The sequence below is a fragment of the Microtus oregoni genome, unplaced genomic scaffold (assembly GCF_018167655.1).
Source record: "Microtus oregoni isolate MIOR12 unplaced genomic scaffold, Mior012 000047F_ref0000412, whole genome shotgun sequence".
Classification (NCBI taxonomy): Eukaryota; Metazoa; Chordata; class Mammalia; order Rodentia; family Cricetidae; genus Microtus; species Microtus oregoni.
The window spans coordinates 4,913,263-5,017,745 of record NW_024543221.1 but is presented as its reverse complement, the minus strand read 5'-3'; the positions used below and the strand labels follow the sequence as shown (position 1 = coordinate 5,017,745).

Sequence of the window (104,483 nt, the reverse complement as noted above, 5' to 3'; positions counted from 1 at the left end):
TGAGCCGCTCACAGTACCCAACCCCTAGGAACAGAAATAGTGTGGCTGGCGGCTATCTGTGAGAAGATCTGAGTACCCCAGGCCCCACTAGGTGAGCTCGGCGAGATCTGCAGAGCTGTGTTGGTCCCATGGTCCTCTGAGGTAGAGGGAAGGATCACCCAGGTTTGGCTCTGTGCTGCTACAGCAGTGCTTCCTCCTCTTCCCTGAAAAATCTCCTCCTGTCATGATCCTGTCCTTCAGGCATCCCCCAGTGAACCACAGGAAGGATGCTCTTTGTCGAAAGTAGCCGTCCAGCCCCAAGACCCCGCTGGGGAAACGGGCTGCCTGACCTTCTGCGGGCGCAACTTCAGATTGAGGACATGCCCAACACCCAACCTGGGCACCCCACTCTCCAACTCCCACTCTGTCTTCATATCCTTCCCCATGAGCCCTATGGCACTGCCCCCCCACCCCAGCAGACGCTGAGATGGGGTCTTACCAGCTGGCCCAGTGGGAACTTTATTGATAATTCTCATTGTCTGTGCTTTCTGTGGCGATCCAGAACCTCTGCCCTGATCCAGCCAGAGTCCCAGGTAATGTAACACAAAAACCCAGCAGTTGAGGTGTGTGTACAGCTTCTAGGAGACCCATACCATAAACATCAGCAACAGCAGGGGCCTTCCTGGTCCCCACCCCTCCCCACTGGTAGTCCCTACATGGGGCTGCACCTGGGCTCTGGAACCCATCTGGAGTTCATGTCAGGCCTGACTGCTTCAGGATAGCAACAGAGATGTTTCCCCCACTCCTCAGAGGACACACGTCTTCCTGATACTGTAATTCTAGAAGGTTCCCACTTCATTTGGGAAGCCAGACTGTCTGTGGAGACAGGAGTGTGTCAGCGATGCCTCCTCCCGGCATAGGCTGGGAACGAGGGATCTCCAGCACACATCTGGCCTATTCTCTTGCTTGGAAGGACCTCAGGTGTCCTTGAGTAATGATGGTCCCTGGGGATCTTCTCAGGAGAGACTGTCCAAGGACAGACTATTCTAAGAAGAATTCCTGACCTCACAGTGGTATCAGCTGGAAAGGCCAGGGCCGCTCTCCTGTCCTTGGCCATTAGGGTAGCATCCATCACTGCTCTGCTGTCTGAGACTCCGACCTTCAGCCTCCCGCTAAGCAACATCTGGAGGCTAGAGAAGAGGAGACTCAGGAAGGAAAGGGATCCTGGCATCTTATTCCTTTGGAGCAGATGCCTCAAGCGGTTGCTGAATTCAGAGGCGTGTGTTTGCCTTGTGGCTATCAGAGGAGCTCACATGCGCCCATGAATAGCAAAGCTTCACCCATCCAGAGCCTCTTGCACTCCTCCAGGCAGTGGGTCTGAGCCTGGGCAGGGGAGGAGAGCATTACAGCCCAGGGGGTTGGCATCCATCCTACAAAGCTCCCGGTTTATCTATAGGGGAGGCCTTCCAAGATTCCCAGCCAATACATGAAAAGTGCCCTGAAGCCTTAAAACCATCACTACTGAACACTGTCTGGAACTGGGATAGTGTGTGAGGCCACAGGAAATATGACAGGAATTTTCTTTTCCTTCTCCATAAGTTGATGGATCAAAGATTGATCCTCCAGGGTCTCAGCATGTGTTATCTTTTTCTTTACTCATACATTAAGAACGTTCACTTTTCACCTGAGGGAATTGCTTCGAAGTCCCTCTTGGGCATTCAGAATGCCACATGATCCCCCTTGCCTACCAGGGCATCACTAAGTGAAATATTGGCACCTGGTCCTAAGCACTGACCACTGACCTGGTTAACTATGCCGAGACTGGCGGGTAAGGGGCAGGGAGCTAACACAGAGCCGATGCGTGGGAACGGGACTCACACGGGACAGAACTATCTCCCGAGAATGACGTGTGCATGCACGGAAACTTAAGTTTATTTCTAAAAGAAGGAGATGCAAATGTGAAAGGAGACTGCACCGTACCTATTGCTAGAATGCATGAGCCTATGCTTAAAAGACCCTCAAGGGAGCTGGCGAGATGGCTCAGCAGTTAGGAACACTGGCTGCTCTTCCAGAGGTTCAAATTCCCAGCGTCCACATGATGACTCAACCATCCGTAACTCCATTTCCAGGGGATCCAGTGCTTGTTCTGGCCTCGGCAGGCACCGGGCGTGCATTTTGTATACAGACATGCAGGCAAACACCATAGGAGTAAAAAAATAAAATTTTTAAGCTAATTTTAAAAAAGGAATCTATGTAGTAAAGGGGGTGAAAGACCTCTACAGAGAGAGCTTTACAACATTGAAGAAGGAACTAGAAGATGCTAGAAAAAAGAAAGGTGTCCAATGCTCATGAATACGTAGTTAATATTGTGGAAATGTCTATGTTAGTGAAAGTGGTCGATAGATTAAACTCAGTACCTATCCAAATTCCAACAATATGCTTCACAAATCATTAAAGAAAGATTACTTCAGAAAATGTATTTGGATCAAACAGTCCCAAATAGCCAAAGTAGTCCTAAGCAGAAAGAACAATGCTGGAAATACCACAGTACCTGGCCTCAAATTACATTAAAGAGCTATAGTGACAGAAACATCATGATACTGACACAAATATAGACACATGGACCAATGGAAAGCAGGAGAGGATCTGGATATAAACCTATACAATGACAGCCACCTAATCTCAAGGTGTCAAAAAAACGCGTTGATAGAAAGCATCAGCAAATGGTGACGAGAGAACCGGATGTTCGAGTGTAGAAGAAGACTAACACCACATCTCTCACCCTGTGCAAAAATCCAATCAAAGTGGACCAAAGACCTTCATTAAGACCTGAGTCTCTGAAACTGCTGGAGAAAAATATCAAGGAAACAACTCAGATTCGATATAGACCCCACAGACAGGGACTTTCTGGGAAGGATCTAAAGATGCCAGGAAATCTAAAGAATTCACAAACCAATTACAGGACATCAAAACCTTCTGTGCAGCAAAGAAAACCATCAACAGAGTGAGGGGGCAGCCCACAGAACTACACATCTGACAGGAGGGTGATCTATACTGAGCTCCAGAAATGACATGCCCCACACAACCCCCACCCCTGCAAAAAGTCATCCAGCTAATGGATGGGAAATGAGCAGCTCAAAAGAGGGAAAACAAATGACCCGAAGAATACACAGAAAAGAAATATTCTATAGTGATATTTTATTTATGTTTTAATAAATAAAGCTTGCCTGAAGATCAGAGGGTAAAACTAAGCCGGTAGAGGCCAGGCAGTGGTGTCACACACCTTTAATCCCAGTACTAGGGAATCACAGGCCTTTAATTCCAGCACTAAAGGGGAATATAAAATGGGAGGAGACAGAGACACAGGGCTTAGTCTGCAGTCACGAGTCAGACACAGAGAAAGCAAGATGAGAATGCCTTATTGGGAAAAGGTACCAAGCCACATGACTAAACATAGATAAGAATTATGGGTTAATTTAAGTTGTAAGAGCTAGTTAATAATAAGCCTGAGCTAATAAGCCAAACAGTTTATAATTAAAATAAGCCTCTGTGTGTCTCTTTGGGACTGAATGGTTGTGGGACTGGGCGGGACAGAAACTTCCATCTACAAAGTCCCAAATATGACAGCCAATGCCAGGGAGGATACGAGGAGGCATTGGGAATGTTACCGGGGTGCACCTATTATGGAAATTGGTAATGGGGTTTCTCAAGTTAAAACTAGAACTCCTGGGTGGGAAAAATGGCTCCCAGTGAAGACCCCACTTTCTACAGATTGCAATAATAAAGCTACTACCACCCTGGGGGATGCGCTTTCCAGTTTCTTTGCGTGGTGGGGAGGGTCTGTAGGCAGGACCATGCAGACAGACCGCCTTCCTGACTCTGACTGTTCAGCATCCAGTCCTGACCTATGGCCTGGCTTCTATCAGCCTTTCCTTTGAGGTAAAAAATGCAACCTACCTCCTCTTGGCCAACGGTCTGGCCCTTGGCAGGAGGTGTCCTACCCTGCCCATCAAGGTAGTGTCTAAGCCAGGGTTTCTATTGCTGTGAAGAGGCACTATGACCACAGCAACTTTTATGAAAGGAAACTTTCAACTGGGCTGGCTTCCAGCTTCAGAGGTTTATCCCATTGTTATCACGACGAGACATGAGGCATACAGGCAGTCAAGGTGTTGGTGACAGAGCTGTCTGGAGGCTTTGCTGGGGAAATATGTTCCTGAGGGCATTTGAGAGCTCAAGGCCTCACCCAGCTGCTTTCCACTCACAGTTGAGGATGTGAGATCCCAATGTCCTGCTCCTGCCACGAGCCCACCACTGCGGCCATGCTACCCTGCCGTGATGAATTCCTACCCCTCTGGGACCATAAGTTCAATAAAGTCTTCGGTAAGTGGCTTGGCCATGGTGTTTCATCAGAGCAACAGAAAAGCAGCTAGAACACTTGTCTTCCTGTGTCACGACCAACAACATGGCTTAGTAGACTGAGGCACCGGTTGCTTACTGTGATGGCCTCAACTTTTACCGTTTGCCTGCAAAGACGTTCATATTTATAGCTTAGGAAAAGCCCCTTTGTGTGTGCATGCCACGTTTCCTTTACCCACTCATCTGTTGTTGGTTTCTATGCTGGTTTCTATGCCTTGTAGATAATTCAGCAATCAACACAGGGTCTCTCTGTGATATTTTGACTTATATTCTTCCAAGCTTATAACTGATACTGTGGCTGGGTCATATGGTAGTTCTAACTTATGTTTCTTAAGGAACCTCCATACTGATTTCCACAGTGGCTGCATAAATTCACGTTCCTACCAACCGTGTATACAGATTCCTTGTTCCCCATGCCCTCACTTGGACTGGTTACTTTTAGATATTTCAATAGCAACCATTTTTACTGGATGGCAATGCATTCCTTAACGGCAAAGGACATTGGGCATTTTTCCTTGTTTTTTTTTTTTTTTTTGGTTTTTCGAGACAGGGTTTCTCTGTGGTTTTGGAGCCTGTCCTGGAACTAGCTCTTGTAGACCAGGCTGGTCTCGAACTCACAGAGATCCGCCTGCCTCTGCCTCCCGAGTGCTGGGATTAAAGGCGTGTGCCACCACCGCCCGGCTTGCGCCACCACCGCCCGGCTGGCATTTTTCCTTGTTTATTGGCCGTTTGTTCCTCCTTTGAGACATGTCCATTCAAAGTATTGGCCCATTTATAAACTGGATCTTTTGTTCTTCTGTTTTTCATTATTTGTGTGTTCTACATATTAATCTTCCGTTGCAAGAAGCACCAGCAAAAAGCTTCCTCCCATTCTGAGGTCGTCACTTAGCTCTGCAGCACAGAACTGCAATTTGACACCCTCCCGTGTCAGTTTCTGCTGTTGTTTCCCGAGCTATATATTCAGTTCCCTGACTTGTGTCTTCTTCATGAATCTGTAGGCACCATCGAGTATCACACCCTCAAGACCCAACCTACAGAAGGTCGATGCGGGCTGCTACACTGGGCTAATCTAGAATAGCATTTATTACCTGCTATAAAATAAGGAGTGGAGGCTGGTGTAGTCATACCTGCCTTGTCGTCGGAGATCAGGAGTCTCAAGGTCCCTTTCTTGAGCAAAGTACTAATAGCCTTATCTTAAACAGAGTGTAAGAGAACAATTCAAATAAGATCTGTTACTTTGTTCCCCGCTATAACTTCACTTGGGTTTACTGGAAGATATTATGTCCCAAGAAACTTCACCTGGTGGCAGCCGAAAAATGAGGAGAGTATTAGAATGCATGTGTTTATCCAATGAATACACACTCGTGAGAAAGCTGTTTGCAATTAGACCCAGGGAGAGACCAACAAGAATAACTAATAATCCAGGTGAATGGTAGCCGCAGCCTGTATTCTGTACGGCGTTGCCAGTATCACTGGACCTGAACCTCGGAACTGTTATGAAATGAAATCAGGACACAGCTCTGCCATACTGTGACAGTCGCAGTGACAGCTGAGCACCACTGAGTAACTAACAGGCACCTCGAGCATCCAGTTTTGATGCAGCAGACTAAGGCATGGCTTAGGAAGCAGGCGGGACGGAGTGGGACAGTGGGAGCTGTTATCACGCCACCTAGAGTGGCACGCGGTTTTCAATTATGAATTGTTTCTGAAGTTTCAATATAACGTTTTCAGGTTGCCGTTTCCCCACACATAACCCAAACTCCACCAAGAAAGAAGCCTGCACCCTAGGTCCCCGAGTCCCTTCCTTTAGATGGAGGGCCAGCAGTGATCTCTTGGTACCCAGCCTCCGGGTCATTGAAGTTCAGTTTGCTGTCTGAAGTCCAGAGTCATAACTGCCCTGGATACACACAGATCAGCTGAGTCATTGGGCGGTGCAAGTGTACAAAAGAGAGTGGGTAGACGCTCACACTTGATCTGACCTGCCTCTCCCCCAAGGGCTTGGGATGTGTGCAGAGCTCCGCAGGTCTGCAGCTTGACGAGGAATCAGGAGCCTGAGTCCTTGTGGACAGTCAGGGGCACACCGGGATAGCCCTGCCCAGAAGAGGAAATCAGGCACTGCTGTCCCCAGGAAAAGCAACAGTGGTGTTTTGGTCACTCCCTGCTGCAGTCAGGTAGGGGGATGATTGTCAAGTTCCTTGGACAAGTCGGTCATCTTTCCTGCTGCCCCTTCTTGCTGCTCTCCTGATAATGCCATGCAAAATTTGCTCATTTCTTCCAGGACCTGCTCAGCTGGGTCCAAAAAACAGCGACTGTCTGTGCCCCCTGTGGTGCAGGGTGCTAGGAACAGCGACAGGAGCCGGGACAGGCCTCGGGCTGGGGGAACTGCATGCACCTGCCCGCTCTGCCAGGGCACTTACTCCCTGTGTCCCCCACAGTCCCTACACCTACCCTACCTTCCATGACAAGAGGATCCAGAGGATACTGTGCACCTTCTCCGAGAGTAAGGTTTCTGTCAGGGAGGAGGTGGCTTTCGATTTAAAAAAGGAAACAAGAAAGAAACCTGTGCAACAATCTATTCTTTCTTCCCTTCCTTCCTTCCTTCCTTCCCTCCCTCCCTCCCTCCCTCCCTCCCTTCCTTCCCTTCCTTCCTCCCTTTCTTTCCTCCTTCCCTCCTTTCTTTTCTTCTTTTTTCTTTCTTTCTTTCTTCCTTTCTTTCCTTCAACATTCTTTTCTTAATCCACTAAAGTCGGACGGGCCTGTCTATGCCCACTCCGGTCTGTTTTAATTCAAGGAATGCTGGTCTTGCCACCTGACTGATAGTTATCAAAGACGTGTCTCCTGGGGACAAGCACTGAGTGTGAGGAAAGGAAATCCTGAGACAGACAGGCTGAGCATGGTCACTCCCAGGATCCCCCATGCTGCCCCTGGCGAGACCGGCAAAGCCTGCTTCTGGTACTGTAAGGCTCCCCAGAAACTTTGTCACAGACACTCTGATTCACACAGAACTGAGGAGGGAAATGTGTGGGAAAGTTCACGTCTGTGATCACAGGGCGTGGCTCCGAAAGCTGGCTGGAGTGAGGGCTAAATTTGCCTGTGGTTCTAGTTAATGGGAATTGTGTCGATCTTGAAAGCTGCAGCGGCATCTGAGGTGGAGTGGGGAGTCTGAGCCGAGAGGAGCTGGCCATGGAGGGGGCTGAATCTGTGTGGCAGCGGTGAGGTGCCTAGTGGTGGGTGGGTGGGAGGGAAGAAACAGGTGGACTCCAGGGCTGATGACGGGCTTGGGGAGGTTGGTAAGGTCACTGTCCAGACATAATCAGTTTCCACGTGTGAGTTCCCATACACGCCAGGAAGCAGGTGCCCAATACCTAGCCACAGTGCGGCAGAAACCCTAGTGCTGACCCTCTGCACACTCGTGTATTCAGGAAGGGCATCCACAGGCCTGATTATCAGCTTTAAGGGACTCTCTATAGCGGTACCCTGGAGCCTCTATCAAAACCCAGGAAGAGCCGGACACACAGACAGGGTGCTTTCCTGCCTACACTTCCACTGCCTGGAGTGGCCCTGCGCCCATCTGGTCCCCTCTATCTTCTGTCATCCACTGCTCCTACACGCATTGCATCTTATGAAACCTCTGCCACTGTCCCAAAGACACAGTTCATGTTCCAGCCACAGTCTGGGCTGAGCCTTCCTCCTGTTGGTCTGCAGAAACCAAGTTCTTTTTCTCTCTGAAGGGGAAAAAAAACAGGCATCAAGTGGGGATTAACACATAACCTGATTTTCTGAACTTTAATAGGCCATGAGTAGCCACAGAAATTCAAGAAGTGGTTGCATTGGGCCCAGAGGAGGGTGGAACTTGGAGGAACCAGCCACTGTATAGGTGGCTACAGATGGCATGAATCTACTCCAATTGGATTAGACATTTAAAGGGTATGTGCTGTTTCAATAAAGCTGTTGGAAATACACAGAGATGATATGGGGGCCAAAGACGGGCTTCCTAATGCTTTATCAACAACTGGACTCTATCTCCCAGAACCTTTGACCCGTTGCTCCCCTTCACACACCAGAAGGACAACCCTCTAGAGAGACTGAGCAAGGAGCCCAGTCAGCTCCACTCAGACCCAGGCCCTGCTGTCAGGTCCATACAGCGGGTAGTCCCTCATCTCCCAGGGATCTAGGTGGGCAGAAAGCCTTCCTAGTAGGAGCCAAAGGCTCCTCAGAGGTCCCAGGCCTCAGAATGTGCCCCAGGGACCTATCCAGGGCTGTGTCAAAGTCACTATGCTCATTTCCCCAGGATAGTTCATGGTTTTCATGACACAGTGGGAGTGAGGTGGATTTACCTATCTTCTCATTGGCTTCCAACTTTTCTATACACAATTTCAGGATTGTTGGCCTAAATTAAACCGAACATGTGGTCCATGCCTGCTGTTCTGGGTCCTAGGGAAACTGAGGCAGGAAGATGGCTGGAGCTCAAGGGTCGGTGACCTCCTGGGGTCATAGTCAGAGTTCCTCTCAGAACAATTACAAAAAGCAGAGTCTGAAGGCTACTGTTTATTTAAAACAACAGAGCCCAGCACTGGGAACACACGAATCATAAACCATGCTCACAGTCAAAGAGGCTGGAACAAAGGGATGTTTTAAAAAGGCGGAATACGGAATGTGGAAATGGAGAAACAGAAGAAGAGTTCTGGCCTAGTGTGGTTAAGAATGTGGATTGTAGCCATAGCCACAGCAATTAAAGCAAAGCAAACAAAAGAAACTAAAAGACGCATGGCAGAGGCTGGTTTTTACAAATGATTCTTGACTGTGGTGATGGGTCAGAGGCCTCGCTCTGAGATGGGGTGCATAGTCACTGTACTGATCCCTTGAAGAAGCACTTCTGTGTGAGGCTGGGTGGCCGTGTGTGAGCCTAGGGGGTGGCAGTCTTCAGTGACAGCTACCACCAAACGATCACACAGAAGAATCTCACGGGTTCATGTGAAAAAAACAAAACACAGCAGAAACAAGAAGCATGGCTTTCAGCAGGACCGTGGTGGCGCACGCCTTTAATCCCAGCACTCAGGAGGCAGAAGCAGGTGGATCTTTGTGAGTTCAAGACCAGCCTGATCTACAGAGTGAGTTCCAAGATAGCCAAAGCTACACAGAGAAATCCTGTCTCAGAAAGGAAGAAAAAAAAGAAAGAATTCCTTTTGCTCTGTCATTGTTGACATTTTTCTTACAGGAAAATGTGAAAGCCAGGAGTTCGTGGGGCAGGTGCCAGGGAGCAGCCCACTGGCAGCTGGAGTCTCTGGCCTACCAGGAAACAAGTCCTGGCCAAGTCTCCTCTTGTTGTACCCATAATCTTGAAAAGGAAATTTACCCAACCCAACGAGAAATCCAACCAGCACTCAGAAACTCCTTTTCAACTGTGCCCGGCTAATGCTCGGGGAATTCAGCCTGGAAACAAATTGGCCACCTTGTATGTAGAATGTTATGATGTGATTCTACCCAAGCTTCCATCTGCAGGCGGCCAGGAAGGTCTTACCCCACAAGAATTTTTGAGCAATGAAGCAAATGTTGCAGAGGCAGAAAATGAAAGCTTTTGGTTACCTCTATGCTGCAATGTGTTTTTGTTTTTTGTTTTTTGTTTTATTTTGTTTTGGTTTTTTTGGCAATTGTTAATCACAGGGCTGAAGAACTTGGTTACACTGCCTTTAACAAGACTTGGGCAGTTCTCAAGGTCATTCCTTCAAGGCAGTTTGTCAAATGTTTGCTCTCTTCTAATGAGAGGAGGGGCCTCTGATGAGCAAGTTTAAAAGCACAGCTTCAATACATCTAAGTTCCAACTTATCCCTCTCTGTACTGCTCTCTGTCTAGGAAGAACATGTCTGGACGGGCTTTACAGCTATGTTCTAGTAACCTTGAGGCAGGGGCCTTCAGCTAGCTATTTCTATGTAACTTCATGCTTCCTAAGCAGGCCTATTAGTGAATCTCTTTTTGTCATATTTAATTAATGCTACAGCTTGTTATTTCTCTTTTCCCATTCAGTCTCACAGAAGTCTTGTGGCTGGAACTTCTCCTGGGGATGCGTTGGGAAGATCCCTTTTGGTAGCTAGTCTCTGCAAAGCTAGACGTGAGGTTCTGGCTGGGTCGCTCCTCTTGCTGATGGATCCCATTCAATCTTACAGGAGTCATGTGGCTGGAACTCCTCCTGGCCTCAGTGCTGGGCCTTGTCATCTACCGGTTTGTCTCCCGGGACAAGGAGGAAACCTTACCACTTGAAGATGGCTGGTGGGGCCCAGGGTCGAAGTCCTCAACCAGAGAAGATGAGAGCATCCGACCTTTCAAGGTGGAAACATCAGATAAGGAGATCGAGGTGAGACACCCTTTCTCAGGCAGTAGCAAAAGCCGAGAGGTAGCCCTGTTGGGGCTCCACTCTGATGTGGATGAAGGCAGGGGTGGGAAAGAACTTGGGGACAGACCTTCAGTGACCCTTTATCTGTCCAGCCTTCTTCTCAAGCAAGATACAGACTACTCCCTAGAAAGATGTTAGGGTTAGATGTTTATCTTCTCCTGTAACTCCCCAGTTTTAACCTAAGGACCAGGATGGGTCGGGAAGACTGCCAGGGAGTCGTCTCATCCACAGGTCACAGGAGTTTTCTACATTCAGCTCCCCTTGCCCAACCCAAAGGATGGAGCCTGAGATAGCTTGAAGGGAAAAGTGAACAGATGCTTCAAATTATTTGTGGTAATCTCACCAACAGAGGGAGAAGATGCCCCCTGGAAATGCAACAGCTTGGAGATCACGGGGTTAGCCATAAGTGTACCCTTACTATGTGTTGGGTACTCCTGGGCCTGTCAGGATCTTAATCAAGCTGTCCAGTGGGGCTCGCTATCTCAGCTCACAGAGGATAAAAATGAAGTGGCCATGGGTCCCAGGAGACTGTATGAATGAACAAGAGGAATTGTCAGAAATCAGCTGCAGTTCCAAGGTCACTTCTGCACAACCCCAAAGTCAAAATAATCAAACCAGAAGGGGCAGAGAGCAAAGGAAAGAGCATCCTGGAAGGGCCTGGGGAGTCTAATGTGGTCTCGCCCATCCGTTTTTCCATCCTAAGTAGTTGAGCACCCATGAGGTGCAGGCGCTCTATGAAATGCATAGGAGAAGACAGACATGCCCCCTTCCCCCATACAGCTTCACGCACACACTCAGCCTCCGCGAATGAGTAAGGAATACATGGTGTTAAGATTTGGAGACACACAGATCAGTAAGAATCAGCATCATCAGACGCACTGACTAAAGATCACCAAAGTTCCAAGGAGAAAGGGACCAAGAACTAGGAGGCTGAGGGCAGAAGCTGGGCTTTGAAGTGTGCAAGCCTGTCTGGGAAAGGCCAGGGCCCTGGGGAAGTCTCTGGTAATGCCTGAGCTCTTCCATGACCTGAAATGAGCATGCCCAGATGGACTGCTAGATTGTTAGCCTGATTCACACCCAGAACTTGTCTCCTCAACAGTCCATTTTATCTCCCTGGGTTAGGGTGAGTTGTTCAACTGTTAGCAGGTGTTGGCACATCATGGCTCACAGGCCAGATGTAGCCTGTGACCTTTTCCTGCACTGGCCACTGTCAAGAATGACTTTTGTAATCTTGAAATCAGTGTGAACAAAAGGCAAAAAAAAACCCTAGAAATTGGAGGTATGCAATGATTGTATGACATTTGAGCTTCAGTCATGGATGTAACTTGATGGAGCACGGCCTCATTGACCATGCGGGGGTCATCTGTGGCCACGGCCTCACTGCTTATGTGCGGGTCATCTGAGCCATGGCCTCACTGCTGATGTGGGGGTCATCTGTGGCCATGGCCTCACTGTTTATGCACGGTTCATCTGTGGCAAAGGCGTCACTGCTCATGTGGAGGTCATCTGTGGCCATGGTCTTATTGCTCATGCAGGGGTTATCAGTGGCATCTCCTTTGCTGCAGGGAGAACCTGCATCTTGCAAAGCCTAGTAATTTTGTTCTGTGGCTCTTGACAAAGTGCCTGCTCTATAGAGGCTTGGTGAATTAAAAGCAAGTATTGGAGCTGGGCAGTGGTGGTGCACATGTTTAATCCCAGCACTTGGGAGACAGAGGAAGGCGGATCTCTGTGAGTTCAAGGCCAGCCTGGTCTAGAGTGTGTGTCCAATACAGTCAAGGCTAAAGAGAAACCCTGCCTCAAAAAAAAAAAAAAAAAACAAAGTGAGTATTGTTGACACACCTAAGGAATGAGAAGATGCCTGGAAGGGAGCTGGAAGGGAGAACGGATCATGTGTGGCCTGAGCAGTCTTCCAGTCTCTCCCTGCACCTCCCATCCCACCAATACATGAAAGGGAATTTGAAGTCCACAGGGAGAACCCATAAGCCTCTCAGGGATCCAGTGACACCCATGGGCCCTGTGTGGCCCCTCCACAGTGTCCATCTGTGGCTGCAGGGTTCACTCTGAGTTGTGGACACAGCTCTCTCCTGCCTCTGCCCACCCACCCTGACTTCTTCACTGCAGGACTTACACCACAGGATCGATAGTTTCCGGGCATCTCCACCTTTGGAGGGCAGTCGCTTCCACTATGGCTTCAACGCCAGCTACCTGAAGAAAGTGGTGTCCTACTGGAGGAATGAGTTTGACTGGAGGAAGCAGGTGGAGATCCTCAACCAGTACCCTCACTTCAAGACCAAGATTGAAGGTGAGTTTGCAGACGCCCAGCTGGGCCTAGGGGTGTGTGAGTCACAGGGGCAGCCTTCCTGTGTGAGATTAGTGACCCAGTTGAATTGTTATTTTCCTCAGTGCTCAACATAAAACTTGACAAAGATAAGTGAAGTATCACTGGTTTGTTTTCGTCGTGGTTTGAGGGTACAGTCCATCCTGGCAGGGAAGCCCCTGCAGCAAGGAAGTGATGTCATACTGGAAACAGAAAGGAATGGGAGCTCCTCATTTTCCTGTCTTCCATATTGTTTTTTGGCCATCCCATGATGCCCATATTCAGGGCGGGTCTTCTCACTTCTCAAGCCTCTGTGGAAACACCCTCACATGGATCTCCCATGTGATCCCCAAACCAACCAAGTTGGCAATAAAGATCACAGCTGTAATCCCAGACATGTGGGGTCAGGAGGTGGAGATCCTTGGGGGCTCCCAGCCCAAACAAAATAACATGTTTCAAGTTCAGTGGTAGACCCTGTCTTAAAGGAATAAAGCAAAGTATTACAGAAGGACTTCTGATGTCCTCCCTGACCTCAGCACACATGCGCACACACTCACACACTTGTATACACACACACACACACACACACACACACACACACAAGCTTAAGAAAAGAAGGGTTTGTTTCAGCTAACACTTCAAGGGTGCAGGCCATCATGATGATGTCATGGTGGGAGGAGCATGAAGAAGCCAGTCCCCTGCAGCTGCAGTCAGGAGCACAGAGCAATGAATTCTTGCGCTCAGCTGACTTTCTTCTTTACATTCAGTCCAGTAACCTAGTCCGGGGGCTGGTGCTGCCCAATTAGTGATGGGTCTTCCCACCTGAAGCTAATCTAAACAATCCCTCGCGGATTTGCCCAGAGACTTGTCTCCTAGACAATTCTCCATCCCACCAAGTCAAAAATTCACAGCAGCTCTCGCAAACCCTAAAGGCAATCAGATATGGAAACACTTAAGAAATACCAGAGCCACTGTGCAAACTTTTCAAGTTCACATCTCTTGGGGTAAAATACACAGAACCTGACATCAGGACAAGTGGCCCGTGGAGGAGGAGGAAGCAGGTCAGGCAATGCGCAGGATGGGACTAGGCAGTACTTCGCTTTCAGTGGTGGCAAGCTAGGAAATGCAACTTCCACTCACTGGCTACCTAGTAACCATGGTTACTAGAGTGTTGCAGCACAAAGCCTGCTCAGGGTACAAATGCTCAAAGAGAACAGTCCTGGCCTTCGATTCACGTTGGACAGTAGCGGGCTAAGACCATCCTGTGTGATCTGGTAGGACTGGCAGCCTGTGCTGGGCCTGGTGTTTGCAGGATGGGTCCTGCTGGGCCTGGTGTTTGCAGGATGCTCTGCAGGCCTGGGTTTGTGGTTCTCTGTACCATCTACAGCTATTTGGTGGCCTCAGTGCCCAGGAGCCTCCACTGCAGCAGGCCCCTCCGTCCCTCACCCCGACTGTGCTCTTCCCCAGGGCTGGACATCCACTTCATCCACGTGAAGCCTCCCCAGCTGCCCTCAGGCCTCACCCCAAAGCCCTTGCTGATGGTGCACGGCTGGCCTGGCTCCTTCTATGAGTTCTACAAGATCATCCCGCTGCTGACCGACCCCAAGGCCCACGGCCTGAGTGACGAGCACGTGTTTGAAGTCATCTGCCCCTCCATTCCTGGCTATGGCTTCTCAGAGGCATCTAGCAAGAAAGGTACAGGGTGCTGGAGGGTGGCACATGCCAGACTGTGCCTCATGTAGCCAAGATGCCACGGCGTTCTCCTTTTAAGATGAAGCAGGGAATCTAGAGAGTCTGACAGACATTTTAGGTTCTACATGGCCAGTTCTTTAGTGGCATGAGCCAAGGGGATAGATGTGGCTGCCTAGCACTGCTCAGGCGTGGACTCATGCATTTGCTGCTCAGGGGCAGCTCCATACCTGGGCCATGCCCTGCTCTAGGCCAACACGGCTAATAAAGTCCCTGTGCAGGGTATCCTGCAACCTACAGTGACTAGCCAAGCTCTGCACACACCTTCCTGCCTGGCAGAGTGGCAGCTACTGAATCACCGCCCTATCCTGAGGAAGGCAGCTCTCACCCTTTCCCTGTGTCCGGGGAAAGTGTCCTTGCATCTCTAAGATTCCTTCTAGCTTTCTGTGGGCCTCTGTTTCCTCAGCTTGGAGGGAGGCTGGTCTAGGGTACTTCGCAGGCACCCGAGTGTTCTGAAGGCGTCCTCATGACTCCCCTGTCTGTGCCCTTCACATTCAGGCTTTGATACTGTGGCCACCGCCAGGATCTTCTACAAGCTGATGTCACGGCTGGGCTTCCAGAAATTCTACATTCAAGGCGGGGACTGGGGGTCCCTCATCTGCACCAACATGGCCCAGATGGTTCCCAAGTGAGTCGATGTAGTCATTCAGGCATGGTACAGCCTCGCCAGGATCTGTGTGTACACCATCCACACAGGACACAGGGCTGTTCACCCTAGGCCCTCCTCAGAGGGAGACTGGGAGCTCCCTCTAAGCCAAGTCCTCCGTGGTACCGAAGAGGGATATCTAAGAATGGAATATACTGGTCCCACCCTCCTCCGGGGGTAACACGAGAGTAGTGGCCCTTCATAGGCACCCAGGCTAACCACAGTGTACTGAGTGGCATTCATACCTTTCCTGTTACACACGTGGTCCACGGGCTGCAAGCTGGACACACCTGGTTGACCTTCATGGTTGGCAGACTCTAAAGTTTCCCTGGTCAGAACTCTTTAGAAACTGTCCTTTCTTGCCCCTCACCTCCAAGTCCATGCATTTTCACTGGGACAGACGGATGAAGGAGGCTGACTTGTGCTCTCCAGTTCTGTGACATGTCCCTGTCCTCCATCTCCTTCCCAAAGCCTTCATAGCAGGCAAAATCACCTGTGCCCATTTCTCGGTCCACAGCCACGTGAAAGGCCTACACCTGAATATAGCTTTCATGACAAAAAATATCTACACCCTGACCCCACTCCTGGGCCAGAGCTTCGGGAGATTTCTTGGCTACACTGAGAGGGATATCGAGCTCCTATACCCCTTCAAGGAAAAGGTTTTCAACAGCATCGTGAGGGAGAGTGGCTACCTACACATCCAGGCCACCAAGCCAGACACCGTGGGTAAGTACACTCAGGAGAGGGAAACCGGTTCCTCCTAGGAGCAGTGCTCACGGAACGAAAGCAAGGACCTCAGAACAGAGACTGCATTCTCTATGGAGGCGGGTTCCCAAGGTCCCACATGCTTTCCAGATTCCCAGAATAATTCAAACACCTCCACTAATGTAATTCATCGTGTGCTCAAGGGGCTGAGATTGCTCACCCCCAGCCTGATTTTTAGTCCTCTACAAGGAGTAAAGAGAAAGGGCTAAGGGCAGAAGTCTAAGGGTTCAACAGCTATGGGTGCCACAGGGACTAGAAGTCTCAGTCAACTCTGAGAGGAGGGCTAGCAACCATTCCTGTCCCCTGGTTCTATTTACAGACAGCTTGTTTTAAAACCTACTTGCCAGGCAGTGGTGGTGCACTGCCCTTCGGAGGCAGGTGGATCTTTTTAAGTTCTAGGTCAGCCTGGTCTTCGGAATGAGTTCCGAGCCAGCCAAGGCTGTTACACGGAGAAACCCTGCCAGAAAAAAAACAAACAAAACAAAAAACTTGAAAATCTGGCAGTTTTACCAGTATCAATGAGCAGGTCCCAGTACATCTAACTCATTTTATTCACAGGAAACCAGTAAAGTGTTATCAGCAAAGGCAGGTAGGAGCACAAACCAGTTTTCTTTCTTTCCTTTTTGGTTTATCAAGACAAAGTTTCTCTGGGTAGCCCTGACTGTCCTGGAACTCTGTAGACGAGGTTCACCTCGAGGCTCACAGAGGCCTGCCCCTGCCTTCTGGGTGATTAAAGGCGTGTGCCAACACTGCCCAGCTTACAAACCAGTTTTTTAAGGACTGCAAAGCTCGTCTACAGAGTGGTAAATAAAGATCCCTAGAAAATGCCTTCATCCGTCTCTACAGACGAGAATCATTTGCCCTGCTCTGGCTTTTCTTTAATCTATGGAGCCATGAAGTGATTAATAACAAGGGTAGATGGAACCCTTAAAGCAGTGGCTCTCAGTCTGTGGGTTGTGGCCCCTTCGACAAACCTCTGTCTCCAAAAAATATTTACATTACAGTTCATGATAGTAGCAAAATTGCAGTTAAGGAGTGCAACACAAATAATTTTATGGTTGGGGGCACCACAGCATGGGGAATTGTATTAAGGAGTTGCAGCACTAGGAAGGTTGAGAATTACCGCCCTAAAGGTGTGGAGGACTGGGAAGGATGTTCCCCTGGTTCACTTAAAGACACCTGAGAATTGTTGGACCCATTTTTGGGCATCTCACAGTTCCTACGGCACAGAACATTCCAGATACTAACACTTGCTATGGTCAAAGCCTTGTGTTTGGTTTGGTCTGGGGCTTTTGCTGGTGGTTTGTTCAGAGTCTATTATTTTGGTTTTGTCTGGTTGGTTTGGTGCTAAGGATCTATGAAGAGTCTTGAGCAGATATCATACCACTGAGCTCCACCCCAAGGCCCTAGAGTTTTAATCTCTGGAATGTTATTTGGTGTCAGTCATGTGTCAATATTTATAATTGATTTTTCCTCTTAGGTACTTTTAGACTGTTTCTCTTCTTTTCCTTTCCTTCTATCTTTCTTTTGTGTGTGTATGTATGCAGCATGTATGTATGTATGTGCCTGAGTGTATACATGTGCACCGTGTGAGTAGGAGTCCTCAGAGGTCAGAAAAGGGTATTCAGTCCCCTGGAACTGGAGTAGCAGGTAGTTGTGAGCTGCCATGTGGGTTCTGGGAACTGAACCCAGGTCCTCTGCAAGAGCTCTTAACCACTAAGCCATATTTCCTGTTTTTCATTTTAAGTATCAAATTCTCATCTTTATAGAAACGGCATTGTAAGTTGGGTGAATGACGGAGCTTTTGAGCACTTGTGAAGCCCTGGATTCAAGGCTCAGTACCACAGAAAATGTGTGTATGTATGCATGTGTTTGCTTGTGTGTATGTGTGTGTGAACCCGTGTGTATGTGTGCATGTGTATGTGAGAGAGAGACAGAAAGACAGAGACACAGAGAGAGTTCTCTCTTGGACCTCAAGAAACCCAGTCCAGGAGATCATGGGGGGATTGGACCCACTCACCAGATGACGTCACAAGGGCCCCAGAGGCCCCAGATGTGGGACATGTGGCAGGGCTGTGCTGGAGACAGGGCTTCTGCCAATTACAACGCTGACCCAGCCACACACCTCTGTCCTGGAGTCATACTCTCTGGGGCCAGGCTCGAATCCCTCCCTTGCTCCTTCCCATCCAGGCTGTGCTCTGAACGACTCGCCCGTGGGCCTGGCTGCCTACATCTTAGAAAAGTTCTCCACCTGGACCAACCCAGAATACCGTGAACTGGAAGACGGAGGCCTGGAGAGGTGAGGCCCCATGGCCCTGCTGCAAGGACCCAGTCCCGAGGCTCTGCCTCTCCCTGCCCATCATTCATCCCTGATCGAGGTCCATAGAGGACCAGCAAGCTCCCCTGTCTTTGGTGTCCTACACATCCTATCACCCCACTCGTGACCAGAGAGACCCTGTGTGGAGGATGGAGAGGTGGAGACACCCACAGGACAAGTGTCTAGTTCAATAGGTTAGTGACACAGAGGACTCAGAACTCAGCAGCTCCCCCTACAGGCAAGGAGTCCCCAGGACAGTGAGCAACCCTTATTGCAGAATAGCAGGGTCTCTCACCCAGAGCCTCCACAGATTCTGTGGGGGCCAATGAAGAGAGGCTGTGGAAAAGACTGGGGAGCCATTCCATCTCCAGAGTTCTGGAAGCTGCACCATGCATCAGATTTTAGTCCTGTTCCTTAGCCTGGTGCAGGATTTCACTCTGGTCCCCAGCCCCCAGGGTCTATGCCTTTCTTTCCTTGTTCAGTGACACACAAAGTGCCCACCCCAGAGCTGTGGGCAGGAAGAGAAAATGAAATGGGATGGCATCTGCCCGGGGACAAAAACACTGTTCTGTCCCCACCCTCACCTCGGCACCACAGCAGCCTGATACAGTGAGTCTTCAAGAAATGGATGGGAGCCGGGTGGTGCTGGCACACACCTTTAATCCCAGCAGAGGCAGAGGCAGGCGGATCTCTGTGAGTTCGAGGTCAGCCTGATCTACAGAGCGAGTTCCAGGACAGTCAAGGCTACACAGAGAAACCCTGTCTTGAAAAAGAAAGAAACTGATGGTAGGAGAACAAGCCTGTGGGCGGAGGGCTGCGCAGGACCAGAGGAGACATCTGCTTTGTCTCAAGGGGAAGTGCCAGGATGTATGCCTCACTGAAGATCACTAAGATTCTCCTGGGCGGAAGAAGGGAACTGAGGCAGAGAGAAAAGCAATTTAAACGCAAGTTGAGTTTGGATTTGTCCAGTGACTTGAGCAGATCCGTCAAGGACAGGTCACCAATCCGTTCCTCTGGGCAGGTCACCAAGAGCCCGGACAAGTCCTCGCCCTGAGTCTGTCTCCCACAGAGCACACTCAGCAAGAATCCTGACTGAGAGAATGCCCCTGGCTCCCTGGCAAGGGACTTGGTATGCTCCTTGCGACCATGCCTGCAGCCCCCTTTAGTCTCTGGTCTGGCATGAGCAGCCCAGATCTCTGAGCAATGACAGACAGGTAGTTGTGGCAGGAAGAAGACTCACACCGAGTCCGGAAGTGGCCGGTGTGGTAGATGAGCAGCTGTGATCAGGCAGAAGACAGAGAGCTCCTGGCAGAGCTCCAGTCCACAGGAGACACATATTTGATTTAATCTCGGGGTAGTCTTCCCCCCAAGGAAGCTTCTCATCACCTAAAGTCTCCCTATTTTCCATTTCATAGAAATATTTCTGTAGTGCCCCCTTAGCCCTCAACACTCCAGGATGTCCCTGCCCTACTCCATTAGCAAAAGCAGGCAGAGGTAAATCAGAGCATGCTTCAGAGAACGGAAAGATCATTGGGCAAAAGGGCGTGGGAACTCGCGGAAAGCAGCAAACTCCTCCTAGGGCTGCTCTCAGTCCATAGCTGCTGATAATCAGCTAAATCCGGACCTGGAGCTGAGCTGAGGGCCAGGTAGGGAAAGCAGCCTGGGTATTGTGGTCCAGGTGCCAGGAGCAGGGACAGGCACCATGGGAAGAGAGAGTCAGGGCAGCTGAGGTTGAGGGAACAAGGAAGACACAGAACCAGGGTTTCTGGTCCAGATATCAATGCCTGGAAATGGCACATCTCCAGCTAGAGAGTGGAGAGTAAGAGGGAGGAACCTGTAGGTAGGACTGGGAGGACCCCTGAGCCTTTTTCATGTAAACACACATGCTTGCATACGAGAGTGTTCATGCACGTGTGTGAGGCTATGAGTATGCATGCCTAAAAGCCAACACAGGTGTGTATATGCATGTTGCACAGGTGAGTGTACAACACTGAGTGTGTCAGTATATTAGTAAGCACAGGTATGTGAGTGTATAAGCCCTTAACCACTATGCATATATGTGTGCGTGTGCATAGGTGTGAATGTGCAGGCCCCTGAAAACTGTGACTAGGTAGATGGGTGTTTGTGCATTCATGTGTGTACTGGCATGAATGTCAAATGGTCCGTCTCAGCATAGACAGTAAGATCATTCTTGGCATGGTTGTGTGGAGGGAGGGGCAGGGCTTGGACCCAGACATGTAGAGCTCAGGTGAGGGGTCTTTAGAGCCAAGTTCAACCTACATAGAAAAAATCTGAAGGACAGCACCCAGGGAAGCTGCAAAGTTTTGTTAACCACAAAGAAGGGAGAAAAGGGAAAGGAGAAACAAACAGGCAGGAAGATTGGGGAGACAAAACCCAGTAAGAGGCCCCTTTCTCTGGGTCTGGGCAGCAGAGACAGTTTCTGAATACAGGACTGAGAAAGGTTTCAGAGGAGGTTGCGGGCAAGTGGCCAGAATATGGATGTCGGCCAGGCTGGGAACAAAGTAACCTAGCGATATCGTGAGCCCCTAGACTGTATGTGAACAGTCCAGGGAGATAACTGACAGTGTGGGGCCAACAAGGCAGATGGGGAAGCCCAGAAAAGACCTCGAAACCAAGACAGATTGCTAACACAGCTATCTGGTCGGCCAAGATATCCTCAAAGAGGGTAGCAAGAAAAGGCGGAAGGGTGGGTACCAGCCTGCTAGGAAGAACCAGTTTGGGAACTTCAAAAGTGGCAGTAGCTAGGATTGGGTTTTCCGGAGGGGCAGGGAAAACACACGGGGACTTTGGACCACTGGAAGACTGAACAGCAGAAAACCACAGGGTTAAGGCTCTAAGGTCAGGGAACATCCTGGGAGCAGTGGCAGCATCCACAGTGGTCAGCCTGAGACCAGAGCAGGGGCTCTCCAGGAAGCTCCTGGGAATCTCTGGGGTTGTGACCCTGCAAAAGGCTACATCCTTCAGTGACAACAGGGATTCGCCAGCCCCTCATTGAGTTCCAAGCTCCTGGGAGTATAGGCTTCCCCTTGTTGTCTCCCTCCTTTCCTCTCAGGACCGAGTACAGAACCTGATCCCCAAGGAGGTAAGGTTTGGGCTCTCGGGTTCCCCCCACCTCCAGCCCTGTGGTGTTTGCCAAGCTAACCTGTCTGCACACCCTCCCACCATTTTGTTCTTCTTTCAAGACACAATCAAGGTCTTGACAAGACCAAGGTGTCAAGATCACCTCCTAGAGATGTCTTCCCTGACTGGTACCCAACCCAGACAAAACATGTCCCCAAGTCCTTGTCTTTCCTCTCCTCTACTAAGGGGCAGTGAACTCAAAAGGAAGGGAGTTCGTTGTGGCTCATGATTTCGGAGATTCCAGCTGTGGTATCTTGTTTCTGGGTCGACAGTGAGGTAGAGCATCAGGGCAGACAGGCAAGGCAGAGCCACAGAGCAGACCAGCTAAGAACAGGCCCCCAGTACCCTGCAGGCTTCAGCCAGACTCCTCTTGACTATCACCTCCCAAATGTTATCAAAATGGAAAGCCATCTATAGAGCTGTCTATTCATGATGTCAGAGTTCTCAGGATCCAATCACTTCCCCAAAGCCTTATATCAGTTTCTGGACCTTTTGTGAGGCACTTCCTATCCGAATCATCACACTGATTGGCATGCAATCAAAGTAAGGGACCCATGTTTTCTATATGCTTTACTTTGATGTCCCTCACATCTTCCAAGTATTACTCATTCTACTTTTACCAAAGGACAAACTGAGACGTGGGCATAGCAAACAACTGCAGCCGCAGGGCTCTTTAGTACCAGGGCCAAGACTAGTACCTGGGTCCCTTGACTCTTGGTTCATCACCTCAAACCACTTTGTGTGCTGGCTCCTGAGGAATACCCAGAAGACCAGCCTCTTCCTGCTGCCAGGAGTTTCAAATCCCTTAGCATCCTGAGAGAGGGAAATTAATTTGGAGAAACCTGGAATCTTGAACTGGGGGCGGGAGAATGGTCACTGGAGGGTGGGCAGTGCTAGCCTCAACCTGAAAAACGCAGGAGGAAGGAGGAGGTAGAAGCTGTGGTGTGCACCCCTGGGCTCAAAGCCCCTGGGTGCACGGGCGCCACCTGGTGGTGAGGCAGGTGAGAAACTTATAACTTGATTGCCATGGTCTGCACTCTGCACTAGCTATCCACCTAGAAGCAGGACCTATGGAAAAAAATGACACCGGTCATTTGAGGGAAGTCAGATAGGCAAGGACCCTGCCACTGACCTGGGCATCCTGTGTGCTTTCCCAGGAAGTTCTCCCTGGAAGATCTGCTGACCAACATCATGATCTACTGGACAACAGGAACCATTGTCTCCTCCCAGCGCTTCTACAAGGAGAACCTGGGTCAGGGCATCATGGTCCATAGGCATGAAGGGTAAGCCTGCTGAGCAGGGAGAGGGGACTCTGGGGCTGGGGCTGGTAACCACTTGGCCTTTAATTCAAAGAAGGCAAGATGGTGAGATAAGAAAGACAGCAGATGTTCTTGGGATCCTGATGTTCCCTGGATCCTGCTCTGCTGGGACAGAGGTATTGCAGTTTGCAAGGTATATATGCAGACCCTCAGGTGACAGTGAGGAAAAAGACTCGCAAAGTGGGTATTTAGAGGCTCACATGACCTGTCACATGGTCGTCCCAGGCAGAGAGCGTCCTTAGTAAGTAGAAGCAGTGGCTGTAGTGAATAGCTGTTTGATTCCTGAGTCTGTCCTTGTCATTATGGGTCCATTATGGGTCCTCAGCCCTGAGGTCCTCGTCTTGCCCATGGGACATGAGAGCAGCCTTAATCCCCAGCAACCCCTCTTCCCCACAGGATGAAGGTCTTGGTGCCCACTGGCTATGCTGCCTTCCCTTGTGAGCTACTGCATGCTCCAGAAAAGTGGGTGAAGGTCAAGTACCCCAAGCTCATCTCCTACTCCTACATGGAGCGTGGGGGCCACTTTGCTGCCTTTGAAGAGCCCAAGCTTCTGGCCCAGGACATCCGCAAGTTCGTGTCCCTGGCTGAGCTGCAGTGATGCCCTCGGGGATCAACCACAGCCTCAGCAGCCGCCCTGGTACCTCCCCTGGCTCCCTTAAGAAAGACGTCCCCTTTCGAAAGAAAGAGCTTAAGATTTTGTGCCCTGAAGGCTCTGGGAGCCTGGGTGCGCTCCTCCACATCTCACCACCCCATGTTAGGTCACAGACCTTAAAACATGTGGCCACTTTAAGAGTCAGGTGCCCCCAAGTGCCCCAGCTCTGGGAAGATATAGCCACGCCTCCCCCAGAGGAGGGTATAGTGATATTTTGTTTGTGCTTTAATAAATAAAGTTTGTCTGAAGATCAGAGTGCAAAGCAGCCATACTAATCAGCCATACAGGCCAGGCAGTGGAGGCACATGTCTTTAATCCCAGCAGCCACACTAGTCAGCCATAGAGGCCAGGAAGTGGTGGTGCACGCCTTTAATCCCAGTGGAATATAAGACAGGAGGAGACAGGAGCTCTGGGTCTCAGTCTGCATTTAGGCTGAGGACAGGATCGCCCAGCCTTGGTGGAGGTAAGAACTCTTAGTGGTTGGCTGCTTTGCTTTTCTGATCTTCAACTTGAACCCCAATATCTGTCTTTGGGTTTTTATTACTCATGCTATAAAAGGGAGAAGGAGAGCTAACAACTGCTCCGTCCTCCAAGTCTCCCCTCCACCTCACAGCTGTGGGCAAGCAACTGCTGCTCCCTAGACCCAAGGCAACTTTGAATTGTGATTTCATGCTTACCTAGTGCCTTCCTGGCCCCCTGACTCCTAGCAGGTAAGATGGATCACCAGGTGTGGAGCCTTCCCCACTTGCTAAGAACTCCCTTTGTCCCACACCCTCAGAGCCTCTCTTCCTTGCTCCTTCCCCTTAAGACCCCCTTGCAGGTCACGGCACTCCTAATAAAGCTTGTCTGGACAGAGTTCACTTCATCATCTGTCTCTCACACCTGTCTGTGACACTTGTCTATGACACCTGTCTCTCACACCTGTCTGTGACACTTGTCTGTGACACCTGTCTCTCACACCTGTCTGTGACACTTGTCTATGACACCTGTCTGTGACACTTGTCTGTGACACTTGTCTCTCACACCTGTCTGTGACACCTGTCTCTCACACCTGTCTGTGACACTTGTCTGTGACACCTGTCTCTCACACCTGTCTGTGACACTTGTCTCTCACACCTGTCTGTGACACCTGCTGTTGACACCTATGGCATCTTTCCTAAAATTTACCTGGTGTGCTACAGATCTGTATTAAGCAATATGGCCTTGGTTACAAATGATTTTACAAACAAATCCTCTACTCCAATCCACATGGGGCCCTCCTCCCATAGGCGAGCTCACACTTCTGCCTGTGTACTTTTGTGCATACTGGGCCATGTGAAACAGTCCAGACTGGTAAAGGCAGCAAAGACAGCTGGAAATAACCGCTGACCAGGGCCACCCTAAACCAAGCAGCCCCCAGAGTAGTGCTGGCACCATCCAGGCACTTATAGAGATCAAGTCCCTGGAGAAAAGGCAGTGTGGCCGGCTGGCTCAAGTGAAGGGGCCCTGATAGGCAAGGGCCACCAGAAAAAGGGATGGGCAGATCCGGCCTGGTCCCTGTGCTAAGGAACTGAGGCAGGCCCAAGTGGTCGGTTTCTGATCTACCACAGCTCTGCCCGAGCCCACACCTTCACCCAAACTTGGACAACTAAGTCCCACCCACCCCCATGTGTGTCTTGCCACACCTCTTCTTCTCCATGTGGGCCCTGGGCCTCCACCTGTCCCCTATAACCCAATCCCAGATTCCACTCTAGAAAAAAAAAAGCTGCTCAAAACAGAAGAAATGGAGGGCCACCCTCTTCTCTATGTGTCTGCCACTCTGTCCTCCCATCATTCCAGGGTACCCTTGACAACACTCCTCCCATCTTAGACAGAGCAGACACATCACGTAGATGCCAGATGAAGCTTGCATGGACATGGAAAGCCACACATGAACCTGGAAGAGGCATGAGGAGTGGGATCTTACCACCAACCGAGTGGCCACTTTAATAATGGTTCTCAGTGTCCCTGCCTACTTCAGGGTGACCCCAGTCACAGGATCTCAGGCAACATGATGAAAAAACCCAGAGGTACAGCAGGTACGGAGGTGGTCACATAGCCAGTGGGCAGGTGCATGCTGCCCTGCTGCTGGCAGCAAGGACAAGATGCTTCCTGGTCCCTACAGCCGTCCACTTTTCCCTGAGAAGGGGCTGCAGGCTTGGGAAGCATTGTAGGATCCCCCACCATGGGCTCTGTCTCTGACCCAACTGCTACAGAGTCACTGGTCATTAGCTATGCATCCGCTTGCAGAAGGCTAAGCAGCATTCCCGGGCTTTCCTGGACACATCTCTCTATCAATCGGTAATCTCTAAACCTGATCAGTCTGAGGGCAAAATTCCAACACACGATCATGACTACAAATCACTGGGGACATCATCCCACCTTGCAGTGGGTGGAGGAAGAAATGTGCATATCCTCATACGACCACAAGAGGGAGGGAGCTGCAGGTGTTCCCCACATTAGAACCAGAAAAGCAGCCTACAGATGGCGCTTAGGAGCAGCAGCTCTACCATAAACCCTCAGCCATGGGCCTGAGCGCCCATGACCGGCTGGTTCCCTCCTATCACGAGATAGGAAAGCACTTAAGGGCCTGTCTGGGCTCCAGTCCCTCCTGAGTGCCCTGAGCCAGTCAGACCAGCAGCTTGCCCACTCTCAGGATTCCTGGTAGGCATCGGCCAGGCTGTCACTAAGATTCTGAGCCACAGGCTGCCCAGGAAGAGTCCCACTGATGTTACGGATGGCACCGTATGTCTGCTGCTGCTGCGGGGATAACGCCGTCTTCTCGGAGGCCAAACCATTCAGAATCCGAGGCACATAGGGCTGTTGGCAGATTCGAGAGTTAGGTCTTACTTGGAAGATGGCAGGTCTGACCCCCCACATCCTGGTCATGCCCCACACTCCCCATTTCCCCCCAGTGAGTGGATGCATATCAAGAAGTAGCAAAACGGAAAGAAAGAGAAATAGCATTCACGTGGGGGCATCTGGACCCTATGTGAGCCAACTGAGTCTTTCTCAGCAGCCAGAGCAAAATGGAAAGCAGTCTACAGCCCAGTTCTCCTGACAATACGAAGAAAAAAGAGTGACTTCCTCTGGTTCTCAGAGAAACATCCTTCCTGCTGCTGTACTCTGAGTGACTGTCTCAGCTTATTTGGGAACCAGGCTGTTTGGAGAGATACGTGTCTGTCAGTTATGCAACTTATGCAGCCTCCCAGACCCAGGCTGAAGGATTTTCCGCTTCACCCAGCCTGCTCTCCTTGCTGGCTGGCAGGGGCAAGGGTGTCTCTGGGTAATTACACTACCAAATACCTACTTTCTAGGGGTTTGTCCAAGAACAGACCTTAAGAGGAGTCTTTAGCCCCTAGAAGGACAAAGACTGAGGAGGTCACACCAATGTCCCACCCTCACACCTGTTAGGATGGCCAGAAGTCACCACTCTACCATCAAGGGCCATGCTCTACCCTGAGGTGGCACCCTGGAGGACAGAGGCAGGGAAAACCGGGAAGAAGAAGGGGCCTTTCCAACTTGGCAGCCTCTTCTGGAAAAGGCGCCCTATGCATTTGCTGAACTCAAAGGGGCACAAGTCTGCTGTCTCCTGTAGCTGTCCCAGGATCTCACACAGGACCTCCTGATACAGCAGCACTGAAGGTCCAACTCCCCAGGCAGTGGGGCTGAGAGACGGCAAGCGAGCAGGGCACTGTGGCCCACAGAAAGAAGGGCATCCATTGGGCAGCATCAGCCTCAGTGGCCAAGGCAGCTTCCTGTGCGCAGGTACAGCAGCATCCTGGCTGACTACAGAGTCCTTTCAATTGACATGAGTTCACAACTAGCCTGCCAACTGGCCTGGGCTCTCTTTTCAGCTAGCACTATGCCAGGGCATTCCTATGGCTTCTCTGGATGGGACCTTACAACCAGAGGGACAAAAGGCAGCCACCATGGGGATAGAAACACAGATCGCTTACTGTGAATGATGGGGGCACGTGGGCCTCTGTTTCGCTTCCTCGGTCACTTGATGATTCTTCTGTCTGTGGACAACAGCAGAGACACAATGACGAACAGAACTGGTCTCTCTGAACAAAGGTCCCCCAAACAAACAGACTAGTAACCAGCAGAACAATGGGACCAGCCGGCACCAGACTCCCAATGCAGCTCAAATGAGGGATGGGGACAGGGGCCAGGAATAGGGGAGGGACGGAAGTCACATCATACCCGAAGAAGAACCAGAGAAGGCTAGTACTGCAGCCACATAGGGAGGGAGGAAGAAGAGGAAGCCGCTGCTGTCCTCAGAGTTGCCTGAGGCATGGCAGGCAGCCAGGTGGGTACCTTGTAGTTCCAGGGGCTCAGGTGCTTGAAGCATCCAAAGCAAGTGTAGAGCAGGCAGGCCAGGATGGTGAGCAGCACCACCAGGAAGGTGAACAGAGTGGAGGGGGCCGTCAGACCTGGGAACACAGGTGCAGCCTTGAGGCAGGGGACTGCCTGTCTTGTTTGCTCTGTCAAGGAAGGGGCCAGGCCTGGTGCCTAAACTGTGGGTGACTGCTCCCTGGCCCCCACCTCTACCCCTCACCTCAACAGCCAGAACGGTATCCTCACAGCCAAGAGCACACAGGGTATAGGACCCACGTGCTGGCTAGAATCATCCCTAGTCAGCTTTTGGACACTGGGACACCAAGTAAATGGTCATTTGATAGTGGGATTGCTGGGACAGCTGCCCCCAGACTCTGGAGCCTAGGGCTAGACAGGGCAGAGACTCCCTAGGGGTGACTGTAGTACTCATATCCTCTGGCTCAGTCTCCACCCCCCACTGAACTGGTACTGGAGCTGTCTGCTCCGTGGGGATTTCTGGAGCTATGCCACACTTGACCTAGCTCAGTAGCCAGGTTGCCAACACCATACCAACCACCCTCACCCAGGAGCACCACGTTCCACCATACTGACGCTGTGAATGTAGTTAGGGACCCAACTGGCCGGTGTGCATATGGGAATAAAGGCCACTGGCACGGGGCCGAGAGCAGAATGCTCTTACCCAGACGAAGGAAGGAGAAAAAGAAAAGCCAGAAGAGGCAGAGGATGGGAGCTGCTAAGGCCTGGTTCACAGCAGCAAAATGAATCCTCTTCTCCAGTTTAGCCGGGAGGTAAGCGAAGTACAGGTTGTGCCGGTCCACCAGATGCTTGAGCAGGATGTAGATGAGACCTGCAAAAGAGGGGCTCTGAGCTAGGGGTCTTGCTGGGCCACAATCCCAGCACATAGGAGGCAGAGGCAGGCAGATCTCTGTGAGTTTGAGACCAGCCTGGTCCACATAATGAGCTCCAGGACAGCCAGAGCTATATAATGAGACCCTGTCTCAAAACATAAGGAATTAAGGCTGGGTGGTGGTGGTGCACGCCTTTAACCCCAGCACTTGGAAGCAGAGGCATGAGGATTTCTGTGAGTTCAAGGCCAGCCTAGTCTACAAGAGCTAATCAGGACAGGCTTTTATTTTATTTTATTTATTTTTTATTTTATTATCTATTTATGTGAATGTGTATGTGTGTATATAAAACCAAGGAGGTGAAAGAGATCAACTCTCTGAAGCTGGAGTTTCAGGCAGTGAACTGCCTGATGTATGTGCTGGGAATCAAACTCAGATCCTATGCAAGAACAGTATGTGCTCTTATCCACTGAGTCATTTAGCCACCTAGCCCTTAATTAATTAAATAATTAAATTATATTAAAAAGAGTCAGTCATGGCAGCACAAACAGCTACAACCCCAGTGTTTGGGAGGCTGAAGCAGAGGATCCCAAGTTTGAAGCCGATCATAGCCAAGACTTTGTCTTTATAAAATATAAAATATATGATCTATATAATGATGATGATGATAAAATTAATAATAAGGAAAATCATGACTGAGGAGCTAGCTCAGTTCATAAGGTGCCTGCTGCAAGCATGAGGGCCTGAGATCAGATTTGGCACCAAGGGCACACATCTGTAACCACAGCACTGGGAAGAGATAGGCTGCTCCCCAGAGCTAACCGGCCTACCAGTCAGAGAGCTTTGTGTTCATCCATAGTGGGGAGTAACAGAGAAAGAGATCTGAGAGCAGGCATAGTGACTCACACCTGTAGTCCAGCACAGGAGGCAGAGGCTCAGAAGAGCAGATCTTTGGGAGTTTGAGCCAGTCTAGTCTACATAAGAGTCTACGACACCGGGGCTGGAGAGATGGCTCAGTGGTTAAGAGCATTACCTGCTCTTCCAAAGGTCCTGAGTTCAATTCCCGGCAACCACATGGTGGCTCACAACCATCTGGAATGAGGTCTAGTGCCCTCTTCTGGCTTGCAGACATACACACAGACAGAATATTGTATACATGATAAATAAATAAATATTAAAAAAAAAAAGAGTCTACGACACCTACAAAGGGAGATCCTGTGCTTAAAAAAATCAAGGAAAGAAATAAACGAAGGAAGGAAGGAATCCAATATCTATCTTTGCCCTATACACCAAGTGCATGAACACCCAAACTCACCCATGCACACATACATACACACACACATACAAATCAAACAAGATACCATGATGGACCAGAATAGAAACTCATGCCAGACATGATAAGAGAGTAACTATAAGATGTCACTCTGTTAGGAATCCACTGTGACCTGGTGGTAGCAATCAGGCAGGTGTGAAAGAGTCAGCTGTCCACGAACCCTGAGACCGATGCCAGGGCCACTTACCAAATGGCACGATGATGGGACAAGTAATGCTGTAGGCCATGATGACGGTGAAGACACACAGCGTCCATGCATACATGGCTCCGAACTCATATTCAAAGGCCTGGTTCTAGGAAAGAAAGGGTTAAGGCACTCTAGGCTGGTTCTGTCCCCAAAAATCCTTCTATGTACCACGCATGGAAGATGGGAGGTTTCCAACAGGGTTGGATGATATGGGATTCCCCTCTGCATGCTGTAAATGCCATTGGTTAATAAAGAAACTGCCTTGGCCTGATGATAGGGCAGAACTTAGGTAGGTGGGGGGGGCGCGCTAAACTGAATGCTGGGAGAAAGAAGGGCAAAGTCAGGAGAAGCCATGAAGCCGCTGCAGGAGACAGACGTGCTGAAACTTTGCTGGTAGGCCACGACCACGTGGTGATGCACAGATTAAATTAAATTAAATGGAGATGGGTTAAATTAAGATGTAAGAGTTAGCAAATAAGAAACTAGAGCTAATGGGCCAAGCAGTGATTTAAATAATATAATTTCTGTGTGATTATTTCAGGTCTGAGCTGCCGAGCAGCCAGGAACCAACAAGTGGCTCCCTGCAACAACTGGGAAGGACTAGTTAGGATGAGTGTTACTGAACACCTTAGCTTTCTCTTCTCCAGCCAGCTCCAGATTCTCGTAGCTCACAGTCAGATCTTCCAAGGCTCTGTGTGTGCTCTCCTAGGGTTCCCTTGTAATTGTGTCCAACCACCAGGGTGATGAGCCCCTGGGGCAATACACCTGGAGTATACTCCATCGAGAGTCAGTCCACACAGACTGAGCATTCTCCCTGCCAACAGCTCAACCCTAGCTCAGGAGGCCAGAGCCAGCCCAGTTAGTACCACTGTAAAACAGGGAGATTGGTGGTATCCATCCGAAAATACGGAGGACAGCAACTGGCCTCCTACTTCTTCCCACCAAGGCATAGGGAAATAGCGAGCCCACACCACTCAATTCAGGAGGTCTGGAAAAGTGCCACAGCCTGAAAGATTTCTGACACCAGAGCACTCCTAAAAATTGGTCCAGAGACCCCCAAGAAGGGGATCTATGGGTTGTTTATCGTCTCTCCCTTGCTAAGCAGGTGCTTAAACCATTACAAATGTGGCTTTTAGCTATGTATTTCACGTGTAATGACTAACCTCATTGTCAGCTTGACCGGCTTTAGAATCACTTTGGAGGAGACACAGCTCTCAGTGTGAGTATTTCTAGAGAGGTTTAACCGATAAGACCACCCCCACCATAAGGTATGTGGCATCATTCCATGTGTGTGCTAAAAGTCCCTCATTGAATGAAAGAGGGAAAAGAGTCAGCAAGCTGAGTACCAGCATCCGGCTCTCTCTGCTTCCTGATTGGATCCAGGGTTGTGGCTGTCTCGGGCTCCCATCCCACAGGTACAAAATGCTCTCAGCCCCACACCTTCCCTCCACCATGGACTGTACCCTCAAACTGGAAGCCAAAATAAATCCTTCCTTCCTTCCTTAAGTTCCTTCTGCCCCAGGTCCTTTGTAAGGGGGATGAGAAAAGTTAGACAGTATGTGGCCGGACTGGTTAGACCACAAAAATCCCAAGCTCTTTCTTCCAGCCCATGATTCAGAGAAAGACTCGCCACGATCCAAAGAGGTACCTGGCAGAGGCGACCCTGGGCAGGGGCTTGAAAAGCACTTGTCACTGTGTCTAGCATTTATTCCAGAGAGCTGAGAGGCCCATGGGGGGGGGGGAGCACTGGGAGGACCCGAGGTAGTACCTGCTTAACATTCCTGCGGTCAGCAGCTGTCTTGGCCATGATCATGCGGAAGGTATACAGGATGAGGCCGGGCAGCCGCAGCAGCTCCATGCCACTGCCGATGAAGGCTGAGGCGATGACGTAGTTCACAAAGAAGGCACCCTGGTCTGGCAGGAAGACACACCTGGGGAGCGAGGCAGGCCTGTGAGCTGGGAGGAGAATGGGGACCTCTGGGAGGGCTTTGCCTGCTTCCATCATTCAGCGCACATTTGCGGAGACCATCTGCGTGTCAGTCACTGCGCTGAGAGCTAAGAGGAAAATCAGGCTATGATGCTTGTGACTGTCCATCACTGGGACAGCAGAGGCAGGAGGATCATGAGTCTAGGCCCTTCTAGCTACATAGCAAGACTTTTTCTCAAAATTTAAAATAATATAAAACAAATCTCAGTCCTTGAGAGGCAGAAAAAGGTAGATCTCTGTGAGTTCAAGGCCACCCTGGTCTACAGAGCAAGTTCCAGGTTCCAGGCAAGCCAAGGCTACAGAGAAAGCCTGTCTCATCTCAAAAAAACAAAACAAATAAACAAACAAAAACCCCAAGCCCCTTGCATTTGCACATCCTCTGGAGCCCAAACATAGGCATGTACAACATGGCAGGCAGTGAGGGGTACACTGGATGAGGACACTACCACAGCTATAGGGGTACACTGGATGAGGACACTATGACAGCTATGGGGGTCACTGAATGAGGACACTACCACAGCTATAGGGGTACACTGGATGAGGTGCTGGTGGGGTCAAGAGGCAGGTTCCGATTCTCCATCTTTCTTGGAGATAGAACTGGGGGGGGGGGAGTCTGCTGGGAAAGTGGGTACAGCATGAGAGGAAGGAAGGAAGAAAAAAGGCAGGGTGCGCTCCAGGCCTTTTCTGGACCAACACTGAAAGCTATGAGGAAACTGTGGGCATAACAGATCCAGTTAGGGCAGATAAAGCCCACAGTGCACAGCAGGGGCTCCATCTGAGGCTGGGGAAGGAGACAGAAGACTCTAGAGTGATTACGTGGGTACTGGGTACGGTGGAATTTAATTTTTTCTCTAACTTCTTGGTGCTGGATGAAGCCCAGCGAGGCACACCTCTAGCCCCTCCGTGCACCTATTTTGATTCAGTAGTCAAATAGCAGTGAAGCCATGGGTACAGAAGAGGAGGATGGAGCCTGGGATAGAGCCCTCAGGCAGCAAACTCAGCTTTGCAGGAAGTCTCAAGGAAGTTGCAAAGGAGACGCTGTGTGTGCAGGGAGACCACGAGCAGAGTTCAGAGTCAAGTGAGGACACTGTCTCCAGGACAAGCCTCAGGCAATATGCCAGGTGGGGCTCACAGGTCACAGAGAACAGGAACTGCGAGCTGGCCACTGGATTTGGTAGTCAGAGGCCTCTTTCAAGCAGGCGGTCCTGACTATGGAGCTATGGACACACTGTTACAGCTTGCTTCCAAGCCAGGAGCTAGTTAGGCAGGTCATTGTCTATCTGTAGCTGCCTTCTCCTGAGTCACCAGTCAACTCAGCAAGAAACAAATGCCCCAACCTTTCAGGCCAGCCTCTCCCACAACCATTCCCAATGAATATGGAGCCTTTGGGGTTGCGGAAAGCCCTTGAGTACAGTGAGCTAGGCTGAATAACTAGCCAGACAAGCTTGGGTGAGCTACGCAATATCTCTGACCCCACAGTCTGTAAGATTGAGACAGGAATAACATCTACCTCACAGCTTTCTCCCTCTCCCCCTCTCCCCCCACCTCTCTCTCTCTCTCTCTCTCTCTCTCTCTCTCTCTCTCTCTCTGTCTGTCTCTGTCTCTCTCTCCCCACTAGATATCTTCCTCTATGGTTCTCTATCTTATTTTTTGAGACCCTGTCTCTCTCTCTCTCTCTCTCACTGAAACTGGAGTCCACCCACTAGCTGGAGATGGCCAATAAGCTTCTGGAATCCTCCTGTCTCTGGCTCCTCGTGTCTGGACGACAAGTGAGTGTCATCACACACAGCAAGCACTTTATGCAGGGAGCTGCTGCCTCAGCCCCCCCTCCCCCATAGCTTCTTGTGAGGGCTGAATAAGGACTCACAAACATTTAGCCTAGAGCCATTCGCAATTCGGGGAGTGTATCATAGGCTTACAGTACTAACAAGGGCACACACCAGCCCTAACTGAGCTCCATTTCCCGGGCTAAACAGTCCACAGGCTACACAGTCACTAGGTTTAACTAGCATCCTTCCCTGGCTGGAGCATCACTAAAACCCAGCAGCGCCTCCCCCAGCGGCTCTGTGGTCTCTAAATAAGTCTCGGACGAGAAGAGTGACTGCCACTAATTAAGTCTTGGCCTAAATGACAATCACATTTCTGCAAGCACACACAAAGTAGGCCAGCTCGCACATATATTCCAGGAATGCAGGGGGCTGGTGTGGTTGCAAGGCCTGCTATTTCCAGGGGAGAAAGCCTGAGCTGAGGCCTGACACCACACTGCAGCTCCCTCCCCTCACAAAGCTCTTGAGATCTGCACTCTGGATGGCGACTGAGCCCATACTTACTCCAGACGGATGGAGCCATCCGAGGAAGTTTTGTCAAAGAGCCACCGGAAGAAGAAATCCAGGCTGAAAAGCAGACGAATTCCATGAGTTTCTTATTCATTTGGTCGTTTGTTTGTCTCGATTCTGGAGATGAAACCCAGGTCTCGCTCACACCATTCTGCCCTCCGGTTTTCTTCCCTGCGCTTAGCTGTATTCATGGCACACTTTCGTTTTCTTCCCCTCTAAAAGCAGCCCCAATCTTAAGACATTTGTTCCCTGCGGTGCCCCTTACATGTGACTTGTCACACAAGCTTTAACAGGCACTTCCTTCCACAAGAAGAACACAGCTAGGACGAGGCCCTCCCTTAAGTTTTGTTCGCAGTTGTTTGTTTCCAAAGACTTTCTATCATACTTCCAGACCAGATGGCAAGAACTGGGTCCTGCTTCTGAGTGGGGCTGGACAGGAGACGGATGTACCTAGTCAGGCCGAGGGAAGGCAGGATCAGCACCATGAAGATTAAGAATATGTAGACCTTTGACACCATGATCCGATTTTCCCCTGACCTGCAGGCGACAAAGACAAGTTGATTCAGCGATGTGCCTGTTCCCCCGGGGGGAGTAAGAGACATCCAGTCCAGAACAGGCTCAGACCCTGCTCACCTCGTCCAGTGAGACTCCAGCAATGTGGAATAGTAGACGATGGTTGGGAGCAGCGCCGAGAAGGACCAGAGCAGGAGTGTGGGGAAAAACTGGCTGATGATAGGGTCCTGAAAGACAAGAGCCACCACAAGGGTCAAGATAAGGTTGGGGAGGGTCTCTGGGGACCCAGTAGCTCAAAGTGCTCCTAGCCATGCTCCAGAACCAAAGCCATGCTGGGTAAAGGGTGGGCAGTCCTCAAGCCCTAGCAAATAAACAGTAACTGCACTTCATGGCTACGCGACCTTTACAGCTGAGAGAGGAGTCACACGCGCAATGCAACTCCACTCATCTGATGGGCCGAAGGAGACCAGCTTCTCCATCCCCAGTGATGTCCAGAGCTCCTCTCCAACTGGTCAACACCCACTTTCCAGCCACTTTCCAGCTTGCCACAGTCCCATGGTGTCTGATCCTAATCCTGTTTATACCAGCTGTACTGGCTACTGTCATTACAGAATTTATTTTTACTGATTAAAGGAACATAAAAACAGGAAGAAATTCTCTTTGAAACTAAGCCATGGCTGTCTAGAGGTATGGTACAGAGTGCTTGCCAAGTATGTGTGAGTTCCCAGGACCTCAAAAATAAATATGGAAAAATTTAAAAGCTTAAGTTGAACATTTTGAAAAGATTTATTAAAGTCCATTTCTAAAAATAGGTTGTTGAATTACGTAAGAGTAAATTAGGGACTGGAAAGGTGACTCAGTGGTTGAGAGCACTGGCTATTCTCCCAGAGGACATGAGGTAAATTCCCAGCACCCGTATGGTGGCTCACAACCATCTATAACTTCAATTCTAGTGGGATTCAACACCCTCTTCTGGCCTCCTCAAGCACCAGACATGCATGTATGTTTAAATGTTTGTTTTACTTTATTTATTCTTTAATTTGGGGTACTTGGGACAGGAAAGCTTTGGGGCTGCTTTCTTGTTATGCAATGAGCTACACCCACAGTCTAAGTTCTTAAACCCAAACTGGGATCAGAATTGGTGAAATAAGAACGTAGTTTATATAAGACAGACAAAGGGGACCTCTAACTGGCAGAAGTCCTCAGAAAAACAAGCCTTGCGTCTGCACCAAAAGATTGGCAAGAGAATGAATTTCACCTGTTGTCCGTCTAAAGCAAACTATGCCGTGCATACTTAGGTGTTTTTAAAAGTCTTTCAAGTCAGATAAATGCTCCGCCCATCTATCACAGGTGTAACATGACAGGCGACCAATCCAGCTAAAGGAAGAAAAACAGTGGTGGCAGAGCCAGGACCCCTCCCAAGCCCTGGATAGAGGTGTACATTACCACATCTGGCACATAACCTATCTTAGCCTCTTGAGTATCTATCATTGCCTGATCATCTGAGGTGTTTTGAAAAATATTCATTACCTACAGCAAATACAATGCTTTAAAACAAGACAATCAGGACTAAATTGGAAAGTAAAGCCATATATATATATACATCACTGGAACCATTGCTTAAATGCAATTCTACAATAAGTATTGGAGGCTTTGATTGGTTGGCTGGGGTTTTTTTAAGCCTTGTTTTTTTTCCTTGTTTTTTTTTTAATTATGCATGTGTATTTTTGCCTGTGTGCGTCTAAGTGCGTACATTCAGGCTGATGTGGAGGGCAGAGTGAAGGCAGCTGTGAGCTGACTGGAGCGGTGCTAGGAACAGAGCCCGTGTCCTCCAGAAAAAGGCAGTAAAAGTTCTAACCACGAGACACGTCTCCAGACCCGGCTGGTCTGTTTTTGAAAAAGGGTCTCACTCTGTAAACCAGTATGACCTTGAACTTATGCTCAACCTCCTGCCTCTCCCTCCCAAGTGCCAGGATTACAGGTGTGAGCCATCATGCCGAGCAGTATATTCTGCTTTTACTATAAGCTTACCAAGATAACCATGCAGTTTTTATAAATGTTTCACATTTCTTCAGGCTAAACAGGTATCGTTCAGCTCAGACGACCTTTCCTGTTGAGCATTAGACTGACCCCATTAAGTGAACATAACTGCGTGGCCGTAAAGGCTCCATGATAAATATGTCCAGGCCTGCTTAAAGCCTCAAAGGGCAAACGTGGACTGGAAAGGCTCCACTGGGTAAGACTACTTGTTGTGCAAGCATGAGGATCTGAGTTCAAATCCCCAGCAGTCCGTGTGAAAAGCCAGGTTTGTGCCTGCCTGTGCCCACAGCACTGTAAGCAGTGGAGACAGGAAGATCACTGGGCCTTCTAGCTGCCAGGCTTCTTCCAGGATCCACGAGAGATTGTCTCAAAGTAATAAAACAGGACAACTAATATCCTTCTCTGGCTTCCACACTTACACACACACACACACACACACACACACACACACACAGGGCAAACACGAGCTGAGTGACACGGCCCCCTGCTTCAAGCCTTCAAGCTCCACGTCCGGTTCCCACTGCTCCCACCACCCTCTCCCGGAAGGTCGATCACTCACATTCAATGCGTGGATGGGTTTGGTGACATTGAACTTGTCCATGGTAGATATAATGATGGAGGGTGTGGTCAGGAAAAACAGCACCACAAACAGAGTGAAGTTGATGCCCAGCCACTGGAGCCACCAGCGGACACCCTGGACGGAGAGGTTCTTCCTGCAGAGGGCAACACCAGCCAAGGGGCTTAGTCTCCCAGGCACAGGCTATCTACAACACGGGCAGCGCTGTGGCTGAGGCAGGTCAAGTCAACTTTAGGGAGGCCAGACTAGGACTGGGGCTGAGCAAGGCAAGTTCTCTGCGCTGGCCTTCAGCCACGGAAGGCCGAGTTTCAGCTCCTGGAGCTCAGAAGGAAAACAGTTGTCAGTAGTAACGGGAATTCCAGTAATGTCACAGACACCCGACACCGTCCAGGCAGAACTCCGGCGTTCACACTTCTTGAGGGATGCAATGCTTTGGAACTAATGGTACGTTCTTTCCAGGGAGGGCATGGGCTGAGGTGCAGGGAGGCAAGCAGGGAGCATAGGCACAGCTGGTCCTGACTCCCCACCCCACGGAAACAGCCTCGATTCTGGGATGCTCTATGACCCAGAGGGCAAGACGGTCAGATGTCAGAGGCTGAGCTCAAAAGCGAGGGATAACGTGCATCCAAGCTTTACTCCACCCAAGCAACCAAGAAGGGCTGACGAGCAGGCAGCAGGTCTGGGTGCCTCCATCCTCGCCCGAGATCTACAGACACGGCTCAGCTCAGCAGCATGCCTCCATTCTACCTAGGGCTGTGCTGTGTAATGTGGCAGTCACATAGCCACATGGCTACCGAGCACTTGGGATGTGGGGGGCCTCAGCTAGAGAGGTACAAAAAGCATAAAATAGGCAACAGATTTCCAAGACCAAGTACGAATGGGAGAAACATGAGTCTTGGTTTAAAAATATATATCGCATGCTACAATGTTAGCATTTGGAGTATACTGTAGAGGTTTAGATTAAAATTAATTTCACTCACGGAGCAAGTGATAGCACACGCCTTTAATCTCAGCACTAGGGAGGCAGGGTGAGTTCAAGGCCAGCCTGGTCTATAGAACAAGTGCCAGGACAGGCTCCAAAGCTACATAGAGAAACCCTGTCTCAAAAAAAAAAAAAAAACAAAAACAAAAAAAAATTAATTTCAATTATTTCTTTCTTGGCTACTAGATAGTTTTTAATGACGTACATAGCTGACATGATATTTCTTCTGGACAGTATTTGAATGTTAAAGACTGATCATGGGACAAAGCATAGACTCCTCTGCCTGACTTAATCAAACACATCACAGCACCGGGCCCAGAGCCTGGACTCCACGTGACCTGTGCAGCTGGCAGTTAAATGCGAGGCCACAGGTCTAAAGAAGGCTCAATGCTTGAGAGTGCTGCCTGCTTCAGGGGATCCAGATTCAACTCCCAGCACCAACACGGAGGCTTACAAGCACCTGTAACTCCAGATCCAGAAACAATGGCAACCCTCTCCTGGCCTTTGTGGGCACCAGGCACAGAGATGGTACACAGACGCACATGCAGGCAAAATACTCATGTACATAAAAATTAAAATAATAAAACCAACAAAAGTAGAATAGTATCTGGCATATAGTAGGTGTTTAAACATTTGTTAAAGAACTGGGCATACTGGTGCACACCTTTAATATCAGAGGCAGGTGGGGATCTCTGTGAGTTCAAGGACAGCCTGATCTACTAGTGAGTTCAGCTATGAGCCCCATCTCAAAACAACCAAAAAATAATAAAATAATAAATATTGGGGGGGGCGATGTTTTTTTTTCTCTCTTTTATTTTATTTTTTAAAAAAGAAAACATACTATCTTTTTTCATTTTACATACCAATCCCAGTTCCCACTCCCTCCTTTCTCCTGTTCCCTCTACCTACCCCTCCATCCACTCCTCAGAGAAGGTAAGGGATATTGCTTTGGGGAAGGTCCAACGCCTTTCCTACTATATACTGAGTAAAGTATCCATCCAAAGAGAATGGATTCCCAAAAAGCCAGTACAAGCAGTAGGAATAAATCCTGGTGCCACTGCCAGTGACCCTGCAGACTGCCCCAGCCATACAACTGTCACCCACATTCAGAGACCTAATTTGGTCCTATGATTGTTCCTTCCCTGTATGGCTGGAGTTGGTGAGCTCCCATTAGCTCAGGTAAACTGTTTCAGTGGGTGTCTTTGGGGGGATTTTTTGAGACAGGGTTTCTCTGTGCAACAGTCCTGGCTATTCTGGAACTTGCTCAGTAGACCAAACGTACAGAGATCTGCCTGCCTCTACCTCCGAAGTGCTGGGATTAAAGGTATTTGCCACCATCACACAGAAATAAATAAATATTTCTTTAAGAAAAAAAAGGCCAGGCCACATCTATGCTCCAGGTAACCAGGCAACACCCCCCCCAACTCCCAATGCCCCATCCTTCTACCCACTCCCCAAGCTCTGCATAAAACCAGGTCTTTCTCCCACCCTCCTGGGAACTTACCAGCAGATGTCCTCAGGGTACGAGGCAAAGGTGACGGTCCACTTGGAGACACAGAGTTCTCTGCTATAGGAGGATGGCTGGGGCTCCCCTTTACACCGAAGGCCCTGGCACTTGCAGGCATTAAAGTCTTTCAGGATGCTGTCGAGAAATGCAGAAGCTGTTACGGTGCGGTTCACCTGTGTGCCACACACAGCTACAGCAGCCACAGACAGAACACAGGCGAGCACAGGATGCCTGCCCCATTGTTACTATCCTATTATTAGTGCTCGAAGAGACCCATGTATGGTGTGCTACACACTTGCAATCCCAGCACTGGAGAGGCTGAGGCAGGAGGATCATGAGCAGATGTGGCGAATCGAATAAAATGACTCCCATGGGTCATTAGGGAGTAGCACTATTAGGAGGTGTGGCCTTGTTGGTGTGGGTGTGGCTTTGTTGGAGGAAGTGCATCACTAGGGAGGTAGCTCTGAGGTCTCAGAAGCTTAAGCCAAGCCTTGTGTGACTCACCGTAACTTCGTGCTGCCTGTGAATCCAGATATAGAACTCTCAGCTCCTTCCCCAGCACCATGTCTGCCTGCATGCCACCATGCTTCCTGCCATAATAATGGACTAAACTCTGAGACTGTAAACCAGCCCTAAATAAATGTGCTCCTTTATAGGAGTTGTTGTAGTCAGACAGTGGTGGCATCCCAGCACTCTGGAGGCAGAGGCAGGTGGATCTCTGTGAGTTCAAGGCTAGCCTGATCTACTAAGTGAGTTCCAGGATAGCCAGGCCTACACAGAGAAACCCTGTCCTGAAAAATATTTTAAAAAAAAAGAAAGAGGGGCTGGAGAGATGGCTCAGAGGTTAAGAGCATTGCCTGCTCTTCCAAAGGTCCTGAGTTCAATTCCCAGCAACCACATGGTGGCTCACAACAACCATCTGTAATGAGGACTGGTGCCCTCTTCTGGCCTGCAGGCATATACACAGACAGAATATTGTATACATAATAAATAAAAAAAAAAAAAGAAAGAAAGAAAGAAAGAAAGCCGGGCGGTGGTGGCGCACGCCTTTAATCCCAGCACTCAGGAGGCAGAGGCAGGCGGATCTCTGTGAGTTCGAGACCAGCCTGGTCTATAAGAGCTAGTTCCAGGACAGGCTCCAAAAGATTCTGTGGCCATAGTGTTTCTTCACAACAATAGAAACCTTAACTAAGGGTTGGAGAAATGGCTCAGTGGTTAAGAGCACTGGTTGCTCTTCCAGAGGACCCTGGTGCAACTCTCAGCCCCCACATGGCAGTTCAAAACTGTGTGTAATTCCAGGTTCAGGGGATCCAATACCCTCACACAGACATACACACCAATGCACATAAAATAAAAAGAAATAGTTTCAAAAAAAGAAGACGAAGTCCTAACTAAGGCTCATGGCCTTGTCTACTACTGTCTTAGTTGGGGCTGACTTACAGCTTCAGAGTTTAGTCCATTACAGCCTTGGTCTCATAGTGAGTTCCAAGCCAATCTGAACTATTTTAAGATCCTGTCTCAAACAATCAAAAAGAAGTGCCATTCCTGCCACGCTGCAGAGGGTTTTGATTCATCCTCGACATGACTCTGCAAGCAACAGGTTGCTGCATCATTTTACAGACAGGGAGATCGAGGCCCAGCACGTTAGGTTTAGCGTCTGCGCATATCCGCCCACTTCCGTACTGTCTGCACTGCCCTACTACAGCGTGCCTCCAAGGAGCCACCCTCTATGCCTCCTTGTAACACTGGAACATAAAGCTGACTCTGCCAGCCAAGCGGCTCCACTTCCCAGCCCTCACTGTGTCCCACCTCGCTATCTCAAGCTTCTCGCTTTGGCTAAACCCACAGAATCTCACTGCTACCTCAGAGCGACACCTCTCTTCCTACAGAAGAGGCCAGCGCCCTTGGTAACATCCCAGAGACCATCCCCAGAGCCACCATGCCTGAGGCGCAGAAAGCACAAGAGCTTTGACATCCTCTCTGCACCTTAACACACTCAGGACTCTAAGGTGTGGTGACACTAAGGTCCGAGGCCTGAGAGAGTTTCATAAGCTTGCAGCTCCAGGATTCTGTAGCTACGGACACCCAGAGTGTTCCACGGGGTCCCCATAGCTGTCCGCTTGTCAAGAGACAGAGCAGGACCCTGGGTTCTGAGTTTCAATCCACCTGGCAGGCTGCTACACACAAACAGCAGGGTGGACTGGTGGACCGGAGCCACTGGTGTGGGGCTGGGCCACATCAGCCTGGCAGGGTCAGTAAGGACCATGCCATACCCAGCCCGACCAGCTGTCACTGGAATTCCCCCAAGAGCAGACTAGACAAATGTGAGCAGGTGGGATGAGGAGTTCTGTCGTACTCACAAAGTAGCCATGGACTTCTCACGGAAGGTGACAAAGGCCATTCCTAGGGGCTGGTCCTGGACCCGGCACTCCTCAGCAGTGACCCTCTCCAGCAGTCTGTCATTCATTCGGGTGTAATAAGAGATGGCATCTTCCTGCCAGAAGATATAGCCCCTGGGTGATGTGACCCTGTGCAGGAGTCAGGGCACCCATGCCTGTCCCCTGCTCCAGGCAGGTAGGTGGCAATGCCTCACCCGCTCACAGCCCTGCACTTCGCAGCAGCAGAACTGGCCACAAGTCTTGGGGTTGATGAGGGTCACTCGGCCTGTCTTGGCCTGCAGGCTTGTGTAATAGGCGAGGCTCTTCTCTGCCTTCTTCCTGTATGGTAGGAGTGAGGCTCAGACTCAGACTCACAGTTCTGGGGCCGTGCCACAGCCAACAAGTCCCCCACCAGCAGGGTCTGGAGCTTAGCTTTGAGATCCAGGAAGAGGCAGGCCCACCCTTCCCTGGCCAGCTGAAGGGTCCCAGCAAGGAAGCAGGTGAGCATCTCGGGGCAGGAGGTGGGAAAGCTGCAGCTGAGCTCAGGCATCACCTCTCTTACCTCTCTCTGCACAGGTACATCAGCTTAGCCACGCTGTAGCAGAGCTGGACATCCACCACCTCACACGTAGGATACGCATCCCTGTGGCCAGCGAGGCAGGGTAGAGAAAGCCATTGAAAGAGAAGATCCCTGTAGAAATGAGCGCCCCTCCCTGCCCTTGCAATGGAGTCATGGAGACATGCTGCTGCTGCCTGCCAGCTGTTCCTTTGAAGTTTAATACCAAGAGGGGCGTGGTGTGTGTGTGTGTGTTGACAGGGATTGAACCCACAGCCGCGTGAATACTAAATATATGTTCTATCACTTTTTATATCCCTAGCCCCAGAGGTATAGTTTTCAATAATATGAAAGTAATTGCCTTGAACTGACAAATTTATACTTACTCAACTTTTGGTTGGGAGGAATTGCTCATGGGGAAATACGAATACAACAGGCCTGAGGTGTGGCTCAGGGGTGGAGTGCTTAGCACACATAAGGCCCTGGGTTCCATCCCCAGCACCACTATCCTCCCCAGCCACCCAAAGACAGAGACTGTCATCTGTTCTAGGAATGTATTTACCTTACGCTACTGCTGAAATCCACTCTGCCCATAACCTTTCTGAAGGCAATAGATCCTCTAGAGGGTCTAAGAATAGCAAAACACCCTCAAGCTGGAAAACATCCAAATACATACTAACAGTCAACAAAACGCCTGCATCACCAAGAGTAAGCACTGTATGTTCAGAGTCACACAGTGAGTGAATATTTGAGCCAGAAGCTGAAGCTAGGCAGCCTAGCTGCAAGGTCAGCCAATAGCTACCACAAAATGGCCCTGTGCCATATACAAAACACTGTCCACGTGACTCCTGAGGACTCCGGGCCCACATGGGCACTGCCTGCTGCTATTCTGGGTGCTGGGAGCAGAGCCTGCTTCAGCTTAGATTTTAGTGAGTGTGTGAGAGGGTTCCCACGGAGGAACCAACTAATCTGTTGGTCAGTAGGACCATTTCAGATCCCAGCAAGAGCCAGGGGAGGACTGGGGATGTGGCTCAGTGGTAGCGGCGTTGTCTAGCAAGATTCAATAATGGAACCACAGAAAGGTGAAAAGAAAACGCTTTGAGGAAGGGATTCCCAGAGAAAGTGGCCCCGCTGCAGAGCAAGCCCACAAGTCCACAAGGCACTGCAACAGCCTTCCCCAGGAAGGCTTCCTAGAACAGGGAAAGTCTGAGTCACAGTGTTTGCCTGGCAATGAGGACACTTGTTTTTCTACTTAAGTGTGTGCATGAAGTAGACTCAGTGTTTCCAAACACTGCCTGGCAGGCAACTTAGAGGAATATTTCTCAAGGAACAGAAAAATTATTCTCTTATCAAGTGAATATGCAAATACATTCACATACATATGTAAATATTTCCAAAAATAGTTGTAGCTACTGAAGGAGAGATTTGGCAATAATTTTAAACATCCTTTTATAGTTCTGTTTATACTAATTATTTCCTAGTGTTTTTGTCATAAACTGCACGAAGTTAATTTGTAGCTAACTCCTAGTATTTGCTAGGAGTCAGTGATGGCAGAGCTGACCAGGATGAAGGGGGAGCCTTGGAGCTGCTCTTTTCGCTAGGAATTGAACCTGAGCTTTCCCTGTGCTTGTGGCTGTACACATCGCCTGCTCTGCCTGCAGGAGCTATGGCTGCAGTGGTTGCCTCAGAGCCTTTGATAGTCAGAGATTCTCCCAATGGATGGCCAACATTCCCGGGCCTGGGAGACCAGCTCTGCGTGAACACTCTCTATGCCTGCACTCTGAATCCTGGATCCCGGAGGCTTCACCACAACAGCTACAGAGTACACCTCCCCATGCACACCCCACACCCGCGCCAGGCCACTGCACAGCTCAGCAGCAACACACTTGGAAGTCACTTTATACCTATGGCAGGGAGGGATTAGCCCTGCATATTTAGACAAGACGACATAAGTGTCCATCCTCAGCACAGGCCTCAGAGGCTCTGGTCCAATAACCCTGTTCACCATGAGTGGCTCACAGGGTCTTTCTCTTACCGGAAGTGGCTCTCCACAGTTTCCCTTCTGGCTTCTCTGGGGAGTCCTGTGATGAACAGGGTCTGTCTCACCTGCCAGGGACCATATCAAGAAGAAAGTCACAGAGACAAGTCACAGGATAATGGGGGAAGGGCAGGTGTTACCTCCTTCACATCTCAAGAAAGAAAACCATGGTAGATGAGGGGTTAAAGTTTTCTCACTCTTGGCCTTGAAGAGTCCCAGGGATTATTTATGCTGCCTCTTTTTCCAAAGTAACTCCTGAGCCTGCTTTGTAGGGCAGGGAACTGAGAGAGCCCAGAGAATGACAGCTGCTCAAAGGGGTCAGGCAACAAAGCAAAGAAGTTGAAACCAAGTCACAGTGGGGCACCTGTCCTTAACCCATACTGTTCTAGCTTGGGGACAGGGTGCTGATTAGTTTTAATTTTTTTTTGTTTTGTTTTGTATTTGTCAATTTAACACAACCTAGAGTCAACTGGGAAGAAGGGACCTCAATTGAGGAATCACCCAGAGCAGACAGGTCTGTGGCCATATCTGTGAGAAACTGTCATGATAGATGATTGATGTCAGAAAGCCCAACCCACTCTGGGTGGCGCAATCCCTAAGCAAGTGGTCCAGAACCATATAGAAGACCATCAACCTGGGAGTGATGAGCCAGTAGGCAGTATTCTCCCAGAGTTCCTGTCTCCGTTTCAGCCAAGACTCAACGATAGACTGTGTTCTGGAAGCTTAAATAAACTTTTCTCCTCTCCTAAGTTGCTTTGCATCATGGTATTTATCACAGTAACTAACAAAGGAGGCTAAAATGGGATGGGCATTTTATTTTGTTTTGGCATGCTGGGTTATCAAAGCCAGTGCCTGGCATACGGCAGGCAAGCACTCTACGCTCGGCTCACACTGAGTTCTCAATGTACTTCTCTACTTCATAGCAGTAACTACAATCCTGACCCCACAGATTAAATAGAAACTGGCAAACTGAAGGAAAATGTCCACATTACAGCTTACCAATAAATTAAATGATAATAATAAGTTGAGTATGTCGATGCATGCCTATATTCCTAACACTTGGGAGGTAGCGGCAAGATGATCATAAGTTCAAAGTCACCTTTAGCTACATAGCTAGCTCAAGTCTGTGCTACACAAGACCCTGTGTTTAAAAAAATATATAGTGATTGGTGGTGTTGGTGGTAATGTCAGGTGAGAGCACCCCCCACGTTCACTACTGATGTGGTTCTGTGGAGACTGTGGGGGCTATCTCCTCCATCGCTCACTTGAGACCCTCCCAGAACAAGTCCCAGGCCCCAGCCTCACTCACCTGGCTCTCCTCCTTGTATCTGATGGACCGTGTATGATGCCACATAAAGCCCACAGTGAGGAAGAGGTAGATGACGGAGAAGACGGTGTGCAGCCAAAGGAGGTCATTGCTAAGGAAGACATCACCTCTGTCAGGGTTGGGCATCCCAACAGAAGGGACAGGTTTCAGGGCTGGGGAGGGATCACCTTCAGTGGGTACCTTGCCAATGGCCAATAGCTCTGCCTCTAACAGATGCCATGTAGTCAACAGCCCCCGTCAGTGAGCAAATACTTCAGGGAGACCCCCTATTCTTACACTAGGCTCTATGCCCCCTACAGACCTGAAGCTTCCCAGGACACGGTCACACCACAGCTTCCCTGTCCTGACGTGGGGCTCTATGCCTCCTGCAAACCTGAAGCTTCCCAGGACACGGTCACACCACAGCTTCCCTGTCCTGACGTGGGGCTCTATGCCTCCTGCAAACCTGAAGCTTCCCAGGACATGGTCACACCAGAGCCCAGCAACCCAGCCTGCTCCAGGCTCCCAAACCAGCCTCCTTTGTGGTCAACAAGCTCCGTACTCACTTGGTCTGCAGGTTTGCTATTGTCGTCCTCCCAAAGCTGTACGGGTCTTTATCTGCAGAGAAATAGATAATTAGGTCCAGGTTCACGGTGAGAAAAGTTCTATAGCTCAGGGAGGCACAGCACAAGATGCCTAGACATGGTGTGTCTTCCTAGACATGGAAGACAATGACATCATTCATCAACCTATTTAGAGTTCCATCACCCAGGACCTCTGCTACAGCTTATTGTGCCAGCAAAGTCAGAATTTAAGTTCATTTTGCACTGAGGTTTGCTTTAAAGATGCTTTGATGATAACTAGAAGCATCCGTGGTTGTTACCAACTCAAGGTTCTTGAGGTTGAGAACCACTAGATGTTACAAGTGGTTCTGGGATGGCGTTTTGGGAGTTAAGGAGATATAATTCCAAAGTGACTTGACTGTATATCACAGATATCTTCTGGTCTGTGAATAGTAACCTCTGGGCTTGGGTAAGGGCAGGAAATTGAAAAATAGATTCTGAAGCTGGGAGTGGAGGCTATATTTATAATCCCAACACTCAAGAGGGTGAGGGAAGGCTAGCCTGGACTATACAGTAGGATCTTGTCTCAAAAAAAACAAACAAACAAACAAACAAACAAAAACACAGCTGCTGAAACCTCCAATTCTATCGCACCTGGGGTTGGTTTTTTTTTCCCCCCAACTTAGAACCAAACTTGATGAGGGGCCCCAGCTCCCAGCCCAGACTTAGATGGAGTCTCTTCTAGATCTTTCTTTGGGTGATAATTTTCTCAAAGTCGCTCTATGACTGTCTCACATCCCACTCTACCGAGTCCCTTCCCTAGAGACAATGCCCCGCTCCCTCCCAACACAGACAATGGGCAAGAAAGGGTCTCACTCAGCAAGTCTCCCGAGAGGTTGACAGGCAAGATGACACACAGGGACAAGAAGCTGATCACCACCAGCAGGAAGATGATGTGCCTCTGGAACGACAGGTAGTGGATGGCGTCCTCCCCACACCACTCCAGGATCTGGTCATCGCTGGCCAAGACACACACGTGGAGACATTCTTAACAGGGAGCGACAGGAGGCCAGGCCAGCAAGGCCCCGAGCGAAGTGTTCATCCAACCCTTACGACTGTTGTAGGAGACAGTGTTTTTAAGCCCCCATCCTTCCCTTTGATGTGTGGGTACAAACGCACAGAAAAACCGTAGAGCTTTAAGGGCCACACAACTTGCAAAGCTACTGGCATGATTTCTGAGGCCACCTCCAGTCCCAACACCAAGCTCTGAGCAGAGAGGGCTTGCCATCCTCCGTGTTCTGCTGCTAAAAACATCTGTGTGCCCATTATACAACGGGTGAGGCGTGTGGTACACCTTTTGCTTCCACCACAAGATGGCTGCTGAAAGCCATTTGGGGAACACAGTGCGGCGTACTTGGGCCCTCCTTCTCACCCTCTCTCCCATCCCCCCACCCCAGGGAGGGCTGGGAGAGTAAGAGGAGCCATGTTTTGAACATATTATGTCATTCCATCCAAGTATATCACTCCTTCCCTCTGTCCCTGCCATGGCCCCAGAGATGGGGAAATGACCTGGTCTGCCTTCCGACCCACAGAAATTCCTGGGTCAGTTGGAAAATCCCAGTCGGGGATTTTCTTGTCATAAAGGGAGGAGGGCCAGGTGTTCCACCTGCTCTTTCCTGAATATTCTGCACACAGCAGAGACCAAGAAAGCCCTATGCGGTAAACCCAGAGAAGCAAGTCTGGAAGCCTGAAGAAGCTTACACAACGCTGCGCGGGCCCTGCATCCCAGCACCTTGTGCTGACCGGGCTCAGAGGAACTAACCACCCGTTTCCCACTCATCCGCCCAGCAGATCTGAAGGACGCAATGAACAAAGAGTGCACCCACTCCCAAAGGTGCTCAGGGGTGAGTGGGTCTCAGGCTCGCTCAGTGTTTCACTCCAGGGTGAGCTCGGCAGTTAACACCTTTGCACTTCTAAGCAAGCCACCCACACACCCACTTGGTTCCTCTTGCTTCAACAAGTTCTCTGGCTTCTCCCAATAACTCTGCCTCCTGCCCACAACCTCAGCTACAACTCCCACAGAACTCCCACTCAACAGGTGGGAAAACTGAGGCAAACCAACATGTTTCATTCCATGATATCTTTTTTTTTTCTTTTTTTTGAGACAGGGTTTCTCTGTGTAACAGCACTGGCTGTCCTGGAACTAGTTCTTGTAGACCAGGCTGGCCTCCCGAGTGCTGGGATTAAAGGCGTGCGCCACCACTGCCCAGCCCGTTATCTTTTTCTTTTATAATATTACGCAAGCTAACTAAAGCTTTGTTTTGGTTTACTTTAGGAAGAAATCATTCTATTTAATATTTAACAGTGACTGGATCGGGAGAGGAACTCTACTAGACAGGCTTATATGTGTTGGAGTGAGTTAATGGGGAAATAAATATATTTGCTAAAGGCTAGGGATCTAACTCAGAAGTAGAACACTTGCCTACTATGCATGAAGCTCTGGGATCAATCCCGTATCCATACAGCCATCTTATTTAGTTCAAAATTCTGTCTGTCTCTCTGTCTCTCTGTCTCTCTGTCTCTCTGTCTCTCTCTCTCTCTCTCTCTCTCTCTCTCTCCTTCCAAAACGTGGGAATTAAGGACAGAAATCGGTGATAAAGGCCTGGTTGGTCACTTTTCCTGTGCTAGAAGGAGCCAGCTATCAGGACTGCAGGAGTCTTGGCTCTGCCACTTGTTGCTGTCCACTCCAAAGTCTACATAGTCATCCCTGTTAGACACGTCATTATGTGTCACACTTCAAACAAGACAGTGCTGGCAGCTGAGCAACCACGACTACAGCTGCAGCTCCTCCTTTCTGATAAGTGGAAATACGGGAAAAAAGGCCATCTTAGAACTGATGAAAGATGATGAAAATCCACAGAGGAGGCCAATTCCCGTGAACTAATATGTGAGAGACCCTGTTGTAAATGGTGGAGCTTGATGGGAGTTGCACCCAAGGTCAGGCAGAGAAGCCTGTGTGAGGATACCATATTCCCTGGAACTGGAGTCACAGACTCCATGAGCTGCCATATGGGTGCTGGGAATTGAACGCAGGTCCTCTGGAAGAGCAGCCAGTGATCTTAACCCCTGAGCCATCTCTCCAACATGAAATATTTTTTAAATAAAGTTTAAGTTTCAAGAACCTTTGAAATCCATCTGCAATGTGGGGATCCCTGAGTACCAGTAAGGCTGTGTGCCTGGAAGACCTCCTTCTCCCCTGTACCCTGACTACAGGGGCTTCCCACCCACTTCTGTTCTAGCCCTGATACCCTGTTGGGGTCCTGAGCTGGAAAAGTATGCAAGACACCATCACAGGATCAAACATCTCAGCTACATCCTCCTGAATAATCGAACACCCACACACAGTCACGTGCCCTGGCAGATACCCCCGTCTTACTCACTGCAGGCGGAAGATGGCAGTCAGCCAAGGGCAGCATCCCTAGAGACAGAGAACAGGCATTAGCATCCAACACCTATGTGTTTGGGAAGCAGATACGATCACATCTTTGAGATTAAATAACCATCCCACGTCCCGCTGGGTAAAACAGGGTTTTCCTTCACACATTTGATCAATTACTTCCTCAGGCTCTCATCCTTTGCAAGTCACAACCCCATGGGGAGGGTGGAACTTTAAAAAAAAAAAGACACAACCTTGCTAAAAACCTTTTAAGTTTTGTCAAAATCAGCGGCATTATATAAGCTCCAGGATCAAATCACAAAGCTTCAATCAAGAGCCAGGAAAAATAATGTGAACTTCTGTAAAATTATTTCCAAATGGCATAAAGAGTGTGGGGGGGGGGCAGAACAGGAACAAGTCTAGAGAATTGGAAAGTACCCCAGAACAGGCCCTGGAGAGGGAAGAAGTGTGTGTAGGTTCTGTGATCTCTTGTGTCCTACTACTCATAGCTGGGTGGCTGCCTGCTGGGAAGGACAAATATCTGCTCATTCAACAATGACTAAGTACTTCCCAGATACCTAGCGCTGGGGGACAAGGCTGTATGAGGCCGGGTTCCTGCCCACATTGGCTCAGCATCTAGCAGCTGAGTCAATAATTAACTCTTACACAGAACCATAAGTGTGAGAGAGGAGCAACTCATGGGTCACAGTCAAGTTGTTGGCAAAGCCCTGGGGATCCACAGCCCTTTCTGCCTGCAGTGAATGGAGCCTTGCGGTGAGGGATCACTTAAACACTGGCTCCTTCCAGCTTCTTCAGAGTCCCTGTGTTTCTGTGCACACGGCGGGCAGCTCCCACCAGTGTGGACCACGCCCATAGACCGCAGTGCTGCTGTTAGTCACTGAACCAGAACTACTGTCCAGTCCTCCATCAATCATTACCGCCAGGCTACGTGTACCCTCTGCCCTTCAGGCCACAGAAACAACCATCCCTTGGATACCAACCAGTTCATTTTCAAAGTCTTCTTGCCCTGAGGAAGAAGATGACAGCCTCTGGAATCTGGCCTCACTGGAGACACAAAAGAGAAAAAAAAAGATAAATAATTCTAAAATTCAAAAAGGTTGAATATACATGTCCAGTATCCTGCTGTCTAACCTTAGAGCTCAGGATCAAGGCCATTGACTCTCAATAGTTGCAACAAATATAAACTGCTCAAAAACAAAACAAAACAAAGATAGAGGCAATGCCCACAAACCCAAATGGCATAAAACTCTTTGTTTTATGGGCTGAACAGCACAGGGCCAGGTGGCATCAAGGAACCATACCTGTGTGTACACCCTCCAACCTCAGCACTGAACTGGTCCCACCTGAAGGAACTTCAGAATGTTGCCTGTTTACAGTGCCTTTCCTAAGACATCCAAATCAATTTAGAATGCTGCATTTTATCCTGCCAAAGTGACTGGAATGACAGGCAATAAACAGAGGCTTCATTCCAGAGAAAAGAGCCTGAGAAAGAGTGGTCACAGAAACAGAAGGTAGCAGGGGAATACTACCCAGGAAGTAAGCTAAGGAAAAGAAAGAATACTTATGAGGCCTCATCGTTGGGATGGATTCACTTCAAAACACACACACACAGGACTGGAAAGTTAAGAACGCTGACTGCTCTTCCAGAGGACCTGGATTCAATTCCCAGCACCCACATGGTGGTTCACAAACATCTGTAACTCCAGTCCCAGAGGACCCAACACCCTCTTGTGACACCCCTTTCTGTCCTCTGTGGGCACCAAGCACACATGTGATACACATGTGATATGCATGCAAAACACCCATTCACATAAGATAGAAACTATAAAAAATATTTAAAAAATACGCATGTATTTTATCTAATCCAAGACACCAGCAGTGGTTAGGTGTATAGTTTTCTTAATGAACCATTAAGAAGGAAACAATGGTGCCAATTAAGCTATAACCGATAATCTCATGTTGGGCACGGTGGTGCACACCTGTAATTATCCCATTACTCACTTGAAGACCGAGACAGGAGGATCCCAAGTTCAAAGAAGGCCAACCTGTAAGGCCAGGGCATAGGATACATTTTTCTCAACAACAAAAAAAGAAGCTGGGCGGTGGTGGCACACGCCTTTAATCCCAGCACTCGGGAGGCAGAGGCAGGCGGATCTCTGGGAGTTCGAGGCCAGCCTGGTCTACAAGAGCTAGTTCCAGGACAGGAACCAAAGCTACAGAGAAACCCTGTCTCGAAAAACCAAAAAAAAAAAAAAAACAACAACAAAAAAAGAGGCACCCCAATTCTACCGTTAAAGGTGCAAAACACTCAAGTGTGCATCTCAGAGTGGATGAACTGGCATGTTAAATATGGTAGCATCTGTGTGTGTGTGTGTGTGTGTGTGTGTGTGTGTGTGTGTCTGTGTGTGTCTGTGTGCATGCGCGCATGTGCTAAGGCAAAGATATACATGCACGCACATGTGGTGACTGGGGGCCAACATTTGGCATCTCCCTCAGCCTCTCTTCGTCTTATGTTTTGAGAGAGTCTCTCACTGAGCCTGGAGCTCAGCGCTTTGGCCAAGGCATATGATATATTAGTAAAGTACCTTGTGTCCTATTTGAGCTTACTGAGGAGCTAGCTCTAGAAGACGCTATCTTTACCTTAGCACATGCGCGCATGCACACAGACACACACACACAGATACACACACACAGACACACACACACACACACACACACACACACACAGATGCTACCATATTTAACATGCCAGTTCATCCACTCTGAGATGCACACTTGAGTGTTTTGCACCTTTAACAGTAGAATTGGGGTGCCTCTTTTTTTGTTGTTGTTGAGAAAAATGTATCCTATGCCCTGGCCTCACAGGTTGGCCTTCTTTGAACTTGGGATCCTCCTGTCTCGGCCTTCAAGTGAGTAATGGGATAATTACAGGTGTGCACCACCGTGCCCAACATGAGATTATCGGTTATAGCTTAATTGGCACCATTGTTTCCTTCTTAATGGTTCATTAAGAAAACTACCTCTTGCGGCATTTCAGATCCAAACATATTTGTCTCAAAGTGTCTTCCGAGACCCCTTGTCCGAGAATGAGATGCCCCCTCCCCAGTTCTGTGACATGGAGGGAAGAGAAGAACAAAATAGCCTTGTCTGGAAAGACGTGTCCTCAAGAGTCGGAAAGTAAACCATTCCCATAGAAGATAGCTCCCATGGCCGGCCGCTGCTGTGTCCTGAGGTGGGATCTTCATGCTCAGGCCCAAGCTGAGTGGAACAGTTGAAGGGATCTTTTGGGGGGAAAGGAAGCCTCTCTCTAAATGTGCCATCCTTCATCACCCCATCACTACAACGTTTCAAAAGCTGAAGCAATGGGCCACCAGGATAGACGCGAAAGTGGGGGCCACCGGGATAGACACGAAAGTGGGAGCCACAAGGATAGACATGAAAGTGGGGCCCCCGGGATAGACATATAAGTGGGGGCCACCAGGATAGACATGAAAGTGGGGCCATCTCCCGTTCCCTTCTTGCTGCCTCAGCCGACACCCCTTCCAGAGGCTCAAGCAACCAGACCAAACAGGAAAATCCAGTTCTAGGATTCATCTTCACCTTTAGTAAGCCGCACAGAGCTGTCCCCACCCAAAGAAGAACTGGGAAGGCCTGAGGTCTAGCCAGGGAGCCTGTGTTTGGTTAGCAGGCTTGTCCAGCGTGAACCCTGACCAGAAGGAAGGTGGGCCGCTTCCCCACACCTGCCTTCCTTCTTGATCACTAAGCCGCAGAGCAAGAATTAACTTCAGACATGACGTTCTCAGAGAGCTGCGTCCAAGGTGAGGAAGGAAATGTTATCCGCCTTCCCTGGTGACAAAAATCCTAAAAGTAATGATGATCCTCCACAGCCGGAAACCAGAGCCCGGGAGAGAGGGGATCCCCAGCATTAGTTTCCCTGAGCACACTCTAAGAAGGGAGGCCTCTAAGGGGTCTGTGGTGACCAGCAGAAAGGAAGCTAGAGCTTCTGACTCCAACCCATCCCAGAAACACACATACATCAACATACACACATACATATATGAATAGACATATACACGTACACACATGTAAGCAAACATGCACTTACATACACACATACATGCACAAAGCACACATATTCATACACAGCACTCACACTCAGAGATGTGTAGACGTACTCACATTCCCGGTGAAATGCTTTGTTTTGTTTACCTGCCTGCTTCTGACACCAGGGCTATGCGGCCATAATCCCAGAATCTTCTCCTTATGAAGGAAAACACCAGTACTAAAAACTAAAAGGGGGAAAAAAAAACACCAAGTTAAAGAACACGGGCCGGGCTCTGGGGACGGCCAGACTCAGCGGGCTAGAAGAACCCATCTGGCCCAGAAATAACCCACAGTTTAGCAGCCTGACACCTCCCTCCATTCATTCAACAACCTCCACCACCTGTGCCAAGTCACCAAGGTTGTCACACTGCCACAGGCTTGAGTGGCGTCTTCCCACTCAAGTACATCAGCTGCAGCCGACCCCAATCAGAAGATGAGGTTTGACCTCACCTGATTGAAAAACCACTCTCCCCTTTACTTCACCCAAACCGCGTTCTTAGAGACAAGCCCTCACTAGATTGCCCAGGCTTGCCTCTAAACCCTAGGTTCAAGTGATCCCCCAGCCTCAGCCAGTGGTAGCTGGGACTAAGGGGATGCACCTGGCTTGATTTTTCTTAATTATATTTTATTTTATTTTAAGTCAGATTCTTTGCATTTGTTTCTTCTAAAGGCAAGTTTGCAGACACACAGCAAGAGCACCCCGTGAGCCCTGTCACGCCCTGGCACTCTAGGCTGGCCCAACCCCAGAGAGCAGGGAGAGGTGAACAGGCCTGTGTGACACCAGCAGCCCCATGAGGAGAGTGAGGCCGCTCTCTCCTATTGGCTCTAGATGTCTGAGATGCTTACCTGGCTCCCTAAGCCCTTTACTTCCACCTTGGCCAGCTCTCCCCCAACTACACAGGCGCCTTTGAGATTTAGAAATGGGGAAAGAAGCATCCTGAATAGCACAGGCTTGCCTGCTCTGGTCAAAAGCTGGATTTATTTATGTATGTGTTTATTTAGTGCTGGGACAGAACCTGGCACCTTAGATGTTCCAGGTCAGTACTAGGTCATACTAGGTTATTGAGAGAGGCCCTGCCTAGAAACTGGGGTTTTAAAGGTAAATGTTGTTCCCTTAAGGGAAATCCATAAGCCCTGAGTTTCTGTGAGATTTTCTTAAGGTAAGTCCAGAGCGGATGACGTATTTTCAAACGCAGATGAGTCACCTGTAGGACAAACACAAGCCCCTCAGCATGTGCTCACCCTCTCTCTGCCATTGCTCCCTTGCCTCTGCGCACACAGTGTGGACATGTTCCCTCACCTAGGTCTTCTAGGACCCTCTGGCTTGCATACGGCACCCGCTTGACCCCATAAGTTCCTGCAATAAAAATCTACACTCCTAGACAGGCAGTGGTGATGCATGCCTTTAATCCCAGACAGAGGCAGGTGGATCTCTGCATGTGAAGCCAGTCTGGTCTACACAGTGAGTTCCAGGACAGCCAGGGCTACACAGAGAAACCCTGTCTTGAGAAAAAAAATTCATTGTGGTTGTAATAAGCATGTCATCCCACCTATTTGAGTAGCTAAGGCAGGAGGATTGCTTGAGGCCAGGAGTTCAGAGATCAGCTTCAGCAACATAGTGAGACCTTGTCCCTTATGAAAAAGAAAATCACCCCTATCAGCACAGCCTACATGAAAGTGACTTTCTTCCTAAGCAGCTACCCAGCCCACCTGGGCTCTCCACAGAGCTCTTCAGGCCTTTACCTTCTCCTAGCTCTCTCCATCCTGAGGGCATTGACCCCACCCCCTTTCAGTATACTGCCACACCTTGCCTGCTCCACCCTCTTGGCCAAGTCCCACAGCATGGAGAACTGTTTTTCTCCTGCCAGTAGGATGGCGCTGAGAACGTTCGGTGATAGTAGAGATTCCCTTTTTGGTGAAAGCCAAGGTGAGAACAAGCAGTTTCCTGTATCAGACCTGATGAGCAAGAATGTAGCGAATTTTAAGGGCAACAATATAGACCTCTGCTCTAGAAACCTTCTGCGGTGAAGTGTAGGGTCAGGACACCTGGGTGTGACCCTCTGCCCCTGCCAGGCAGGGGCTGGAGTCCTCTGACTGCCTCCCCTCCTTTCCTAGCTTTCCTACTCAGCTTAGCCACCAGTCCTGGGCAGACCTAAGATATGAACTCCACCCTCCCATCTATCCCATTCTCTACTCCTAGATGCTAGAGTCAAGGAAGGCACGGCTCTGGGGGGGTCTTAATGAAAAAAAAAACAGTGCATGTTAATCCCAATAAATCTAAACTAACTGGGCTGGGATGTGGCTCAGTAGGAAAGTACCTGCAGGGTATGCACATGCCCTGGGTTCCATCCCTAAAACACACACACTCCTCAACCACTGTTGAGCCATTGCAAAGATAATAACGCGCCTGTTTCAATTGGAGGAATCTTTGCAAACATAAAGTCGACATTAAAGAAAGGGACACGTACCCCCTAAGGTCAGCTCTGGCAATCTATTTCTGGCCTTCAACAGCCCTCACATCTCTCATGCCACCCACGCTGAGGGCCAGTAAGACAAGACAGGCCTGGCAAGTGGCTCTGCAATCGGGATCATGATCACACTGCCACACGAGGCCCACGTCCTCCAAGGAAGGAATCATTACATTGGTTCCAGACCTCAGGGTCTCTCTACCACATGCCCGGGGTCACAGAGTACGCACGGGTATGTAGATCTACCTCACGTGCGGTTCCTAGACGGTCCTAGAGAGTAAGAGGTTAAACTGAGAGAGGACCTTACCAGAAAGCAGATGACATCTATGAGCAGGACAGTGGGAATGCCTCCGAAGGTGACCCCCTGAAGCACAGTGCTGTTTTTGGCTGAGCTGTAGCAGTAGGAGTCATTGGGATGGTTCCCAAGGCCCAGGCGCTCGCTGATGGACACCTCCTTGGATGGCCAGGGATCCAGGAATGGGGAGCTGGTCATCCTGCCTTCTCTCCCTAGGGAACAAGAAGTATAATATCAGGGTGGGAACTTTCCGTTTCCCCAGCCAGGGCTGCCACAGCCAAAGGTAAGTGTATGTCATCGGCCCTCCTCCCTCCACCATGCAGGTGGAGCACCTGAGACCCTCAGCACAGAGTCAGGAAAGCCGAGCACCGCATCTCTGTGCCGGGTAGGGTTCACAGAGACTGGGAATAACCCAGATGGTCAGACTACATGACCCACCTGGGTACACAATGAACAGATGTCCTGAGAAGGGGTAAATGAGGTAAAGGGATGGGGTGGTCAGAGGTAGCCACTTCTTCAGCCTCAAGTGCTTCTGGGAAAATAACTCCTTCAAGAGTCCTCAGGGAGCCGGGCAATGGTGGCGCACGCCTTTAATCCCAGCACTCGGGAGGCTGAGGCAGGCGGATCTCTGTGAGTTCAAGGCCAGCCTGGTCTACAAGAGCTAGTTCCAAGACAGGAACCAAAAGCTACGGAGAAACCCTGTCTCGAAAAATCCAAAAAAAAAAAAAAAAAAAAAGAGTCCTCAGGGCATCCAGAAACAGGCAGGAGAAGGAGGGCCACAAAGGCGGGAAAGAGGAAACCTCAGACACCAGTAGGTAAGAACGGGAACAGCCAAGAACACTGCTGGTTCTTCTGAGCCAAGGACAAAAGCCCTCTCCAACTATCTATCCTCAGAATGTCAGAGCTGGGATCTCCAAGACTGGTTGTACTTGGAACCCAAGTTTTGAAACTTTATGACTTCTTGTCCCCCAAACCAAGAAGCTGGGTGCAGCAGGATTGAGCCTCAAAACCTGACTCTTCCCTTAGTGGTGGTGGTGCACGCCTTTAATCCCAGCACTTGAGGCAGAAGCAGGTAGATCTCTGTGAGTTTGAGGCCAACCTGGTCTACAGAGCAAGTACCAAGGCAGGCTCCAAAGCTACACAGAGAAACCCTGTCTCAAAAAACAAAAAACAAAACAACAACACAAAAACTTGACTCTTCACTGTTCACATGGTGCTTCCCCAAGAGAGGCAAAAGCGGGAGGCACAGCCAGAGAGGAGAGGCCTAGGCCCTCTCCTAGGCGAGGCTCAGGGCAAAGCAGGTCCCTAGCTCCGCCCTCTTCCGTCCACACCTCCCCCCCCCCCAACAGAAGGCTCAGTGTTTCAAGCAGACACAGCTGCAGGCTATGGCACCCCTGGAACTCCTGGCAAATCTAATAGAACTCTCTAGAGTCTGTCCCCTGGCACTGGAGACTGGGGACTTTGGTGCCCACGTTCTGGCCTACTCTACACATAATTTATGAGAGGAGAATCATAAGAAAACACCTTCCTCCTTAGGCGCCCGCCTCCCCAAATCTGCTGAGGTTACGGTCCCTAGAGGACTTCCTCAAAGTCCACTTCTTCTACCTGCTACAGAGACCAAACCCAAGTATTAGGGACAAAAAACAGGGTGGGGATGTGGGGAACTGAAGCACATGTCTGAACTACCTAAAGTACTAGTAAAGTATCCAATTCTGACTCCTGACACTGCTGTACCGGGGAACACACACACACAAAACTCTCTTACACACACACAACACATACACACACTCGCACGGTGCAATGAGGTTGATAGTAAATGAGGGGAGGGTATGGGGGTAGGGGTTCAATTCCAATTCTGGCTCCTGGGACTGTTATGCTGGGGAACACACACACACACACACACACACACTCGCAATGTGCCTGACAGGAAGTGAGGGGAGGATGGGAGGGAGACAGGCCTAAGAATGGATCACTTTCACGTCCTATAAGGAACTTGCAGTGGCTGGAGGAAGAAGTTGTGTATGGTGCTATAGCCATTGGTTAGTGGCTGTGAACAGTCATGAATGTCACCTCCACCTTGAAGCTGCTTTGTCTCGTTTAAACCTCACCCAGGAAATAAGGAATGGTCTCGGAAGGCCTGCAACCCCAGCACTCAAGGAGGAAATAGGAGGATCGGGATTTTAAGACCAGCCTTGGCTACAACAGAAAGCTGAACCAAACAGACTTGGCTCCAGGCTCAGTGCTGACACCTCCTGAGGCTTCCAGTGCCCCTGGCACCAATAGAAATCTCCACATAAGGCTGTTTCAAAGAAGAAAAAAGTGACCAGGACATCAGTACTTTGAAACATCCCTGTCTGGCGATGCAACGCCTTCCATTCATCACGCTTACCAGACACTGTAGAGAGGAAGGACTGTGGAGAGAAGTCTTCAGTTGAACCAGCCCCTCACAGTTCCCTAGTTTCAGTGAGCCAGGCTCTTGCTTCCTCATTTCCTGCTAAGCTGTCCACTTTGACCTGCCCCTGCAACACCAACCCTCACAAACTGTCCTATAGCAAACCCAGGTGCCCCCAGTGTCATGTAAGTCACAGGGGTCACCCTCCTCCAGTTTAGGAATCAGAACAGCGGTCCTACAGCACCCTGCTCCTACTCTCTGACCTGCCTGGATGTCTCTCATCCCACAGGCCATTTCCTGGCTTTGCTCAGTGGGTCTCCTCCTACCTGGCTCTTCACCTAAACTCCCAGACCTCCACCAGCTGCCGGTGCTCCTCTGTGTGCCCCTTTCCTCTCTCTTCACACAGCCCCGCCAGCTTCCTGCTTCTTGATCCCGTGGATCAAGGCCCTGCTAAAATCAGGAGGGTTTCTCTTCCACAGAAGCACAGAGGCTGTGGGCTAGAGGTGGCATCCACCCCAAGCCAAAGCCTCATACAGACCCAGAGGGCTTCTGCAGCACCCCAAGGTCCCCTAAGGCTAGAACTGGGGAAAGGGAACTGGCCACAAAGCAAACAAGGAGGGCTTGGAAAGAGAAAGGGGAAAACATCCTCATAAACGCTCACAAAGGGACATTGTCCCAGGGAAGGGAGGTGCTGAGGTGGAGCTGGGGTGGGAGGAGGGGCTCTCCAAAATCACTGTTTCAGGGGCTTGGAGAAACAGAGGCCTTGACCCCAGGAAGGTTCCTCTGGCTCCCCTTCCCCAACAGCCCTTCACACTCCTAAGTAATTTTTCTCTTGCCAAGCACATTTCCCAGGACAATTTACAAAGTTTGGTAAAAAACTAAGGGAGGCGGGTGTGGTGGTACTCCCATTTAATCCCAGAGTTCAGGAGGCAGAAGCAGGTGGTTCTCTGCGAGCTCGAGGCCATCGAAAGAGCCAGGCAGTAAGAATCTGACTTAAGGAAAGTCAGACTGGAAAACCAGACAAAAGGAAAGCCCTGAGAGCTCAGCCAGCAGGGAGGGTGGCCTGGGCAAGAGGTCAGACCCACCTCCTCAGGCAGACACCAAGCGCCACCTTACCCCAGCATCCCCCAAGGTCTAGAATCGGGGAAATCAAACGCAGCAGAGCAAACATGGAAGACTTGGGAAATGAAAAGAGGAGGAACCTTTAAGACCCACAGTCTCAGACCCTCATCTCTTCCAGCCAGGGGCAACTTGTTCCCACCCACCATCTGCGTGAAAAGCCAGAGGCTGCCGCAGAACATTCCCTAAGCTCTCAATGAACCAGCCCTTTCTCGCCTTCTCAAAGGAATGTGCTCTGAGAGGGCAGGGGGGAGCGCACCCATCGAGGGGCAGCCAGACCAAGCTCAGAAGGCTTTCGGGGTGAGGAAGAAGCCAAATTAGCCCCAAGGGCTAGGAACACGCGGCTCAGAGCAAAGCGTGCTCTGAATGTGCGGCAGACCTGTGCTCCAAAGACATCGCTAAGAGAGAGGGGCAGGGGGCGGTCTTGAACCAAAAAAAGTAGCTAGTCACTGTGGCCTCAGTAGCCTTGCCTAGGTGCACACCCTTAGCAATAGTCAGCATCCCACATTCAATGAGTATACTCATACACGAATGCTCAGTATTCCACCATCTCATCTCCACCCAAAAAAAAAAAAAAAAAAAAAAAAAAAAAAAAACCTCCACGGGGCTGGCTCTGCGAACCAACTAGAGCTTCAGGACAGAAAATGTGTTCCCTTTTGCAAAAGTCCCTACAACTGTTGGTCCCTGCCTGGGACTAAAACTCCACCCTACCCGAGGTCTCAAGTAGCCAGGCTGATCAGGTCCCAGGATAAGTTTTCGGATGTGGTTTCTTTACCGTCGCAGATCGCCCCCCCCCCCCACTCGCGCCTCCCCCGGCCTTCCCCAAGTCCCCAGGTTTCCTCCACCCGATGCTACCAAGGCAGGAGTGGTCACCAGGATGGTACAAAGCCCGCTTTAGCCGGATCTAGCCTTGTAAGGAATTAGAGAGGGCTCCGAGGCTGCCCGCCGAGTTAGACGGGGAGATCGGACCCCGCAAACAAGCTCCAAAGCCCGCGGAGGAACAGGGAGAGAAGTCAGCCACGCAGTCAAGGGCTGTCAGGAAGTCCCAGCGGCGCAGGGTTTGATTGGCACTGTCTAGCCACCTACCCGGCTACTGCTACCCCGACAGCTGCCAGGGCAGGCGACCCGAGGCGTACTGCCCCGTGTAGACCCCCGCCGGCACATCCTGGAAGCGGCGGGGAGCGACCTGCCACCCCCCCCCCCCCCCCGCTCGGCTCCCCTTCCCACTTTACCTGCGGTGGCGGTGGCGCGGCGAGCGCGCCGGGGAGGAAGGGGGTAGGAGTGGTCTGGCCGCACCTGGAGGGGCGGGGCAGCGTCCCCACCACTTAAAAGTTGCAAAGTGAAACTCCGGCGCCTCTTGCACATGCGCAGAACTGCGTCCACGCCTTCCTTAATTTGGACTGTTCGCCAGCGCCGTCGCCAGCTGGACCGCGAAGACTGTGCGCCGGACAGTAAGCCTGTATGTGGTTCTCTAACCGTGGTCCACGCGTGGCCGTCCTCACCGAAGTCTACGGCCGGGATCAGACCATCTAAAGCGCACAAGGCCGGGAGAGGACGTCTCGGGGCTGTCTTTCCTTTGCCCCAGCACATCCCCATTGAGAGGACACTGGGCCAAGTCTAGGATGGTCGGCGCTGGAAAGCATCTGCAAACGTTCGTGATCGGCTCTGTGTGGGGTTGAATGTCCCCAGGAACTTCATAAGCTGGCCCAGTTGGGACGCAGTGCGGGGGAGCACCGGGGCACAGTAGACCTACCCTGCACCAGTCATCTGAAGCCACAGAGAGGACCGCCGCGGTAAGGAGCCAGGACCTTGAAAGTTCCAAAGCTACGTCCTGCCCTAAATAAATAAAATACAGCATTTCTAGAGTTCCTGGGACCACATGTTACTGTTCCGGCCTGGGCCACCAACGTTGCCAACTGCGGCCAAACACGCTGTGTGTTCTAAATGGGACTTGGAGGTTTCTAGCGAACCAGCGGCCTCTGCACCTGCCTTGCCCCCCTCACCCAGGGCAGGATCGTCGCTGGATGTGCTGGGGAATGGAATGAGGACTATGGCCGGGCCACTGCTGCAAACTACCCACTTGCAGGCCTGTTTCCACAAGGAAAAGAATGGAACCAAAGCTTGCTTTAGGGTCCTTGCCAGCACTAACCAACTTCATGCCGGAACTGCTCCTCGTTCCCCAAGGCACAGCTTTGCCCCTTCTCTGACCTCGCTTCCATGCCTGGGCTTTCATCTTCTACTGTAAAGACAAAAATATCCTGGCAGCTTTCCTGTCCCTGATTCTAGCTGGTGGCTATCTGAAACAGGGTGTCTTTCCTCTCTCCGTTCTCCTCTGTCTGACTTCCATCCTCTCTCCCTTAAGTGCCTAGCTAACAGTTATTTCTCAGAACTTTCCTCTGTCCTTATCTTCCCTTAGCTCTACTTGGCCACGCCCCTGCTCTGCTACTGCCTTTGTTAAAGACCCCACAGCTATCTGGTTTCCCTAGATCCCTGGTTATCATGGTCCCCCGGTCATTCCTCTGGCTCCTCAGATTGGTTCTGTACATTCTCCCTGCTCCCACTCCACACATCTTTAGTCCTCACTTCCTGCCTTTGTTGATGATGCTGACACCTGCCTGACCTGGGTCCTGGGGTCTAGCCCCAGTCCTATTAGGATGGTGGCACCACTACCTAAGAAAAGAACACATTAGGAGCCTTGATAACGGCAGAAAGGCTTTCTATGGCTGCTCTTCAGTAGATGACGGCTGTCTCAAAGTCCAGAGAAGTCAGTGGTGTGATGGTCAGGGTGCCAGGTGACAAAACAGAACGAAAGCGATGAACAAGGAGCTGGAGATGTAGCTCAAGCTGTCAGAGTGCTTGGGTAGTGTGCACGAAGCCCTCTGTTTGATCCCTAGAACCACAGAAGTCAAACATGGTGTACAAGCCTGTAATCACAATACTCAAGGACCAGGCCAGTGGTGGCTCAGGGGGTGAAAGTGCTTGACATGAAAGCCTGACCCCCCCCCCCAAACCACTGTTTTTCTGTTTTTGTTTTTGGGTTGTTTTTTTTTTTTTGAATTTTCGAGACAGGGTTTCTCCGTAGCTTTTTGGTTCCTGTCCTGGAACTAGCTCTTGTAGACCAGGCTGGCCTCGAACTCACAGAGATCTGCCTGCCTCTACCTCCCGAGTGCTGGGATTAAAGGCATGCGCCACCACCGCCCGGCTCAAAAACCACTGGTTTTTTAATTTTTTTTTGGGGGGGGGGGTTCGAGACAGGGTTTCTCTGTGGCTTTGAAGCCTGTTCTGGAACTAGCTCTGTAGACCAGGCTGGCCTCGAACTCACAGAGATCCGCCTGCCTCTGCCTCCCGAGTGCTGCGATTAAAGGCGTGTGCCACCATCGCCCAGCTCAAAAACCACTGTTGAAGGAAGAAACCGGCTCCCAAAAGTTTGCCCTCTGACTTCTACAGCACATGCTAGCTGGCTCTCTCTCTCTCTCTCTCTACACACACACACACAATTTAATTTTAAAAATATTTAAGGTCATCTTTAACTACATATGGAGTTGGAAGCCATCCTAAGCTACATGACACTTTGTCTCAAAGAAAGAATAATGCTAAAATAAAAGCAAGCAGCTCCAACGTGAGACCCTGTCTAAAAAACAAACCCAACACGTGAGTTGGACTAGCCAGGATGTGCTAGTCAGTGTGTAAAGCAATTATGGAATCTCTGGTTCCTTAAACCAGAGCCATGGACCTTAGGGATTGCACCTATTTAATGGATCACGATGAGAAGATTGAGGGCACAGCTGGAGGGTGTGGAAGTCTTAGCTGACAGCTGTGTAGACTGGCAGAGAGACTTCAGAAGTCCCTTCCCTGGGCTGAGATTCTGCATTAGTTATTTCTTCAAGTCTCTGTAAACATGGTATCCTACGATGCTACAGATGATGCTGTAAAAGGCTCCCTGTATCAGTCTAAAAGGACAAAAGGAGTGAGCCCTGTTCTTCTAGAGTTATGTAGGATTTTTTTTTTTGAGACAGGGTTTCTCTGTGTAGTCCTGGAACTGGCTCTGTAGAACAGGCTGACCTCGGACTCAGAGATTCACCTGCCTCTGTTCCTGTCTCAAAAACAACAAAACAAACAAGAAAAGTTACAGAACAAGACGTATTTTATTCACATCTAGCAAAGTCCGTATTACCTAGGTTGAGCATGTTTGATACACTTGTGTCTTAGGGACAAAGTTACAAAGTCACTGGGGCTCAGTGACAGGTTAAGGAAACAATGGCAATTAGGAATTCTGTTCTTAGCTTACAGTAACTATACATGTTAAGTGCTTTAACATACAGTGCAGTGACTAGAACAGAGATGGCTAGGTAGGGCCCCCTAGTGGCCAGTGAGTCACATTCCTCATAACAAAGGTAAAATTTAGGGGAAGAGCCTGGACTCCAATACAGAGAGTTCAGCAAAGAACACAGACAGGGCATTAGCCCATCAGGGATTCAGAATCCCCGTCTCTCAGTACAATAGAACACTTCGGATATACATGAAAGTCACATCGTTGGGGAGGCCACTTCCTTTGCCTATGACTCCAGCCTCCTGGGTATGAGAGCCCCATCAGAGGCACAACTACACTTCTGCACCCTCATGTTGGGCAGGCTGACCACCTGAGGCCTGGTCCTGTCTCCCTCCTTCATGCTGACAATAATGGGCAGAGAAGTCATCTCTGAGGCAACACACTGCCGTGGCCCCAGGAACGGCCACTTGATGGTCAGGGACTCAGGCAGCTGCAGGCAGCTGCCCACACACTCATAAATCAGGAACCCTGGGGGTTCAAGGATCCAGTTCTCTGCCCACTCCATCCCCTGCAGGTCAAGGTACATCTCTTGACGACAGCATCGAGTACCTTCAGTCACAGGCGCCTCGGGATCACAATTGCCTTGAGCCCTGTGGGAATGAGACATCAGAAGTCAGTTGAGAAGGCGAGAATCTGGGCATCTGGGAGGGAGACTTAAGATCCAGCTCTCCACTGGGCTGGACGGTAGTGGCACAGGCCTTTGATCCCAGCATTCGAGAGGCAGAGGCAAGCGGATCTCTGCTAGTTCAAGACCAGCTTGGTGCCTACAGAGCTAGTTCTAGGACAGCCAGAGCTACACAGAGAAACCGTGTCTCAGAAAAGAAGAAGGAGGAGGAGGAGGAGGAGGAGGAGGAGGAGGAGGAGGAGGAGGAGGAGGGCTGGGTATATAGCTCACTGGGAGAACACTGGCCTGAATTGGATATTTATGTGGGAGTGGATAACTAATAACTAAAAAATATTTACTGGGGGCTTCCTAACAGTCAGAGGGACTTTTCTAAATAGTCTCACACTCTGAAACTTGGTCATTTCACAGTTAAGTCAAATTACACATTTGTCTCTCGATTTCACTTATCAAGTTAACCCACAGCGTCTTACCCGTAGTCCTTGAGATCCAGCGTGTGCAGCTCCAGCTGGGGCTCACCCCGCCCCTCGCTGCCCGGTGCCCCTTGAGCAGCAAAACGGACCAACTTGTGTGCGCTCCACGTCCCCGGACCCAGATGTTCCCTCTGCACCGACACCTGCAGCAACAGTGGCTGCCTTGGCCGACTCAGCTGCTGCCAGAAGTTCACTGCCTCCGTCACGTCGAAGGCCTTCCAGCCGCTCTCGTGGATGGACACGAGCCTGCGACACAGCTGCGCGTCAGGCGAGGGAACTGGGAGACTGTCTCTAGTCTACTAGGAGAGGAGTCTCCAGTCCCGTCCTGTCCTGTCCCCATCCTCAGCTGCTCCCCTCCCCCAAAGAGAGAGAGAGAGAGAGAGAGAGAGAGAGAGAGAGAGAGAGAGAGAATCTCCTATACCTGGAATCGATGAGAGCTGTACGGTTAGAGCCGTCTTCACGGAAGCGTAGCCACTCAATGGTGACCCGAGCCCGGGCACTGTGTGGGGACAGCCTCTTTTGCCTCCGGAGAGCAGTTGTGGGGACCGGCTCCTGGAACAGCCGCAGGACGGCCTGCACCAGCTCACTGTTAGGCGGCAGCCGCTGCTCCATGCCAAACACTAGCAAGTGTGTGGAGGTCTCGGACACCAGGAACCTGCCTGCCACCTCTGTGGACAATGGACAAAGTCAGCCGGACCTCTACTGGCACCAAGACCCAAGGCCAAGGTTCCTTACTAATCCACAGGAAGAACTGGGAGCAGGAAGCCCATGAGCACGGGGGAAAAAGAAGTACCTCTCCCTACCTAAGAATTATAAATTTTGCAATGAGACCCTGAATACTAAAACAATCAGTGGGGTTGTGTCTTTTTTATTATCAGCTGCCACCCCTGGTGGTGGCTTTGAACCCCTGTGTAATGAAGGAGCTGGTGGGGTTCAAGAGCGCAGCAATGCAGTATTCTTCAGCGAAGGTTGCAGGAGAAGATAGTTGGAGAGTACAGAGTCAATGACTCCTCCACGAAAGAGGAACGGGAGCCTGTGGACATCTTTATCAGGACTGCAGGAGCCTGGGGCAAATGTTAAGGGCTGTCGCATCCTGAATGGCACCAGTCACTGTGAACACGGGAGGCTCTAGGATAGCAGGATGGTCACCTGAACGGCCAGCCACACCTATCCTCAGCAGTCACTGCTATCGCCTGTTCAGAACCAGCATCCTTATGTCTCCAGACCAAGGTACCATAGGAGAGTAAATCTGAGGATGTGGCTGTGCCCTAGAGCTGATTCCAGCTGGAAGAGGCGGTGCTACCACGCAAGCCCTTGCTGTCTTGACAATGAGATACTTATACTCTCACTCTTCCGAACTTTCTGCTACCCGGGGCTGCCCCTACCCAGCCACTGTTCTCTGTTCATGGCAAAACAGTCCACCACTATTCCAGATGGTGACCCCAGGAAGTTCTATGTGGCCTTGACCTTTCCTGGGGCTCTGTTTCCTCCATTCTCCTTCTCTTCTCTGCTCCTGAATTTAACAGCAAGTTTAGCCCCCCTTTTCCTATCCCCAAGGGTCCTTCAGTGCACGGCCAGGTCCCCAGCGCCCAGACCCAGTGCTCTCCCGGACCTGCTCCTTCTAATAAACCCCTCAGAGTGTGACCCCATGGCTTCTACTCTGAGTCCCACAAACCCATGGCCCATTGACACCACAGGTGGAAGACCTGTGAGCCTGCCTTGCCTAGAGACTAAGGACAACGTGGGAGGGCTTACCTCGAAAGTTCTGACTGAACCTCTTCCCTCGGGAGCGGCTGGCACGGCTGTGCTGCAGCAGGGCCACGTACTGAGCCCTCACGTGGGAGGGGATGGCGAGCCCCTCCACATCAGCCTTGTCCAAGACCGGTGGCTGGCTAAGCTGCAGCTGTTGCAGTAGGCTGGCCAGAACTTGCTCTCCAGTCAGAGCTGCCCCAGGGCCAACCAGGGACAATACCCAGAGTGCCCAGCAGAGCCACAGGGACCGCATGGTGATGCCCAGGGAAGGAGCTGTGGATGTGTGTGTCCCAAAAGAGTCTTGAGTCTACAGAGGGCTGGTGCAGACCAGCTTTATAGTTGGCCCTGGGATGGGGGGTGGGGAAGAAGGAGGAGAGAGGTCACACCCCTGGGACCTCCTGGGAGCTCAGCATGAAACAAGCCCCTGAGCCCTGAGGAGGGGCTGTCTAGAAAAGACACAAAGGCCTGTCTGGACTGAGAACATCTGGTCACCACTGTCTGTTAGTCGTATGTCTCAACACTGACTTAAGGGTGCCTAACCAGTTAAGACATTCAGGGTGGGGGCATGAACAGTTCAGTGGTAGAGTACCTGCTCTGCACACATGAAGCCCCAAATCCAGCCCCAGTACTGCTTGGGAGGCAGGTCCTGGAGCTCACTCTCTGCTGGGTGCCTGTTCCCAGTGTCTGGAATGTGTGCTTATAGTCTTGTTCATTGCTGCTTCCAAACCCTGGAAAGAACCAAATACCAATCAACACCTGGGCTCTCCAATCGATTTGCTTCGCCGTACGCCTGGCCAGGTGTTCAAAAGACTTCTGGGACTGATAGGAGCCAGCATGTCCTACTTTGGGTAGACCTCCCTTGGCTACAAAGCCTGGGACTGGCCAACAAGAAGCTCCATCCTTTCCTTTCCTTGCTGTATAGAAATTAGAGTTGAAAGTCCACCCTCTCCCAATTTTTGAGCCAAGAGAATAATGACTCAGAAAAGGGGCAATATAAAGATCAATGCCCACAGCTGAGCGGTCGTGGCACACACTGTTAATCCCAGCATTCTGGGGGCAGAGGCAGGCCACCCTGGTCTACTGAGTGAGTTCCAGGACAGCCAAAGCTACTCAGAGAAATTTTGTCTTGAAAGACAAAAAAGGGGGGAGGCACATAGTCAGTGCTTTCAATATCTCTAGTTATTTTCTGCCAACTTCTGCTCAGGCACCTAAAGAGAGCCAGATGGATTCAATGCAATGTGCGTGGCTGTAGGCGGGAGTGGGGGGAGTAGGGAGGGGTTGGTGGTGGTGGTGGCTATACTCCAGAGTCTACTAAGCCCTCCCCAGGACAGAGGCCGAACACCTGAATGTGGATTTGTGAATTGGTTGAAGAATTGTACTGGAGAAATAAAATTGAGCAATCCACCACAAGTAGGACTGCTGGGAAAAAAAACAAAGCCAGGACTGAATTTGGGACAGATTACACTAATATATTATTCATTGTTTACCTGTGATTTGCATTACACCAGTATCTAGAGCTTTTATTTGCAGATTCTGGCCACCTCAGTCAGGGGCGAAAGAGAAAAGCCATAGTGGATTGCAAGACTTGTCGCTGTGTCCCCTGGCTCTCCAGCAGGGCTACCCTTTGTCATGCAGAAGAGCAGCTGTCTTCCCCACCACTCCTGACTGGGTCTGACCCAGGTCAGGCTTGAGATTGGAAAGCAGACCCCAAGAGGGGACCCCTGGAATGGTGCTCTCAACACACAGAGCCTTTCCTAACTCTAGGCCAGTGGCCCAATCACGCTGGGAATGAGGGCTAAGGTAAGAGAGAGAAGCCTGCTGTCCCCCCAGAGACCTCCAACCACTCTCTGGCTCCTACAGTTTAACTCCAAACAGAGGTTGGACACCAGGTGAGGGCTGGGGCAGCACACTGCTATGGGAACAGGACGTCATCTTGGGACTTCCAGAGTAGAGACCATCTGGAGTAAGATCAGACCCAAGGACCTCTGAAGTCAGCAAAGTGAAAGTCCAGGGCAGTGAAAGTCTTCCCAGGAGAGCTCCGGGTGTCTGGGGTCCCCGCACTGGGCAGGTGCACACATTTGTGTGTGATTGCCCACGAGTCCCAGGCAGCCAGGCCGCACATCACGGAGTTCCCTAACCCCTGCCTAGGGCTGTACGGCCCTGCACTGTTAACTTATTTGAAGGGATGAACTTTCTAAATGTAAGTTGACATTTTTTTTTTACTCTTTTGAAAATAATTACAACTCAGAAACCTTCAAATCTATGAAAGTGAATTTAGGAACAGACTGGTTCTTCTTCCCGTGCTCCTGCCAGCTCCCTTTACCTCAGGCTCTCCTACCGATATCGTGGGAAGGCTTTTCTCAGCGTGCAAACTCCACCAGCCATCACTTGCCTACCTACCATGTTTCCAACGTATAATTTTTTTAGTTTTTAAAAAGCAGTCTTCACAGATTTTGGGGAGAGTGTTGTTTAACTGGGTTTGTGTTAGGAGTTTTGAGGGGGATGCGTGAGGGTGACTGCGTTGTTCGGTGAGTCCTTTTTTGTTTTGTTTCTGCATAGTGCTAGGATTGAACCCCAGAGCCTGAGGGATGCTGAGGGACCAGAGTTGCTGAGCTGTAGTCCAGCCCTAATTTTGTTTTAAAGATGGGGTTTCGGGTTGGAGAGATGGCTCAGTGGTTAAGAGCATTGCCTGCTCTTCCAGAGGTCCTGAGTTCAATTCCCGGCAACCACATGGTGGCTCACAATCATCTGGAATGAGGTCTGGTACCCTCTTCTGGCCTGCAGACATACACACAGAATATTGTAACATAATAAATAAATAAATAAATAAATATTAAAAAAAAGAAAAAAATAAAGATGGGGTTTCACTATGCTCCACTGACTAGCTTGCAGCTCCTGAATTTGAGTAATTCCTGCCTCAGCCGCCACAGCAAATTAATAGATAGACATGGGCCACCATAGCCAGTTCCCAATTTTATATTTTTCCCAAGCCATGTTTTTAATTTATATATAGATATTTTAAAAATTTTTGTTGTTTTTATTTATTTTTGGGGGGTGGAGCCACAGGTTATGGTATTTATGTAAATATCAAAGACGACTTTTAAGAGTTGGCGCTCCTCTCTCACCATGCGGGGCCTGGCTGTCAAGCTTGTCGTCAGGCACCATTATTCATTAAGGCATCTCACCGATCCATATTTTAATTTTTAAAAGCTTTTGGCTGGGCAGTGGTGGCACACACCTTTTATCTCAGCACTCGGGAGACAGAGGCAGGAGGATCTCTGTGAGTTCGAGGCCACCCCGGTCTACAGAGCGAGTGCCAGGATAGGTTCCAAAGCTACACAGAGAAGCCTTGTCTCAAAAAACTGAAGAGAAGGAAGGAAGGAAGGAAGGAAAAAGAGAGAGAGGGAAGGAGGGAGGGAGGGAGGGAAGGAGAAAGAAAGGGAGGGAGGGAGAAAAAGAGAAATAGAGAGAGAGAGAAAGGAAGGAAGGAAGAAGGAAAGAAAGAAAAGCTTTTGTAATGTATATACTGCACATTGAGCACATTCTTCCTTGCGCCCTCTGGACCCTCTCCTTTCTCTCCCTTCTCTCTTCCCATTGGTCCTCCTTATAACCCAAGGCAGTTCGACTTTCACGATATATGTACACACACAACCTAGGAGCCAAAATGATAGCTAAGGTGCAGCATCTGTGTTTCTGAGACCACTTAACTCCCTTAGTGTGCTTACCTCCAGTTGCGCCCATTTTCCTGAAAACGCCATGACTCCATTCTTTACCCCTGGAGAAAACTGTTGAACCTTCACACCCCGTTTCCCTTTTCCAGTCCTCCATTTTGAGACATCAAGGTTGGTTCCCTGGCTCGCTGTTGTGAACAGAGCTGAATAATCACTGATGTGCAAGGATCTCTGTCACTCGCCAACCTCGAGTTCTTGGAGCAAATACCCAGGAAGGCTTTAACTGAGTCACGTGGAAATTTTCGTAATTTGTTTAAAGACACCTATGTACTGAGTTTCACAGTTATTGACAGGTTTGCATTCCCACCAGCCAAGATTAGGGTTCATTTTCAAGTAAATACAGCCTGCTGGCCGTGTGTGTGTGTGTGTGTGTGTGTGTGTGTGTGTGTGTGTATGCTTTCAGGGCTGACCCCTCTGCAGTGGACAAGCATAAGGGAGCCCATCGTGGGACAGGCTAATTCTTCCTCTCCTGCAGAGATTAGTTACACACAGTTCTTTGTCTGGGGGTGGGGCCGTATGAAATGTCCACCCTTCCAAGTCGACATGTCTCCAGTTCTCTATTTTATGCAGTCCAGAGCACAGTCTCTGCCATCCAGAATCCCCTTCCCAGGCGTCAGCCAGGCTTAGGTCGATGAGTCCTGAGCTCCACTTACTTGTTTACCCTGGCACGACCCTAGCCTCTAGGCAATCAGACCTTATCACGGCTGTGAACAGGGTGGCAATTGAAACACATTCATGTCTTATTTGGTTATTTGTTTGTTTCAGTTTTGAGAATGGAGTCTTAGGGCCTCCTGCATGCTAGACAGTCTCTACTTTCTGACGCTAGCAAGCATGGTCAGACAGGAAGTACTACCGTAACAACACACTACAATGTGCACTTCCTTTTTTAAAGATTTATTTTATTTTAATTGTATGTATGTCCACGTGTAACCTGTCAAATCAACGTCTGGGTCCTTTATAGTCCTTGTAACAACGCTTAGGTGACTCACATTTCTGAATTCATCTCCTTTTGTTAGGTGCAAATGTAATAGCGATCAACAAAATTCTGTCTCTGTGTGTCTCTCTGTCTCTCTGTCTCTGACCTTGCCTCTGGGACACACTCTCTCCCCTCCCCTCCCCATGTCATGTTTTACAGGCTGGGTTCAAACTCACTGTGTTGCCAAGGATGACTTTGAACCTGTCATCTTCCTGCCTCTGCCCTCCAAACACGCATGTTTTATTTAGTGCTGGGGATTGAACCCGGGGCATAAGGCATGCTAGGCAAGTACTCTACCCACTAAGCTCCTTCCCAGCCCTTTGCTAATGATATGAAGTTTTAGATCATGATCATAGGGAGTGAGGATGCACACATAAGTGAGGGTGCCCTTGGAGGCCTGGGACTGGAGTTTAACCTAATGTGGGTGCTGAGAATCAAACCCAGGTCCTCTGCAAGAGCAGAAGGTGGTCTTAACCACTGGGCCATCTCTCCACACCTGCCAATATAATATAATTCCTCTTTTTCAGAATTTATTTCTCTGGTTCCCTCCTTCCTCCCTTTTTTGCTTAACTTTATTCTTTAATTTTATTTATTTATTTACTTGCTTACTTATTTTGTAGTACTGGCTACTCTATGTTGGGCAAGAACTCTGCAAATGTCAGGCAGTGGTGCGCACACCTTTAATCCCAGTACTCAGAAGCAGAGGCAGGCAGATCTCTGTAAGTTTGAAGCCAGCCTAGTTTACAGAGCAAGTTCCAGGACAGGCTCCAAAGCAACAACCCTGTCTCAAAAACCAAAAAAAAAAAAAAAAAATCCCCAAAAAATAGAAAAAAAAAAAAGAAAGAAAAGAAAAAGAACTCTGCAGCTCTGCAGGTGAGGTCCTTTCTTTCTACTGTCTGACTCATTAGCTATTATCTCCAGATCAATGCTAAGTAATGACAGTAGATATCACTATCTTGCTCCTGATTTTAATAGGATTCCTCTACTATTTCCCCCACTAAGTATGAACTTTATAGTTGTGATAAATGTATTCTCATGTTAAGGAAATATTCATAGTAATTTTTAAAGTTGTGTGTGTGTGTGTGTGTGTGTGTGTGTGTGTGCGTGTGTGCGGGCATTTGTGCATGCAGTATTTTGTTATTTATTAGTTTGACTGAACCCAGGACCTTGGGTATGCTAAGGATGTGTTCTATCACTGAGATACAGTCCCAGCTCAGTAAAAATTTGTTTAAAAAAATCAAGAATGGATATTGAATTATACCAATTTACCGAATATCTGGACCTATGGGAACTCTCATAGTAAAAGCAGAAGCACTGCAGAGAACCTTGGCAGTTCCTTCTGTAGCTGAAGAAACTACATTATTCTCAGATCCAGCGTTGCCCTCAGTCTGCCATAAACACATTCGTAGCGGTACCTGTCAGACTGGTGGTGTGCATGAGTCCGAACAGGTTGGCTGTGTGGCTCAGAGGGCGTGCAAGAGAGCCCGGGTTTCATTCAAACACCAAAAACCCAACAAAGTGTAGAAACTGAAGTAACCTACCAGAAACGTCTTGTAACCGTGTAAAGGAAAAATAAAACGCAGTAAAATCTTTGCATGGGATATTCTGTGACAGGGAAGACAGACCAAAGCTGCACGGTGCTGGCCACCGTGAGAGCAGAACAGGGGACCGGACCCAGACCCAAACGGGGTCCAGGCAGAGTTAGGCTGCACTGTTCAGAGACACACGCACTCCTCCGCAGGGCGCAGGGAGTCCGCTGCCAGTAACCACCATCTTGCTCCTTTTTCTGATATTTAAGCCTTTAAGAGTTTTTTTTTTTTCTATATTTACTCACTTTGGGGATTTGCAGTGATTGGGCACAACTTTAGGCAATAAATTCAGGCTTTAGAGCACCTAAGATGGAAATTATAAAGTCATCATTCATAATCAAGATCCACCAGGGTCCCAAGAAGGCTGCATCCTATCCCTGCCCGGCTCCACACGCTCTGCCCTTCCAGTCCAGAGTTTTATCCTAATTATCACCTTATACTTCCTGCCTAAGCATCCCCTAGCCCTGCCCAGGGCTGTTGGTAACCGAGCACAGGGCTTCCTTTGGGGCAGGAGTTGGGGATGCCGAGTTTCAGACAGGGTTTCTCTGTGTTCTGGTCTGGCTGTCCTAGAACTTGCTTTGCAGTCCAGGCTGGCTTCCAGTTCACTTGCCTCCCAAGTGCTGGGATTAAAGGTGCGCACCATCACCGCCCAGCAACACCCAGCTTCTTAAACTGTAATTTGCAACCCCACACGGGGGTTAATTTAAAGCCAAGTGCATAAGGGATCTCAGGTATCTTCCTTGCACTGTGTGCCTCCACGGCAGGCGCGGCTCTGAACAAAGAGCATGTGAACTGCGCGTGCTACCGCGTCACGCGGTTCCAACACCCACCGGAAATATCTCAGGTCTGGTTCAAGACTGTAGTCTGTTAAGAACTACAAGCATGTGTAATAGGAGCAGAATTCACGTCCTCGGGAAGAGCAAAACGCATTCTTAACCACCGAGCCACTTCTCCAGGCAGAAATTCCCAACAGTGGCTTAAACGGCCCAGAAATACTCTTGCCATTTTGTACTATGCGTCTGTGTGACGTTGCATTCTCAGGACTGACGATTATGAAATCAAAATGCCCATCAACGCTGTAGAGACTGAAGATGCTCTCTGTCCTGCAGGATGAAATACCCAGCCGCAGTTTGTTCTCAAGGACACAATGGTTTTATTTTTGCTCTTCTTCCTTCTTCCCATTACAAAGTCGAGGAACAGCCTGTCCCCAGACAAGGTGCTGGAATCTGGAACTGGAAGAGTCCCTCTCACTCCCCAAGCCTGCTTTCAAAAAGCATAAGAACATATGACAAACTGGGCGGTGGTGGTGCACGCCTTTAATCCCAGCACTCGGGAGGCAGAGGCAGGTGAATCTCTGTAAGTTCGAGACCAGCCTGGTCTACAAGAGCTAGTTCCAGGACAGCTAAGACAAAGCAAAAAAAAAAAAAAAAAAAAAAAAAAAAAAAAAAAAAAAAAAAAAAAAAAAAGAAGAAGAAGAAGAAGAAAGAAAAGAAAAGAAAAGAAAAGAGAGAGACAGTTCACTATCTAATGCACGTTACATGTGTATACCAATGAATTGTACCAAAATAAATACCTTTATGGTTACTATCAGCGAATGTTTCATTTTGTACACCTATTTTATATCCCTGATACCTGGGGTCACATGAAAATGCCTTAGGCCCAAGGGGTCACAAGTGGAAAAGTTTAAGAAGCCCTGCTCTAGCAGAGCAGAGGGGTACCCCTGGCTTCTCAAACCCCTGGATTCATGCCTACCAGTGTTGTTGGGGGGCTTCCCACAGTGCCCAGACCCGTGAGTGTGCTAAGTCCTCCAGTGCCAGGGTCCGTGTCCCACGTCATACAGAGGTGTAGATGAAGACCCACATCAGACTAAGTGAGAACAGTCATGGAGAAAGGGCATGTGGGTGCAGTGAGCAGTCACCACATGGTTTCCAGGGCCTCATGCCTTCCCTCAGGGCCACACAGGCTGAGGAGCAGCAGGAAGTGGGTGTCTGTGCCACAAAAGGCCATCCAGGCTGGGGTGCCAGCAGCTCCTTCATAGCTTGGGTTTTTCCAGTTCACTGTGTGGTCATGCCACGGTTTTTGCCGTTTCATTTTCCCCTTTAATTGGTTGATTTTTTTTTTATTTATTATGTATACAATATTCTGTGCGTATGCCTACAGGCCAGAAGAGGGCACCAGACCTCATTACAGATGGTTGTGAGCCACCATGTGGTTGCTGGGAATTGAACTCAGCACCTTTGGAAGAGCAGGTAATGCTCTTAACCTCTGAGCCATCTCTCCAGCCCCTTGGTTGATATTTTGTTTTTTATTTTTGTTTGCTTGGTTTTGGGGTTTAGGTTTATCGTTATGTTTGAGACAGGGTCTGACTCTGTAGTTCACACAGGTCTGGAACTCACTGTGTGGTCCAGGCTGCCCTCCAATATAAGATCTTCCGTCTCTGTTTCTCAAGTGCTGAGAGTGTAGGAATGCACTACCATGCCTGACTTTTTCTGTTTTAAAGGTACACTTTAAGAAATTGTCTTCTTCTTCCTCCTCCTCCTCTTCTTCTTCTTCTTCTTCTTCTTCTTCTTCTTCTTCTTTTCCTTCTCCTCCTCCTCCTCCTTCTCCTTCTTCTTCTTTTCCTTCTTTACTTTCTTTCTTCTTCTCAGGCCAGCCTGGTGCTTGTTGTGTAGCTAAAGCAACCTTGAATGCAATGCTATCCTCTGTCTCAGCCTTCCAAGTGTTGGCATCATAAGCACACTCCGCTGTGCCTGGCCCTTCTCTTGGCTTCTCACTAGGATAGTCTTCACTGGGGAAGCTCTGTTAAACATATGCAAAAGTAAGCTAAACATATTATTTTAGATCTTTCAAAAAATGTACATGAATCAGGTGTTGGGGACACACGCCTTTAATTCCAGCACTTGGGAGGCAGAGGCAGCAGATCTCTGCGCATTTGAAGCCAGCCTGGTCTACAGAGCGAGCTCCAGGACAGCCAGGGTTACACAGAGAGAACCTGTCAAAAAAAAAATTAAAAAAATTTAAAAAAAATCTTGATGAACCCCCACAACTCCTACCATACACGTAGGCAAAAAGACGAAACCTCAGGGCTGGGAATAGACTGGAACAAAACGAAACATACACAACTCAATACCATCATCACCCTCAGGCAACAAGGAGACTGACATGAAATGATCAAAATGAGGCTTGAGCTGTGACTCAGTTGGTAGGGTGCTTCAGGCAAACCCTGGGTTCAATCCCCTGGATGGCATAAAACTGGGCATGGTAATCCCAGTCCTCTGAATCCACTACTAAGCAAGTTCAAAGCCAGCCTGAACTACATGGAACCCTATACAGGTCATTGAGAAGTCATTTTATTTTACCTGTTTACCAAACACACAGGGGTGCTAAAGACAGGACTCGACCACACACGCTGGCCTCATTGTCATTTGTTGGCTCTCAGTGGGGCATTAGTCACACCTCAGACGCACCTGCAGGCAAACCACTTCCCATTCAAGAAAACCCTCAAGGAGGGAGGGGTGGAGGCATGCGGGAGCATGCGCCCTGCTGCACTGCATATCCGCTCATGGCTGCATCACAGTCACATCTGTCTGTGCAGGAATCAAAATGACCCACCGAGAGGCAGACCCTTCCCCCCTTCAGCACTGCGAGTTACAGACTCCATTTTCTCTGTGGTCCACACGGCGCGTGGGGGCGGGGGAGAGGGGAGCAGTTTCTTCTCAGATGTCCAAACTCCACCTGTTTTCACAGAGGACTTGGGGAGAGGGTAAGGAAAGTACAGATGAGGTAGCTCTGTGTTGGAGAAAGCGTGCCTAGAATGCCCAAGGTGCTGGTTCCATCCCCCGTACACCCTCTTTCTGTCTGTCTGTTATATCATTCTCTGTCTGCCTCCCTAACCTATCCCACCCAAGTAAAAGGTAGTAAGGCAAGAAGATCGCTTAAGGTGGTTTCTTTCTCTGCAGAAAAACCCGGAAGTCCTGGTATTCACAGACTTCTCTTCCAGCCTCTCTTTCTCTTCAATCACATAAGCAAATATTTCTTGATGACTGTGAACCTTTTGAGGCCACTGCCATCACAGGAATCCAGGTGCGTGGATTGGTGAGGTGACCTCTGTGATGTCCTTACCGCCCATCTCCTTTGCTCTCCCCTCACCTAAGGACAATTCACTGAGGGCCAGTTCTAGCTAGGGGACCACAGACGTGTTCATCAGCAGCCTGTGCCTCAGTTCCCTTGATGACATCTCTGAACTTCCTTCCAGTCCTTTCTGCAGAATCTTGCCTCTGCTTTGCCTCACCTAGCAAGAGGAGAGGGGCCCCAAGGCTCCTCCCAGGTCACAGGCGTCTAGGACTAACACCAGGACTCACACGTGTCGGAAAGAGGAAGGGACCGCATGGCTTGAAGCATGACCCATCTTCCTGCCTAGTCACCTCCCTCCTTGGCCCAGTGGGACCCGAATAAGCCAAGCTGTTCTGGGAGAGCAGTGAACCCACAAGGCTCTGGGCTAGGGTCAGGAATTCCATAGTGCGGGGTTAGGACTGGGGTTTTACAAGGTGCCTGGTCTGGCCTGGGTGCATTTGTTCAACAAGAGTAGTGTCTGCCCCTGCCCAGGAAGAGAAAGTCAGTTGCTGGGCTCTAGCCTAGAGGGAATACACTCTGGACCCTAGCTTGCCTGTTCTCAGAGCCCACTTCGGATCTGAATCTTGTCTAGCTGACCCCCAGCCCTGGAGGTGCCCAGGTGGCGCCCCGGGTGAATCGGTGAATCCTGACCCCATATTGTGCCCTGACGCTCATCTGGCAGACTGACCTATAATCGGGGTCAAATCTCTCACCCCCGCCCCACCCACCACAAGCCCAAGCCCAAGGCAATCAATACTAGTCAATATCCTCTTGTACCCCATTCTTCTGCCCTCTCCTTCAGGGTGGCAAACTCAACTTCAGAATAACCTCTAGTCCAGTCTGACCCCAAGACCACCAGACTTCCATCCACATACGACACACCTTCCCCCCCACCCCCCACCCCCGCCAGGCCCCGCCCATCCACAAGGCCAGCAGGCCGGGCTCCTTCTACACGACAAAGGGGAGTCTCCCTCCCACAGGACCTAATCAATCCATTGTGAAATCCCCCACCCACCCCCAATCCACATCCACTTCCTTCTGGCTGATTGGTCAATTACTGGATTTCCCCCAAGACTACCCAGAATCCACATTCAAGAAAGAGATCTGTTTGCAGAGGGATATTTGTCCTGTCTGCTGGCCTCACCTTCTTTATTGATGTGTCTCACCGCCTCCCAGCCCCTGGCCATACGAAGTCTGAGCCGCCTGTGGCTGCCAACAGAGCTGGAGGCCACCAGGTCTGTGGCTCTCTTCTCTGGGCTGGGCTTGGCTTCTCCTCAGGGCCCAGGACTCTATGCTCAGATGTTCTCTGCCACTACCCTCTTGTTTCCAACTACTATACTCAGTTAGGCCTCTAGACCTAGAGCCGTTTCAGGGTTCTTCCTCTCTCATATCCCCCACAAGTCCCTTTGGTCTCACCTCTCTCCATCTGAGACCTTCCATCGCTTACTGGACAAATGCCCACCTACTCCCATCCCCAACTCCAACACAGTAATGATTTTTGAAAAACTTCAATTATAAGATGAGCTGCATTAATCAAACCCCTCCAAAAATAAACTCAAAGGGAATTGTGGAAAACAAGGCATTGTGACTTACGCTTGTAAACCCATCACTGGGAAAGTGGAGGCAGGAGGACCAGGAGTTCAAGACCATCCTTAGCTCCAGATTGAATTGAAGGCCAGCCTGAGCTGGCTATAGTGAGACCCTATCTCAAAAATTCAAAGCAAAAGCTGGATGTGGTGGTAAACATCTTTAGTCCCAGCAGAGGCAGGTAGATCTGAGTTCAAGACCAGACCAGTCTACAAAGTGAGTTTCAGACCAGACAGAAAAACCCTGTCTCAAAAACAAACAAACAAACAAACAAAATTTCAAAGCAAAGATGAGTATACTAGCACACAACCTTTAATCCCAGTACTCAGGAGACAAAGGCAGACACATTTCTGTGAGTAAAAACTTCCAAGCCAGCCAAAGCTATATAGTAAGAGCTGACCTTTAAAAAAGGAAGGACCTAAGTCTATACATGTAGGCCTCTTATGTGCCTGGCTACTGTGGAGGTCAGAAGAGGAAGTTGGAACCCCTGGAATTGAAGTTAAGGATGGTTGTAAACTACCATGTAGGTGCTGGGAACTGCACCCAGGTCCTCTGCAAGAGCAGTAAGTGCTCTCAACCACTGAGCCATCTCTCTAGACCCATAAAATAAGTCTTTTTAAAACAATAAAATAATGGCCAGAGAGATGACTCAGAAGTTAAGAGCAATGGCTGGCTGCTCTTCCAGAGGTCCTGAGTTCAAATCCCAGCAACCACACAACCACATGGTGGCTCACAGCCATCTGTAATGAGAACTGGTGCCCTCCTCTGGTGTGCATGCATACAGGCAGGCAGAATACTGTATACATAATAAATAAAAAAAAATCTTAAAAAAAATAGTAATCAGAGGTGGGCGGACCTGTCTACATAGTGAGTTCTAGGCCAGTCGGGGCTACATAGTGAGACTGTCTCAAAACAAGGAAAAGAAAAGGAAATAGAAGTTATGTAGAAGATAACATAGAAGAAAATCTAGACAGTCTGGAGTCTGGGGGTGACTTCAGATACAACACCCAGATCAGGAGCCACTGCAGTATGGCAGAACAGAGGCAGAATGGTTGTTATGGAGAAAGTCAGGAAGATGCTCCTAAATTAAGTTCATCCTCCTGGCCAGGGTCAGAGCTCTGAGCCTCTGGATCCAGAGCACAGGCCAGGAAACGGGGGGTACCACCCACAGAAGCAGGGGTAAGGATATGCAGGAGGACACAGAAATGAGAAGACAAGCCTGAGGAGCTACTGGGGGTATACAGGGGACCACACCCAGAGACCTAGGGAGGCCAGCTGGGGGAGGGGCTTTGGCTACATCAGTAGCAGAGCAGGAGGGGACCCAGCAGAGCTGATATCCAAACAGAAGAAGCTTCTGAAAAAAAAAAAAAAACTAGTAGCTAGACCCTTGAGGGAAGAAGACCAAGGCTTGAAGGGACAAAGAACCAAGAGAAGAGGGGACAGACACCCCACTTCAGACAGCTGCAGGTGGATTAGAATCAGGACCAGGGAGGCTGGGAGGATAGCTTTATCTTTACAGTAGGTGAAAGTCTGGACATGGAAGTCAGAGTAGATGTGAGAGGCTGTGCCTTGGTGAGAGGCTGCTTAGGCCTGGCGGAGTTAGTGCTGGCGAGGGCCCAACTGCAGGCCTTGGTCCACAGCCTTGTGTCACAGCTGGAGAAGATGAGGCCTACAAAAGTCATCCCACTGTAGACAGCTGAGCTGGGCAGGAGGCACGCGTGGAGGTCCCATGATTTGCCTTTGTCTCCCAAACCCATGCTTTTCCAGGGACAGCCCTGGCTCCATGCCTATGACGCTCTCCTTCAGAAGACCAGAGAGCTAATTAAAACCTCACTTCTAGTAGAATATGTTTGTGGTCCCAGCTCTGGGGAGGTGGAGGCAGGAGGCTCAGAAGGTCAAGGTCTGACTAGCCAGAGGCCTTAGTGGGTAAAGGTCCTTATCCCCACACCTGATGATCTGCCTTCTGTCCCCAGACCCACACAGTGGAAAGAGAATGGATTCCTGAGAAGCGTCCTCTGATTTACACTTGTATGCCATAGCTCATGCACTTCCTACCCGTGTGTCTCAGCCTGGGAGGCTCCTCTCTCCTTGTCCTTTAATTGACAATAAAATAACATGTCATTTATAACAGGGGACTTGATCTGGGGACTACCATGGAACCAGCCTCTCAGCTTTGTACACCGGTCTTCACTTCCTATCCAGGAAGCCATGCAAGTTAATAGGGTGACAGTCACAGGGGCAAGGAAAGCCCCACCTTGGATCAAAGCCCCAGGCCTCATGCCAAGGGATGGCTATGAGGACAGCCTGTTTGTGGAGGCCTGGGCTGCCTTGTGAGTTGCCCATAAGGGAGTCTAAGGAGCTGGACACAGCACAGGGCGTCAAGATGGTATTGTGACCCTGGGCAGCCAAGGAGCCTCCCTAGACTGTAGAGGGTCTTGCTTTGCATCGTGTGTGCCTCCCTCCCGTATACCTGGCTCTGTAGTTAACAGCCATTCCAATGGGGATCCATTCTGTTACCACTTCCTGTCTACACCACTGGCGCTATCCATGGAAAGACTTTACACATTTTAATCTCTCATCAGTGGCAGTGGAATAAACAGAAGTATCCTCAGGGTGGGTGTACGTGCACAAGTGTGAACCTGTGAGTGTGTTCATGAGACTATGACCTGTATGCGTCTGAGTTTGTATGTATGCACATGAGAATGTGATTCGTGTTTTTGCATGTGTGTAAGGGTGATTCTGAGTAGACATATGTATGAGTGTTGCACGTGTGAGAGTGTTAGTGTGTGCACAAGCTAGTGCATGTGTGTGAGTTAGTGTGTTTATATGTAAGTCTGAGCGTGTAATCCTGTAGGTACATGGGTGCATGTTACTATGAATGTACGTGTGTGATTCTGCATGTGTGTGTTATAATGCATGTATGCATGTGATTCTGCCTGTCTACATGTGATTCTACATGTGGGCATGTGATTCTCCATGTGTGCATGTGATTCTGCCTGTCTACATGTGATTCTACTTGTGGGCATGTGATTCTGCGTGTGTGCATGTAATTCTGTGTGTGTACACGTGATTCTGCATTGTACATGTGATTCTGCATGTGGGCATGTGATTCTTCATGTGTGCAAGTGATCTGCATGTGTGCATGTGATTTTGCGTGTGTGTGTGATTCTGTGTGTGTGCAAGTGATTCTACATGTGTACATGTGACTGATTCTGTGCGTGTGCATGTGTGAAGTATATTGTGTAACTGAGTGATGTGTGTGAATTTGGGTAATATATGGGCGGTATGTGTGCATGTATGAGTGTGAGCCTGAGTGTGTCCGAGTCCCTCCCTGGCTACCCCTGACTAAGGCAGCGGGGAAGGGGAGGTAAGCAAGCTCTAGGTTGTGCCATGTTTACACACCGGGCTCGTGATCCCCAGAGAATGTGGGTTTTGCTAATTTTAATGTTTACTTCTTAGATCCTGTTGCCTTGTAGCTTGGGGCTCTCAGCACCCAGGCCCGTATCATCTCAGTTTCTAGGCACCTTGACAATCAGACAGGAGCAGCCAAAGGCAGATTCTTCAGAGCAACCTGGAGAAAGAAAATATGGAGACAAGATGAGCAGAGTTGGTGGTGAGCCCCAAATTTGACAGGCGGACGCTTTGGGTCATTTATTGGTGCTCACAACTTCGTTTGTCCCACATGCAACCTGGTCTAGCATGACCCGGTGCGCTGAAGGAAGGACTCACCAGGAGGTAGACGATTGCCTTCAGCCTGCATTTCCAACTGGCACGCCCACAAGAAGTGATTGGTACAGCAGCGCCCTCTACAGCCCAGGAGTAGCCTTCACACCCACTGACAGTCTGTGCCACAGTGGTGGCTGCTGCACCAACCGCATCCCATTTCTCTAAGTTCCAGAACGTATGCTCACTTTCCCCCTGCCACCTGAGGACCAGGCCCTGGCCTCAGCTAACCTCCCATCCTAACAGCTCCCCTTTGAGTGCCCAGCCCTCTCTCTTCCCAGCCTCCATCCCTTGAATCTTCATGAGGCCCAGATCTGGCTCTGTCTGGGCTGACTCTGATCCACCTGAAATCGATGAGCTGAAGCCATACCCCAGTACCACAAGACACATCTATTTGGAGATAAGGCATTTAAGGAGGCAGCTACACTTAGCGAGGCCTTGAGGGTGGTCCCTCACCCAAGATGGCTGGTGTCACTCTAAAAATTAATCAGGAGAGACACACAGAGGAACCCGAGAGAAAAAGGAAATCGGCAAGCTCAGGGGCGCCAACCCCACTGACGCTAGAATGTCAGGATTCCAGACTGCAGGCAGGTGAGCGAATGTGTGCAGGCTGCCCACCTGAGGTACAGTATGAGGAATAAAGCTCTAACCGTCACCTGACACAAATATCAACCAGACATCAATTCTACTGGTGCTGGCTTGCAACCCTGCCTCCTGGCTGGGGCCCTTTCTGAGACTCCATCTCCATCTCTACCTGACCCAAGTAGAATTCATTCCTAAAACCAAAGATCAAAATATTCACTTGGCAGGCCAAGGGCTCGGCCCTGGGTGACAGGTGTCTGCCACCCAAGGTAGTCGCTGTTGCAGTTGTCTCTGTGTTCCACGGGTTAGTTTATGGCATCACAGAGGGGCTGGGGTGTGGCTCAGAAGTAGATATACTTAGTGTTCTTCCATGGGTGTTTGCGCACACATGCACGCACGCACGCACACACACACACACACACACACACACACACACACACACACAGGGTGGGAAGGCAGAGGGAAAGGGAAAAGGAAAAGGAGAAGGAAGGAAAGAAAAGAAGAAAGGAAAGGAAACGAAATGAGCTAGGACGAAGCTGGTTTGGCGTGCTGTCACGCCTACTCCCTCTCACCTTGTCCCCATCTCAGGGCCCAACCAGCCCCACCAAGCACCTGCTAGGTGTGGGGTATTGTGCTCTGGCTGAGCACACAGTCGGGACCCTGTGGACCTGTGGGCTTTGCATCACACAGATTAACTCTTAAACAATCAGTCCTGATGAGCACTGCGGGGGAAGCCAAGGATCCTTAGCTTTTGTTAATTGCACTTGACCAGGCCCTGGCCTTTATCATCCAGATGGCTGTAAGGCAACAGTTATGGTCCCAACAGAGTTTTCTCCACCATCCCCCACTCCCATTTAAAATTTTCTTTCTTTCTTTCTTTCTTTCTTTCTTTCTTTCTTCCTTTCTTCCTTCCTTCCTTCCTTCCTTCCTTTCTTTCTATTTTATTGTTTATTTTTTGAGACAGGGTGGCCTTGAACTCACGGCAATCCATCTTCCTCTGCCTCCCACGTGCTGGGATTAAAGGTATGCATCACCATGCCCAGCTCTAAAAACTTATTTAACATACAAAGCAATGGGTTTCATTGTGACATTTTCATGAATGTACAGCATTGTATTTTGTTCTTCTTTCTTTCGTGTGTACGCATATGTCTGCACATGTTTGTCTGGGCACAGGTGCATGTGGTGGCCGTGTGTGTGTGTCCACATGCTTGTGTGTGTGTTCACATGCTTGTGTGTGTCCACATGCGTGTGTGTGCCTGTGCGTCTCGAGACCAGATGTCAAAGTCAGGAGTCTTCTCTTCTTCAGCTGTTTACCACTTAGATTTTTCCTTTTGAAAGTTTTATTTATTTGTTCTCTGTGAGTGTGTATGATGCGTGTTCATACATATATGTGTAGGTACACTTGCGGAGGTCAGATGACAGACAACCTTTGCTGTTAGTCCTCGCCTCCACCTTGTCTGAGGCAGGTTCTCTTTGGCCTGTTGAATAAACCAACCACGCTAGTTGGCCCACAGCCTGCTGGGATTCTCCTGTCTTGGTCTCCCATCTCCCACAGGAGGGAGCTGAACATGGCCTCTGGGGATTCAAACACACATGTGTACAGCAACTGCTTTGACCACTGAACCCTCTCTCCAGCTCCCACCTTGTTTTTGAGACAGGGTCTCTGGATTCACTGGCGCTCGCTGACTCTGCAAGACATGCTGGCCAGCATGCCCAGGGATGCCCTCCCTACCTCCCCATCAGTGAGAGGGAAGCCACACACTGCCATGCCCAGTTTTTGACATGGACACTAGGTATGGAGCTCAGCCCTTCCCCCCAGCGCCATCTCCTGAGCCACTCAGTTTTCTTTATTTGACAAAGATTAGTGGTGCTTCCTCACTGCTTAATCTCCCTGTAAATATACCCACCTTCCAGGTGCAGTCTCCACACCTGACACACACACACTCTTCCAGGTGCAGCCTCCACACCTGGCACACACACACTCTTCCAGGTGCAGCCTCCACACCCAGCACACACACACACACACGCTCTTCCAGGCGCAGCCTCCACACCCGGCACACACACACACGCTCGCTCTTCCAGGTGCAGCCTCCACACCCGGCACACACACACACAGTCTTCCAGGTGCAGCCTCCACACCCGGCACACACACACACACAGTCTTCCAGGTGCAGCCTCCACACCCGGCACACACACACAGTCTTCCAGGTGCAGCCTCCACACCCGGCACACACACACACACAGTCTTCCAGGTGCAGCCTCCACACCCGGCACACACACACACACAGTCTTCCAGGTGCAGCCTCCACACCCGGCACACACACACACACACAGTCTTCCAGGTGCAGCCTCCACACCCGGCACACACACACACACAGTCTTCCAGGTGCAGCCTCCACACCCGGCACACACACACACACAGTCTTCCAGGTGCAGCCTCCACACCCGGCACACACACACACACAGTCTTCCAGGTGCAGCCTCCACACCTGGCACACACACACACACAGTCTTCCAGGTGCAGCCTCCACACCCGGCACACACACACACACAGTCTTCCAGGTGCAGCCTCCACACCCGGCACACACACACACATACGCTCTTCCAGGTGCAGCCTCCACACCCGGCACACACACACACAGTCTTCCAGGTGCAGCCTCCACACCCGGCACACACACACACACACTCTTCCAGGTGCAGCCTCCACACCCGGCACACACACACACACGCTCTTCCAGGTGCAGCCTCCACACCCGGCACACACACACACACACACACACACACACACACGCTCTTCCAGGTGCAGCCTCCACACCCGGCACACACACACACACGCTCTTCCAGGCGCAGCCTCCACACCTGGCACACACACACACTCTTCGTCCCTCACTCCTCCTATTTTACCCACACTTAAGGGTCACATTCTGAGATCATGCCTTAGCCACCTTGCCCTGTGCCATCTTTTCTCTAGCTGAAAAAGTCCCTTATCTTTGCAGACCTGTGTCTGACCACAACCCCCTGCCTCTCTGGCCTCACACCTGTCCCTCGCCCCTGGCTTGTTACACAAATGTCCACCATGCTCACTGAGAACTGAACCGGCAATGGTCTTTCTGTACCTCCATTTAGTTTTCCCTCACAGATCGGGATCTGCATTTATAGGACCCAGCCATGACAAACTCAAGAGAGGCCCAAGACTCGGTAGTTTACCCTAAGTTCTAAGAAAGACCACAAACTGAGACTACCCAGGCGCCACCCAGGAACAGACCGTCCAAAGGAAATTCCGAACTTTCCAACCATTGTAGACAGGATCACCTGCCAGCACACACCCATCGCTTTTCACCAGGACGCCCCTAGACAAATGTCAGCCAATCAGGAGTCCTGAACCTTAGAAATCCCTCACCCCTACCTTTGCTACTATAAAAACCCAACCCCAACTGAGCTGGGGGCTCTCTGATCATTCCAATACTTTGGGCATACGAAGAGTCCGAGTTCACTAACTTGTGTAAGAATAAAGGCTCTTCGCTTTTATACACAAAACTCGGTCTCCTAATTGGTTTTGGGGGGACTCCATGATCTGGGCATAACACCTGAAATAACCACACAGAAACTGCATTAATTAAATCACTGCTTGGCCCATTAGCTCTAGTTCCTTATTGGCTAATTCTTTTTTTTTAATCCTTTTTTTTTACATTTTATTTATTTATTATGTATACAATATTCTGTCTGTGTGTATGTCTGCAGGCCAGAAGAGGGCACCAGACCTCATTACAGATGGTTGTGAGCCACCATGTGGTTGCTGGGAATTGAACTCAGAACCTTTGGAAGAGCAGGCAATGCTCTTAACCACTGAGCCATCTCTCCAGCCCCTTATTGGCTAATTCTTACATCTTAATTTAACCCATTTCTATTAATCTGTGTATTGCCACATGGCAGTGGTTTACCGGGTACAATTCCCAGTGTCTGTCTCTGACAGATCCATGGCGTCTCTCTGACTCTGCCTTCTTCCTCCCAGCATTCTGTTTAATTTTCCCCACCCACATATCAACAGGCCAAGGCAGCTTCTTTATTCATTAACCAATGAAAGCAGCATATAGACAAACGGACCTCCCACACCAAGACTCTATCTCAAAAATAAATAAAATCTTTATTAAAGCTGTAAGAACTAGGAATGAACATTACCTTCTAATGGACAGCCGTGAAGTCAGAGCTAAGCTAAAGCATCATGGGATTCCCCACATTTTCAACTGCAACACTAAGCCACTTCTTCTACATATTTTAATTCAGAGGCTGGCCTTCCCTCTCTTCTTCTCACCTCTTGAGGTGAAATGGAACACCCTTGGGATCTAACTAGAGCTCTCCGCAGACATCTGCTGACAGGGATGGTAATGCAGGGCCTCCCACCTCTCTCAGAGAGGCGCAGGACAACCTGGCTTCTGGATTAGCTGCCTCTTCAGAGCACCTGCTGCTAGGGGACGAGAGAACTCGGTGCCATCAAGTGAACAGATCCAAGCAGCTTTCACCCCCAGACCTGAGCCTGCACCTCCCTGCACTGCTGGGGACAGGGACACCCCAGGGTACCCCTCAGTCCTTCTTGCTTCCCTGGGCGGGGCTTCTCGTGAGGAGCTTCCCTGAGCCGGGCAGGGCTAGGGTGGACACTGTGGGTGATTCCAGCTTCACTCTGTCCAGGAGGGTCTTCTTAAGAGCAGCAGGGGAGACCTTTTCTTGATCAGCCATGGACTGCAGCTCTCTGTAGACAAAGCCCCACAGGGATGGTGATAAACCTTGGAGTTACAGCTTTGAAGCTTCTAGCCATACAGTCCCAGACCCTCACCCTGACACCACCCGAACTCAGAATCACAAACCAAAAAGGCACCAGGCTTCTCAAGAGTCCTCTTTAACCAAGCAAGGAATGTCACATTTATCTCGTGTGATCCAAGCTAAACAGCATCCAGTGATATTGGGGACCACACAGGAATGGGAGTATGGGAATTACAGAGTCTGAGCGAAAAGTTACACCGGGCAGGAGTTGAATCCCACCTCCATCATTTATCTGTTTGACCTTAAACTTCCCCACCTACGAATCAAAACTATTCATAGCACTGTCGCTTACTGTGGTAAGAACCAAGTGAAGGAGGCTACCAAACCCTTAGCTCAGAAAAGCCAAGCAAACTGTGGTCACCAAGAGAGCACAGACTCGTGAGAGCTAAGATCTAAGACATCACTCACAAGATCTAAGGAAAGCAGAACCAGCCCATCGTAGGGCAGGCTGGGAATGGAAGAATTCAGGAAGGGGAGAGCGGGTCATACCCACCTTGTTCGGATACAGGAGGCCTCAACTGCATTGATGAGCAGAGAGCGGAAGCCCCCACTCTCTAGGAAGTGTAGGGCATGGATCGTGGCCCCCCCGGGGGAGCAGACATTGTCCTTAAGCTGGCCTGGATGGTCCTCTGAGTCTAGAAGCATCTTAGCTGCTCCCTGCAGCACAAAGAGCCATCAGAACTAACCTCAGCCCGAAGCTCAGGAACCCCCAAAGCACAGCCCTCGGGCCAAACACAAAGATACCAACCAGCAAGGCCTGAGCTCCCAGCCGGACTGCCAGACGCCGAGGTACTCCCATCTTCACACCACCATCTGCCAGGGCATCCAGAGCCATGAATGCCTGTGGAAACACTCTCTGAACCCAGGACACAAGCACCAAGGACCCATGCCCCAGAGACAGTTTTCTCTGGTGACTAGAACCAGTCCTCAGGGTCAGTCCCTCCCACGAACCAGCCACGCTCAGGAGATGAGCCCTGCTGTCCCTCCCGCCGCCTAGGGGGCAAGCGAGGACCACTCACATAGGCAGGCCCACTGCCACTGAGCCCCGTGATGGCGTCAATGAGGTCCTCCTCCACCTCCGTGCAGAAGCCCACGCTGCTCATCAGCTGCTCCAGGAGCCTGCCATCTTCCACCAGAGCGTGGGTGCCCGTAGCATACACGGTGGCCCCCTCTCGGACTACCACAGGGGTGTTGGTCATGCAGCGGATTACCTTGGGGGCCGGCTGGAACGCCATCAGCTTCTAGAACAGGAGAGCAAGCCAACTAAGTACCGAGGGCACAGCTCCCCCAGGTGTGTCTCATCAGCAGCCACTCACAGGCCACCCCCTCCTCTCACCCAGTGGGCATCGGGGGCATTAGCACCTTCTCCACAGAACTGATGGTGACTCCGGCTGCACAGGAGACCACGATGTGCCTCTCTTGCACGTCGGCCCCAATCTCATCCAGGATGAAGGGGATGATGTGGGGCTTCACAGCCAGGAACAGAACATCACTGTGCCGCACAGTGTCCTTATTGCTTCGAGTCAGATTCACGCCCATCTTCTGCGGGAGAAGAGGGACCCAGTCAATAGTGCCAGGTATTAGGGCTGAGACCATGCCTCCCAGGGAACAGCTAACCCCTCCTCTGACCGCTGCAACCAAAAAAAAACCCTTTATTCTGTCCCTTCAGGGCTCCATGATTACCCCCATTCCAGCCACTGGGCAAGAAGGCACAGATGTTACGCAGGACAAGCATTCTCCATGGTGCCCAGAAAAGTGGCTGCTCCCTCAACCCCAGCAATCTTCCGACACCCCTTTGCCAGGTGAGAGCCCCCATGGTGGAAAGAGCTCAGGCAGAGGTCTCAGCACACGGGGTCTGGGAGCAGAGCTACACAAACCTCACTCCCAACCTAACAGCTAGAATACCTTAGTTTACCAGAGTACCAAGCCTTTACAAGGCTCCCCTGTAGGACCCCAAAGTGAGTGTCAGGGCCCTACAGAGTTAGGGACATAAGCCAGTACTAGGCACAACCATTGATTCATTGGCTGTCCTGCACCACAGCGGCCAGATTTTATAAGACTCGGGATATTAAGTCTTACTGAAAGAAACTAACTCACTAGGTCCTTATCCAACACCGTCCTTTTCAACAGTAAAAGGCTATAGAATAAGGAAATAGCCCCAAGTGTCTGAGGACTTCAGTGTCCCACAACTAATCAATGAAGAAAAAATAAATCTCTGGCTCACTCGGTGACTTCTGCCTGTGATTCCCAACACTTGGAAAGCTGAAGCAGACGATTTCAGACTTAGATGGACTATGTATTGAGTTCCAAGCTAAGTAGACTAGCAAACAGAAATAATCATTCCTATATACCCTAGGGCCTGGATCCGACCCTAACTTTGCCTGGGGGTTCCCACCACACAACGATGATGTAATGATGACCTTCCCTAGGGGAAGGTCTGAGCCAGCCAGAAGCAGGGTAACCTCGGGTCACGCTTTTCCCACTCCTCTCCATCCATCCTACCCTGAGCGCAGACACCGTGGGCAGGTCCATTTCCGGGGAGCTGGCTATTATCTTGTGAGCCGACAGGACGCCTGCGAAAACAAGGTTTTTCAACAGGGGATTGTGGCCCAATCATGAAGTTCATCAAAGGAAGGCCATAGCAGCTATAGCAGCGCCGGCCTCCGACGCTATGGCATTCCTGCAGATGGATGCAAACCTCCCATTCATTCCCATCAGCCCATGCGCTCATTCACTCACACACTCACCACTCCTCACTCACTCGTCCACTCTGGTGAGACGGAAGGCTAACCACGCTGACCACGCGCTCACCTGCGGCCGTGAAGCCCCGCGCCAGCGCACAGGTCAGCTGGCCCGCGCCGATGAAACCCACACTCATGGCGAAAGGATCTCTGCAATCGCCGACCCGGAGAGACGCGAGAATCCCGGGCTCCGATATAAAAATCCGGATCCGAAGAGCTAGGAGTACCTTGCAAGCTGGTATGCACTGGGGGCACTGCTAGGCAGGCCCCGGCCAGATCAGAGCATCCGCTGCCAAATACACAGGCCTCGGTTAGGCCACGTGTCCCAGGCAACCAATCCGAGGCTGGCAACTCGGGGCCGACCAATCAATCGGTGGAGCTGTCCGTCGCGCGCCCGCCTCCTGCTCTCTCTGAGGGTGGAACCTGTGGCTCCTGAAGTCCCCGCTAGTGGGCCTCCCCGGGAGCTGGAATTTGCAGGTTTCTGACTCTGAGACAGGAATGAGGTCTCTAACGCGCCTACTAGAGATGAACCCCACGTGGAGACCAGGAGATGCCAGGACTCGAGCAGAACGCCTCCAGTGTCTGGGGAAGCCGGTTCGGCTTGCTCCTTCGGAAGTAGAATTAGGTAGAAAAGTCCAATTATTGGATGACGAATTGTCGATTTATTTAGTGGCTCACTTAAAGCACTGCTTGTTCGGCCTATTTGCCAAGCATGACTTCGCTTGCTACCTGGAAGAGAATGACCTGGAGAAATAGCTATAACAGTAGGTCGTTGTCCTTAACAACCTGCTGACTGCCACTTTGGCTTCTGTAAAACAGTACTTGCTTGCCCACACACCACACTGTGGTTTAGAGGATAAAATGAGAATAAACTGGAACCAGCATGGAGGCCTTTCAGGAGCTATCCTGGCTTCGGTCCTCCAGTGACCTCTCTCTTCCACTGTAGTGCTTATTCCAGAGAGATTCCCATTGCATGTCCAGACCCACGCGCAGCCGCAGGCACTTTCTGTTTTGTTTTGTTGCCCAGGTTGGTCCTAAACTCCAAACTCAGTGGACCAGTCTTCTAAGAAAAGCCAGTCTTCTCAGAAGCAGAAGCTACCTGCCTACCATCTGCCTTCTTGCAGTCTAATGTGAAGTTGAGGGGTACCTACCATCCCACCCAGCCATCTGAGACACACCCTCCAGGATGGCCCCAGCCTGACCATGCCATGCTACCATGGAACCGCTTCCTATCTGGCATCTGTCTCATGGGTGTTCTGCCTTTCCCTTCCTGGACTCCCAGCCACTAAGTTCACCTCCTCCCTGGGTGCACCCCCCTTTTCTTGTTCTCCCAGCCAATAGTCAAGCCAGTTCAGTCTCTTTCCACCTCTCCTGTGTTCTCCCCGTCCAGCAGTTGGAACACGGAAGCTTCATTTTTTTATCAGGGCCTCAGGGCTTTCCTCCTGTCTTATCCTTCGCTAACAGGCCGGCCCCTTTCTGAGAACTGGGTGATCCAGGCAATAGAACAGAATACTGAGCTGCCCCCAGCAAGGCAGATGGCAAGTCTCCAGCACCCAGTCCTCCCTCTCCTCATTTTATTACATGGGTATCCATGTTTATAACACAAAAATTAGCAATTAGGTTCAGTAGAAAAGCTGTCCTTTCCCTTTACAGTAATGGGGATGGCACTCAGACCTTGCACAGAGCAGGCAACGGCTCACCTTTGACCTGCACCCCGAAATGTCTTCAGTATCACCACCAAAGGAGAACCGATGACATTTTTGGAGAATAGCATTATATTTCTTTTTTCTACACAGTGAGGCACATTTTAAAACAGATTTTTCTAATCTTGATGTTTTTGTAAGAACACTTCAGCAAGAAGCAGGGACCAATAGTGCAGATCTTGTGATCGCGGCCCTCGGGAGACCAAGGCAGGAAGATTGAGAGTTCAGCACAGTCTGGGATATATGATGAAAGAAATCCTGTCTAAAAAAAAATGAATTAAGGGCTGGAGAGATGGCTCAGAGGTTAAGAGCACTGGCTGCTCTTTCAGAGGTGCTGAGTTCAATCCCCAGCAACCACGTGGTGGCTCACAGCCATCTGTAATGAGATCTGGTGCCCTCTTCTGCTGTGCAGACACACAAGGAGGCTGAACACTGTATATACAATAAATAAATCTTTAAAAAATGAATTAAAATTCCAATTTACTGTTGGAGGGCTGGCGATATAGCTCAGTGGGCAGCGTGCAGGAAGGACTGGCTCCTTCCCCACACTGCATAACCAAGAAGGCAGATGGTAGGCAGGTAGCTTCTGCTCCTGAGAAGACTGGCTTTTCTTAGAAGACTGGTCCACGGAGTTTGGAGTTTAGGACCAACCTGGGCAAACAAAACAAAACAAAACAAAAAGCCACAAACTAGAATCCAAGAAATCTCAGTTTTAGGGCTCCACGCTGGGATCTCTCCACAGTAAATGTTACATGGCCCAGGGAGATGGCTCAGCAGCCAGAGGCACTTGCCCTAGCAAGCCTGATAACGTAAATGTAGTCCTCAGAACCAAGATAGAACCCTGGGTGGAGTGACATCCATAATCGTACTGGAGGTCACAGAAACTATTGGAAACTAGCCTGATCTACAAAGCACTGCCAATTCAGCTCAGGCCTCAGGCTTGATGACAAGCACCTTAACCCATTGAGCCGTCCCACTGGTTGGCTTTATTCATTTTTCTTTGTTGTTGTTGTTGTGTGTTTTTTTTTTTCAAGACAGGGTTTCTCTGTATCTTTGGAGCCTGTCCTGGAACTCACTTTGTACACCAGGCTGTGTACTCACAGAGATCATCAGCCTGTCTCTGCCTTCCCGAGTGCTGAGATTAAAGGTGTGCACCACCACCCAGAAAAATGTATAGCCCAGGCCAGCCTCAAATTTGTGATCCTCCTGCCTCTGCCTCCTTCAGCAAATCCTGTCAGCGTGTGCCACCACAACCAGCTTGTCTTCTTTTTATTTCATTATTATATCACTATGCCCAGATGTTATTTTATTCCTCTGCATTGTCTGAGGATGAAACCCAGGGCTTTATGTACACTGGGCAAATAATCGGCCACTAAGCTACAACCCCTAGCTCAATGCAAGTGAAAGAATATAGAATTGTGTTCAATTTCTAGACAGGTGTGATGCCCATGCAGACTTGTAATCTTAACTTCCGAGAGAAAAGTCTGAGGCAGGAAGATCAAATGTTCAAGGCCATAGCTATATAACATAGAACCCTGCCTCAAAAAAACCTATACAAACAAATACAAAATTGAAAAATAAAAAAGTCCCAGATCTAATGGGATCTGGCTTACTGCCTGTATTTGTTTCCTTCTCTCATGAAACAGTTTTGAGCCACAACTACACAGAAAAACCCTGTCTCGGAAAAAGAAAAGAAAAGAAATAGAGTTGTGTGATTTTCTTTTTCCTGTAGAGATGTAAAAGAAATATCTGTTCATACCAAATAAGGAAATGCAGACAGACCAAATATTCTGACAACTTCCACTTGTCATGGAAAGGGTCCAATCCTCTGCCGGCCAACTCACAAATAGCAGAGTTCACTTGCAAACCCGGGTTCGGAGCGCCACCTAGTGTTAAAGCACTAGAGATGACTGTAGACTCCAACCCACCAAGGCAAAAACAAAACCAGACCAGAAAAGTATATTTAATCCATACTCTATCCTTGCTGTTACCAAGGATTCTGCTGTTCTCACTAACCAACTGTGGAAGGATGGCTACAAAATTATCTCCATTAATGTGTATGGGTGTGTATGTGCATGTGTATGGGTGTGTATGTGTATGGGTGTGTATGTGTATGGGTGTGTATGCGCATGTGTATGGGTGTGTATGCGCATGTGTATGGGTGTGTATGCGCATGTGTATGGGTGTGTATATGTATGGGTGTGCATGTGTATGGGTGTGTATGTGTATACGTATGGGTGTGTATGCGCACGTGTATGGGTGTGTATGTGTATGGGTGTGTATATGTATGGATGTGTATGTGTATGGGTGTGTATGTGTATGGGTGTGTATGTGTATGGGTGTGTATGTGTATATGTATGGGTGTGTATGTGTATGGGTGTGTATGTGTATGGGTGTGTATGTGTATGGGTGTGTATTGTATATGTATGGGTGTGTATGTGTATGGGTGTGTATGTGTATATGCATGGGTGTGTATGCGCATGTGTATGGGTGTGTATGTGTATATGTATGGGTGTGTATGTGTATATGTATGGGTGTGTATGTGTACATGTATGGGTGTGTATGCGCACGTGTATGGGTGTGTATGTGTATGGGTGTGTATGTGCACGTGTATGGGTGTGTATGTGTATGGGTGTATATGGGTAATGTGTGTGCATGTATATCTGTGCATCACATGCATGCCCAGAACCCACAATGGCCAAAAGACAGTGTTGGGTCCTGTAGAAATGTTATAGACAGATGTGAGTTACCATCTGAGTGTTGGGAATCAAACCTGGGTCCTCAGGAATATCCCCAAGGATTTTTTTCTAGTCTTAGACATAAACAATGGCATCTTAGTAACTCTGTCCAGACTCAAAGGACTAGTCTCTGTGCATTACAGGGATTTGTTTGTTTGTTTGGTTGGTTGGTTGGTTAGCTATAATTTTTTTTTTTTTGAGGCAGGATTTCTCTTTATAACAGCCCTGGCTGTCCTGGAAACTATTTTGCAGACCAGGCTGGCCTCGAACTCAATCCACCTTCCTCTGCCTCCTGAGTGCTAGGATTAACTGTGCGCATCACCACACCTGCCTTTAGCCACAGGATTTAAGCGATGCTGTGAGGCCCTGACTTCGCAAACTCCATTTTAAAGAAGGGCTTCCTCTTAAGCTGTATAATGAGCAGAGGCTGAGCTCAGCTCCAGAAATGTGCAGCAATAGCAGAAATTTGAACGGATACCCTGAAAACAGCCAACTAAGGAGCTAGGGAGCAGGGCCATACAATTTATCGAGGTCCGGATGTTCCTAGGAGTCATTCTTGAAGATACCTTGTCAGTTATTAATGGCTCTTTGTTAGGTTTTTGGTGTTTTGTTTTGTTTTGTTTTGTTTTTTTTAGTTTTTCGAGACAGGGTTTCTCTGTGGTTTTGGAGCCTGTCCTGGAACTAGCTCTTGTAGACCAGGCTGGTCTCGAACTCACAAAGATCCGCCTGCCTCTGCCTCCCAAGTGCTGGGATTAAAGGCGTGCGCCACCACCGCCTGGCTCTTTGTTAGGTTTTTGCACCCAAAAAACTGACCAATGGTTTCAGAAACTACCTTATCCCATGCCCTCCTTAACCCAGTCCCAAGCCAACAGGACATGAACTTCCCTGATCACGACGCTTCCCTTTTAAAAGCCCCCCCCTTTCCATGACTAGAGGGGGGGCTACACTTCCTTCACCCACTGCATTGGTCCAGTTTGAATATTAAAACTGCACTGTGGTCCAGTTTGAATATTAAAAACCCTCTTGCGCTTTACATCGGAATCGGGTTCCGTGGAGGTTCTTTTGTGGGGATAATTAACTTGGGCATGACCATACATGTGATATATACACACTATTGCTGAGCCCAGGAAATGCTTGCTTACCGCGCAACTATCACCTGCATCTCCATTGCAAAGGTCAAAGTTCTTTCTAAAGAGGAGGTTTATATAATTGTTCAATATAATATTTTGAATAAGAGTCACATGGGGAATTTAAATTTAGTGCAGTATTCAAGCTTCCAAAACTGGGAGTCTTTGATTATCCCCGTACCCTCCAAGCGTATTGCTATCGTTCCCCATCACCCTCTAGTGAAGAGTACTAGAAATGACACAGACACACAGAGTGAGACATTGCTTTAATTTTGTTCCTTCAGAAAATCTATGTTCAACTGGTTTTTGCTAAATACAAAGAACACATACTTTCTCATGCTATTCTCTAAGATAGAAGGGAACGCTAAACACACCCAGGTCACGCTAACACTGCAATAGCACACAATGCTGGGGGCCGTCTGTTCCCTGGGGCAATAAAGCCTCAGAGCTGGAGACCACCACTCCTTTTTAAGCTAACACAGTAGCCCATAGGCTTCCACGCTGCCTTGAGACCCTGCTTGTGGTCAGCTCCGCCCGGAAGCTAAGTGTTTGATTTCCTGACCAGTGTCCTAACCTATAGCTCTTCTTCCTCGTTCCTCTTAGTGCTCTTAGAACAAAGACCACAACAGTGAGAGTTTTGTCGTTGTTGTTTTGTTTTTTGTTGGTGGTGGTGGTTTTGTTTTGTATTCTGGTTTTTAGAGACAGGGTTTCACTATGTAGCCCTGGCTGTCCTGGAACTAGCTCTGTAGACCAGGCTGGCCTCAAACTCAGAGATCCACCTGCCTCTGTCTCCTGAGTGCTAGGATTAAAGGTGTGCACCACCACTGTCTGGCCACAGTGTGTTTTTAACATCTAGAAGAGGCAGAGCGTAATGGTGCATGCCTTTAACTCAGCACTTGGGAGCAGAGAGAGGTGTGTTTGAGTTTGAGGCCACCCTGAGCTACATATTAAGACCCTGTCCCAAAAGAAATAAAGAAGTCTAGAATGTGCTAGTACTAAGGAGGCTTTTTTTTAGATAGCCTACTAACTGGGGCTCGCTGGGACTTTTCTACTTGCTTTGTTTGGTTTAAATGAATTTAAATATCACCACATGGTAGAGTAAATTAGCAGATTCCCCTGCTCTCACCGTAGGGTTTTGTTGCACAACTAGCTGAGAATTGGCCAGAAAACAGATTCAGCTGACAAACTGCCCGCCGCCATGTCCCCCGCTAACTGGGCCAGGGTGTCCCAGTAGGATGACAGTATTCACTTATGTAAGTGCTTAGACTGGGTGATGGACAAGGCAGCCATGACAGGGAAGACTGTGGGGCAAAGGTGAAATGTGGGCTCTGAGTTAGGACAAGTTAACTCGCTAAGTGTCAAAGCGTGGCTATGTAGGCACTACAGATCGATCCCCCTCGGTATGAGAGCCCCGTCTGAGGCACAGCTGCAAGTCTGCACCCTCATGTTGGGCAGGCTGACCACCTGAGGCCTGGTCCTGCCTCCCTCCTTCATGCTGACAATCATGGGCAGGGAGGTCATCTCTGAGGCAACACACTGCCGTGGCCCCAGGAACGGCCACTTGATGGTTAGGGACTCTGGTGGCTGCAGGCAGCTGCCCACACACTCATAGACCAGGAACCCTGGGGGTTCCAAAACCCAGTTCTCTGCCCACTTCATCCCATGCAGGTCAAGGTACATCTCTTGGCGGCAGCATCTGGTGCCTTCAGTCACTGGGGCCTCAGGGTTACAGTTGCCTTGAGCCCTGTGGGGAATGAGAGGCCAAAAGTCACCTGCCCGACAGAGCCAAGGTCCAGGAGCCTCCGAGGAGACTTACCATCCATTTTTTAAGGCATCCAAAGAGAACTCATGACGGGTAAAGAACAAATAAAGAAACATGGCTAGAACATAAAGTCATCTACTGCTTACTAAGGGTTGATCTGTGTAACAGCCCTGTCTATCCTGGAACTCACTTTGTAGACCAGGCTGGCCTCGAACTCAGAGATCCACCTGCCTCTACCTCTCCGGTGATGGGATTAAAGGCGTGCACCACCACTAACCAGCAATAAAAATATTTTTAACAACAACAAAAAAAGCATATGTGGGGCAGGCAAGGTAGCTCAGCAGGTAAAGTGCCTGCCATGCAAGACTGAAGACCCACGATGGATGGGTTCCTGGGACTCATATAAACAAGAAAGAGTAGAACAAACCCCACAAAGCTGTCCTCTGATTTCTGAATGCACACAGGTACACGCCACATACACACAGAGTAATAGCAAATACAAATGTGGCAAGCGTATGCTTAATAAGATGTTTTTGTTTTGTTTTGTTTTTAGTATCTTTGGATCATGGTTATTGAATCCATTTTAAGGACCCTAGATGCACAGGGCAACACAGCCCTTGTCTGCTCCAAATATACCTAACTTGTCGCTTGAAAAAACAAAATCTAAGTTTAAAATAGCTCAAGCTAAAATTCTCAAAGACTTATTCATAAAGGGAAGAGTGGACACAGACTGTTACAATAATGTATGTAATTCAATATTTGACTAATAGCATTTCTAAACGCACGGCTAGGAACTCTTGTGGATAGGAATGGGTCATCTCCTGGGACAGCTTACACAGCCCACCCCTAAGCCGGCCCAAGAAACCTGGGAAGGATGACTCAGTCTGCTGTACCCCAGGCTACCTAACCTCCAGCCTACCCGTAGTCCTTGAGATCCAGCGTGTGCAGCTCCAGCTGGGGCTCGCCCCGCCCCTCGCTGCCCGGCTCCCCTTGAGCAGCGAAACGGACCAACTTGTGTGCGCTCCACGTCCCCGGACCCAGATGTTCCCTCTGCACCGACACCTGCAGCAACAGTGGCTGCCTCGGTCGACTCAGCTGCTGCCAGAAGTTCACTGCCTCCGTCACGTCGAAGGCCTTCCAGCCGCTCTCGTGGATGGACACGAGCCTGCGACACAGCTGCGCGTCAGGCGAGGGAACTGGGAGACTGTCTCTAGTCTACTAGGAGAGGAGTCTCCAGTCCCGTCCTGTCCCCATCCTCAGCTGCTCCCCTCCCCCAGCAGGGCCGAGCTGAGCTCAATTCCCCCACAACACACACACACACAGACCCCTTCAGCCTATACCTGGAGTCGATGAGGGCGGTGCGGTTGGAGCCGTCTTCACGAACTCTCAGCCACTCAATGGTGACCCGAGCCCGGGCACTGTGTGGGGACAGCCTCTCGTGCCTCCGGAGAGCAGTTCTGGGGACCGGCTCCTGAAACAGCCGCAGGACGGCCTGCACCAGCTCACTGTTAGGCCGCAGCCTCTGCTCCATGCCAAACACTAGCAAATGCGTGGAGGTCTCGGACACCAGGAACCTGCCTGCCACCTCTGTGGGCATGGACAGAGTCAGCCGGGCTTCTACAGGAACCGGGAGATCTCTAGGATAGCAGGACCACTGTGCTGGGAGTCGGCTGGGACAGACTCCCCCATTATATGCCACTGGTACAAATCTCCAAGTACAAAATTATTTACAATCTCCGGGGAAACTTGTTCACCAAACCTCCCTAATCTGGCTGTGTCTTGAGGTCTGGTCCCAGTCCTTAAGGGGAGAAGCTACCATCTAGGCCCCTGCATCTCCACAACTGGCCACCTCCATTCTCAGGATGCTGGTTTGTTTGTTTTTTTGTTTGTTTCAACCCATCACTCACTTCGATGTTCATAGTACAAAACCCAGTTGGCCACTGTCCCAGATAGTCTGAGATGGTGACCCCAGGAATTCATACTACTGCTTCCAGAAAATTAATACTTACTACACCCTACACATACCCTAAGGTTCTGCTTTTCCATGCTCTCTTCCTCTTCTCTGGGTCTGAGTCTTGCCCATTACTCCAACCTAATCCACCTCCTCCTGTCCAAGAGTGGCAGTCCTCGGTGCACAGCCAGAGCCTGGGGCCTAGACCCAGCCACCCTCCAAGGCCATGTTTGCATTTCAGCACCCCTCAGACTAAGCCCCCCACCTTTGTGTGCAGTGCACATAAAGAAAGGGTCCACTGACATCCCCAGAGTGGGCATGCTCAGTCTACCCTCTCAAGAGACCAGGAGCAGCAGGAAGAGCTCACCTCTGAAGTTCTGGCTGAACCTCTTGCCTCGGGAGCGGTCAGCATGACTTCGCTGTAGCAGGGTCACATACTGGGCCCTCACGTGGGCAGGGATGGCCATCCCCTCCACGTCCACCCTGTCCAAGATGGGAGCCTGGCTGAGCTTCAGCTGCTGCAGTAGCCTGACCAGGACCTGCTCCTCGGTCACAGCTGCCCCATGGCCAGCCAGGGGCAGCACCCCTAGTACCCAGCAAAGCCACAGGGACTGCATGGCGCTGCCCAGGAGGAACTGTGGATATTGGGTAAGTGGTCCCTAAAGTGCCCCGAAAAGCTCTTGGGGCCTAGATGGCCTGCTGAGAGTTAGTGCTGGCTTTCTTTATAGCTGGCTCTGGGGTGGGGGGCAGGGAGGAAGGACAAGAAAGGTCACACCCCTGGGACCTCCTGGGAGCTCAACACCAGACAAGCCCCTGAGCCCTGAGGAGGGGCTGTCTAGAAAGGGTACAAAGAGCTGTCTGGAAGACACACAGGCCAGGGTTTCTGGCTGTGGGGCCCCTGCCTCTCAACAATACCGTTCACGCCTGTTGGGGTTATCTGACAGTGTCACAGTCCTGCTTGGTGGGAAAAAGAATTCCTGGGAAAAGGAGAGTGACTTTCACTTTCTCCAGCTACTGATTTTTATTAAATATATATTACTATGACACCTACCTATGTAGCCCTGGCTAGGCTGAAATTTTGGGAAAAAAGCCTAGGTCAGGCTGGCCCCTCCTGCCTTTACACACACACACACACACACACACACACCATACACATACACACGCACGCACACACACACACCACTTACACATACACACACACACACACCACTTACACAGACACACACACACACCATACACACACACACACACACACACACACACACACTGTCAGGTGTGCATCACCATGCCCAACCTGTTTAAGTCTCTTGCAGACTGCTCCTGGAGGTCATCTAGCCTAGGCTGGTCTGTGGAGAAGGTCAGAGGGAGCAGAGCCTGGCATTCCTGCTGGGCCTGGTCACTTTCACAGATACCTCAGAGTCAAACAACTCTGCATCCTTCAGTCCCCCATAGATTCCCCGGGGTTCATCACAGTCCTCACACCACCCAGAACGGTGCTGTTAACTAGAGATTTGGTAGCACAGTCTCCAGAAGCGTGAAGCCTGTCCCATCTTGCCCCCAGAGTACCACAGAACGTGTCCCTTCAGACAGCAGTCCCCTCTGGGAGGGGTCCACACACTAGGTTCATACCATGAGTACTTGGACTTTCATCTTATTCACGGTCACAGAATTAAGGACAGAAACCTTCAAAACAGAGGCCAGATCTGCCCAGAGGCGTGTCCAGTCCTCAGTCACAGTTGCAGACACGTGACTGCCCCCACTTCTTCCAGCTCCCATTTTAAAACAGTATGGTGGGTGCCAGACCTTCTGGGGACTTCATTACATTCTTGGTGCTTTGTTTTTCTCATCTGAAGAAACAGGTGACAATGGCAGAATCTACTGCGTAGGGCTGGCATGAAGGATAGATGGCACAGAGTCTGGAGCTTATAAAATGCTAGAGAAGGGTTTGCTTTCATCATCATCCGCTTGGAGGGTGCATTCTCAGTACTGTGGCTTTTGTAAAGACATCAACAGGAGCAACGTGGAGCCTGGGATGCAGCTCAATAGAGCACTTACCTAATCAACGTGAGGCCCTAGGCTCAGTATCCAGCACTGCTTTGGGAGGTGGAGACAGGAGGATCAGAAGTTCCAGGTATTCCTCAGCTACATGTCATGTTTGAGGCCATCCTGGGATGCACAAGACCCTGTCTCAAACAAATGCATAATAGATACATGCATGCATGCGTGCATACATGCGTATGTACAGCAGTAGCAGGCATTGCTTGAATGCTCACCTGCACCAGCCATTTCAAGCTGGCAGCATGGATCCATGCAGCCCTCAGGAGGCAGATTTTAGCAGAGACTGGTCAGATCACTACAGAACAAAGTCACCTGTCATGATGTTCAGTTAGCAGAGACCTTTGGACATGAATGTGGGCATCTGTTTCCCAATGCTTCTTCTGGCTCAGAGATCTAATGTGTGCAAAAGGAAAGCCCTTCCTGTATCCTCGATTCTCATGGAAGGTGAACAGTGACCATGGAGCTAAGGGCCAAAGGACCTGGGAGGCAGGGACCACCTCTCTGTCTTCCCAGTGGGGGGACACTGGTCCCTGGGTATGCCCTGTCTCCTATTAAAACTATTTCTGAGCCGGGCAGTGGTGGCGCACGCCTTTAATCCCAGCACTCGGGAGGCAGAGGCAGGTGGATCTCTGTGAGTTCAAGACCAGCCTGGTCTACAAGAGCTAGTTCCAGGACAGGCTCCAAAACCACAGAGAAACCCTGTCTGAAAAAAACAAAAAAAAAAAAAAAAAAACTATTTCTGTCTTTCTTAGACATCCCCGATTGAAAAGAAAACTCTCTTCTTGGACTCAAGGGAAAAACTAATTCTGATAATAGCTCAAACAGCCACCACACACACACACACACACACACACACACACACACACCAATTCTGATAGGGCCAAGGGTATAGGTCTGTAGGAAAGCATTTGCCTAGCACTCCCAAATCCTCAGGTTTGTGCTCCACCACTGTGAAAAAAAAAAAAAAGAAAGAAAAAAAGGAAGAGAGAAAAAAACCAAAATCTGCTGATAATCATAATGGCTAATAAAGCTTATAGGACATGTATATATGCTTTGTTTAATTTTGAGACAGT

At 49.8% G+C, this 104,483-nt stretch overlaps 5 protein-coding genes across 8 annotated transcripts; 1 reads left to right on the top strand and 4 right to left on the bottom strand.

Annotated features, from left to right (window-relative positions):
- The first annotated feature begins 6,362 nt into the window (after nucleotides 1-6,362).
- LOC121435939 (epoxide hydrolase 1-like) lies at nucleotides 6,363-24,200 on the top strand. Of its 2 annotated transcripts, XM_041635519.1 has the most exons (10): nucleotides 6,363-6,566; nucleotides 6,674-6,895; nucleotides 10,560-10,747; nucleotides 12,908-13,088; nucleotides 14,571-14,798; nucleotides 15,351-15,480; nucleotides 16,016-16,224; nucleotides 18,454-18,562; nucleotides 22,879-23,004; nucleotides 23,437-24,200. In XM_041635519.1, the coding sequence occupies exons 3-10, from the start codon at nucleotides 10,565-10,567 to the stop codon at nucleotides 23,636-23,638; spliced, it is 1,368 nt and encodes a 455-aa protein (XP_041491453.1). In that variant the 5' UTR covers nucleotides 6,363-6,566; nucleotides 6,674-6,895; nucleotides 10,560-10,564; the 3' UTR covers nucleotides 23,639-24,200. The 2 variants fall into 2 exon arrangements, with proteins under 2 accessions (XP_041491453.1, XP_041491452.1); XM_041635518.1 differs by lacking the exon at nucleotides 6,674-6,895 and having other exon boundaries at nucleotides 6,364-6,566.
- A 1,426-nt stretch (nucleotides 24,201-25,626) lies between these two features.
- Tmem63a (transmembrane protein 63A) lies at nucleotides 25,627-62,381 on the bottom strand. Of its 3 annotated transcripts, none has more exons than XM_041635497.1 (23): nucleotides 62,267-62,381; nucleotides 57,536-57,735; nucleotides 54,866-54,945; nucleotides 51,637-51,700; nucleotides 50,640-50,677; nucleotides 48,076-48,218; nucleotides 47,203-47,254; nucleotides 46,640-46,748; nucleotides 45,328-45,398; nucleotides 43,299-43,379; nucleotides 42,952-43,075; nucleotides 42,719-42,852; nucleotides 40,356-40,493; nucleotides 37,852-38,005; nucleotides 35,373-35,479; nucleotides 35,190-35,276; nucleotides 34,734-34,796; nucleotides 32,185-32,347; nucleotides 30,417-30,522; nucleotides 28,731-28,898; nucleotides 28,031-28,146; nucleotides 27,670-27,732; nucleotides 25,627-26,530 (listed from the first exon to the last, which is right to left on the bottom strand). In XM_041635497.1, the coding sequence occupies exons 2-23, from the start codon at nucleotides 57,719-57,721 to the stop codon at nucleotides 26,363-26,365; spliced, it is 2,415 nt and encodes an 804-aa protein (XP_041491431.1). In that variant the 5' UTR covers nucleotides 57,722-57,735; nucleotides 62,267-62,381; the 3' UTR covers nucleotides 25,627-26,362. The 3 variants fall into 3 exon arrangements, with proteins under 3 accessions (XP_041491431.1, XP_041491432.1, XP_041491433.1); XM_041635498.1 differs by lacking the exon at nucleotides 62,267-62,381 and adding an exon at nucleotides 61,890-62,008; XM_041635499.1 differs by lacking the exon at nucleotides 62,267-62,381 and adding an exon at nucleotides 59,913-60,363.
- Nucleotides 62,382-65,590: 3,209 nt separating this feature from the next.
- Nucleotides 65,591-68,464, bottom strand: LOC121435784 (left-right determination factor 1). The gene is made up of 4 exons (XM_041635244.1): nucleotides 68,215-68,464; nucleotides 66,881-67,127; nucleotides 66,460-66,705; nucleotides 65,591-65,954 (listed from the first exon to the last, which is right to left on the bottom strand). Exons 1-4 carry the CDS (start codon nucleotides 68,462-68,464, stop codon nucleotides 65,591-65,593), a joined length of 1,107 nt encoding a protein of 368 aa, XP_041491178.1.
- A 20,167-nt stretch (nucleotides 68,465-88,631) lies between these two features.
- Nucleotides 88,632-92,376, bottom strand: Pycr2 (pyrroline-5-carboxylate reductase 2). The gene is made up of 7 exons (XM_041635384.1): nucleotides 92,142-92,376; nucleotides 91,833-91,903; nucleotides 90,693-90,872; nucleotides 90,350-90,571; nucleotides 90,079-90,171; nucleotides 89,824-89,987; nucleotides 88,632-89,259 (listed from the first exon to the last, which is right to left on the bottom strand). Exons 1-7 carry the CDS (start codon nucleotides 92,206-92,208, stop codon nucleotides 89,094-89,096), a joined length of 963 nt encoding a protein of 320 aa, XP_041491318.1. The 5' UTR covers nucleotides 92,209-92,376; the 3' UTR covers nucleotides 88,632-89,093.
- A 6,643-nt stretch (nucleotides 92,377-99,019) lies between these two features.
- Nucleotides 99,020-101,969, bottom strand: LOC121435929 (left-right determination factor 2). The gene is made up of 4 exons (XM_041635505.1): nucleotides 101,720-101,969; nucleotides 100,742-100,988; nucleotides 100,321-100,566; nucleotides 99,020-99,383 (listed from the first exon to the last, which is right to left on the bottom strand). Exons 1-4 carry the CDS (start codon nucleotides 101,967-101,969, stop codon nucleotides 99,020-99,022), a joined length of 1,107 nt encoding a protein of 368 aa, XP_041491439.1.
- Nucleotides 101,970-104,483: the final 2,514 nt, after the last annotated feature.

What these genes read in the sequence shown, in the direction of transcription:
- LOC121435939 (XM_041635519.1), top strand. Translation starts at nt 10,565, where the DNA reads ATGTGGCTGGAACTCCTCCTGGCCTCAGTGCTGGGCCTTGTCATCTAC. An exon ending in CATCAGATAAGGAGATCGAG is followed by an intron (nt 10,748 to 12,907) that starts GTGAGACACCCT and finishes TCTTCACTGCAG; the next exon opens with GACTTACACCACAGGATCGA. An exon ending in CACCAAGCCAGACACCGTGG is followed by an intron (nt 16,225 to 18,453) that starts GTAAGTACACTC and finishes CTTCCCATCCAG; the next exon opens with GCTGTGCTCTGAACGACTCG.
- Tmem63a (XM_041635497.1), bottom strand. Translation starts at nt 57,721, where the DNA reads ATGACCAGCTCCCCATTCCTGGATCCCTGGCCATCCAAGGAGGTGTCC. An exon ending in ATAGCAAACCTGCAGACCAA is followed by an intron (nt 46,749 to 47,202) that starts GTGAGTACGGAG and finishes TGTCTTCCTTAG; the next exon opens with CAATGACCTCCTTTGGCTGC. An exon ending in GATACAAGGAGGAGAGCCAG is followed by an intron (nt 45,399 to 46,639) that starts GTGAGTGAGGCT and finishes GGTCCCTGGCAG; the next exon opens with GTGAGACAGACCCTGTTCAT.
- LOC121435784 (XM_041635244.1), bottom strand. Translation starts at nt 68,464, where the DNA reads ATGCGGTCCCTGTGGCTCTGCTGGGCACTCTGGGTATTGTCCCTGGTT. An exon ending in GTTCAGTCAGAACTTTCGAG is followed by an intron (nt 67,128 to 68,214) that starts GTAAGCCCTCCC and finishes CATTGTCCACAG; the next exon opens with AGGTGGCAGGCAGGTTCCTG. An exon ending in ACAGCTCTCATCGATTCCAG is followed by an intron (nt 66,706 to 66,880) that starts GTATAGGAGATT and finishes GCTGTGTCGCAG; the next exon opens with GCTCGTGTCCATCCACGAGA.
- Pycr2 (XM_041635384.1), bottom strand. Translation starts at nt 92,208, where the DNA reads ATGAGTGTGGGTTTCATCGGCGCGGGCCAGCTGACCTGTGCGCTGGCG. An exon ending in GCGGGGCTTCACGGCCGCAG is followed by an intron (nt 91,904 to 92,141) that starts GTGAGCGCGTGG and finishes TTGTTTTCGCAG; the next exon opens with GCGTCCTGTCGGCTCACAAG. An exon ending in CCATCAGTTCTGTGGAGAAG is followed by an intron (nt 90,572 to 90,692) that starts GTGCTAATGCCC and finishes CTCCTGTTCTAG; the next exon opens with AAGCTGATGGCGTTCCAGCC.
- LOC121435929 (XM_041635505.1), bottom strand. Translation starts at nt 101,969, where the DNA reads ATGCAGTCCCTGTGGCTTTGCTGGGTACTAGGGGTGCTGCCCCTGGCT. An exon ending in ACCGCCCTCATCGACTCCAG is followed by an intron (nt 100,567 to 100,741) that starts GTATAGGCTGAA and finishes GCTGTGTCGCAG; the next exon opens with GCTCGTGTCCATCCACGAGA. An exon ending in CTGGATCTCAAGGACTACGG is followed by an intron (nt 99,384 to 100,320) that starts GTAGGCTGGAGG and finishes CATTCCCCACAG; the next exon opens with GGCTCAAGGCAACTGTAACC.